The 117,500-nt window shown below is 45.5% G+C and overlaps 7 protein-coding genes across 9 annotated transcripts; 2 read left to right on the top strand and 5 right to left on the bottom strand.

The window, feature by feature from the left end:
• The first annotated feature begins 7,200 nt into the window (after window positions 1–7,200).
• On the top strand, window positions 7,201–13,268 carry myoc (myocilin). The gene is made up of 4 exons (XM_030770713.1): window positions 7,201–7,715; window positions 9,772–9,783; window positions 11,377–11,471; window positions 12,475–13,268. The coding sequence occupies exons 1-4, from the start codon at window positions 7,201–7,203 to the stop codon at window positions 13,266–13,268; spliced, it is 1,416 nt and encodes a 471-aa protein (XP_030626573.1).
• Window positions 13,269–15,864: 2,596 nt separating this feature from the next.
• On the bottom strand, window positions 15,865–52,770 carry prrc2c (proline-rich coiled-coil 2C). The gene is given in 35 exon segments (XM_030770330.1): window positions 15,865–16,689; window positions 16,871–17,095; window positions 20,575–20,701; window positions 21,108–21,211; window positions 21,356–21,562; window positions 24,095–24,205; window positions 24,461–24,695; window positions 24,787–24,929; window positions 25,024–25,160; window positions 26,276–26,479; window positions 26,643–26,829; window positions 27,109–27,210; window positions 27,348–27,440; window positions 28,391–28,642; window positions 28,791–28,985; window positions 29,172–29,257; window positions 29,577–29,940; window positions 30,102–30,256; window positions 30,368–30,528; window positions 32,083–32,723; window positions 32,725–34,456; window positions 34,550–34,760; window positions 34,885–35,128; window positions 37,311–37,483; window positions 37,586–38,174; window positions 38,554–38,731; window positions 39,137–39,224; window positions 39,789–39,928; window positions 40,789–40,868; window positions 41,166–41,434; window positions 41,558–41,683; window positions 42,475–42,587; window positions 47,990–48,167; window positions 49,197–49,369; window positions 52,432–52,770. Coding segments are annotated over 34 exon segments (8,223 nt in total). The 5' UTR covers window positions 49,312–49,369; window positions 52,432–52,770; the 3' UTR covers window positions 15,865–16,431.
• Window positions 52,771–55,087: 2,317 nt separating this feature from the next.
• On the bottom strand, window positions 55,088–68,303 carry LOC115810616 (dimethylaniline monooxygenase [N-oxide-forming] 5). 3 transcript variants are annotated; one of them, XM_030772581.1, is made up of 9 exons: window positions 68,239–68,303; window positions 64,699–64,835; window positions 64,253–64,441; window positions 63,849–64,014; window positions 62,986–63,128; window positions 59,482–59,678; window positions 56,862–57,217; window positions 56,620–56,692; window positions 55,088–56,296 (listed from the first exon to the last, which is right to left on the bottom strand). In XM_030772581.1, the coding sequence occupies exons 2-9, from the start codon at window positions 64,828–64,830 to the stop codon at window positions 55,873–55,875; spliced, it is 1,680 nt and encodes a 559-aa protein (XP_030628441.1). In that variant the 5' UTR covers window positions 64,831–64,835; window positions 68,239–68,303; the 3' UTR covers window positions 55,088–55,872. The 3 variants fall into 3 exon arrangements, with proteins under 3 accessions (XP_030628441.1, XP_030628442.1, XP_030628444.1); XM_030772582.1 differs by having other exon boundaries at window positions 64,699–64,844; window positions 68,239–68,278; XM_030772584.1 differs by lacking the exons at window positions 55,088–56,296; window positions 56,620–56,692; window positions 56,862–57,217 and adding an exon at window positions 59,405–59,421 and having other exon boundaries at window positions 59,462–59,678.
• Window positions 68,304–72,890: 4,587 nt separating this feature from the next.
• Window positions 72,891–83,338, bottom strand: LOC115809969 (dimethylaniline monooxygenase [N-oxide-forming] 2). Its single transcript, XM_030771860.1, has 9 exons — window positions 82,687–83,338; window positions 80,923–81,063; window positions 80,084–80,272; window positions 79,700–79,859; window positions 79,145–79,287; window positions 77,524–77,723; window positions 74,106–74,461; window positions 73,869–73,941; window positions 72,891–73,566 (listed from the first exon to the last, which is right to left on the bottom strand). Exons 2-9 carry the CDS (start codon window positions 81,052–81,054, stop codon window positions 73,194–73,196), a joined length of 1,626 nt encoding a protein of 541 aa, XP_030627720.1. The 5' UTR covers window positions 81,055–81,063; window positions 82,687–83,338; the 3' UTR covers window positions 72,891–73,193.
• An 844-nt stretch (window positions 83,339–84,182) lies between these two features.
• LOC115809466 (dimethylaniline monooxygenase [N-oxide-forming] 5-like) lies at window positions 84,183–90,621 on the bottom strand. Its single transcript, XM_030771134.1, has 9 exons — window positions 90,235–90,621; window positions 89,901–90,089; window positions 89,566–89,731; window positions 88,918–89,060; window positions 86,386–86,585; window positions 86,104–86,239; window positions 85,458–85,677; window positions 84,842–84,914; window positions 84,183–84,632 (listed from the first exon to the last, which is right to left on the bottom strand). Exons 1-9 carry the CDS (start codon window positions 90,364–90,366, stop codon window positions 84,227–84,229), a joined length of 1,665 nt encoding a protein of 554 aa, XP_030626994.1. The 5' UTR covers window positions 90,367–90,621; the 3' UTR covers window positions 84,183–84,226.
• Window positions 90,622–94,469: 3,848 nt separating this feature from the next.
• Window positions 94,470–99,087, bottom strand: plpp6 (phospholipid phosphatase 6). The gene is made up of 2 exons (XM_030771668.1): window positions 98,451–99,087; window positions 94,470–94,852 (listed from the first exon to the last, which is right to left on the bottom strand). Exons 1-2 carry the CDS (start codon window positions 98,938–98,940, stop codon window positions 94,485–94,487), a joined length of 858 nt encoding a protein of 285 aa, XP_030627528.1. The 5' UTR covers window positions 98,941–99,087; the 3' UTR covers window positions 94,470–94,484.
• Window positions 99,088–99,692: 605 nt separating this feature from the next.
• Window positions 99,693–108,170, top strand: prdx6 (peroxiredoxin 6). The gene is made up of 5 exons (XM_030772766.1): window positions 99,693–99,822; window positions 101,750–101,906; window positions 106,130–106,276; window positions 107,200–107,346; window positions 107,761–108,170. The coding sequence occupies exons 1-5, from the start codon at window positions 99,731–99,733 to the stop codon at window positions 107,887–107,889; spliced, it is 672 nt and encodes a 223-aa protein (XP_030628626.1). The 5' UTR covers window positions 99,693–99,730; the 3' UTR covers window positions 107,890–108,170.
• Window positions 108,171–117,500: the final 9,330 nt, after the last annotated feature.

Below are 117,500 nucleotides of genomic sequence, written 5' to 3'. Positions count from 1 at the left end.
CTGTGAATCTCTGTCTTCAGTGTTTTATGGGAAAAGCCCAGTTTTATTTCACGGCCAGTAAAATGTCCCTCATCTGATCTCCAGCTGCCCCCTGTTCTGACTTCATCTGCTCCTTTTCCCGTTATGGATCTCACCATCCACCTGTCTCTCTCTCTCTCATCCATCTGTACTCTGTCTCTCTCTCTCTCTCTCTCTCTCTCTCTCTCTTTCATCCATCTGTTCTCTCTCTCTCTCTTTCATCCATCTGTAATCTCTCTCTCTCTCTCTCATCCATCTGTACTCTCTCTCTCTCATCCATCTGTACTCTGTCTCTCTCTCATCCATCTGTACTCTGTCTCTCTCTCTCTCTCTCTCTCTCTCTCTCATCCATCTGTACTCTCTCTCTCTCTTATCTGTCTGTACTCTGTCTCTCTCTCTCTCTCTCTCTCTCATCCATCTGTACTCTGTCTCTCTCTCTCTCTCTCTCTCTCATCCATCTGTACTCTCTCTCTCTCTTATCTGTCTGTACTCTGTCTCTCTCTCTGTCTCTCTCTCTCTTATCCGTCTGTACTCTCTCTCTCTCTCTCTCTCTCTCTTATCCGTCTGTACTCTGTCTCTCTCTCTCTGCCTCTCTCTCTCTTATCCGTCTGTACTCTGTCTCTTTCTCTCTGCCTCTCTCTCTCTCTCTTATCCGTCTGTATTCTGTCTCTCTCTCTGTCTCTCTCTCTCTCTTATCCATCTGTACTCTGTCTCTCTCTCTTATTGGGCTTTTCCATTTCTACACTTCTCTTCCGCATGCAGTGAGGACTGAGAGACTGTACGCTGGTTTCCCATTGGCTGTAATGTAATGTCATGGGTCATGTGGTTTTAGGAGTTAGAACAGGCTCAGGTGCATTGTGTTTATTCCTCTGTATGTGTGTGGAGCTGACAGGTAGCAGACGATCATGTTTTTGGAAAAGTCACTGTGTCTAACCCTGTTTGGACTTACCACACAAACTCAGTTTAAAACAGTAGAACCGTTTAACACACTCACTGCCAGAGTCATACACACACACACAGAATCAGCGTGGCCTTTATGACTGGGAGGGGCAGGGGGTGGGTGTTTAACAGGAAGAAGAGGAAAACACATCTTCATATTTCTCCAGATTCCACCCAGTGGCTTCACCCGGACTACACTGAGGAAGGGACGGCTGCCTCCGCCACACTCCTCTCTCCTTTACTCCTCTGTCTCTCTCTCTCCTCCTGTATGTCTCTCTCTTTACTCCTCTGCCTCTCTCTCTCCTCCTGTATGTCTCTCTCTTTACTCCTCTGTCTCTCTCTCTCCTCCTGTATGTTTCTCTCTCTTTACTCCTCTGTCTCTCTCTCTCTCCTTTACTCCTCTGTCTCTCTCTCCTCCTGTATGTTTCTCTCTCTTTACTCCTCTGTCTCTCTCTCTCCTCCTGTATGTTTCTCTCTCTTTACTCCTCTGTCTCTCTCTCTCCTCCTGTATGTTTCTCTCTCCTCCTGTATGTTTCTCTCTCTTTACTCCTCTCTCTGTCTCTCCTCCTGTATGTTTCTCTCTCTTTACTCCTCTGTCTCTCTCTCCTCCTGTATGTTTCTCTCTTTACTCCTCTGTCTCTCTCTCCTCCTGTATGTTTCTCTCTCTTTACTCCTCTGTCTCTCTCTCCTCCTGTATGTTTCTCTCTTTACTCCTCTGTCTCTCTCTCCTCCTGTATGTTTCTCTCTCTTTACTCCTCTGTCTCTCTCTCCTCCTGTATGTTTCTCTCTCTTTACTCCTCTGTCTCTCTCTCCTCCTGTATGTTTCTCTCTCTTTACTCCTCTGTCTCTCTCTCCTCCTGTATGTTTCTCTCTCTTTACTCCTGTCTCTCTCTCCTCCTGTATGTTTCTCTCTCCTTTACTCCTCTGTCTCTCTTTCCTCCTGTATGTTTCTCTCTCTTTACTCCTCTGTCTCTCTCCTCCTGTATGTTTCTCTCTCTTTACTCCTCTCTCTCTTGTCCTGCATGTTTCTCTCTCCTTTACTCCTCTGTCTCTCTCTCTCCTCCTGTATATTTCTCTCTCTTTACTCCCCTGTCTCTCTCTCCTCCTGTATGTTTCTCTCTCTTTACTCCTCTGTCTCTCTCTCCTCCTGTATGTTTCTCTCTCTTTACTCCTCTGTCTCTCTCTCCTCCTGTATGTTTCTCTCTCTTTACTCCTCTGTCTCTCTCTCCTCCTGTATGTTTCTCTCTCTTTATTCCTGTATGTGTCTCTCTCTTTACTCCTCTGTCTCTCTCTCCTCCTGTATGTTTCTCTCTCTTTACTCCTCTGTCTCTCTCTCCTCCTGTATGTTTCTTTCTCTTTACTCCCCTGTCTCTCTCTCCTCCTGTATGTTTCTCTCTCTTTACTCCTCTGTCTCTCTCTCCTCCTGTATGTTTCTCTCTCTTTACTCCTCTGTCTCTCTCTCTTCCTGTATGTTTCCCTCTCTTTACTCCTGTCTCTCTTTCCTCCTGTATGTTTCTCTCTCTTTACTCCTCTGTCTCTCTCCTCCTGTATGTTTCTCTCTCTTTACTCCTCTCTCTCTTGTCCTGCATGTTTCTCTCTCCTTTACTCCTCTGTCTCTCTCTCCTCCTGTATGTTTCTCTCTCTTTACTCCCCTGTCTCTCTCTCCTCCTGTATGTTTCTCTCTCTTTACTCCTCTGTCTCTCTCTCCTCCTGTATGTTTCTCTCTCTTTACTCCTCTGTCTCTCTCTCCTCCTGTATGTTTCTCTCTCCTTTACTCCTCTGTCTCTCTTTCCTCCTGTATGTTTCTCTCTCTTTACTCCTCTGTCTCTCTCCTCCTGTATGTTTCTCTCTCTTTACTCCTCTCTCTCTCATCCTGCATGTTTCTCTCTCCTTTACTCCTCTGTCTCTCTCTCCTCCTGTATGTTTCTCTCTCTTTACTCCCCTGTCTCTCTCTCCTCCTGCATGTTTCTCTCTCTTTACTCCTCTGTCTCTCTCTCCTCCTGTATGTTTCTCTCTCCTTTACTCCTCTGTCTCTCTCTCCTCCTGTATGTTTCTCTCTCCTTTACTCCTCTGTCTCTCTCTCCTCCTGTATGTTTCTCTCTCTTTACTCCTCTGTCTCTCCTCCTGTATGTTTCTCTCTCTTTACTCCTCTGTCTCTTTCCTCCTGTATGTTTCTCTCTCTTTACTCCTGTCTCTCTCTCCTCCTGTATGTCTCTCTCCTTTACTTCTCTGTCTCTCTCTCTCCTTTACTCCTCTGTCTCTCTCTCCTCCTGTATGTTTCTCTCTCTTTACTCCTGTCTCTCTCTCCTCCTGTATGTTTCTTTCTCTTTACTCCTCTGTCTCTCTCTCCTCCTGTATGTTTCTCTCTCTTTACTCCTGTCTCTCTCTCCTCCTGTATGTTTCTCTCTCTTTACTCCTGTCTCTCTCTCCTCCTGTATGTCTCTCTCCTTTACTTCTCTGTCTCTCTCTCTCCTTTACTCCTCTGTCTCTCTCTCCTCCTGTATGTTTCTCTCTCTTTACTCCTGTCTCTCTCTCCTCCTGTATGTTTCTTTCTCTTTACTCCTCTGTCTCTCTCTCCTCCTGTATGTTTCTCTCTCTTTACTCCTGTCTCTCTCTCCTCCTGTATGTTTCTCTCTCTTTACTCCTCTGTCTCTCTCTCTCCTCCTGTATGTCTCTCTCTCTTTACTCCTGTCTCTCTCTCTCCTCCTGTATGTCTCTCTCTCTTTACTCCTGTCTCTCTCTCCTCCTGTATGTTTCTCTCTCTTTACTCCTCTGTCTCTCTCTCTCCTCCTGTATGTTTCTCTCTCTTTACTCCTCTGTCTCTCTCTCTCCTCCTGTATGTTTCTCTCTCTTTACTCCTCTGTCCCTCATGTTTTTGACTCTTAGTCGACGTCTTCACCATTTAACTCTCTCTGGACAATTTATCTCTCTCTGGAAGACTCTTAACCACAAATAATAAAGATATCACCAGCATTGGCATCTGTGTGTGTGTGTGTGTGTGTGGTCCAAAACTCAAGGCAGTTAGTAACAGTGATCAGTTTGTATTAAATGATCACAGACTACAGTGATCGGTTTGGTTAGGTAGATGGGTCTTGAGTATGTAAGCACCATGGGGCAATTTGGACTAGAAAATGTGACTTTGATCTGTATTCAGTAAGCGTGTTGAGTGTGCACAGACAACCTCACAACACAATGTAAACATTCCATATCTTAGCATAAGCAGCAAGGCCACGTGTAAACAGTCCAACCTGAAAAAAACAAAAACAAACAAAAACAAAAGAATTGCGAGTGAAAGAGAGAGAAGGTGGGGAGATGGTGTACATGTGCTGAGATGTCTGTTTGGGCCGTTCTAACAGCCCTGAGGTGCCTGGACCATTCAAAGAGAATGGAGAGATCTTTCTGCAGCACACACACACACACACACGCACACACACTCAAACACACACACGCAAGCAGAGTTATATACACAGAAAGCAGATTTCATGTGGATAACAGTAGGTTATCCAACACACACACACTCAAACAGAGACTCTGTGAAGGTGTGTAACTTCCTAAACACACAAACTAACAAAGCCACCTCCCACCTTGACCCTAATCCGCTTCCTGTGCCCCCTTACCCCACCCCCCCTGCTTAACGGGACACCACGGCATCCCCAGGGACAGGGGTAACACAATCCTGTCCTGCCCCCTCTCCACAGCCCTTTGCTGGGTAACTCCACAGCACAATCCCCTGGCCCTGGAGCACACACTGCAAACCGATCCGTTCACAGGGCTAGAATTAGAAACCCAGAGATCACGTACCCAGCACTGACAGAAAAACACTCTCTTAAGTTACTCCTCACACACACACACACACACACACACACCCACCCACCCACACCCACACATGCTCTCACACATACACACACACACACACATACACACACACACACTCACACACACACACTCACACACACACACACACACACACCCACCCACCCACACCCACGCATGCTCTCACACATACACACACACACATACACACACACACACTCACACACACACACACACAGGCACATCTTTCTCCCCCTCAGATCAAACACCTATACAGATCCATTCTTCTTCTAAGACACACACACACTCAGCTTGCCATGCAGACATATAAATGCACTCAGCACAAACACAACAGTTACACTGTTAACAGCTCATTATCATCCGACGACTCATACTGGCTGGGCTGGAGGCTGTAACACACACACAACACACACAACACACACAACACCACCCTCACGACACACACAACACACACAACACCACCCTCACAACACACACAACACCACCCTCACAACACACACAACACCATCCTCACAACACACACAACACCACCCTCACAACACACACAACACCACCCTCACGACACACACAACACCCACAACACCACCCTCACAACACACACAACACCATCCTCACAACACACACAACACCACCCTCACAACACACACAACACCACCCTCACGACACACACAACACCCACAACACCACCCTCACAACACACACAACACCATCCTCACAACACACACAACACCACCCTCACAACACACACAACACCATCCTCACAACACACACAACACCACCCTCACAACACACACAACACCACCCTCACGACACACACAACACCCACAACACCACCCTCACAACACACACAACACCATCCTCACAACACACACAACACCACCCTCACAACACACACAACACCACCCTCACGACACACACAACACCCACAACACCACCCTCACAACACACACAACACCACCCTCACAACACACACAACACCACCCTCACGACACACACAACACCCACAACACCACCCTCACAACACACACAACACCACCCTCACGACACACACAACACCCACAACACACACAACACCACCCTCACAACACACACAACACCACCCTCACGACACACACAACACCACCCTCACAACACACACAACACCATCCTCACAACACACACAACACCATCCTCACAACACACACAACACCATCCTCACAACACACACAACACCACCCTCACAACACACACAACACCCACAACACACACAACACCCACAACACACACAACACCACCCTCACGACCCTCACAACACACACAACACCACCCTCACAACACACACAACACCACCCTCACAACACACACAACACCACCCTCACCACACACACAACACCATCCTCACGACACACACAACACCACCCTCACGACACACACAACACCACCTCACAACATACACAACACCACCCTCACAACAGACACAACACCCACAACACCACCCTCACGACACACACAACACCCACAACACACACAACACCACCCTCACAACACACACAACACCACCCTCACGACACACACAACACCACCCTCACAACACACACAACACCATCCTCACAACACACACACAACACCACCCTCACAACAGACACAACACCCACAACACCACCCTCACGACACACAAAACACCCACAACACACACAACACCACCCTCACAACACACACAACACTTGGATACATGTTGTCCAAGTTACCAGGAAAAAGATTCTGGAATGTTCTTGTTGGGGCAATCCCAAAAGTACACAGCATCCTACCTCTCCGTCTCCCCCCCCCCCCCTCTTTCTCTCCTCCTCTTTCCCTCTCCCCCCCCCCCCCTCTTTCTCTCCCCCTCCCTCCCTCCCTCTCTCTCTCTCCCCCCCCCCTCCCTCCCTCTCTCCTCCTCTCTCTCTCTCTCTCTCTCTCTCCCCTCCCTCCCTCTCCCTCTCTCTCTGTCTCCCCCTCCCTCCCTCCCTCTCTCCTCCTCTCTCTCTCTCTCTCCCTCCCTTTCTCTCTCTCCTTCTCCCAGGTTGTATAAATACAGCTTGTGTGGTGAGCCTGAACTCAGAGAACAAAATTCTGAACACACACACTGACAGGCGACAAACCGACCCAGTCGACCCGGTTCAGTGAGACAGCCCGTGGGGCACAGTGAACGAGGGAGTGGAGGAGAAGAGGTCGGAGATTAAAGTCACACGAGAGGAAGGCTGAGAGGAACTCATTCTTCCACCTGCAGTTACAAGCAAGACGCAACAGAATAGTGACTGTCCTGAAGGATACAGCACAGAGAGAGAGAGAGGGAGAGAGAGAGAGAGAGAGAGAGAGAGGGCGAGGGAGAGCTGAGAGCAGGTCAGTCTCACTCAGTGAAGTGTGATCCACGTGTTACTTGTCTGCCTCAGTATGTTGCTCCAGGCTGTTGTGTGTGTGTTGTGCCTGTTTGCTGGCACTCAGGGACAGGGTGGCGCCACCTTCTGGAGAGGCAATGACCGCAGCGGGCGATGCCAGTATAGTTTCACTGTAGACAGTCCCACAGAGGCCAGCTGTGCCACAGTGGGTGGAGGGCCAGAGGTGGAGACCCTGAGGTCTCGCCTGACGGTGTTGGAGGCACTGGTGAGCCGTCTGGTGGGAGGGGAGACCGGGTCGAGATCTGGACCTGCACCCCCGCCCGGTCTCCAGAACGCCTACAGAGAGGTGATGGGAGAGAAGGCCCAGCTGCAGAGAGAAAAGGACCGACTGGAGCGGCAGGTCCAGGAGCTCCAGCAGAGGATGGAGGACCTCCGTCAGGAGGCTGAGAGACTGAGGAGCAGACCCTGCGCGCAGCCAGCCCGACCCGGCAGTCCCCAGCAGAACAGCAGCCTCCAGCCAGCATCTGGTGAGTCTGCACCGATCCGGTCCGGCAGTCCGGACCCGCCCCGGTTCCTCTTTGTCACATTTAAAGTTGCCGTTATGATGTTTGTGGGTTTCTGTGCCTTTGGGTCTGTGTTCTGTTTCATATATATATTTGCCGTTGACAACGGTTGTCTTTAGAACACTAGAGACAAACATGATATTTTTATTAATAGAACACTAGAGACAAACATGATATTTCTATTAAATCTCACGTGTTTAGGCGCATGGTGAGGAGGGAGATGAGATGAACTGGTTTTATGGAGGTGTTCTGAGTCGCACACTGAGATGAACTGGTTTTATGGAGGTGTTCTGAGTCACACACTGAGATGAACTGGTTTTATGGAGGTGTCCTGAGTCGCACACTGAGATGAACTGGTTTTATGGAGGTGTTCTGAGTCGCACACTGAGATGAACTGGTTTTATGGAGGTGTTCTGAGTCGCACACTGAGATGAACTGGTTTTATGGAGGTGTTCTGAGTCGCACACTGAGATGAACTGGTTTTATGGAGGTGTTCTGAGTCGCACACTGAGATGAACTGGTTTTATGGAGGTGTTCTGAGTCACACACTGAGATGAACTGGTTTTATGGAGGTGTCCTAAGTCATACACTGCGTCATGGTGTGACCCACTGGCACAGAGAAGGAAGAATAGTTTTTTCCAGCAAAGCCTGGGCTCACTGGTAGGGCTGGTGGCAGTGGGTGGAGCTCTGACTGGTAGGGCTGGTGGCAGTGGGTGGAGCTCTGACTGGTAGGGCTGGTGGCAGTGGGTGGAGCTCTGACTGGTAGGGCAGGTGGCAGTGGGTGGAGCTCGGACTGGTAGGGCTGGTGGCAGTGGGTGGAGCTCTGACTGGTAGGGCTGGTGGCAGTGGGTGGAGCTCTGACTGGTAGGGCTGGTGGCAGTGGGTGGGGCTCTGACTGGTAGGACTGGTGGCAGTGGGTGGAGCTCTGACTGGTAGGGCTGGTGGCAGTGGGTGGGGCAGGGATATGACTGGGATAGAGTTGCCCCGGCAGGCTCCCTCCTGTCTCAGCTGTTTTATGAGGATTCACTGTGCTGGGAGCATGCTGATGTGTGTGTGTGTGTGTGTGTGAGACATGGTATTTATGACTCTTTTCTGGGGGGTGGGGCAGGGGGGAGTTGGTGTGTTTTAAATAGGATGGGGGTATATATTTATAACACATATGGGGAGTGTTAGAGTGTTTCACTGTTCTCCAAAAAACCCACCTCACTGCTCCTTTCTCTGTATACTATGGTGGGAGGGCTTTCACAGGCTTTCTCTGAACTGGGCTCTGTCACACATTTAGTTCTGCATCCTGCATCTACTGTCTAAAAACTCTACCTGTGACTACATCTACTGTCTAAAAACTCTACCTGTGACTACACCTACTGTCTAAAAACTCTACCTGTGACTACACCTACTGTCTAAAAACTCTACCTGTGACTACACCTACTGTCTAAAAACTCTACCTGTGACTACACCTACTGTTAATGACTCCTTCCATAGGTAGAGTTTTCAAAGAACAGAACAGCACTGTTTGACTCGGCCCCCAAAACAAAGTCCCTTCAGTGGCGTTTAACTCGGGTCGAGAGGCAACGCCGGCTGATGGCGTTTTTGGTCCATATTCATCTCACTCACAGTCAACAGTTCCTGGAGTAGAGACAGTGACTACACACACATCCACATGTACACACACACACACACACACACACACACACACAGGGAAACACAGATCGACAGACACTTCCACACAGTAGAGGGAGTGTAGGATGTGTGTTTGCATTTGTGAGTATGTGAGAATGCGAGAGAGAATGATGAATGAGGTCTGAAGGCTGGGGGGGGGGGGGGGGGGGGGTGCGGTCGAGCAGACTCCAGAACAGCTGGGAATCCACTCAGCACTGTTTATTTCCTACTGCCGGATTCCTGCCTGTTCACAACCCCAACCCCTCGCTCCATCCAGTCGACACCATCACACACCTGATTTGTTATGTCTGTCTGACCCTATCTTCATTAACGTTCATGTCCTTGACCAATCAGAATGCAGTCTGTGGAGATGTGAATGCTGACTGTACTGTGCTGCTTTTGAGTGAGGACAGAAGAAAAGACCTGTTTGTGTGTTTTCTCTCTGCGGTTGACTGAAACATAGCAGCATTATGTCCGTCTGAGGACCAGTGTGTCTCTGTGTCTCAGATGCTGCCCTCTCACACCTGATGGGCGTCGGTGGACACGGGCACGGGCACGGACACGGACACAGAGGTAACGGACAGATCCGGCACCAGAACTGATTTTAGATCCCAGCTGAAGAAGCGAAGGCCACGCCATGGCTCCCAGCAGCAGCTCTGACTGGTTTAGACTCTGATGGTAGCTGAGGAAACATGAGCTCAGCACCGTTACATACATGTCTTAATTTGTGCCCTAAAACCTTTATACTCAAACCTTTATACTCAAACCTTTATACTCAAACCTTTATACTCAAACCTTTATACTCAAAACCTTTATACTCAAACCTTTATACTCAAAACCTTTATACTCAAACCTTTACACTCAAAACCTTTATACTCAAACCTTTATACTCAAACCTTTATACTCAAACCTTTATACTCAAACCTTTATACTCAAAACCTTTATACTCAAAACCTTTATACTCAAACCTTTATACTCAAAACCTTTATACTCAAACCTTTATACTCAAACCTTTATACTCAAACCTTTATACTCAAACCTTTATACTCAAAACCTTTATACTCAAACCTTTATACTCAAACCTTTATACTCAAACCTTTATACTCAAACCTTTATACTCAAAACCTTTATACTCAAACCTTTATACTCAAAACCTTTATACTCAAACCTTTATACTCAAAACCTTTATACTCAAACCTTTATACTCAAACCTTTATACTCAAAACCTTTATACTCAAAACCTTTATATTCAAAACCTTTATACTCAAAACCTTTATACTCAAACCTTTATACTCAAAACCTTTATACTCAAAACCTTTATACTCAAACCTTTATACTCAAAACCTTTATACTCAAACCTTTATACTCAAAACCTTTATACTCAAACCTTTATACTCAAAACCTTTATACTCAAAACCTTTATACTCAAAACCTTTATATTCAAAACCTTTATATTCAAAACCTTTATACTCAAAACCTTTATACTCAAACCTTTATACTCAAAACCTTTATACTCAAAACCTTTATACTCAAAACCTTTATACTCAAACCTTTATACTCAAAACCTTTATACTCAAACCTTTATACTCAAAACCTTTATACTCAAACCTTTATACTCAAACCTTTATACTCAAAACCTTTATACTCAAAACCTTTATACTCAAACCTTTATACTCAAAACCTTTATACTCAAACCTTTATACTCAAAACCTTTATACTCAAACCTTTATACTCAAAACCTTTATACTCAAACCTTTATACTCAAACCTTTATACTCAAACCTTTATACTCAAAACCTTTATACTCAAACCTTTATACTCAAAACCTTTATACTCAAACCATCTGTCTCTCTCTCTTCCTCAGTCAGTCTTTACTTTGCATGTAGCCTCTATCTTTCAGCTTTTGTCCTGCCCTAAAAGCCCCTCTTTCCTTTACTTCTCTGCTTGAATTTACCCTGTGTGTGTGTGTGTGTGTGTGTGTGTGTGTGTGTGTGTGCTTGTGTGTTGGTTCTCCATCTCAGACCCTGCCTGGCATTATGGCAGCCCAGGGTACCAGGAGCTGAAGGCTGAGGTGACAGAAGTACCCGCTCCAGAGGAAACAACAGGTTAGCAACACAGACACATAACGACAGGTTAGCAACACAGACACATCACGACAGATTAATAACACAGACACATAACGACCGATTAATAACACAGACACATAACGACCGATTAATAACACAGACACATAACGACCGATTAATAACACAGACACATAACGACAGGTTAGCAACACAGACACATAACGACAGGTTAACAACACAGACACATAACGACAGATTAATAACACAGACACATAACGACAGATTAATAACACAGACACATAACGACAGGTTAACAACACAGACACATAATGACAGATTAATAACACAGACACATAACGACCGATTAATAACACAGACACATAACGACCGATTAATAACACAGACACATAACGACAGATTAATAACACAGACACATCACGACAGATTAATAACACAGACACATCACGACAGATTAATAACACAGACACATAACGACAGGTTAGCAACACAGACACATCGCGACAGGTGATCAACACAGACACATAACGACAGGTTAACAACACAAACACATAACAACAGGTGACACGCAACACAAACACATAAAGTAAGTACCACTGTAGGTCCTGACAAAATATGACCAGACACCCCCCCCTCGTCTGTCCCGCTCCTCACGTGTCCCCCAGCTGATGCCAGGACAGTGCGGTGGGGTAAAAGAGTCAGGCTTACAAACGGACCTGTGTGTTTTTAGTGGAAGTCTAAAGGATAATTTTGTAAGACCAAATATTGCAAAGCAAACACAGTTATGTTTGGGGTTTTCCCAGAGCCCTTTAGAGTCCTGCCAATATGCTTGCCCCCCTCCCTCCCCTGGCTGTGCGGTTATTTTGAGAGAGGATATATTATGTCCCTGATGGTTTATACTTGCTACAATGACAGGCACTGCAAAGTTTAATTTTATATAAACACATATCAGTATAACCAAGACCTATAATCGTTCAGCTCTCTGGCATTCGCATCACCTCTCTCTCTCTATCCTTTGGTTCAGGCTGTGGTGAGTTGGTGGTTGTAGGTGACCCAGTGACCCACCGTAAGGCAGACTCCATCTCTGGTAAATACGGCGTGTGGATGCAGGATCCTGAGCCCATGGCTCCTTATGCTCCCGACACGGTGTGGCGTATCGACACTGTCGGAGCAGACATCCGGCAGATCTTTGGCTACGAGGACCTGGACCAGCTCTCCCGTGGTTTCCCCACCAAAGTCCTGCTCTTGCCGGAGGCCGTGGAGAGCACCGGGGCTGTGCTGTATCGTGGTTCTCTTTACTACCAGCGCCGGCGCAGCCGAACCCTCCTCCGTTACGACCTGGCCTCCGAGAGCATCGCCGCCCGCAGGGACCTGCCCCACGCTGGGTTCCACGGGCAGTTCCCCTACTCGTGGGGCGGCTATACCGACATCGACCTGGCCGTGGATGAGCAGGGGCTCTGGGCCATTTATAGCACCAACAAGGCGAAGGGCGCCATCGTGGTCTCACAGCTCAACCCCCACAGCCTGGAGGTGGAGAGGAGCTGGGAGACCAACATCCGCAAGACGTCGGTGGCCAACGCATTCATGATTTGTGGCCAACTGTACACAGTGGCCAGTTACACAGCCCTGAACACCACAATCAACTACACATATGACACAGCCACTGGGCGAGGAAAGGAAATCTCTGTGCCGTTCAGAAACCGCTACCGTTACAACAGCATGATTGATTACAACCCAGTAAACAGGCAGCTGTTTGCTTGGGATAATTATCACATGGTGTCTTACACTGTGAAGCTGGGCAGGATGCAGACACCATGAGACACTTTGACATCAGTGATCTGTCACAAATCATACCTGAACGTCAAGAAGTTGATTTAGTACTGGGCTACTTATCTTTAGGACCTTTTACTCCAAGCTCGGTCCTGTTTTTAAAGGTACTGCTATGTAGTTCATTAAACAACGAGTGCAACACTTGACTTGTAGGTAAGACGAGAGGAGAAGATTAACGGTACCAGGCGCTCTAGAACAGTGAGTTGATTAGCCTTGATTTAGGATATATATTACAGCTAATGTCAACAACATTTTGCAATCGAGAAAACTCTACTCAAGCACGTCACAGAGATGCGGCAGTCTTGCAAGAAGCATACGCACATCCTGTTTTGACACTTCTGAAACGTTTATGAAAAATAAAATCATCACCTGCTTCTTGTCACCAGAACTGTCAGGATTTAAACGCAATCCCAGAATTCTGTTGCCGACACGACCAGAGTCCACTCAGCACTGAAAATTTACATTCACATTCACTGCCTTAAACTGAAACTTCACCCAGTGCTCATAGCCTCAAGTTGTCTCTTTACTAGATTTGCATGACCCACATGATTCTTTATGTAATACAGTCTTCCTGCTCTTTAAGAAAAAAAAGAGCACATTTAAGTAAATCCCTCTTTTCTCATGAGTGACTGATCAGTCTGATTGTGCTGCAGAGTCGGAGATTTGTTTACTGGCTAGCGCCCCCTTCAGGCCACACAGATCAGAGGGAAAATTCTGACCTTTTGCTGTTTCTTTCTTTGTTGTTTCTGGGTCAGTGGCTTGGCCCACTAAAGCGTTTCTGTGAGAGGAATGATTTTTTTTGCTGGTCTGTGACCTTGTAAAGTCATTTGTAGTGAAGTCATTTAGGGCACTGTAAGAGTGGTCAGAGGGACTGACTGGTTCACGTGATGGAGGGTCTGCTGATTAAGTGGTTGTGATGATTTCTGAATGAAAATGAACAGATGACAGTGCACACACATTTTATATGACATGGCTAATGTGGTCACAGTTGGACATCACTGAGCTGCACAGAGTGAAACATGGTAATCATCTCCGGACGCTGCAGGTGTGCAGTACCAGACTCCTCCTGTAGAGCGCGCCACCTGAGCTGTACACTGAACCTAAACACTCCCTCTTTCTCACAAATGTCGTAGAACGATTCAAAGCTTCTCAGATCTGTTTGTTACTGGCTAATCTGTGTATAAATGAATGTAAGAGTAAAGATATATAGAATAAAGATTATAGATCAAAACATGCGTCGAATGCTTTTTTCCTCCAGCTGAGTGGCTGGATGTGTGGTTTCCATGTGGACTGTGGTTCTGTAAGAGGCTGGGGTGATGTCACTGGGAGCCTGTTCTGGGACTCTCTGTCCGCGTGCCTGGGTGATGACTCAGAGTGCTCAGTCACAATGTCATTACAACTGATCCATCTTCTACTGGGACGACAGAGAAAAAGGAACCACTGCAGGTCTTAGAATGAGCATAAGGTTTTATTAGTTTCTGTAACCAAACCAAGAGAATGTAAATAAGACCTTACATTTTCATACAGCCTTTTAACCCATGGACAAGTAAAACAAACAAAAAAAAAAACAAAAAAAAAAGAAAAACAAAATCATAATCCATTCACTCCCTCTCCCTCCCTCTGTTTCTTATTCATCACCAGACAGTCAAGGCCCCACTCAGGCAGGGGAATCCGCAGCCTGGTGTTGTCCTAGCGACGGGAGAAGGGCCAATCAGAGAGGGTCAAGCCAGTCAAATCGAGCCTGGCCACAACAACAGAAAAAAAGTCCTTTAGTTCAAACTCCTCTGAACTACGGTTCAATCACGACACTTTTCTCGTTTTCTCTCCTTCTTGTCTCTGGTCCTCTTCTCTACAGACCAACTGCTATCAAAACTTAATGATTCACCTCAATACAGATCAAACAGTAAACTGCCTGCTCTAATTCAAACCCTGACGCGCCTCTTCTGTGCTGTGCTCCACGGTGCGCAGTGAGACAACACTAGGGATGGTAGTGAGAGCTTCCCATTGGTCTGCATGAGTCAGGAGGAGGGATTTATGATGAAAGGACATGTCAATCATAGGCCTGGTCTGGAGGAATCAACCGTTTACAAAAGGAAAAAAAAAAGGAACCACAATGTCACTTCTATTGGTGGAGATAATCTGCCTTGTCAAACTGAGGCAGATCACTCTGAAGGACTCCAGACATTGTCTAACCTTTGGCTAAAGATTCAAGGTGAGATTTCACTGTCTGTCTCTCTCTCTCACACACTGTCTCTCTCTCTGTCTCTCTCACACACACACGTCTGATTCTCACAGGCAGAGAGGACAGAGGAAAAGGCCAGAGGAAAGAGACTGCAGTCATCAAACTGATCAATAAATCAACAGACTTCAGGTTTTTCCTCCACAGGAAATCAAAGACTGATCAGATATAGAGCAGGACAGTCAGTCATTCTGTGTTAGAGCAAAACTCACACTGCCAGACAGTCCCGCTGCAAACCTGCCAACGCGCTGATATGTGTACACAGATTCATAACATGTGTGTGTGTGTGTGTGTGTGCCCGTGCGAGTGCATACCTATATATATATTTTTAAGATGCCCTTTGTCTTTCTCTGTGACTTAAACTTCACGTTCAAGTAACAACAAGAGCCAAGGACGAAACCTCAAACTTTTGTTTGTCTGAAAAGACATTCTGAATAAGATTCAAATAAGATTTGTTTCTTCAACTACAGAAATCAGAAACAGGAAAAGAAAAAGATTCTTCAAACGAGTAAAGGAAACATCTGCCCTCCTGATACATAGGATTCTACTGGAGGAGAGAGAAAGAACCCAGGCCTAAATCATATTGCTATAAAAGAGAGCACTCAGCATCAGTCTCCTGTACGATCCTCTCCTTCACTCCAGATGTGGCCTCCAGCGAGGGCGGAGACACAGCAGCCCCCCGGTGTAAGGCCTGCGCTCCTCCATGGAGGAGAGGAGAGGAGAGGAGAGAAGGAGCTGAGTACAGGAGGAGGGAGAGTGCATACCACACTACTGAAACTCTCCCCCCCCTTTGTTCTGACCTAACCCCAGAGCCGCGGATCACACTGTCTCTCCTCTCCTCCGCCTCTGCCGTCTGTCGCTTCGTTCGTCTGTCAGGGTGTGGAGAGTCAGGCGGGGGAGGCGCACGCTGTCTTACTTGCCCTCCTCCGGTTTGATTGCCTGGGGTTTGATGGGTCCGGTCCGAATGGGCTTGGTTCCGGCTAGAGGAGCGGGTTTCTCGGACTCTGCGCGGTCAGAGGACGCCCCCTGGTGGTTAGGGGCGATGCTATCGATAGACTTTCCGGCGCCTTCCATGCGTGTGGCTTTGCTCGCCGGAACCTTCAGCTGCTGCTGCTGCTGCTCAGAAAAGAACTTATGGGTGGACTGCAACACTTCTGCACGCTGCTTCGCCTACAACCAATATCACAAAACTCCATTACCCACAAGCACCATCATCCCTCATCCTTAAACACAGACACCCATACAATATACACTGACACGCAGGTCAGCGGGATGGGCCAGTATGCCTCACTCTCCCCGATCCCGTCAGACCCAAATGCCTCTCTGAAATACATTTCCCATGATGCCTCACCTTCAGGTCCTGCTCCGCCTTTAAAGCGGCCTGCGTGCCCCGGGGAGGGATGGGGGCTCCCGGAGGGCCGCGGGGCGGGTGCTGGGGTCGCGGGTGGGGCATGAGACCTCCGCTCAGGGAGGGGGACATGGGGGGGCCCATTGGAGTGCGCTGCACACCGGCAGGAAAGGAGTTGGTGTGTTGGGCGCGTACCAGCGGGGACACGATATTGGGCTGTGACAACATCTGTGGATGAGAGGTCAGAATGTGTGGATGAGAGGTCAGAGTGACGGAGCCTCCAGACACCTGCTGATGCATCTGGGTTCTCAGCAACACATTTCTCAACAGCTGTGGCTTAGCCTGTGTGTGTGTGTGTGTTTCTGGACGTGTGAATTAGGGCCGGGCCGATGGCTGACAGTCATCATCATGTCCCTTCCTTTTAGGGGTGGACGGTATAAACGGTAAACCAGTACACCAGTATGAACCTGTCCTACGCTGTGGATTTTGACTACACCGTGCTGACCAGTAGAGCCCTCACAGATCTAAAGTGAATCTGCCCTACGGTGTGGGTTTTGACTACACTGTGCTGACCAGTAGAGCCCTCACAGATCTAAAGTGAACCTGTCCTACGCTGTGGATTTTGACTATACCATGCTGACCAGTAGAGCCCTCACAGATCTAAAGTGACAATGACGTAACTACACCTTTGAGACAACAATTGTCCCGTACGAAATAACGAAACTTTGTTTTCTCGAGACAACGACATAATTCATTTGAGATCTTGAGAAAACAACTGTTTTCTTGTGATAAAACACTGGTCAAGCGGCCTGTGCCTGGCTGTACGGCATAAGGCTATTTCAGCAGTAATAATGGGATGCACTGACTGACATACTCCTGCTCTCAGACGCCATCCCACACTGGACAGGCCGCCTCACTGACCTATTAATTCATTATTACCGGAAAACAACGGATTCTTTTTACCAAGATATCAAATTAATTATGTCATTATCACGGGAAAACAAAGTATCGTTATTTCATGATAATGACACAAATAAGTCGAGGTCTGGAGAAAACAAAGAAAAATAACGCGTTATCGTGAGAAAACGGAATCAGAATCCAAATGTAAACCGACGGCATCTCAGGGCCTCCGTACTAAACCCTGCCGAGTCAGCCGGAAAGAATCGGGCTGTGTTTAAAAATCGCTCGCGTGTTCACGCACTCACTATTCCCTATATAGTGAATAAGACCCTCGCGTGTTCACACACTCACTATTCCCTCTATAGTGAATAAGACCCTCGCGTGTTCACGTACTCACTATTCCCTATATAGTGAATAAGACCCTCGTGTATTCACGCACTCACTATTCCCTCTATAGTGAATAAGACCCTCGCGTATTCACGCACTCACTATTCCCTCTATAGTGAATAAGACCCATGCGTGTTCACGCACTCACTATTCTCTCTATAGTGAATAAGACCCTCACGTATTCACGCACTCACTATTCCCTCTATAGTGAATAAGACCCTCGCGTGTTCACACACTCACTATTCCCTCTATAGTGAATAAGACCCTCGCGTATTCACGCACTCACTATTCCCTCTATAGTGAATAAGACCCATGCGTGTTCACGCACTCACTATTCCCTCTATAGTGAATAATACCCTCGCGTATTCACGCACTCACTATTCCCTCTATAGTGAATAAGACCCTCGCGTGTTCACACACTCACTATTCCCTCTATAGTGAATAAGACCCTCGCGTATTCACGCACTCACTATTCCCTCTATAGTGAATAAGACCCTCGCGTGTTCACGCACTCACTATTCCCTCTGTGTGAACACGCGAGGGTCTTATTCACTATACTCACTATTCCCTCTATAGTGAATAAGACCCTCGCCTGTTCACGCACTCACTATTCCCTCTATAGTGAATAAGACCCTCACGTGTTCACGCACTCACTATTCCCTCTATAGTGAATAAGACCCTCGCGTGTTCACGCACTCACTATTCCCTCTATAGTGAATAAGACCCTCGCGTATTCACGCACTCACTATTCCCTCTATAGTGAATAAGACCCTCACGTGTTCACACACTCACTATTCCCTCTATAGTGAATAAGACCCTCGCGTGTTCACGCACTCACTATTCCCTCTATAGTGAACAAGACCCTCGCGTGTTCACGCACTCACTATTCCCTCTATAGTGAATAAGACCCTCACGTGTTCACACACTCACTATTCCCTCTATAGTGAATAAGACCCTCGCGTGTTCACACACTCACTATTCCCTCTATAGTGAATAAGACCCTCGCGTGTTCACACACTCACTATTCCCTATATAGTGAATAAGACCCTCGCGTGTTCACACACTCACTATTCCCTTTATAGTGAATAAGACCCTCGCGTGTTCACGCACTCACTATTCCCTATATAGTGAATAAGACCCTTGCGTGTTCACACACTCACTATTCCCTATATAGTGAATAAGACCCTTGCGTGTTCACACACTCACTATTCCCTATATAGTGAATAAGACCCTTGCGTGTTCACACACTCACTATTCCCTATATAGTGAATAAGACCCTTGCGTGTTCACACACTCACTATTCCCTATATAGTGAATAAGACCCTTGCGTGTTCACACACTCACTATTCCCTATATAGTGAATAAGACCCTTGCGTGTTCACACACTCACTATTCCCTATATAGTGAATAAGACCTTTGCGTGTTCACACACTCACTATTCCCTATATAGTGAATAAGACCCTTGCGTGTTCACACACTCACTATTCCCTATATAGTGAATAAGACCCTCGCGTGTTCACACACTCACTATTCCCTATATAGTGAATAAGACCCTTGCGTGTTCACACACTCACTATTCCCTATATAGTGAATAAGACCTTTGCGTGTTCACACACTCACTATTTCCTATATGGAGAATGTGATGAAGGGCACTCGGTTTGGAGGCAAGAGAGGAGGCAGATGTGGACGTTGAGTGGCATTCAGTCATCCCAATCTGACACCATACACATTACTCCCATTACTCAGCCTGACCTGTCCTCATACTCAAGTTTCAGTGCATTGACAGATCTAGATGAATTTTTATTTTGATGATTGTTGATTGATTTATGTATGATGCCTGCTGCAGTTTGTGCTTGCTAAATAAATGTTATTTTTATGGCTTTCTTGAACATATCTACATAAAAATGGTCTTTCTTATCTGGGCTAGTCAAAACTGATTTTGGGCTACCAAAATCTGAAGAATGCCTATCCGAAATTTTGTGAGCCCTGTCCTGTCTTAAATAAATAATTCCTAATTGTTATACTGTTATTAACCCTTTTTCTCCATGTCTCACTCTGCACATTTAACTGATTTCGTGTTTAAGAAAAATAGAATCAATAACTGACTAATATTGTAATGACTAGAGGAAACTCTTGCTGACTTAATGTCACACTCTGGTTGTTATAATCCTAATTTTTCGCATTGCATTTTAAGCTGCCCTAGTTTAGACTAATTACCTGGCCGGACTTCAACCATATAAGATGACCAACAACCCCCCTCCCCCAACCGATGTCCACGTCCACCGCGACGTTTCACTGTAAACATCGTCATATGCCGATTCGGTGGACATCGCCCAACCCTAATGTGAATGTGTCTGTACGGCAGGCTGCGGGTGTGTCGGGTGTGTAACGGAGCGTAAATCAGGTGGATGTAATCTGACCTGTGGGTTGAACTGTCCGGGGAAGTGCTGGGCGATACGCATGCCGCTGGATCCGGACTGGAATTGTTTGGGATAGAGCATACTGTTGAGTTTACTGCTCTGCCCGCTGGGGCTGGTGGAACTGGCTCTGAGGACAGGAACACACACAGTTTTCCCACCAAGACCGTTTGACCCTTAGGATTTAACATTTTATCACTTCTCACATCAACTGAGAATGACTCCAAACAGCCAAGTGTACACCAGATACTCAGACACGTGGGAAGTGAGTGTGTGTGTATTGCGTGTGTGTGTAGTGGTGTGTGTGTGTGTGTGTGTAATACCTGTAGGGCTGGATGGAGTAGTGATGTGTGGTGTGTGTATGTATGTGTGTAGTTGTGTGTGTATGTATATTGCGTGTGTGTGTGTGTATAATACCTGTAAGGGCTGGATGGAGTAGTGATATGTGGTGTGTGCATGTATGTGTGTAGTTGTGTGTGTGTGTATTGCGTGTGCGTGTGTGTGTGTAGTTGTGCGTGTGTGTGTGTGTGAGATACCTGTAAGGGCTGGAGGTGGGTGTGGTGCTCCTGGCACTGACTGGAGGAGTGGCAGGTTTGACATCCATACCACTGCCAAACAGCTTCAGGTCTATCTCACACATCTGTAACAGACCGAGAGAAAACATGGTTATGGAAACACACACACACACACACCCCCACCGCCACACTGAAGCTGAACTGGAGTGGAGCGTCTCTGACAGACCAGGTGGAGGCAGGACGCGTCTCTGGCAGAGGGTAGTGCTTACCTTGCTGGAGGGCTGTATGATGTTGTGTGTGTTCTGGCCAATCAGGCTGCGGTAGGGCTGGTTGCCAGGGGGCTGTCGGCCCAGGCTGGGGGGCTGAGCCTGTGGGGGTGTCGGGGGAAGTGACTGGGGCAAAGCCAGGAGCGGCTGCCCCCCTCCAGAGCCGAAATTGGGCAGGGACAGCTGGGACCCAGGCAGAGGGACAGTCACCTGGAGGGAGTCGGTAAATCAGTGTGTGTCCCTACACTCACACCTCAACACAGACATATATCAGTGTATGTCCCTACACTCACACCTCAACACAGACACATATCAGTGTGTGTCCCTACACTCACACCTCAACACAGACATATATATCAGTGTGTGTCCCTACACTCACACCTCAACACAGACATATATCAGTGTGTGTCCCTACACTCACACCTCAACACAGACATATATCAGTGTGTCCCTACACTCACAACTCAACACAGACATATATCAGTGTGTGTCCCTACACTCACACCTCAACACAGACATATATCAGTGTATGTCCCTACACTCACACCTCAACACAGACATATATCAGTGTATGTCCCTACACTCACACCTCAACACAGACATATATCAGTGTGTGTCCCTACACTCACACCTCAACACAGACATATATATCAGTGTGTGTCCCTACACTCACACCTCAACACAGACATATATCAGTGTGTGTCCCTACACTCACACCTCAACACAGACATATATCAGTGTATGTCCCTACACTCACACCTCAACACAGACATATATCAGTGTGTCCCTACACTCACAACTCAACACAGACATATATCAGTGTGTGTCCCTACACTCACACCTCAACACAGACATATATCAGTGTGTCCCTACACTCACACCTCAACACAGACATATATCAGTGTGTCCCTACACTCACACCTCAACACAGACATATATCAGTGTGTCCCTACACTCACACCTCAACACAGACATATATATCAGTGTGTGTCCCTACACTCACACCTCAACACAGACATATATATCAGTGTATGTCCCTACACTCACACCTCAACACAGACATATATCAGTGTGTCCCTACACTCACACCTCAACACAGACATATATATCAGTGTGTCCCTACACTCACACCTCAACACAGACATATATCAGTGTGTGTCCCTACACTCACACCTCAACACAGACACATATCAGTGTATGTCCCTACACTCACACCTCAACACAGACATATATCAGTGTGTGTCCCTACACTCACACCTCAACACAGACATATATATCAGTGTGTGTCCCTACACTCACACCTCAACACAGACATATATATCAGTGTGTGTCCCTACACTCACACCTCAACACAGACATATATATCAGTGTGTCCCTACACTCACACCTCAACACAGACATATATCAGTGTGTGTCCCTACACTCACACCTCAACACAGACATATATCAGTGTGTGTCCCTACACTCACACCTCAACACAGACATATATCAGTGTGTGTCCCTACACTCACACCTCAACACAGACACATATCAGTGTGTCCCTACACTCACACCTCAACACAGACATATATCAGTGTGTGTCCCTACACTCACACCTCAACACAGACACATATCAGTGTGTGTCCCTACACTCACACCTCAACACAGACATATATCAGTGTGTGTCCCTACACTCACACCTCAACACAGACACACATCAGTGTGTGTCCCTACACTCACACCTCAACACAGACATAAATCAGTGTGTGTCCCTACACTCACACCTCAACACAGACATATATATCAGTGTGTGTCCCTACACTCACACCTCAACACAGACATAAATCAGTGTGTGTCCCTACACTCACACCTCAACACAGACATATATATCAGTGTATGTCCCTACACTCACACCTCAACACAGACATATATCAGTGTGTGTCCCTACACTCACACCTCAACACAGACATATATATCAGTGTGTGTCCCTACACTCACACCTCAACACAGACATATATCAGTGTGTGTCCCTACACTCACACCTCAACACAGACATATATCAGTGTGTCCCTACACTCACACCTCAACACAGACATATATCAGTGTGTGTCCCTACACTCACACCTCAACACAGACATATATCAGTGTGTCCCTACACTCACACCTCAACACAGACATATATCAGTGTGTCCCTACACTCACACCTCAACACAGACACACATCAGTGTGTGTCCCTACACTCACACCTCAACACAGACATATATCAGTGTGTGTCCCTACACTCACACCTCAACACAGACATATATCAGTGTGTGTCCCTACACTCACACCTCAACACAGACATATATCAGTGTGTGTCCCTACACTCACACCTCAACACAGACATATATCAGTGTGTGTCCCGACACTCACACCTCAACACAGACATATATCAGTGTGTCCCTACACTCACACCTCAACACAGACATATATATCAGCGTGTCCCTACACTCACACCTCAACACAGACATATATATCAGTGTGTCCCTACACTCACACCTCAACACAGACATATATCAGTGTGTGTCCCTACACTCACACCTCAACACAGACATATATCAGTGTGTGTCCCTACACTCACACCTCAATACAGACATATATATCAGTCTGTGTCTTAGGTTTACAAACCCACGCTCACATCTCAACACAGACATGAATAAAAGATGAAGGTTTGTAAAGATATGTTGTTGTTGTTGTTGTGTGTGCGCGCATGTGTGTGTGTACCTGTTGCAGGGCAGAGCTGGGACTCTGTGTGGAGCTGTAGTAGCTGTTTTGTGTGTGCTGTTGTACTTGTCCTGAGTACAGATTTGAATGTTGATTCATGCCCTGACGAGCCTGTAATGCACAGTGCCACATTAACACATGAGGAGCAGATTTCAGTCTTATTCAATTCAAATCCACAAATCACCAACAGCATCGCACCAAAACCACACAGACAAGTGAGGAAAGATGGGAACTGGGCAGCTTTTGACAAATTAAATCAGAAAGCAGAGAAACAGTGAGAGGGATGTGTTCTGGTTTATTTTGGGTTTAATCAGGGGAGTCAAGTGAATAAAAGGGGGGTGGAGGGTGACAGGGTGAGATCCAGACCTGTAGTAAGTGTGTGTCTATGAGCTGCGATGCACCCAGTCCTGATGGCTGGTTTAACTGGGGCTCAAACAGAATGGGGATGTGCTGGGTGCTGGAGGTCTGCTGGAAGGCCAGGCTGGACTGAGGTTTGCCCAGGTCGGGGGGCTGCACCCCGGGGTAGCTGTGCAAGGCCGTGCCCGACAGCATCATGGGAGAGGGCTGAGACAGGCTGTTCTGCATGTACGCCTGCTGGGACCTGAGGAGACGGCAGAGCAGAGGACCATGATGCAGCCTTTACGCTGGAGCACACACGGGGCCACAGACGGGCTGGAGACAGGAGGCTTTACCTGTACGGCTGCATGGAGGAGCTGAACAGGTCCTGGGGCTGGGACACAGGTGGGCCGGTGCTGAGGCCCAGCTGGGCCTGGTGCTGAGGCTGTCCCTGCAGAGGGGCGTAGATGGGAATTGGGATCTGCTGGACTGCTGTTGGCTAAAGAGATCAGTCAATATTAAATACAGTTATAAAGGCAGATTACGATATAACATTCAGGCATATACAGTGAGGGTGTTGTGGGTGTGTTTACCTGGGAGAGGCCAGGCTGAAAGCCCTGTTGCTGAGCCAAGGAGGGTGGAGCCAAGGAGGGCGGGGCCAAACGGGGGTGTGGTGTGCTGAACAGGTGACTGGTATCCATGTAGAATGCTGGGATCTGAGCTGCAGAACCTAAATGATCAGAAACAAGAAAATACAGAGAACAGATCTCTAATCCGGATCACACAGATATACACATTTATTCACACAGAGACCAGATCTCTAATCCGGATCACACAGATATACACATTTATTCACACAGAGACCAGATCTCTAATCCGGATCACACAGATATACACATTTATTCACACAGACAACAGACCTCTAATCCGGATCCAACAGATATACACATGTATTCACACAGAGAACCGATCTCTAATCTGGATCACACAGATATACACATTTATTCACAGAGACACGGACTCGGCAGAAAGAGGAGACAGAACACGTTAAGGATAACGTTTCCGTATCCCGACTTTAACAGACGGCGTGGGCTCATAACAAGGGTGAAGCGTCAACAGTTAACCATTTAAGCACAGAACTGATAAAACAGTTAACCATTTAAGAACAGAACTGATAAAACAGTTAACCATTTAAGAACAGAACTGATAAAACAGTTAACCATTTAAGCACAGAACTGATAAAACAGTTAACCATTTAAGAACAGAACTGATAAAACAGTTAACCATTTAAGAACAGAACTGATAAACGGTTAACCATTTAAGAACAGAACTGATAAAACAGTTAACCATTTAAGAACAGAACTGATAAAACAGTTAACCATTTAAGCACAGAACTGATAAAACAGTTAACCATTTAAGAACAGAACTGATAAAAATGGAGTTGAATAAATGATTGTGGTTTGGAAATCTGATTGGCAGCCAGTTGATTTGAAACATTCAAAGATTATTTGACTAAAACAGCATACATTTGATAAAGTATGAGCATTACTGTATGATGCTGATGGTCACATGTTACTCTGACATTTATAAAGACCACTTTCACCGAACTGTACGCAAAGTCAGACAAACTTGTAATGACAGGTTAAAGTTTAATGCATGAGTGACATCACAGCTTCCATTCAGATAAAGGGCACTGCCCTGGACTCTGTTTGTGTGTGTGTGTTTTTTTGTTGAGGTGTGAACAGAGAAGTGTGTGTGTTGGGTGTGCATATGAGTGTGTGCTAATCTGGAGACACTGTGTGTGTGTGTGTGTGTGTGTGTGTGTGTGTGTGTGTGTTTCCGTACCTGCTGCAGACTGGGAGACGAACACCTGTGGGCTTTGCTGCTGTTGCTGTGGTAACAGGGAGGGGACACAGCCCAGCTGAGAGAAGCTGGCGCTGGACATGGCGGAGCCCTGCAGCTGCTGTGGTTTGACCTTACAGATGTTGGGAGGATCCGACGCACACGTGGTCTTAGTGGTTAGAGATGAGGTGGTGTAGGTCCCTGCCCCTGAGCAAAGGCATCAACAATCGACCTTTTTACACACTACCAGATGAGGCAGAGCATCAAAAAACAACACACCTGTTTCCTTTCAGACTAATGCATTTTCTCCACTAACAGCAATAAAATGTGGCTCTTGGTATTTTCAAGTGTCATTTTTACACACACAAACCTGACAGGGAGGTACTGGGTGTGACAGAAGCTACTGGAATCTGAGGCATGGAGGCACTGGAGAATGAACTGAAGGAGGTGTTCCCTGCGCCTCCACCACTGGTGATGGGAGAAGCAGAGGAGGTGACCGGAGAACTCTTCTCGCCCAGACTGGGTGAGTTCTCCCACGCCTTGCGTGCCGATTCCATCTACACACGTTACAACCACAGTGCATTACAACCACAGTGCATTACAACCACAGTGCATAAGACAGACACCTTTTTTGATAGGGGACTCGTAGTCCTTAACATAAGGAACTGAATGAGATGCATAGAGAGACAGAGTTACACAGAAGCACTGAGGCTGTGATTAGGGAGATGCCTGGGTGAACAGATCTTGAGTGTGAGGTAAATTGTAAATTGTATAGAGAGACAGAGTTACACAGAAGCACTGAGGCTGTGATTAGGGAGATGCCTGGGTGAACAGACCTTGAGCGTGAGGTCGACCGTGGCAGGAGATACTGTGGCCAAACTGGAGCCCTGCTGCAGAGCCTCCCTACGCGGCAGAGGCAACGCATGGGGCAAGGCCACCTGACAGAGAGAGAAACAGGAATGAGAAACACACAGGTACATAGGCACAGGTACACAGGCACAGGTACACAGGCACACACACACACGCACACACACACACACACGCGCGCGCACACATTCTGTCTGAAAATACTCACATTGGCAACTATGCTGTCCTCCATTTTGTTGCCTGCTGTGGGAACAGTGTCGGCCAGTGAAGAGGACGGTGTTGTGTAGTCAGTCACAGACTCCTGCAGTGAAACACCACACTCAACATCAGACTGTTCACTCAACATCAGACTGATCACTCAACATCAGACTGATCACAGCACACCACTCAACATCAGACTGTTCACTCAACATCAGACTGTTCACTCAACATCAGACTGATCACAGCACACCACTCAAAATCAGACTGTTAACTCAACATCAGACTGTTCACTCAACATCAGACTGTTCACAGCACACCACTCAACATCAGACTGTTAACTCAACATCAGACTGTTAACTCAACATCAGACTATTCACAGCATCACAGTCAACATCAGACTGATCACAGCACACCACCTCTGTCTGACCATCAACTACTCAATTAAAGGTTGGAATGGTAGGGAACTGAGGACTGAGGGCTGTTTACTGGTCTAACTTGACCTGCAGTCAGGATGTGCTGCCAATGTCTGGACATCAGTTACGCTCCCTGACCCTAACCAGTGCTTCAGCCCTGACCCTAACCAATGCTTCAGCCCTGACCCTAACCAATGCTTCAGCCCTGACCCTAACCAGTGCTTCAGCCCTGACCCTAACCAATGCTTCAGCCCTGACCCTAACCAGTGCTTCAGCCCTGACCCTAACCAGTGCTTCAGCCCTGACCCTAACCAGTGCTTCAGCCCTGACCCTAACCAGTGCTTCAGCCCTGACCCTAACCAGTGCTTCAGCCCTGACCCTAACCAGTGCTTCAGCCCTGACCCTAACCAATGCTTCAGCCCTGACCCTAACCAGTGCTTCAGCCCTGACCCTAACCAATGCTTCAGCCCTGACCCTAACCAGTGCTTCAGCCCTGACCCTAACCAGTGCTTCAGCCCTGACCCTAACCAATGCTTCAGCCCTGAGTCTACGCTGTGGTTTGCTGTGACCCGTGATGAGCAGGTTTGAGTGTAACAGTCTGAGAAACACATGGTGCCTGAAGGTTTGGGCCTCGTACTTTAGAACTGTTGGTATATTCAGCTGAGGGGACGGTGATCATGCCCTCAATGTCTCCGCCCAGTTCGGGAACTTTGCCGTCTTTACTGGGAGAACTGGAGTCTCTGTCCCTTCCTCCTCCGGGCCCCCCCTTCTCTAGGCCTTCGCTGTCGGACTGCCGCCCGTCTGTGGCCTTGCGGTTCTTCAGTGAACGCTCTTTCCCGATGGGGCCTGGTTTGTACTCCTTCGGCTCTGGAGGAACCATGTCTGCAAGCTGTGAGACACACATTACGTGAGCTTTGTGTGTGTGTGTGTGTGATAGTACAACACAGTGAATAGACATGAAGGGGTGTGTGTGTGTATTTGTTACAGCATACCAGCAGAGTGGGTCGTTATGAAGAGGGTTGTGTGTGTGTGTGTACCTTCTGAGGTTTGATGGGTCCGGCACGGTGCTGTTTCTGTCTCTGTTCTTTGGGCTCAGGCAGTTTGTTCTCAGAACCTTTCTCCAGTAGAACAGGCACTCCATCACTGTCTGTGCTGCCCGCTGAGGACGGGGCACCAAACTGAATACTGTCTATGCCAAGCTCCATGCCAGCCTCTGAGCCACCCTTCACCCCCTACACACACACAAACACACACACCATACTTATCATCATCTTCATCATCATCGTCATCATCAAATCATCATCCCACTGATCACACACATACACATACAGATCAGAGACAACCTCTGAGTCAGCCCAGTGAGCACACAGACCAGAGGCTGTCTAGTGTATTTCACTGTGTACAGAAGCACAGCTCACCTCAGACGTAACTGCGCCAGTGAAAGACGTGAGCGGTTTATTCCAGGCACTGACTGACGGAGGCTGTGGAGGGCTGATGGGTCCGACTAAAATTACACGCGCAGACGTTACACACACACGCAGACGTTACACACACGCGCAGACGTTACACACACGCGCAGACGTTACACACACGCGCAGACGTTACACACACGCGCGCAGACGTTACACACACACGCAGACGTTACACACACACAACAAAAACAGAAAACTCTTAAGCCAGTGCAGGGGGGGAGAACAATGTTACATATGCCCTGTCACCTCCTAGTTTTCTTGGTTTAAAAGAATGATGCTGGATGTCTCGTTTCTAACTGAAAAAACATCTCATTTCTTTAGTTGAAAACTGAACAGGTGCACAGTTCTCACGTTTCTTGACGTCGGGAAGGCTGGCGGAGCCAGTGGCCTTGTTCTCCCACAGCTCTGTGCCCAGGGTGCTGTGCGTCGGGGTCTTGGTGGGGAAATCCACGGTGCTGGAGGGCAGGGGAACGGCGCCCTCCAGTGGCTGTGCGGAGCTGGTGCTGTGAGCGGGGGCGGCGAGGCCGTGCTGGGAGACGGCCATGGCCAGCTGTGGGGGCTGCGTGGGCTGAGAGGCGCTCGTCTGTGTCGGCTGAGACGCTGTCTGCGGCGGGAGAGACGCCGCCTGCTGCTGCTGCTTCTTGGCAAATCGAGGAGGCAATTTGGAGCCTCCTCCTCCTCTGCCCTTCTCCCCCGAACCCTTTTTACTCCAGTTCTGTGGACAGCAGACACACAAACCAACTCGTGACAAACCACTACCCTCATTCAGGCTTGTCCAAAAAAAAGAAAAAAAAAGAGAGAGAGGGTGAGAGAGAGAGGGGTTCCTGCACAGACAGGTCACATGACAGTCCTGTGGGAGGCGAAGCGTCCACTCACCTGTACCGTCTGTTCCTCCTTCTTTCTCCTCTCCTCATCCTGCAGGCGTTTCTGCTGCTTTCGTGAAACCACCTCGGTGAAGCCGTCGTCATTAGCGCTGGACTGAGGGTCCTCGAGCGTCGTGACCTCGGGGTGATCGTCGATGATGACCACGCCTACGGGACCAAGAGAAAAAGAGGATGAGAGACGGGCGACTCGTCGGGCCCTTCTCCTCTTCACGCGTCGCGTCGGGAGAGAGAGGGGGAGAAAGGGGAGGAGTCACTCACTGGCGTAGTTATTCAGATCAAACTGAGACAGAGCGTTCTCCTTCTCTTTGGGCTTCTTCACGGCCTGTCTGGTCTCCTCCTTCCGCCTGCTCCCTGTGTCTTTAGCGCCGGCCCTGGGGGCTGACCCGGCCTGGGGGGCGTCTGCAGACTGAGTCACGGGCCTTTCAGAGCGAGAGAAGAAACATCAGAAAGAAAGACAGCCCTGTGCACTACACACACACACTCCACTCAAACTCACACACACTCTCCACTCCAACTCACTCCACACTCTCCACTCAAACTCACACACACTCTCCACTCCAACTCACACACGCTCTCCACTCAAACTCACACACGCTCTCCACTCAAACTCACTCCACACTTCAGCCACACACACACTCTCCACTCAAACTCACACACGCTCTCCACTCAAACTCACACACGCTCTCCACTCAAACTCACTCCACACTTCAGCCACACACACACTCTCCACTCAAACTCACACACACTCTCCTATCAAACTCACTCCACACTTCAGCCACCCACACACTCTCCACTCAAACTCACACACACTCTCCACTCAAACTCACTCCACACTTCAGCCACACACACTCTCCACTCAAACTCACACACGCTCTCCACTCAAACTCACACACGCTCTCCACTCAAACTCACTCCACACTTCAGCCACACACACACTCTCCACTCAAACTCACACACGCTCTCCACTCAAACTCACACACGCTCTCCACTCAAACTCACTCCACACTTCAGCCACACACACACTCTCCACTCAAACTCACACACACTCTCCTATCAAACTCACTCCACACTTCAGCCACCCACACACTCTCCACTCAAACTCACACACACTCTCCACTCAAACTCACTCCACACTTCAGCCACACACACACTCTCCACTCAAACTCACACACACTCTCCTATCAAACTCACTCCACACTTCAGCCACACACACACTCTCCACTCAAACTCACACACGCTTTCCACTCAAACTCACTCCTCACTTCAGCCACACACACTCTCCACTCAAACCCACTCCTCACTTCAGCCTGAGCCACTGGTCCAGAGTGGAGGGCCGACTGTTTCTAAATACACTATCAGAGACAGACAGTCTTATGACAGACAGTCTAATGGCAGACAGACAGTCTAATGGCTATATGTGGAGAGCAGAGCTAAAACACACACACACACTTAAGACAAGAACTGCCATGCCCCACAGAACTATGCTTGAGCCCTTTGAAAAACATCACTGCGAATGTTTAACTTGGTATTTTACAGGTGCTATTATAATTCAGAACATCAGGAGAGATTCCTGGTAACATACAAATACTGCTCTGTCAAACCCACACCACACTAACACAACCTGAGAAACTCACATTTGAGAACATCTTAAAGATTCCTGCACCAGCCTTTCAACCAAAATGAAAACTAACTAGTGTCTGTCTAGACTCTCCTTCCCAGTTCAGATACTGATGAGGCTGTTTACTGAGACAGACAGTTTAATATTGTCCATACAGACAGACAGTCTAATATTGTCCACACAGACAGACAGTCTAATATTGTCCACACAGACAGACAGTCTAATATTGTCCACACAGACAGACAGACAGACAGTCTAATATTGTCCATACAGACAGACAGACAGACAGCCTAATGCTGTCCACACAGAGAGACAGACAGTAAGTCCAGTGCTGCCAACAGGACTATATGCTCACCCTCTGCGACCAGCTTTAACTCCTGATCCTCCCCTGCGTTCACTCTTCCCTGCTCCGTAACTCCGCCCTGACTTGGGCCCGCTGTTACCACGACGGTTCTGTCTGTCAATAGGCCTCTGACTGGAGAAGCTCCTCTTCGCCGTAGGGGCTTCACGTTTTGGGGTCAGTCCTCCCTCTGTTGGGGTTTTACTCTGCGCCCCTGTATTCTGGATGGGCGTGGCAGAAGGAGGTGCAGCCGTCATGACGGATTCCTCTTGCGCTCCCTTCCTCTCTTCACGTTCTCTGCGTTCGTTAAAATCGCTGCTCTCTGAGGCCGTTTCCCACTCTTCATTGGCCTGGTCAGAGGAGTTCTGATTGGATAAGTCTGGTGATTTGCTGCCAGCAGCAACCACAGTGGTGGCTCCCACGTCAGATGCCGCCTCCGTGACGGGAGGTTCCGGAGGGCTGACGGCAGCAGCTGCGGGGGCTGAGGTAACGGTGGCGGTGCCCTCGGGCGCCGTGACCAGCGTGCCAGGAGCTTTGGAGAGCGTCGGTGATACCGATACGGGTGCTGGCGTGCTGGGCGCGGCTTCGCTGGCGATCACAGCCGCTTCTCGCTCCTTTAGCCTCCGGAAGCGCGGGGGTTTGTCCTGCCGGGGGGGGCCGCGCAGGCCGGGGTCTCCGGGGCCTCTCCCGGGTGCTCTGTGGTCCCTCCCCAAACTTCTTGGCCTCGTATTTGGGCAGACGCCGTTCAGGGGGGGGGTTGTCAAAACGGGACGTCTCGGCGTCTTCCGGCCGGAAGGTTTCCATGGGCTTGGAGGGCCACTGGGAGTTTTCCCTGACGCCAGCCCGTCGGAAAGGGACAGATCTAGATCCGCCCCGCTCCCTGCCTCCTCCTCTCCGCCCATACAGACCCCCCCTCCCCCGCCGCGTGGGCTCACCCTTTGGCAGAAAGCCCGGTTTTGGCCGCGTCTCCTCCTCTCGAGACCCAGTTTTGTCAGGCGGATGCGCGGCGCCAAACGCGGAGCCGGGTTTGGGTCCGGACCGTGACTCATGTGGCTCGCGGGCCAGAGGTCTGCTGGGTTTGATACTGGGCTCCCTGTCAGATGCTCCGGTGTCGCTGGCTGACTCACGCCCCTCACTCTCCGAGTCTGTGTCAGAGCCCCGTCTACGCCGGCGTTTAGGCAGCACCTCAAAGTCTGAGCTCTCGCTGCGTGTCTCGCTCTCCTCCCTGCACCGGTACCCAGACGCCCCGGCGCTGCTCAGAGGCAAGTCCGACCGCGACCGCAACTCCCGATACGGATACTCCCCGCGGCTGCGACCGCGGCTGCCCCGCCCTCTCCCGCTGTAGCTGCCCCTGTAACTCCGACCGCGGGAGTAGTACTCCCCTCGGCCCCGGCCTCTGGTGCCGGTATCGGCGGGCCAGTCCTTCTCTCTCTCCGCCTCCCTGTCCCGCTCTCTCTCCTCTCGCCGGTAGGCCCGTTGGGGCAAGTTGGACTCTTTGCGAGACGGCAGAGTGGGTTCAGAACGTTTCTCGCTGGCCGAAGGTTTGGCGGGTTTCTCGTCCTGGGAGACTTCGGTCGCCTTGCCGAGCGTCGCCGACGCCTCTCCCAGTTTAGCAGCTCCTTCCTCCGGCTCCAGCATCGCCTCCCTCTTCCCCTCCCCGGAGGCTTTCTGCCCGTCGGACACGGCGGCTGCAGCAGACAGAGGGACCCTGGCGGAGGCCCCCTCTTTTTTGGAACGTTCCCCTCGCTCCCCTCGCTCCTCTCTTTCTCTTCTCTGCTCCCTTTCTTCCTTCATATCGCGCAGCACTGGTTTCTTAATGGGCCCAGATCGTCGAACTGGCCTGTCCCCGCCGGACCCCTCTCTCCTGTTGGAGCCGGAGCCTCGCGAAGCCCAGCGCACGTCCTGTTTCTGTTTGCTGGGCGCGGAGAGGGGCAGCTTCTCGGATTTGTGTAAGCTGTCGGGGGCAGCGGGTGGCGTGGCCCTGCTGTTGACCCCCGACCCCTGACCGAAGGGCTCCTTCCGAGATTTGTCGTCCGGCCGTTCTCCAGCATCGGGAAGATCTAGTGTCTTTGTTGCTATGGTAACCCCCTCAAACCTGGGCTCTTCCAGTTTGAGAGAGTGACTGGATCCTTGAGATATGCTCCTCTTCAGCACAGCCTGGCCCAGTGGCTCCACCTGCTCCCCCCCAGACAAATTCGCTTCCTCTGGCTCAAAGGTGGACCGGTCTGTCTGGAGAAGACCTGGCATCTCCTCTGGTATGTGGCTGAAGGCAGACAGAGGCTCAGATGAGTCCCTGAAAAAGTCACTCTTGCTCCTTGGCTCCAGGGAGCTGTGCTCTTGAGAATAAACAGCAGAAAGCCCACGGTCCAACTCCACACCCCCGTCCAGTCTAACAGGAGACAAAAACACACAGTCTGTAAGACATGCTCATAGTGACTCAGAGGGGCCACTGTGTTACTGAAAGTAAAACCGTAGTTCAGACCTCGGTTCTTTTCCTTCGTCCTGTCCTTTAGGGGGAGTGGCAGCCGGCAAGGGTTCTGTCTGGGGGTACGGCTCGGACCCCCAGACCATGCGAGGTTCACCCGGAATCCCGTGGTCTCGTCCCGGTCGGGTCAGGTGATCAAACGAGTCCGAACCAGAGCTGCTGTTGTCTGTGGCCTCTCTGCGAACCAACTGCTTCGCCGGCATCCTTCCTGCCGAGACAGAACCGGACAAACCCGATCTGTTAGTGCACTCTCACTATAACCCAATGATTCTGAAGCAAAAAAGAAAAGGTGAGACAGAGAGAGAGGGAGAGAGAGTGAGAGGGAGACCTACCTGGGTGCATGGCTGACATATCCATGGGAGGACATGCTGACATGACACGTGGATCCATGTATGACTGCATCATCAGCCAGCGCGGGTCAAAGCCCATAGAGGCCAAGTGCTGATGATGAGGGCCAAGGGGCTGGTACAGGGAGCGGTGCTGCGGGGGAACACTGCCCCCTGATGGAGACACTGGGCCACCACCACTCTGCTGCTGCTGCTGCTGCTGCTGCCACTGCTGCTGCTTTAACTGCTCCTGAGGGATGGATGTTAACAGTCCCCTTTACAACAGTCACCTTCAGAACCGTCCCCTTCATAACCGTCCCCTTCATAACCGTCACCTTCATAACCGTCACCTTCATAACCGTCCCCTTCATAACCGTCCCCTTCATAACCGTCACCTTCATAACCGTCACCTTCATAACAGTCCCCTTCAGAACCGTCACCTTCATAACCATCACCTTCATAACAGTCCCCTTTATAACCATAACCTTCATAACCGTCCCATTCATAACCATCACCTTCATAACAGTCCCCTTCATAACAGTCCCCTTTATAACCGTCCCCTTCATAACCGTCCCCTTCATAACCGTCCCCTTCATAACCATCACCTTCATAACAGTCCCCTTTATAACCATCACCTTCATAACCGTCCCCTTCATAACAGTCCCCTTTATAACCATCGCCTTCATAACAGCCCCCTTTATAACCATCACCTTCATAACAGCCCCCTTTATAACCGTCACCTTCATAACAGTCCCCTTTATAACCATAACCTTCATAACCATCACCTTCATAACAGCCCCCTTTATAACCATCACCTTCATAACAGTCCCCTTTATAACCATCACCTTCATAACAGTCCCCTTTATAACCATCACCTTCATAACAGCCCCCTTTATAACCATCACCTTCATAACAGTCTCCTTTATAACCGTCACCTTCATAACCGTCCCCTTTATAACCATCACCTTCATAACAGTCCCCTTCATAACCGTCCCCTTCATAACCATCACCTTTACAACAGTCTCCTTTATAACCATCACCTTCATAACAGTCTCCTTTATAACCATCACCTTCATAACAGTCCCCTTTATAACCATCACCTTCATAACAGTCCCCTTTATAACCATCACCTTCATAACAGTCTCCTTTATAACCATCACCTTCATAACAGTCCCCTTTATAACCAGCACCTTCATAACCGTCCCCTTTATAACCATCACCTTTACAACAGTCTCCTTTATAACCATCACCTTCATAACAGTCTCCTTTATAACCATCACCTTCATAACAGTCCCCTTTATAACCATCACCTTCATAACCATCCCCTTTATAACCATCACCTTCATAACCGTCCCCTTTATAACCATCACCTTTACAACAGTCTCCTTTATAACCATCACCTTCATAACAGTCCCCTTTATAACCATCACCTTCATAACCATCCCCTTTATAACCATCACCTTCATAACAGTCCCCTTTATAACCATCACCTTCATAACAGTCCCCTTTATAACCATCGCCTTCATAACAGCCCCCTTTATAACCATCACCTTCATAACAGTCCCCTTTATAACCATCGCCTTCATAACAGCCCCCTTTATAACCATCACCTTCATAACAGCCCCCTTTATAACCATCGCCTTCATAACAGTCCCCTTTATAACCATAACCTTCATAACCATCACCTTCATAACAGTCACCTTTATAACCATCACCTTCATAACAGTCCTCTTAATAACCATCACCTTCATAACAGTCTCCTTTATAACCATCACCTTCATAACAGTCCCCTTTATAACGTCCCCTTTATAACCATCACCTTCATAACAGTCCCCTTTATAACCATCACCTTCATAACAGTCCCCTTTATAACCATCACCTTCATAACAGTCCCCTTTATAACCATCACCTTCATAACAGTCTCCTTTATAACCATCACCTTCATAACAGTCCCCTTTATAACGTCCCCTTTATAACCATCACCTTCATAACAGTCCTCTTAATAACATCACCTCTACAACAGTCTCCTTTATAACCATCACCTTCATAACAGTCCCCTTTATAACCATCACCTTCATAACAGTCCCCTTTATAACCATAACCTTTATAACCATCACCTTCATAACAGTCCCCTTTATAACCATCACCTTCATAACAGTCCCCTTTACAACAGTCACTGTACACAGTCACGTTTATAACAGTCACATTTATAACAGAGACCTTTATAATAGTCACATTTATAACAGTCACATTTATAACAGTCACTGTACACAGTCACGTTTATAACAGTCACTGTACACAGTCACGTTTATAACAGTCACTGTACACAGTCACGTTTATAACAGTTAAAGCCTTGTTTACAGATTACACTTCACTCATGTCATACACACTGTGTGAACCCAGTACTCCGACTGGACCTGTGGAGACAGTACCTGCTGTCTGAGGAACCGTGGGGGTAGTGATTTCTGGAACTGTTTAGAGTACCCAGACGAAATCGCTGGGCGAAGGGTAGCTCCAGTCTCTCCCTCCGTGTCCAGCTGAGGCACTGCCGTGTCATCGCCGCCGGATGGATCCAGCCTGGAGAGAGCAAGCTGGGGCTCCTCTGCTGGGAAAACAACAACAACAACAACAACAACTCATGTTTTTGGTCTGAGGCAAAAAGGCACAGTGATGCCCCCCCCCTAAACCCTGCATGATCTCTCCTTACCCCGACACTCCTCTGGGCTGAAGTAGTCTCTGATTGGTTGCCGCTCCATCTGACCTTGTACTTCCTCTGTCACTGTGCCCTCCCCCTCTCCGCCCTGTGTTTCTGGAACAGTCCTGTGCACAGTAGGGGGACTAGGCTGTCGAGGTAAAAACCTTGGCTCCTCCTCCACGCTGGGCTCTGGCCTATCGTGGGTCACCACAGACATGGGTGGGAGGGGTTGTTGTACCGGGGCGGCCGGCTGAGGATGCGGAGTTTCGGCAGGCAGGGCCGACAGGCTGTCTGTACCTTCAGTGTGCTCTCCATGGGCGGTGGTTACTGACTTGGAGGTTTCCGTGGTAATGGCAGGGCGCGTTTTCTCATTGAGACGTTTCAGTTTCTCAGCACAAGCAGCGAGTCTCTGCTCCTCCATCCGCCTCTCCTCCTCCTCCCGCCGCCTACGAGCACGCTCCACCGCTTCCGACAGCTCCGACTGCTTCTTCCGTTTCTGCCTCCATGCCTCAGAGTCCTCCTCACCTGCAGGGGGAGCTGTGGGGGGTGGCTTAGCCACACGAGAGGTTCCACTTCCCACCGATCGCCCTGATGTCTGACCCTGAGATTTTAAAAAGAAAAAAATGTAACATTCACTGCTTTCCACTGCTCTTCAACTACAGTCAAACCCACAGAGTGATGAACACAACATCTCTCAATTACACTGGTCACCTGCAACACTCAAGATGCACACAGTATTAGATAAACGATGCAACATAACAAGAGTTAAAAAAAAATTATGCAACACACATGATGACTAATGAATGCACCCTGCGATCATCTGGAAAAAGCAATAACATCATCATAATAATATGATAATAATATCAGTCCAACACACACACACACACACACACAGAGGTGCACACACACACACACACACACACACACACAGGCACACAGTTGGGAGTTTGGTGGAGTTTGAAATGAGAGGCTTACAGTACCGGATAGTCTTGTCCAGTTTTGGTGTACTGGGCTGTACTGGTGGAGGCCGGGTCTCTGGGGTCTCCGCTGTCGACCCATGATCCCTTGCGGTCGCTTCGATCCTCCGTCCCGTCTTTCCAGCCCTCCTGGGCATCAGTGTTTCGAGATCGCATGTGCTCCACCTTAGCCATCCACTCCCTGTGTGTCACAGAGACAGTGCATTTTGCACCCTGTTTTCTGCTCTACTTTGGCAATGTCTGATTCCCTGTACTCCTGGCAATCCTCGCCACTGTTTGACCCCTGTGGCAGTGTGAGGACTCACATCCTCCAACACACGTAAAGCCCCCTGTCACCTGCCAGGGTACAGGCATCTCCATGGGAACACACTGTGTTTGGAAGCTCTTACTGTTTCCCTGGATTTGCTTACAGCTGTGCAGCTGCCCAGCCCTGAGGCAGAACTGGGGTCTCAAACCCAAAACTGTGTTAGGGTGGGAGCACCTGAGCACTTAAAACAGTAACGTCATGTGAGAGGACACACTGGCCTGCAGGGGTCAGGGCTACAGGTAAGACATAAAAAAACCAAAACAAAAGACCACTGCTCACCAGTTGTCTCCTTTTTCCTTAGCAGCTTGGTTTTCCTCATCATCACTGAAGTTTAGTTTCTCCGTATAGTCCACCTCCATCTGGGCTCCTGTTAAACACAGGATACAAACAATGACCAGATCCACTCACATCATATCCCATGATAACAGAATTATGGCCAGTTTATCAGAATCAGTGTTCATGGTACAGCTATCATATGACAACAACGGAATAAGAGACATTTTACAATGATTTTACTTCACTCACTGACAACACTAAATACTATTGGTAGTGACTGTCACATGTCGCTACACACTGTTATATGTCCAAGTCTTAGAGAACGGTTCAGGTTCATTGAGTATGGTTCTCAAATAAGGCCTGCAGAAAGCTCTGCCCTTCCATGTCTCCCCTCACTGTCCCACCTCACCCTGTCGCCCTCACAAATCCACCCTGTCTCTCTCACTGAACCCCCCTCTCTCTTACTGACCAGACCTGTCTCCCTCACTGTCCCATCTTGCCCTGTCTCTCTCACAGACCTGTCCTGTCTCCCTCACTGACCAGACCTGTCTCCCTCACTGTCCCATCTCGCCCTGTCTCTCTCACAGACCAGTCCTGTCTCCCTCACTGACCTGTCCTGTCTCGCTCACAGACCTGTCCTGTCTCGCTCACTGACCTGCCCAGCCCTCGTCTGCCTCCGTGTCCAGATTGTCCAGTTCCTTCAGCTCGGTGGCACTGATGATAGACGGCCTGTCAGGGTCCTGGAGCCAGGACTGGGGGGGGCCCTGAGAGGGTCTTCCTGCTGACCGTGAAGTCCTACGGGACATGGCGTCAAAAGTGCAGACATTAACAATGCTCACTAACAATGACATGTCTCTGGGCCAGGCTTTTGTATGTATATGTGTCTGCATGTGCGTGTGTCTGCATGTGCGTGTGTCTGCATGTGCGTGTGTCTGTATGTGCGTGTGTCTGTATGTGCGTGTGTCTGTATGTGCGTGTGTCTGTATGTGTGTGTATACTTTTTATAAAGTATACAGATACATTAGTATATACAAAATGTATGTGTGTGTAAGTTTTACATTAATTTACATTAGGAACTGTCTACAGAATTTGACGCATTTCCTTTGCAAATGTTCCAGGTTTCATGCCGTCACATATTTCATACGACACCCGACAAAAACAACAATGCATTTGGTCTTTGCAAACAGAAATGTTGTACGTGTTTATTTGCATATAGAGCCGGGAAGTGAGATCTAATCATGAGTGGTCACTTGAGACATGTGGAATTGGATACTGAAGCCAGGAGTAAACGGACGATCTTTAGAGCTTCTAATCAGATCACCAAAACCAGATCTAATGCAAGGTGCAAACAGGGCCTACGTGTATGTGTGTACCTGTTTGTGTATCTATGTGTTCGTTTAGATCTGTATGTGTACATATCTGTATACATCTGTATGTGTGTATATATTTGTATGAGTATATATATATGTGTGTGTGTGTGCGTGTGTATGTATGTATATATATATATATATATATATATATATGCACACACACACACACATATATATACACACACACACATATATATACACATACATACATACACACACACACACACACACATATATATATCTCTGTATGTGTATACTGTATCTGTATGTGTGTATCAGACTCACTTTGCACCATCTTGCTGCACTGGGTACCTGAAGTTTCCCTGTACGGGAGTAAACGACATCCGAGGATACCCATGGAACATCTGGAAACATGAAAAAAGTGTGAAAGCGTGAGTGGACTGACTCACCCTTATGACCACACGGCCAAAGCGGCCTGCATGACACGGAAGGGAAAGTAATCAGAAGGGAGATTTATTTAGGGATTAAACTATTTCTCTACAACCAGTATAGCCCATGAAACAAACATCAAAGCCTGTCACGTCAGCTTAGTGACGTGGAAGGAACAGAAATGGCAAATCTTCTCTTGTTTTGCAGAAAAAGACATAAACATACAAGCTTAAGTTTCTCAGAGGATGTTTCTGATCAGATCAGTCACTTACATAGGGTGGCATGATGCCCTTAAACTGGGAGTGGAACTGGGGAGGAATCCCAGCAGGGTTCTGCTGCCCGCCGTTCAGTTTGTGCTGGGGGGCAGGAGCGGGCGGCCTGCCCTCACCGGGGGGGGGCTTCGCCGCCTCGTCTGAGTCCGCGGTGGGCGAGGGGGTGCCTCGGAGGGTCACGCCCTCGTCGGGGGCCTTACTGTCCATCTCTGAGGGGCTGGGGGCAATGTTCAGATTCCGACCCCCACCTTCCCGCCAGCTCCCAACATCTTAAAGATCAAAGAGAGAGAAACATGATTTTCACTTTTCTAAGAGGGGGTGTGAAAGTCCACTGACAGGTTGAAGGGAAAGGCCTCCTGTTTCAGGGTGGGCAGAGGCTCTGACTGACTTACTCTGGGGTCTTAGGCTGGGGCCCGGGCCGTACGCTTCATCCTCCTGCTCGCCTGCTTTCTCAGCCTCGCCCACTGCCTGCAGACTGGGAAACTCCTGGTGGAACTGACTGCTCAACCGTGGAGCCCCTACAACATACACAGCATGGCACATAAACATATGCATGTTGCTACATATATTTACACACACACACACACACATTCATACACACATAAGGTTCGTGACATAGCTCAGAATATAGACACGAATGTATGGGCGTGAAGATATGGGCATGTATGTGCATGTAGATATGACGTGTGCGTGTGCATGCGAGAGAGAGAGAGACACGCGTACGCAGACTGAAACAGAGAATTTAACTCCAGTGCATTCCAGTGCATGATCTCTTACCATCTGAGAATTTAACTCCAGTGCATTCCAGTGCATGATCTCTTACCATCTGAGAATTTAACTCCAGTGCATTCCAGTGAATGATCTCTTACCATCTGAGAATTTAACTCCAGTGCATTCCAGTGCATGATCTCTTACCATCTGAGAATTTAACTCCAGTGCATGATCTCTTACCATCTGAGAATTTAACTCCAGTGCATTCCAGTGCATGATCTCTTACCATCTGAGAATTTAACTCCAGTGCATTCCAGTGCATGATCTCTTACCATCTGAGAATTTAACTCCAGTGCATTCCAGTGCATGATCTCTTACCATCTGAGAATTTAACTCCAGTGCATTCCAGTGAATGATCTCTTACCATCTGAGAATTTAACTCCAGTGCATTCCAGTGAATGATCTCTTACCATCTGAGAATTTAACTCCAGTGCATTCCAGTGAATGATCTCTTACCATCTGAGAATTTAACTCCAGTGCATGATCTCTTACCATCTGAGAATTTAACTCCAGTGCATTCCAGTGAATGATCTCTTACCATCTGACTGCCCAGACTGTTTGTTGTTGGCCCAGGAGCGACTGCCCCCCACTGAAGAGTCTGGACCCTGTGGAACTGCCTGTTTGGGCTGGGGTGGAGGGGTGTCCTGCTGCCTGTTAAACAACAGAGAAGTGAATATAGAGAGAAACAGAGAGGGAAAATTTCATCATGTGGCAGAGAGAAGACAGGAGAGAGGAGAAAAGACAGGAGAGAGGAGAAAAGACAGGAGAGAGGAGAGAAGACAGGAGAGAGGAGAGAAGACAGGAGAGAGGAGAAGAGAGAGGAGAAAAGACAGGAGAGAAGACAAGAGAGAGGAGAGAAGACAGGAGAGAGGAGATAAGACATGAGAGAAGACAGGAGAGAAGACATGAGAGAGGTGAAAAGACAGGAGAAAAGACAGGAGAGAAGACAGGAGAGAGGTGAAAAGACAGGAAAGACAGGAGAGAGGAGAGAAGACAGGAGAGAGGAGAAAAGGGAGCACCAGGAAAGGAAATTGTTCATAAAAGAGAAAGATGATCATGTTTAAAACGGGGTAACTAACAAGTCTCCTCATTCATTTCCTCTGTTTTAACTCCACATTAGCCGGTTTCACATCCAACTTGTGTCTTGTTATCACCCGCGCATTTGTTGCTGTTACTGTTACCAGTCTATCCGCCAGTGTAAAACAGTGACGTGTTCTGATGGGGCCGCAGACTCAACCACCAACATCTGACAGAGGAGGAGTACAGGACCCTGACAGAGGAGGAGTACAGGACCCTGACAGAGGAGGAGTACAGGACCCTGACAGAGGAGGAGTACAGGACTCTGACAGAGGAGGAGTACAGGACCCTGACAGAGGAGGAGTGCAGGACCCTGACAGAGGAGGAGTACAGGACCCTGACAGGCTGAAGGCCGGAGAAGCTGTTTTTAAAGTCGATGACAAGCACCCGGCAGCACAAACAGGGCAGCGACACGCCATCAGGGAGCCTGTCCAGACACAGGAGATGCCCTTTCAAAGCTCTGTGGCTCACAACAGTCTGACCACTCAGGAATAAGACGGACAAATCCCTGCTGTTGATCAAAACTAATCTGGACTTTAAGAACGGCTCTGCGACCTGCCTAACAGAGACATGGCTGGATGAGTCTATCCCAGACTCGGCCGCGTCCCCTCCTGCTTTCACAACGTATCGGGCCGACAGGTCAGAGGCTCTTAACCCAAAAATCCATCAGAGGTGGAATATGCCTCATGATCAGAGACTGCTGGTGAAACAACTCCACTCTTCTTCATAAGGGCTGTTCACCCCACACCTGGAACACACATCCATTAAATTAAACTACCTCCCAAGACTGTTCACGTCAGTGATCCTAACAGGAGTCTACGCTCCACCTACACAGGTAATGGAGACCAGCGACCAGGTCATTAATGAGCTAGTGCAACATGTTTCTGACTTGAAACGAGACCACCCCGAACTACAACATCACGACGTCAGGAGATTTCAACCACACTGACTTATCTAAAGAACTCTAATTACTAGGGATGGGCATTTAAAGAGAAAATACTATTCGATATTCACTGGGAACTATTCGATATTCACTGGGAACTATTCGACCGTTCTTCGAAGATCGCCCCCCGGAACATCCAACCACGCAATGAACACCTGGTTCCTACCTACAGCCCAGAGGTACGGTCAAACCCCAAACCAGAACCGGTCAAAACTGGTCAAGTGACGCAGCTGAAGCACTAAGAGGCTATGAATGACAGGAGCATTTTTAGTGAGTCATGTGAAACCCTGGACGAATACACAGACACAGTGACATCATACACAGACTTTTGCGAGAACATCTGCATACCTTTTAGATCTTACTAAGCCCCTGCCCAGACCATCTAACCCCAGCCTCACTAAGCCCCTGCCCAGACCATCTAACCCCAGCCTCACTAAGCCCCTGCCCAGACCATCTAACCCCAGCCTTACTAAGCCCCTGCCCAGACCATCTAACCCCAGCCTCACTAAGCCCCTGCCCAGACCATCTAACCCCAGCCTTACTAAGCCCCTGCCCAGACCATCTAACCCCAGCCTCACTAAGCCCCTGCCCCTGCCCAAACCATCTAACCCCAGCCTTACTAAGCCCCTGCCCAGACCATCTAACCCCAGCCTAACTAAGCCCCTGCCCAGACCATCTAACCCCAGCCTTACTAAGCCCCTGCCCAGACCATCTAACCCCAGCCTTACTAAGCCCCTGCCCAGACCATCTAACCCCAGCCTCACTAAGCCCCTGCCCAGACCATCTAACCCCAGCCTTACTAAGCTCCTGCCCAGACCATCTAACCCCAGCCTCACTAAGCCCCTGCCCAGACCATCTAACCCCAGCCTTACTAAGCCCCTGCCCAGACCATCTAACCCCAGCCTTACTAAGCTCCTGCCCAGACCATCTAACCCCAGCCTCACTAAGCCCCTGCCCAGACCATCTAACCCCAGCCTTACTAAGCCCCAGCCAACAGAAGGTCCCAGCTCCCTTCAAAAACTCCACCATCATCCCCATCCCAAAAACAGCAAAAAAAATCTGGCCTCAGTGACCACAAGCCTGTGGCCCTGACATCAGTGGCTATGAGGGCATTTCAGTCACATCCCCCCGATGGACCCAGTAGAGTTTGCATATTGTCCAAACTGGTCCACAGATGATGCAGTCAACCTGGCACTGCACTTCATCCTCTAACATCTAGTCCAAACATACCTATGCAAGAGTTCTGTTCATCGATTTCAGTTCTGCTTGTAATACTATCAACCCTCTCAAACTGTTCTGCTTGTAATACTATCAACCCTCTCAAACTGTTCTGCTTCTAATACTATCAACCCTCTCAAACTGTTCTGCTTCTAATACTATCAACCCTCTCAGACTGTTCTGCTTCTAATACTATCAACCCTCTCAGACTGTTCTGCTTCTAATACTATCAACCCTCTCAGACTGTTCTTCTTCTAATACTATCAACCCTCTCAAACTGTTCAGGGAACTCTGGGACATTAACATTAACACCTCACTGCGCCTCTGGATCCTGGATTTTTTGAAGGACTGGAGCCAAGTTGTCAAACTCAGCAACATCACGTCCCACCCTCTCACCACCAGCGCAGGGGTGTCACGTCCCACCCCCTCACCACTAGCGTGGGGGTGTCCCAGGGCGCGGGGGTGGAACAGGGCACGGGGGTGCTCTTCTCCCTCTTCACTAATGACTTTAGATCAACATCAGACTCCATCAGGACACATGCGGATGACACCACAGTCATAGGACTGATCTCTAAAGACAAGGAACATGCCTACAGGCTGGAGGCTGAGAACTCAGTCAGCTGGCGCAGGGAAAATGACCTGGTCCTGAACGAAAAAAACAGTTACTGAAATAAACATCAACTTCAGAACAAAACAATCAATAAAAGCACCTATCCTCACCAACAGCCAGCCAATTTCATTAACCGACTCCTTCAAGTTCCTTGGCACACACATCAGCAATAACCTGAAATGAGACCTCAACGCCAGCCATCAGTCCAACAGAGACTCTGCTTCCTGAGACAACTCTAAAAACAGAGTCAGGCAGAGTCTACTGGTCCAATTTTACATGCCCATAATCCAGAGCATCCTGTCACTTTCCATTACTGTCTGGTATAGAAACACATCTAAACACACAATAAAGAAAACAGACAGAATTATCACAAGAGCATCAAAGATCATAGGCTGCAGACTGCCCACACTTGACACATACACACACAACACACCATCTCACCAGCAATCAAGGTCATGAATGACCCTCTCCACCCTGCTCACCATCTTTTTCAGTGTCTCCCCTCAGGCAGAGGGTATAGGTCACTAAGAGGCAGGGCAGAGGGTATAGGTCACTAAGAGGCAGGGCAGAGGGTATAGGTCACTAAGAGGCAGACGGAGGGTATAGGTCACTAAGAGGCAGGGCAGAGGGTATAGGTCACTAAGAGGCAGGGCAGAGGGTATAGGTCACTAAGAGGCAGGGCAGAGGGTATAGGTCACTAAGAGGCAGGGCAGAGGGTATAGGTCACTAAGAGGCAGGACAGAGGGTATAGGTCACTAAGAGGCAGGGCAGAGGGTATAGGTCACTAAGAGGCAGGGCAGAGGGTATAGGTCACTAAGAGGCAGGACAGAGGGTATAGGTCACTAAGAGGCAGACAGAGGGTATAGGTCACTAAGAGGCAGGGCAGAGGGTATAGGTCACTAAGAGGCAGGACAGAGGGTATAGGTCACTAAGAGGCAGGACAGAGGGTATAGGTCACTAAGAGGCAGGGCAGAGGGTATAGGTCACTAAGAGGCAGGACAGAGGGTATAGGTCACTAAGAGGCAGGACAGAGGGTATAGGTCACTAAGAGGCAGGACAGAGGGTATAGGTCACTAAGAGGCAGGGCAGAGGGTATAGGTCACTAAGAGGCAGGACAGAGGGTATAGGTCACTAAGAGGCAGGGCAGAGGGTATAGGTCACTAAGAGGCAGGACAGAGGGTATAGGTCACTAAGAGGCAGACAGAACACCTTAACTGGAGCTTCTTTCCCAAAGCCATACAGATGATAAATACACAAAAGTCAGGTATAATTGTATGACATGTGGAGTTGTGTACTGTGTGTATGACATGTGGAGTTGTGTACTGTGTGTATGACATGTGGAGTTGTGTACTGTGTGTTTTGTCGTTTTGCACTTATGTGATGTCTTTGTGTTTGCACTGTTGTTGTATGTGGTGTATTGTTAGAGTCATTCCATCTGTACTGAGATTAATTCCACCAGCCTAGCCCTGTGGCAACAAAAGACACTATGAACTTTTGAATGAATAAAGAGAAATGCAAACACTCAGGTATTCTGACAGGTTTAAATGATTACATTCTCCAATACTCGACCTATCATTCCCAGATGTCTAAAAGAAACCAACTCAAAGTTCTCATGATAAGTTTGACTAATCTCCCTTTACGATTCAGCTGTGCAGACCAATCAGTGAAAAGCCATTTCTAGGTCAGAATCCTACAGTGTTGCTAATGGTCTAATTCAGGTGAGGACTTCTCCTGTGTTACACACTAATAGTCTAATTCAGGTGAGGACTTCTCCTGTGTTACACACTAATAGTATAATTCAGGTGAGGACTTCTCCTGTGTTACACACTAATAGTCTAATTCAGGTGAGGACTTCTCCTGTGTTACACACTAATAGTCTAATTCAGGTGAGGACTTCTCCTGTGTTACACACTAATAGTCTAATTCAGGTGAGGACTTCTCCTGTGTTACACACTAATAGTATAATTCAGGTGAGGACTTCTCCTGTGTTAAACAGTATGGTCTAATTCAGGTGAGGACTTCTCCTGTGTTACAAACTAGTAGTATAATTCAGGTGAGGACTTCTCCTGTGTTACACACTAATAGTATAATTCAGGTGAGGACTTCTCCTGTGCTACACACTGAGGACACTGGCCGTCTGACAACCTTATCCTTCCCAGACCCAGACGGTGCGGAAAAGGGGAGCCATTGTGAGTGACATCTTACCGCTCGTCTCCAGGCTGGTCCTGGCGTGATGCCCAGCCGCTGCCGTCTTTGGGCACAATGCTGACGTTAGGGTCGTTGCCTTTGTTCTCGGCCTTCAGGCTGGGCAGGTTGGCTGGAGGGGGCATGCGCCGACTGACTGCAACTTTACCCAAACTCTGGAGCCCATGTCTGGCAGCCACTGCACCAAAGAGAGAGAACAGGATGGGGGGAGAGAGGAGGTGAGAAAGCGTTTAAGGAAAGATGGAGAGGTCAAGAGGTCACTCCCATTTAACAGACAGTTAATCGATCCTACCTTTAAAAAGCCCAAATTTTCAAATTATTTCACAGTTAAGCTGTTCTGTTTTTAAAGCCCTGAACATCCAAGGCCCTGCTTTAAAATAAGTACACACACACACTCCTCTCTTCCTGAGGCTGTGATGAACACTCAGAGCGAAGCCAGAGATTGTAGACTGCTCAGACGCCTGTGTGAAGGTTCACATTTGTTTGTTTCGCATACGTTACATTTGATCCTCACAGAGATGTTTTCTCCAAAGCACCTTCAAAAGGAGCATGGTATATCGGTATAAATCAACAGCCCAGCACACAAAAGTGCCAAGACCCAGTCAAAGGACTACGAACGGTTTTAGTGCCTTTTTTTTCTTTTTTAAAAAAAAGGTTAAATTATTAACTGGTAAAGTGAGATTAGGGTTGAGTTTTCAGGTGTTTTTTTTAATGTGTCCGGTGTGTTGGGGCATTTGACAGAGAGGAAACTCATCTGCCCACTCTGAAACAAAGCGTCAGAACATCTGAGAAGATCAATCCGTGCCCAGACGGTATCATTCAGGTGACTTGCTGAGGCAGAGCTGAACAGGTGCCCGGGGCTGTACTGTACTGACTGTAGATTGGATGCAGTGAGATGAGGAAGAAAGACCATCTTGAGGTCTGTTGGGATCTGCTGTGATGTGTGACACCTTGTTTTGGCATACATGGCACATTCTGGGCTGAACACAACGAAACAACAGAAACATACACAAGAACAAGAACTAACGACCGAGGGTCGTAACACTAGCCAAAGTAACATTAACTCACATCTTGTTTCAAAATGTTTCTGAAAACTCTAAGTATCCTCCATAAAAACAAGCTGCAAACCAGACATTCATGTCAGACTCAGGTTAGCTGAGGATGTTTTACTCCTCTGTGTGTGTGTGTGTGTGTGTGTGTGTCTTACCTGCAGTTTTCTGGGTCTCCAGGGATTTGCCTTTGTAGGTGTTGAAGAGGCTAAGGGTTGCATATTTGGTTTTGCCGTCCTTTGCCTTGGTGCTCTGCCCTGACTTCTCTGACATTTCGCTGGAAACTCATTGAGTCTGGTCCTCTGTCCTCACCCCTCAGAACCAGCCTCCTCTGCACACACACACCCACACAACCACACACCCCCAAACACACACACACCCAAACACACACACACACACAGAGTTAAAGCAGGAGAGGGACTAATAGAAAGATAGCTACAGAGTGAGGCCAAACAGGGACAAAAAAGTGCGACAGACAGAAAAACACAAAGACAAAGGTCTTTGAGCTCAGGCAAGAGAACAAGCTGGGAAGATATTCACTGTGTGTGTGTGTGAGTGTGTGTGTGTGAGTGAGTGTGTGTGTAGGTAACATAGCTAAACTAGGCAGAGAGAGAGTTCAGTGGGTCAGGAAGGTTTGTGTAATGCTTGTGTGTGTGTGTGTGTGTTATGCTTATGTTCTCTGCAGAGTCACTCCACGGCTATAAAATCACAGTATCTCTGCATGTCACATCTCCATAGCGACAGGCCCTGACACCAGCAGCCTGACAGTGGGCCTGGGCCGGACCGGCCCTCAGTCTCCTGAGCTCCATGAGTTTACATTCATTATTAATGAGATGGTTCCAAACACAGGGAACGGGAAGAACCTCAACAACCCAAAACAGGCAACAGTGTTCAAGACACTGAAGACTGTATTGCACTTACACGCTCACAGAACAATACTGCCAAATTCTACATTACACAAACAGATGAGCAATGGGCTGAATTTTTGGAAAACACAGACTGCAAGAGAAATGAAAGTGAAAGCTGTGCTCTGTGGGTTGTTCATTAACAGAAACCTTAAAGAGCTGAAGACATTCTCTTAGTCCTAACCCCAGCCAGAATTCTCCAGAGCAGAAACTGGTATGTGACTTCCCGCACACACACACACACAAACAGAAAGAGATTGAGGGAGAAAGCATAGATGAAAAGCGCTTCTTTAGTCTTGCTGGTGTTTTAAAGTGGCCAAACACAGCAGTGAACTCCCTGAGGCCTGGGGTCAGGCAGGGACATGGAGGGCTAGCCTGGTTCCACTGCGCTGTGTGAATGCTCAGTCCTTCACAGGCTTCTGTTCCCCTCAGACAGAAGGAGGATCATGTTCTTAACCCCACTTACACCAGCGTGCAGCTCTCTCAGACTCAGGCAGCCTGGCTCCTGAGCACCCCACACTGCTCACTATCTGATGAGAGATCTGTCCACTGTGACGGGGGGAAACCTAAGAGCCTGTCCCCTAATGATGCCCGATCACACAGACACCACATCTTTATGCGTGCGCTGAAGCCCAGCCGAGAGCCAGAGACCTTCCTTAAAACAACCTGCCTCAGCAAAACCAGCCCAAAACAACCACGCTTACAACTGAGGAAGTGCACATCAGGCAAAACCTCAGACAGGGTTCTGATTCCTACAGCTTTGGTCTGGGTTCAAGATGAGGGACCACTACACCTGCTCACAGTGAAGAAGCGCAAAGCTTTAAAAACACTGAAGTGTTAAATTCAAATAGCGCAGACTGACACACACGTCTGAAAGTGGCCAATCAAATTAACTTAAGAGTTCATTTTTCTCCCTCCACGGACAACAGCCATTTCATGTCAGACATTCTGGATCTCTGGCTGCTTAAACGGGTTCTCTGACCCAAACTGGTGTCATTAGAGACTGCCTTACCTCTGTGTGCACTCAAGGGGGTCCCTTCAGTGCCCCTTCCCCCAACCATCTGCATCCAAAATGAAGCATCCCATCAGAAGGGCCCCTGCGCACCCAACACCCCTGGCACTGAGACGAGACTCATTGGGATGCAGAATTATCAATACCTCCTCACCAGACAGACCAAAGCAACTCCGTCAGCAACAAGTCAGCTCTCAAATGATGCAGAAACCACAAACAGATACTCAAAATTAATGCTAGTAAAGCTGAAATCTTTCCCAAATGTTTCCTTCAAACAAGTAATGTTTCTCATATTGCCTTCTTGACACTTACACAGGAAAGGAAGCAATATGGTCATCTAGTCCCGTTTCTCCCACTCGCGCCGCCTCAGGGGGAAGAGAGTGAATCTTTTTGTGATCTCTTTCCTCCTCCTGACGTGCATGTCTAGACCTTCAATGATCTCTCACTGTAACCGGTTACACTTCGCTAGCTTAATGCTAACAGGAGTGAAGAGTTTTTGAAGTCCTTCAAACTCAGTCCTATCTGTACGTGGAAAACACACGTTTTCAAAAGACAGAAAATATTTTCTGTGACTGAGGTGACACACATGTCAATGACCAATCTGATATCCCCGCATCGGCGCGTGCTCAGGTTTGAATCATAATATTACATAACTTTTGAATCAAGTTCAACCACAGCATTTTACAATCAATAACGAGTACTTAAGTAGGAATTCACTCCCTGCCCAATGCAATGTATTAAAACAGATACCCACTGCTATTTGACATTAGCAAACACTGATGATGTGTATATCAGAGGCCGATTCAAATGACCGCAGTAAATCATAGACCGACTGATCGTTCAGACAGTAATAACCTCTTACTAGCCATCCTGCCGGTTTGCTCGGTGATCTTTGTGGTCCATATGCAGCTGCGCATATTCCTCGTCATGATGTTGAGAGGACATTGTGGCATTACCAAGAGCAAGGCTCGCACACGTCTCTGACAGAACTGACCGATATCGCCTATGCACCATCGATGAAATACGTAAAGCGATAGGTTCGGTTCCTTCAACCGGTTTAAAAGATATTGAGGGTGGGTCAAAGCGGCCCAAATACATGGCCTCCGAACCCCATATTTACAAGTTTATCCTCACGGCAAATATGCATGGCGCCTTGGATTGTCATGAGGGTATTCTGACAGTTAACACCATGATGAAACCTATATAGGATGTTCATCAAAGTTTTTAGACCACTTGCGGTCTTCGCACATACTACGCTCAGTTCACACCTCAGAACCCGGCTCAAAGCGCTTTCCATTAACGCTCAGTACTAGTTAGCTAACACATTCATTAGCCTAAGCTTTCCTCCTTCCATGGTGAGCAAATTCCTGGCGGTGGTAGCTAGTTAGCATGCTGCATAATTTGCTAATGTCTGATACAAGCATGTCTCTTTTAACTGGCATCATCATTCTGACCATTCCTCGCTATTCGACATACCTGTCCCCGCCGGTCTCTTCTCTGACTTCAAGAGGGTTGTTTTGATCGTCTAAGCGTATGACTTCGGCCCACTTTACCTTGCGTGTGTGTGGATTACAAAAGCTTGCTAGGCTAGTTCCACACACTGTCTAGCTAGCACACTGGCTAGCAACCTACAACCTCCTCCTTAATAAAAGCAAGGCCCTCTTGCTTCTTGTGCTTTCTGGGTAGCTCTTCTCTCTCTTTGTGTGACCTGCATAAATTTAAACAATAACGGGAAATCGGTTTATATTCGTCCCGTTAATCGATTTACTTTTCTCTCAGTTGTCTCGTGTGAGACAGGTCTAGTCCAGTTGAGAGAGCCCTGCTCGCGCCGCGGCCTGTAGCACAATCAAAGATGGCAGACCGCCAATCCACGGGAATCTGACGTCATTACGTTCGGGACGACGACAGCGCCACGACGTAGCTACCTTTTAAAGCAGCATTTTCTGAGTTTCACCAGCAGATGGCATCGCAAGGCAGCATATCCCCAGTATCGAATACCGTACATATTCTGATTTTTGCTGCAATGTTTTGTGATTTTTTTTGCAGTCATCTTATAGTGCTCACAAAAATCCCAAACTGATGAGAATTAATTGTAGATGAACGTAATGACAGTGCCAGCTGATGGGATAAAAGACATCTTTTGCCTAAGGATATTAAGAGAATGTGTTCCTGCTGCATGCGTTGGCATGGGGGACAGCAGTATATTCAGCCAAAGAATCACAAAGCGCGAAAACATAATGTGAATGTGCAAAACAGAAACATGCTGTAATTAATCTAGAGATGTAACCCACACAGTATGGTATTAATGGTGAACTTGCTTGCACCTCATTCATCTCCACGGGACTACTGCCACCGCGTGGCGACAGCTCTACTTGGTTGCTGGTAAACTTTACCTGCCGCAAGCTACCTGTCTCTTTGACAACACGGAAATGCTTTGTAGCGAGCATACCAGTGAGCTAGCAATGTAAACTCATTTGTAATAGACGCAAAACCTGGAACCCTGAGCAGCTGAAACAAACATTTTCATCTTTTAGTCTTTTTCCTGGGCGGGTCTGGACAGCCTTCAAGCTATTTACATGTTTAGACAAAGCTACAGCAAGCTGATATGTGTCAAGGTGCTGACAAATGAATTGAAATGAGCAGATCTGATGACTGCTACGCATTTTAGAATAACCATCAAAATATATCAAGACCTTTTAGGCACCCTATGGTGTAAAAAAAGGTTCGTCCAGACGTTCCAATGTTCCAAGATGACAACATCCCCAGTCTTAATGTTAGTGGTGCTCTCTTAGGAGAACGAATGGTAGGCCTGTTGCAATTATTTCATAATTGTTTAACCACGATTTTTCGACATGATCGCGGTTTCTTTATTGAACCGCGGTTAAAGCGTTTTCTTTTTTAACCTCTGCCAAGGAGGTTATGTTCTCGGCGCGGTCTGATGGTTTGTCCGATTGTAAACAGGTTTACGGAAAAGCTATCATGAAACTTAGTTGAAGGGTGTAGCGTGGGTCAAGGAAGGACCCATGAGATTTTGGAGAGGATCCGAGTCACGGGGTGGATCCACGTATTATTTTCCACTTTCGTTAACATAGCGAAATACGGCAAAATGAACTCAACTTGTTGCGCATGCGCGAAACCGTCGTAATTACAGTGAATAGTGTGCCGCGATTACACATACAACAAAACATAACAGCCAGATCAAACACCACTGTAGAACCAGATACAGCGGGTATGTAAGAAGTAAGCAATGTATAAATTGTCCTTGCTGATTTTTCCAAGTCGATATGTTTAACCAAATTTTAAAGGTTATTGTGGGCTAACATAACACGCGCATAACCGCTAGTCGTTTCTTACAAAAATTAGCTTTCACAGTCGTACATTCTGACTTTTTTGCGCTAATAGTTTTGGAAATATGTCCAGACATAGTGGTTGCGGTTGCAGATCTGAATACCATAGAGGAGTGGATTATTGGCCTTAGCGGAGGTGGGCTCTCCGAGTGCCCTTATGGCTTTTAATGAGATGGGTCAAAGCATGGTCACACTTTTGTTTGTATCCATCGAACACGTTTCCAATGCTCGCGTGCAACCTGTAGCGCGACAGAGCAGTAGGTATGGAACGTTAAAAATCCAAGCAGAATTGGGCACTTTCGTGAGAAGCGGTGTTGTGCCTTTGTGAGATGCCGAATAACATTAAACTGATATACGTTTAGTCTTCACTAGAGTTATCATTTAGTGTTGGTACAAAAAAAAAATCCCTTCACAATGTCCCGTTGATCCTGTCAAAATGTGGGGAGTCTGCAAGCCCAACTGAGTTCAGCTATTCATAGGCTGTGTACTTGTGTCATTACATTATAGAAGTCTCATAACAGTGAGATAACCAAAAGATGTATCCTGGGATTCATTCGAAACTAATTTGTTTGTAAAAATAATACATATGTAAATATTTTAAAAATTTGACCGAAAGACATAATTATATTGTTAATTGCAATTATTTCTAAGACAATTACTTGTACAGCAGCATTTGGAATTGTTACAGCTCTATGAAGCAACCTGACTGGTCTCCACAGTCAACAGACCTAAACAGCAATTGTGCAGAGGCTTGCAGTTAAAACAAGACGCCATGAGTACATACATTTTAAGATATGGAGACTTTACTGTATTGGGACTTTATTGAAAAGGCATTAATTAATACTTACATCAAAGTATCAAAAGTATTAAAGGCACTTTATCAGTGTCACTTTATCAGAAAAGTATTATTAGCGTGTCTGATACAACAGCAGGCTTGGCACTGTTCAGAGCCTGATCAGTCTTGACTGTCTCTACCGTTCAAAAACATGCTACTGCTCTAATGTTCAGTTTGACATCAACGGTGAAGATTTCATGAGTTCGACACATAATTAATTGTTAGAATTACCAAAAAATCCTCTCAGTCAATACATTAAATGAAATGTGTTTCTGAAAGCAGTATCCATAGAGTTAAAATTTGATGTAGAGTTTTTAGAACATAGATGCATAACTTCAAAAATTATAGGCAAGTAATCATATATTAAATGCAAATGTAACAATTATTTTGGCAAAAGCTCTCAGAAAAACAGGGTCTGGGAGAGAGATCACTAGCTGTATCACTTAGGGCAAGAACGCTGAAGCTAGAGCTCAGGACAGGTGAGGGGTAAATGTGTTTGTGGGTGTGACTCAGGAGAGGCAGGTGAACGTGTCATTGGGTTGAGACAGGTGAGGGGTAAATGTGTTTGTGGGTGTGACTCAGGAGAGGCAGGTGAACGTGTCATTGGGTTGAGACAGGTGAGGGGTAAATGTGTTTGTGGGTGTGACTCAGGAGAGGCAGGTGAATGCGTCAGTGGAGATAAGAGAGACGGGTAAATGCGTCATTGGGTTGAGACAGGTGAGGCAGGTCAATGTGTTACTGGGTTGGCAGGGGTAGATAAGCCCTTATCCTGTCCAGGACCACAGCAGGGTCAGGCAGGAGAGAGGCGAGACTGGCCCCCCTGTAGTACACAGCGGAGAGCAGTGCAGCCGCAGACAAAGGGAGGAGGAGACGGAGATGGGAGTGACTGGACTCCTTGTCCTTTACACTTCGCGTCTTCAGGGGCTGAGCGACCCTGTCCCACTGTGTGAGGATGGCTTGACGTGCTCCTTTCCACTGGCCAGGCCCACACAACCGAAACTGGTATGGAGTACAGGGACCGAACAGGATACTCAGACCCAACTTTGGGTCCCGCAGAAGCAGGGAGAGGACATTTGGACGCACACCTATTTGCCGCGCTAGCTCGTCCATGTAGGGGATATAGTCCACCTGAATGGTGTGTCTCTGGGACAGCACATACCTGTGAATAACAAGGCAGTTATCAGACAGACTGACACACAGAACAACACACTTACCAGACAGACTGACACACACAGAACAACACACTTACCAGACAGACTGACACACACAGAACAACACACTTACCAGACAGACTGACACACACACGACAACACACTTACCAGACAGACTGACACACACAACAACACATTTACCAGACAGACTGACACACACAGAACAACACATTTACCAGACAGACTGACACAACAACATGTTTGGCTATAAAAGCTATTGTTTGTTTTACAGGCTTTTGTGGTATGAATTTCAGGAATAAAAATGCATTGCCTCTTAGCCATGGCATTCTCCTTTGCTTTGATGTCTTTGAGTATGTCATTCATTGATGGAAGCTTATTCAGCCCTGTGTGAAACAAAAGTCAGTTTATCAGAAATGAACACATCATATGGCACTTATTAAGTCGACTTGATTCAAGTGATCCAGAATAAATGTCCTCACTGGCTAATCATAGCTGTTGTGTTGTTTAGTGTCTAAGGGCCATGAGAGGCAGATGTAGTGTAACTGTGGATACCTTTAAAGACGCGTGTAGCCCAGCGCGCCTGCATCTCCGATATGGGCATGATTGCCCCCAGAGGCTGAATGAGTCCAATCACCACCAGGGAGGGGTGCTCTAGCCCAGGGGGAAGCATGTACTTATACAGGGAGGTTTTGTTTCCTGACACAGAAAGAACACTGGAGGGCAGGAAGGGGAAGCCAAAAGTGTAACCTGTAGCAAATACCACCAGGTCAATGTCAGCTTCAACAGTGCCATCTTCAAATACCACACTAGAGCCCTGGAACTTTTGCACGTTTGGCTTTACTGCGATCGTGCCCGAGAGAATCCGATTGGGTAGGTCATCGTTCACCATCGGGTGCTGGTTGAAAATTCTAAAAAAAAACCAAATAAAAACATTAAATTATGCCATGTGAAATGTGATCTGCTGGAAGCATACATCTCTTATAATGTGATCTACTGGAAACAGATGTGTCACCTATACTGTGATCTACTGGAGGTAGACCTGTCTCCTATACTGTGATCTACTGGAAGCAGCTGCTTGCTTTGCTGGAGGGTAACACCTCTGCAGGGTTTTGTTCCAGTCCTTATCTGACACACTCAGAAATGCTGCATCAGGGCCAGGGGTAAAAGCCTGCCAACGCTGTTGTCCTCCAGGGAAATAACTATCAGCAGCTACACAAACCTCTGTACTTTACCTGTGCTCTCTGTGGTTTACCTGTGCTCTCTGCGGTTTACCTGTGCTCTCTGTGGTTAACCTGTGCTTTATGTAGTTTACCTGTGCTCTCTGTGGTTTACCTGTGCTTTATGTAGTTTACCTGTGCTTTATGTAGTTTACCTGTTCTCTCTGTGGTTTACCTGTGCTCTCCGTGGTTTACCTGTGCTCTCTGTGGTTTACCTGTGCTCTCTGTGGTTTACCTGTGCTTTATGTAGTTTACCTGTGCTCTCTGTGGTTTACCTGTGCTTTATGTAGTTTACCTGTGCTCTCCGTGGTTTACCTGTGCTCTCTGTGGTTTACCTGTGCTTTCTGTGGTTTACCTATGCTTTATGTAGTTTACCTGTGCTCTCTGTGGTTTACCTGCGCTTTATGTAGTTTACCTGTGCTCTCTGTGGTTTACCTGTGCTCTCCGTGGTTTACCTGTGCTCTCCGTGGTTTACCTGTGCTCTCTGTGGTTTACCTGTGCTTTATGTAGTTTACCTGTGCTCTCCGTGGTTTACCTGTGCTTTATGTAGTTTACCTGTGCTCTCTGTGGTTTACCTGTGCTCTCCGTGGTTTACCTGTGCTCTCTGTGGTTTACCTGTGCTCTCTGTGGTTTACCTGTGCTTTATGTAGTTTACCTGTGCTCTCTGTGGTTTACCTGTGCTTTACGTAGTTTACCTGTGCTCTCCGTGGTTTACCTGTGCTCTCTGTGGTTTACCTGTGCTTTCTGTGGTTTACCTGTGCTTTATGTAGTTTACCTGTGCTCTCTGTGGTTTACCTGCGCTTTATGTAGTTTACCTGTGCTCTCTGTGGTTTACCTGTGCTCTCTGTAGTTTACCTGTGCTCTCCGTGGTTTACCTGTGCTTTATGTAGTTTACCTGTGCTCTCTGTGGTTTACCTGCGCTTTATGTAGTTTACCTGCGCTCTCTGTGGTTTACCTGTGCTCTCTGTGGTTTACCTGTGCTCTCTGTGGTTTACCTGTGCTCTCTGTAGTTTACCTGTGCTCTCCGTGGTTTACCTGTGCTCTCTGTAGTTTACCTGTGCTTTCTGTGGTTTACCTGTGCTTTATGTGGTTTACCTGTGCTTTATGTAGTTTACCTGTGCTCTCTGTGGTTTACCTGTGCTCTCCGTGGTTTACCTGTGCTCTCTGTGGTTTACCTGTGCTCTCCGTGGTTTACCTGTGCTCTCCGTGGTTTACCTGTGCTTTCTGTGGTTTACCTGTGCTCTCTGTGGTTTACCTGTGCTCTCCGTGGTTTACCTGTGCTTTATGTAGTTTACCTGTGCTCTCCGTGGTTTACCTGTGCTCTCTGTGGTTTACCTGTGCTTTCTGTGGTTTACCTGTGCTTTATGTAGTTTACCTGTGCTTTATGTGGTTTACCTGTGCTCTCTGTGGTTTACCTGTGCTTTATGTGGTTTACCTGTGCTCTCCGTGGTTTACCTGTGCTCTCTGTGGTTTACCTGTGCTTTCTGTGGTTTACCTGTGCTTTATGTAGTTTACCTGTGCTTTATGTGGTTTACCTGTGCTCTCTGTGGTTTACCTGTGCTCTCCGTGGTTTACCTGTGCTTTCTGTGGTTTACCTGTGCTTTATGTAGTTTACCTGTGCTTTATGTGGTTTACCTGTGCTCTCTGTGGTTTACCTGTGCTCTCCGTGGTTTACCTGTGCTTTATGTGGTTTACCTGTGCTCTCTGTGGTTTACCTGTGCTCTCTGTAGTTTACCTGTGCTTTATGTGGTTTACCTGTGCTCTCCGTGGTTTACCTGTGCTCTCTGTGGTTTACCTGTGCTTTCTGTGGTTTACCTGTGCTTTATGTAGTTTACCTGTGCTTTATGTGGTTTACCTGTGCTCTCCGTGGTTTACCTGTGCTTTCTGTGGTTTACCTGTGCTTTATGTAGTTTACCTGTGCTTTATGTGGTTTACCTGTGCTCTCTGTGGTTTACCTGTGCTCAGGCTGTAGCCTGTACAGCTCATGGTTGAACCTTTTGTTGAGTTGACTCTCGACAACGCCGCAGAGGAAATCAAAGGGCAGTGTATGCCTCAACATATCTGTCAGCCTGCTGAAGGTCATGTCCAAAGGAATGCCATTTGGTCCCACTCGATTTAAGATCCATGAACCCCTTCGAGTGCTGAGGAAAACCTAGAGAGACCAACCCCAGTAATAAAGGCCTTGAATAATTCCCTGATCATTTGTATCATTGAGAGGCTTTGAGTTGTGAAATCCCAGCGAGTCGAGTGTCTCTTTCTTGTAGTAAGGAGGGACGACACAAATAGTCGGCCCTTGACTTATGCGGGTTTCAGTAGCGTGGATTCAAACATATGCAGATCAAGAATATTGAAAAAAAAAAATTCAAGCTGGTTCCAAAAATACAAAAATTTCAAGTTGGTGGGCGCCAAGCGCAGCGTGAAATCCGTGCAGGTAAAGTAATGTGTGTGCATAGCCTGACTGTTCTAACATCCTCAGCGTCTCTCAGTCTCCCTGCACCACTGCTTGGTCGCGCATCACTTATCGTGCATTCACTACTTGTGCTGTGTTCTTGTGTTCACGGTTTGTGTGAGAGAATGGCTCCTAAGATGCAAAGTGGAAAAGGGCGTACGTGCTTTGTGAGGTTTACGATGGCTGCTTCTGTCACGAATGTGTACAGACTTTTTTTCTTGTCATTATTCCCCTAAACAATACATTATAACAACTATTTACATAGCATTTACGTTGTATTAGGCTATTATAAGTAATCTAGACATGGTTTAAAGTATACAGGAGGATGGGCATAGGTTATATGCGAAGTGCTAAGCCATTTTGGATAGCGCGGGGGGCATGGGAACCAAATACCCGCGTAAGTCGAGGGCAGACTGTATGTAGTAATACACATAAACTTCACTAAGAATCCACCCTTCCTAAAATCCCTCTACATCACTCAAGTCCAATATTATGATAGGAAGTTGTAGCTACTATAAATCAAGTGCTTTTTCCTGTAACACTGGATGACTTCCAACCACTCTCTATCTGCTACATCAGACCAGTGCTTCACACTGCCCCAGTCTGTCAAGCTAGTCTTAATCAGAGATGGTTATACTGGCTAGCTATAATGGTTGGACTGGCTGTCTATGATGGTTAGTCTGGGAAAAGACTATAGCACGGTCCTTAAAGGGAAATATGAACAGAATCTTAAAGCCATGGGGCAGGGCATAGGCGGATCCAGGGGCGGGGCCAGAGGGGCACTGATTTGATTGGCCCCTGAAGTGCCCCTGGCCTGTCACCAGTCACTTGACGTGAACGCAGCATGTTTACGAGCAGGAAAATGGTCATTCCGATCAGCGTTGTGAGATGTACTATAATTATAATCAGCGTTGTGAGATGTACTATAATTATAATATTTGTACAATAATTTTGCCCTCTGTACGATGTACGATCAATAATGGCAAAAGTTCTATAATGTGCGATAATTTGATCATTTTGTGACACGTAATTGTAATCGGTCTCATTTTAATTCATCTCCCGACTCGATCAGGATAGTAAAATCCTATGTCTGTGGTGACGCATTTCTTCTCAACTGACGTCTTTTCAGCCAATCATTCTTCTTGTGACGATGAACGTGACTTACAAGCGCGGCTGTCGTTTACTTAACCATTTATCAGATCATCTTTACAAATCAGAAGTTTTGGGTACTTTATATTGAATGCAGTAACTTACGGGCCAGTACTATATTTAACCAGTGCAATGCAGTTAATGTTGTAATATGACAAGTTAAATGGGCACGTAAAATGAATGACCATCGGCAGGAGAATGATGTTGAAGAGAGTTTGCACGAGAGATAGCTTTTGTTCTCTTGGTTATGACTCACGTAGGATAATTTCCCTCAAAATACGTTAATTTTAAGCCTCTGGTAAGACTCTTTAACATGTCCCGTCTGGCAATGCTGATTCCGATTAGACCTGAATGGGGCTGATTCCAATTAGACCTGAACAGGGCATGAGACTGCATGGAAAACTGAGGAATGGCACTCAGCGTTTCACCACAGTTAGCTTTGGCACAGTTAGCTTTAGCACAGTTAGCTTTAACATGTGAAAGAGCGTCTATCACTCAACTTAGGTTTGTCCAACATTAGGTAGCAGCAAGCTAGTAGCATTAGTTAGTTATCTACTGTATTGTTTTAATACTAGCTAGCTAACGTTAGCTCGTTCTCTACTGGTAGCTAGCCTAACGTAAGCTCTGTTCGTTTAATTTCACTCTCGAGCCCTCCATCTGAGGGGCACCAATTATTTGTGAAACAGTGTCTCAGTCATGCCACAGTCAATACTAAGGAAATTAAACTAATGCTGCGTCCTAGACACATATCGGAACTAGGGAAATATCTGATTTCCCACTTGGAAAAAGTAATTGAGTCCAGGCATTTTTGTATTAACTATAATGTTAGAAAGTATGAAAAGAAAGGGACATGCAGATATTCAGTTTTTGGCCAAAAAGACGCCCAGCCTGCCAGCCACTGAGAATGACTTAGGGCAGGGTGAGGGTGAGGAGAGTGACAGGGGAGAGTGACAGAGAGCGGAGAAGAGGTCAGCCAAGGTCAAGACCAGGGCAGCACCAACCCCTCTTCACCAGGGCAGAAAACATTTAGGCAAAGCAAGATAATGACAACAGGCAAACATAACTGCATTGTATAAAATGACACTGAAGTTCACAAATGGACATACTGATGAGTGAAATATTATTAAAGCAAATACCTTAATTCTTGTCCCTTATGGTGTTGAGGTTTAATGGCTTTGTTTTGCGAGCAGTATATTCCCATGTCTACCAGAGCCCTCACTTTAATGTTTTAGTCACTGAGTCTTTCCCTTAACAGTTTTACTAATAGTTGTGGTTTTATAGTTGTCAGATAACAGTTGTCAGGTTTTAGCTGAATACAATCATGGATTTTGTGATGTGTATTTGTGTTTCAGTTACAAACAGGGATGATGATCACAGTTGACGCTCACATGCTGCTGTGTGTGTGTGTTTTAAGTATTTTATGTATTATGTTTTCTACGCACCACAGTTAACATAAATCTGAAAATTGTTAAGAGTTTTTATTTTCTAAGCTTTTTTGAAGAAAACAAAGTGTTTGAACAAGGAACAGTTTCCAAAATACATTCAATGATGTATCTTTCCTCAAATCTAAAACTGTAGCCAACAGCAAACTAGGACTGACTGGTGAAATGTGTATACACCTTACTGAACAGGGAATTGTGCATGGGTGTTGGACATATACTTAAAATGGGAATTGTGGATGGGTGTTGGACATATACTTGGCCCCTCTGTGTAAAATTAGAAAAATTAGGCTTAGAAAAATCCTAGATCCGCCACTTTCAGTGGCAGGGCTTAGGGCTCCTGCCACTGAAAATCAAGGAAACTTTTTAAAACATTTCCCAATGAGTGTTAATGATAGAAAGGCTTTTTTTTAAAAACTGACCTGCTTGGCCACCCTGCTGAGCTCCACAGCGATATCCCCTCCAGAATTCCCAATTCCAATCACAACCACTCTCTTCCCGCGCCACTCGTCTGGGGTTTTGTAGTCTCGGCTATGGAAGTATTTTCCTTTAAACGTGTCTATGCCTAAAGCAAAGGCATATGAATGATTGGTAATATAACAGGATGTAAACTGATATTGACAATTGAACAAGGCAAGAACTAGCAAAACTGAGAGATGTCATTGGTAAGGTAGAGACAAATGTTTGTGAAGATGCAATGGAAACTGTTTAGTAAAACCCAGTAAAACCAGTAACATACACTTTCAGAAGGGAGAATAACAGTATATTTATTCATATCATATACTGTATATGCACATATATATTTTTCTCCACACACACATACACACACACACACGCACACACACGCACACAGCTAAGTCATGCAGCCTTGTTTTGATGTCAGTAAAGTTGTAAAATTCAAATACTAAAAAAAAAAAAAACAGGATTGCAGTTGGAGAAGTTCATTGTTACTTCCTGGATTATTGTGCTATTTAAGTGCACACTCCAAAGTTCAGTTTGAGCCCCTCAAATATTGACATTTTATGATAAGAGGTGATAAACTGTGCCAAGGTGTGTTTACTATTGGGCATAAGATCAGAGAGATAGAGGTTGCTATGCAGTCCAAGAGAGGACAGCACGAATGCTCTATGGGCACTTTGCAGTGAATTTGCCTGGCATGATTTCTCTTTGCTGTTTTTCACCTGTAAATTCTATTGTCTTAACCCTTGACAAAACTTAACTGAACAACAGTTTCTGTGAGAAGTCTTAAAGGTGGAATGCCTATAGACTCTACATTGCCTCCTACCTGGAAAGTCCTTGAGCGGCATGTTTGGGTAGCAGTGATGTCCTATACAGACCATGACAGCATCAAACACATGTTTCTCCCTCTGCCCGTCTGCACACTCAATCTCCACGTCCCACTGGCCAGAGTGGGAAAAATCTGGCCTTGGTGTGACCTGTAGGACCTTCGTCTGAAACAAGCAGAGCAACAAAACACACACGCAGACACACACACACACAGAGCAACATCATTCAGGCCAACAGTGACTAACATGGCCAACCCTGAAATGTCTCTACAGTCAGTTTAAGGGGGCATTTAGGTATAGACTAGAGTCAGATCTAATGTAAAAACACTGGAATTCCAAACTGTAGGTACTGAGACACCAGTGGTGATGCCATAGCAACACAGGCAGTGATGTCATCGCACACCTGAAAACGAATGAAGCGTCTGAGCTGGAAGTGCTCTGCGTACATCCGGAAGTAGTCCATAATGAGGGAATTGTGCATGAAATTAGGGAAGTCAGCCGGAATGGGGAAGTCACTGTAACACATCATTTCCTTAGATGTGTTAATGATGACGGAGTGGTAGATACTGGCCCGGTCCGGTTCTGGATTCTCCTATTGGAGAAATAGGAAGATAAGAGATAGGCTAAGGGATACAGTCTGTCTGGTTAACTCCTGAGCTTCGAGTTCTTAGGAATGCTTATGACTTAGGAAAGCTCCGTCTGTTACAAATGTAATCACTGAGATGTGAAAATTCCATTCAGATTTTACGTGGGACAGAGGAAGAGCCAAGCATCGCCGGCACCTGCCTGAAAGATTTCATCACAATGAGTAAAGAATGATTCAGGTCCAGAGAAATGCCACCGTCTCACCTTAAACCTCCACAGTCCCCCGATGTCATCACTGCTCTCAAAGCACACAGGCTCCAGGCCCTCGTCCACACAGCACTTAATACAGGCCAGACCCGAACTCCCTGCACCGATCACTGCCACACGCTTCACCATGCTGCCTTTCCCACCCACAGGAAAAAAGAGACACAGGTCAGCAAGGTAAGCGCGGTTAACTAACTGGAGGCCAGCTCAAGTCCCAGGCGTGGCTCTGACTTAACTGAGTGCATCAAATTTAATCCTAATACTCCACACCTAACCAGCTCCAGAAGACATGCAAACTCTTGCTTTTCCAAACAGGGTCTCTTTTTTTGGGAAATCCTGTAGAACTCACTGCTTACATTACAAGGTACATGTAATTATTAAACATTTCCATAAACATTATAGATAAATGTAAGCAGTTAAAAGAAGAACCAAAATTTAGAGTCTTTAAAGCAAAAAAATTATGCCTTCATAATTTTACAAAATTAAAAACATTTGATAGTTGTTCCTGAATATAATCTTTTGTGAAGCCTTGTCTAACCTTATTCAACCTTACTTAGCTGTCTGCATACACTTTGTTTTATTTTATTCTAAGAATTTGACCTGATCTTGGCGTCAGGTGAGTTTTGTGGACAGAGATTTTAAGGAAACCAAAGCCTTTCTGGTCAGTTTCTATGTGAAACAAAAGTCATTTCAGAATTTACGATCACTCCCTGTTCACCGGACATCTGCTGTGTTGTACACAAGCTGACACATGCAGACATGTATACTGCATCAGCTTCATTAAACACATTGTAGCTTTCACAACAGCACACAAACCTAAAACAATCTGCACTGTTTAGTTTGCGTTATGATCTTGCAGATCCTAGTAACACATTAAATAATGGCCTGTCTCTAATAATAGCCCGTCTCAAATAAAGGCTATTATTATTTCTTCAGGTGAAGTAAATAAAGGCTCTGGCCACTATTTGAGAATTTATGGCAGCCCTTTTTAAACGAACCAAACTCAGTCCTCTTAAAGTATGAGGTGCTGTTGTGGACAAAAGGCTTGTGAAAAACGCAAGAGTGATCCAAAGTTTCTTGCAAGAAACGTGTGGCCGGTTAGTAAGGGCAAGTAGCGGAGTTGTAACTAATGATTTTGTGTCTCATAGAGAGGTGAAGTGTGTCAGGAGGTGAGTGGACCCAGGAAATGGAATATCCCATTCGTGTTACCATAGGCATTTACATACCCAACCCAAGGGGTTAGTAATGTGCAGCTATACAACTTTATCAAGGAAAAAAAAATAAAAATAGCATGCAGTATACACTGGTGTAGGTTGCAGTACACAATAGGCAGTATGCGGTTTTGAATACAGCCAAAAGCTATTATCATAAGCAACCTGCTGGTGCCCCAAACGTGACTCTACCATTTTGCTGAGCAGGTCCTCTCTATCAACCCATGCTAGTCATTTGGTAAATTATTTTGATTTCATTGCCCTTTCAGCAAGTGTACAGTAATGACCTACAACATGGGGTTCGTTCTCTCTCGCGTTTTTCACACAACTTTTCTCCACAACGGCGCCTCATATTAAAGTGGACCAAAACATGGACCAACAGAAAAGGGACTCAGTTCTTTTCGAAGTGCTCAGTCCCCTTTTTGTTCACACTATAGTTCTTGCTATCATCACCTATCAAAGCCCTAAGATGCCATGAATTTACATTTATTGTCCGTTTTCTCGTAATAATGTGTTATTTTTCTTTGTTTTCTCCAGATCTTGACTTATTTATGTCATTATCACGAAAATAACGAAACTGTGTCTTGACATAATTGATTCGTTATCACAGGAAGTTGTTTTATGGAGATCTCGAATTATTTATTTTCTCGAGATCTCAAATTATTTATGACAGAGAAAAATCCAAGCGAACCAAAATGCATCACTCCAAACCACATATAACGTTCACTCTGCTCAGTGTCAGAGGTGTCGGGGGCGGGAGCAGGACAGTCAGTGCAGGAGAGAGGTCCTGTGTTCTGGACTAGTGCTTATTTTTCTGTGAGAGAAACACTGCTGTGCCATTTAACATGGAGTAAGGGCAGAGCTGGTGTTTGCATTGACATTTTATGATAGGAGGTGATAAACTGCGCCAAGGTGTGTTTACTATTGGGCATAAGATCAGAGAGATAGAGGTTGCTATGCAGTCCAAGAGAGGACAGCACGAATGCTCTATGGGCACTTTGCAGTGAATTTGCCTGGCATGATTTCTCTTTGCTGTTTTTCACCTGTAAATTCTATTGTCTTAACCCTTGACAAAAACTTTACTCAACAACAGTTTCTGTGCAGTTTAACCACAGTCATCAGAGAGAGAAAGATCATTTTATGGATTTTTTAGTGAATAATTCTCTAAGAAAGCTTCTAAAACAGAGAATTTCTTCTAAATATGCGTTGTGGGAAGTCAGTTACTTTGTTTTGGAATTACTAGAACACTGAAGAGGTGTAAAGGTAATTTTATTCATTTTCACTGAATACCAACTGGCATGTCAGAAAGTGAACATCCATGATTTTGTCTAAACAGCTTTTGAAATGTATTCTCTGAAAATCAATTAAAAAAATGACTTTTACATAATATTTCACTTGGAGTAAGTCATTCATCTTAATGTGCATCTACTACAACCTTCATACTCTGAAAGAGAAATTCTGTAGACTGTTAATGCAATTTTTTTTTCGAAACTGATTTAGTACTGTATCCCCACAACAGGACCTTGTTACATTTCACTTGTAGTAAATCAGTCATCTCACTGGGAGCCGAGTACAAACAACAGATTTAGAACATTGAATTTACTTGATTTTCATTGAGCTTTTAAAATTAAATATACTTCACTTTATAATGGCACTTTTATATACCTTTCACTTTTAAGAAATCAAGCATGTCATTTGCTACTGCATCCAGCGGCTGAAGGAGAGTAGGCTACAGTAGAACCGAATTATCGTTGAGAATTGCTCAGACCCCTTAGACCTCTTTCTTCCGTCAGTGCAGTACGTGAACTTTTCTCACTGTCCCTCACGAAACGCAGCAACTAAAGCGATGACTAGTAACGGAGTTCAAAGAACACTGCAGCGAAAACAACAATCGAAAATTTCACCAACTATGTCTGCTATGTTGGAGCAGATTCTCTATCTCTACCTGAAACAGCTAATACCAGTTTTGTCTTTTTAAGAAGTGTCGTCTTCTGGATATAGGCGAAAGAAAACCGAATATCCAGCGAATATCCCAATCTAAAACCAACTGTACTACGTTAATCGACAGCGACAACAAATACTGTTTTCTTTGATGCATCATATTATAGCGTACTGTCCATGCCCTGGGTCATGTAATTAAGCTTGAGTGCTTCGTCGTGTCCGAATGTACAGGAAGTTCAAAACAGAATATCTAGCGAATATGCCAGTCTACAACCAGCTTTACCATGCTTTGAGTTCGATGATATAACGAACTCTGACCACAGAAACAGTTGAAATATGGAATCGATATAAAGAATGCATCAATTACACCGTACATGTTAAAACATACCTATTTGACGATGCTAAAACGATGCCTCCTAAGATGTGACGAACCTGTTGCATGCGATCTGTTATGCAGCTGAAAGTACATGGGGCTATTTAGTTGAAAGTGCATGGAGGCGGAGACAGTTGACCCGCCCTGGATTTAAAGGTTGCATGTCATTGCCTGAGAAAACACTGAAAAGTTACTGGGAAGTTTGTCTCACAGTGAAAAATTTAATAATCATGTAAAACTGAACGAGTATGTGAGTGCCATTTCTGCTTAATTATCAATAAATTAAAAGACAAATGTCGTAGTAGTTCTATTACAGCTATGTCTAATTATGTTCCATGGTCAACTGTATTCAGGTTATCTTTGAGGGCATGCGATGGAAGAGAGCTTGAATAATTCCTAATAAATATTTCACCAAAAATGAAATCAAAGAACTGTGTTTACAAGATTATATGTATGAATACAGAAATTACCTTAACTTTATAGACTAAGTAAAGAAACAATTGCCGATTTCTTTCTCCACGATCTGAATATAAAGCTTAGACCTTTGGATAACATCTGAACTGATCAGCATAATTATGTGGTAATCACATACTTAGGAACAGCTTCTAGAATCAAATCAGATACGGTCTGTGGTGGAGGTTTAATCAAAATAGTTTATAGACAAACCAGACACCCTGATCCCTCTGGCTACACTTCACCAAGATGGTGACTTCCCAAATTACTACCTATGACATAAAAACTTGACAGATATCCCAAACAACACCAGTAAACATCCCCCAACACACATCTGAGGGCTGTACTACGATGTGAGGTAACTGACTTATCCAGAGGGCTGTACTACAAAGCAAAGTAACTGACTTATCTAGGTAACTTCTGGTTAAGTTAACTCAGAGTAAGCAGTAAACCTCCCTTACAGAAGAGCCCCATGGCTTCATTCTCCTAGCAAAACTAAGCCATAGGGCTCTTCTATTAGGAGATTTACTACTTACTCTGAGTTAACTCATCCGGGTTCATCACTAAACCACGTACTTGGAATACCCCCCCGAAGGGCTTGAGTGTGAGGAATCATCACGGTTTTACTCTGGCACTGAAGAAGAAATCAGTATGCCAAAAACCCAGTCCCTACTGTACTTCACAATGTTTGAAAATCTCACTCATCTCACTTATCATCATTCATGATCTAAGGTGCTTATCCTGATTAGCAGTGGTGGAGGAAGTACTCAAACACTGTACTTAAGTAAAAGTACAAATAAACAGACAAAAATGTACTCTAGTAAAAGTACCACATTAACCTTTTTACTTGAGTAAAAGTAAATAAGTACCTGCTTTTAAATATACTTAAAGTATTAAAAATAAAAGTACTTGCTGAATGTATTCCCTAATGCAATGGTCTACAATATCATTGTGTGCCTACTGTATGTATATTTTGTTTAATACATCAGTAGTATGGGCTGTGCCATTTTAATTAACAATGCTGCAGATGATGCTACTGATAACACTGGCAAACAATCTCTTATCAATTATTTGAAAGGTTATTGTTTTTATTGTGTTTACCCTCTGTGACACAGTTCACACTTGGACTTACGATTCTGTGAATCAGAATTTCAGGGGTGACCTGCAGAGTTAAATGCCATTAAGCAAAATAAGAAAGAGGACTGATTATACCTTTGAAAGTTTTTATTGAACTGTACATAAAACCAAACACAATATAACACAATGCAAAACCATTGTGTTATATTGACTGCGGTAAACACATTCAAGTCAAAGTTGTCTGCCTGAAAAAAGGGGCATTAAACACACCTAACAAAGGAATGGGCACTGATCCTAACACAGGATTTCAACATATTGTCTATTACAAAATTTATACTTTTGCCAGACTGTTCTTACAGGAGATGGAAATTTGGTTTGGCTCAATATAAGCTTGCCAAGCAGGGTTGACAGTCTGACTTTTAAATTCCATTTAAGTGTAATTAAGACAAAGGTATCTTTAAAGTAATTACTACGATGTTAATCCTGTCATTCTATAATACCAACTAATTTTAAACCTTAACTCTGAAGGAGCACACGGCTAAAGAGCCCCTAGCCACACAAGCAACATAACCACCGCTGTTCCCGGGCTCTAGCATCCAAACAAACACTCACGACCAAGACTACATTGCGTTAGCAACATGCATGTGTTACTTGCCAGTTAAGGCTAGATTATAATAATTTAATCTTGTTTACTTGTTGCTAGTGGTGCATTTGAACAAGAGGCTAGCTAAGGTTACATAAGACTTCACTAACCTAAATTAATTTAACATGCAAAAGTCAGGTAGCGTTAAGCAACCTAATTTACCCCAATATGTTTCTTCAAATTTGATAGCGAATTTTTGAAAGCTAGAATCTCGTGTTTTCGAGGGAGACAAAGATGGCAACGGGATCTCCATGAATCATTTTTAGAACCGGTTATCTCAAACAACTCTTTTAAATAAGGCCATGGGTGGCGCATGTCTAATGGCTGAATCTCCGTGGTGGCCTCTCTCGAATCCATTGTGGGTGTTTTATCACCGGTTAGTGCTGCTGCCGCGGGCACGCCCCCGCTCTTGTTGAAGGAGGGTCTAACATTACCTGCCCGCTTTGATTGGTTCAGTGGACCAATTCCCCTCTCGCCATTGATTACTTTAAAACTAACAAACAAACAACAAACCGCAATGTGACTGTAACGTGTAACGCAACGCATTGTAGAAATGTAGTGGAGTAGAAAGTATAGATACTTGCTATAAAATGTAGTGGAGTAAAAGTCAAAAGTACTCACAACTAAACCTACTTAAGTAAAGTACAGATACATGAAAAATGTACTTAAGTACAGTAACGAAGTACTTGTACTTCGTTACATTCCATCACTGCTGATTAGGGTCGCAGGGGGTGCTGGAGCCTATCCCAGCGCTCATAGGGCGAAATGTTTGAAAATATAAACTTTAATTGTATGAAGTTCAGTTCCTGAGAACACACTGAAATGATCAGAAAATCAAAAACATTCTGCTTATATCACATTTTTCTATGTTAGTATTTATAAGGAGGTACATTTCATGGTACTTCCTTATAAATGCTGTAAATACACACTGATGCTTATACCGCCCTGTGTGCGCTGACTGTTATGATGTAGATTTCCTTCTGTCTGTGACTGGTTCTGTTTAACGCTCAGTTTTGTGATACTTGATGCCTGAGGTACATGATACCTTATGTCATGGGGACTATTGACCCACTTGTATCTGTCTGTAGTCCACTCACTCACTTACTTTTCTGAAACATTTCTGGCATTTGTTTCTGGTCTAATGTTGAAGTTAGTGAAGACGCTTATGCAACAGTCTACATACTTGGTTTGTATTCTGCTTGTTTTTGAGGTCGCTTTGGATAAAAGATACTGCTAATGGAATAAATATTAATGTAAATATTATTTATTTTCTTTTGCTAGTCTGTTTGGTCAAACGCATCTAATGAATAAAGAATAGTGAAATGAAATTCTCTTTGTTGTCATCCCAGCTATATACACAGTGGGATGAAACTGTTTCTCAGGGTAGGTAGTCACTGCACCTCAGCATGGACCATGAACCTGAAGTGCCATACTCAAGGGCACACTGCCATATTCATCGCCATGGTGAAACCATCCATGGGGACATGAACACACCCCCGCCCACATTTTTCCTGCTGGTCCAGGGGATCGAACTGGTGACCTTTAACATCTAACTAAAGTAACTGAAGTCTAGTTAAAGCCTGACCTTTAACTAGAGTCTGGCCTACATAAGCATGACTGCACATTTTGCCATTCTCGTTATCAGTCTCATTACGTAATAATCCTTACGCAGGTCATGTTTCAAAGTAGGTCAGTCTATACCCACTCATTCAAGATAAATGAATCTTCACACAGACGACAAAGACATCGTCCAATGAACACACACACACACACACACACACACACACACACACACAGACACACACACACACACACATAGACACAGACACAGACACACACACAGACACACACACACACACACACAAAACGACTGTTTACAACCAAAAACACATTATAGCTCTTGTCTGTATCTGGAAACCATGACCAGGAAGTGGATATGTTCCTGGCAGACTGAAGAGCAGAGACTGTGGAGGACCTGAGAGTGGCGTCTTTGTCTTTGGGATATTACAGTGAGGGATGAAATCTACTGTAGACCAACATCTCTTTTCTGGACACACCTGCTCTCAGTCCGAAAAACACACATCACACGGGGAGGCCTGGGTCCAGACGGAAAACGCTAAATGCATTGGAATGATCCAGATCAGTCCCGTATTCCTTTTTTTGTCTGACAAACGGTTGTGTGATGCATGTGCTGCGTTGGCGTAGTGCCTCTGTGCCCGCAGGCCTCGCCACCGACCACCGCTGCCGTTTTATATCCACCAGGTCCAATGAAAGGCTATTCAACCTGGCACATCAGAGGGCTAAACCAAGTGCTAAACTAATGGTCTGAGAAGAGGACTGAGTCAGGCTCTTTAAGCTGCTACTTCAGGATTTCTGACGTAACAGAATGTGAGTGAGAATGAGAGTGGGAAAGAGCCCTTGGCTGGGGTGAGGTAGCCCAACCTGTGATTCAGATGGTAAATATACACTCAGCCCTGAACAGAGACCATTACTATGTGTTTTTTTCAAAAAGTAGAACTGTTTAATGGTGAGTGATTTAATGTTAAAAACAGAATATACAGGATCTAAACAGACATACCTCTTAAGAAAGGTTATGAAGATTACATTCAGTGTAGACTAAATGTGTGCATCAGTCATGATTCTCACACTGGTGAGAGAAATATTTTACATTTGAGGTGGTAATGATAAGTGACAAAATAAGACTAGTCTTTAGTAAACCACTGTTGTCAGAGTTAAACTATGAGTTTCAGGCAGGCCTACAATTGTCCATAAAGTCGGTATAGCCCAGTGAAAATGTTCATGGCGTCAGCAGATGCCATGAAAGCCATCTCTTTGTTGCTATGACAGCCAGAATCACCACAACCATTCCTGACAGATGCGACCAGCAGGACAAGGTAGACGATTTGGACTCTGGGACAAGACGTGTCCTCATTGGATGAGAAACACGATCCCATTGGGTGAGGATGGCCTGTCGTGCTCCCTCCCACCGTCCCGGCCCACGTAGTCGAAACTGGTATGGGGTGCAGGGACCAAAGAACACCCTAATGCCCAGTCTGGGGTCACACAAGAGCAGCCACAAGAAGTTTGGAAGCACACCCACCTCCCTTGCCAGGGCATCGAGGTAGGGAATGTAATGGACTTGGACGGCAGCCAGCTTGGGAGAGGGGTAGCTGGAAGGAAATGGGAGAGAAAAGCGTGATTGCCTCTGGGGGACGTCTTACGTAAGACACAGCGTAACTGAGACAAAAAAACCAGACAGCATTAATAGACATAATGGACATGAATGAAGCTTAACAGAAATCTGGAAAAGAGCTTAGTAAAAATGACTCCTTATACTGTTGAGTTCGCAAGGCTCAGTGTAATAAGCTTTTATCTGTTGGGCCGAAGCCCCCAGGGCGCGGTGAAGCACATTTGTGGGATTGGTACGATTTTAACCTCCACTCTCTTACTGCGGGCCCAGGGTCCCACCTACCTCTCCATGTTTGCTTTCCTTTCTCTCTCAATGAACTCGTGCATTTTGGCCTCTGACGGAAGCTGGTTAAGACCTTGGAAAACAGAAAGCAAGTAACATGAGAGTGAAAAGACGAAACCTGAGTTTCAGCCAGCAGTCCCCTTGGTTTTAATAATCCATACATCAGTAAGGACAGCAGAAAAAGAGAACTACTTTATTTTAAGTATGTGTTATGTCATGTTCTGTTTGTGGATTTACCTTTAATGACTCTGGTAGCCCAGCGAGCCTGCATTTCTGCTACTGGCATGATTGGCCCTTTAGTCTGGATAACTCCCACAACAGCCAACGTGGGGCGCTCTAGAGAGGGTGGAATCATATGTCTGTACAGCGTCAATTCCCCATCAGGGCCTGAAGTCAGGGAAGGGCAAAGGAATGGGAACTTTGTTTCATAGCCTGTACAGAAAACCGCAACATCAATTCCTTCCTCAACCGTGCCATCATCAAACAGGACAGCTGAGCCCCGGAACTCTCGCACGTTGGGCTTCACCAGCAGGGCTCCCAGCAGGATGCGAAAAGGCAAATCATCGTTGATCAAAGGCCGTTTGTCCAGGAGCCTGATTTTGCGAGAGGGTAAGTGAAAAATAAAAAGGAGTTTTATAAACATCCACGCTGGATTCACACTGGGATCCTCGCTGACCCCAGCCATCCCAGCCACAGACTGTTCACACTCCTGCCATCTGGCAAACGGTCCAGGAGCATCTGGACCCGTACCAGCAGGTTCAGAGACAGCTTTTTCCCCCAAGCAGTCAGACTCCTGAACCACTGGCACTACACATGCTCACACTGCTTGGACCCTCAGACCCTCAGACTGATAACTGTCTACATTACATTGCACTGCATACCCACTCAATATTGCACTGTCCATCTACCCAATTCACTACTGTGTACACCACAACTGTCTATGCTGTCCATCTACCCAATTCACTACTGTGTACACCACTACTGTCTATGCTGTCCATCTACCCAATTCACTACTGTGTTCACCACAACTGTCTATGCTGTTCATCTACCCAATTCACTACTGTGTACACCACTACTGTCTATGCTGTTCATCTACCCAATTCACTACTGTGTTCACCACAACTGTCTATGCTGTTCATCTACCCAATTCACTACTGTGTACACCACTACTGTCTATGCTGTTCATCTACCCAATTCACTACTGTGTACACCACAACTGTCTATGCTGTTCATCTACCCAATTCACTACTGTGTACACCACTACTGTCTATGCTGTTCATCTACCCAATTCACTACTGTGTACACCACTACTGTCTATGCTGTTCATCTACCCAATCCACTACTGTGTACACCACTACTGTCTATGCTGTTCATCTACCCAATTCACTACTGTGTACACCACTACTGTCTATGCTGTTCATCTACCCAATTCACTACTGTGTACACCACTACTGTCTATGCTGTCCATCTACCCAATTCACTACTGTGTTCACCACAACTGTCTATGCTGTTCATCTACCCAATTCACTACTGTGTACACCACTACTGTCTATGCTGTTCATCTACCCAATTCACTACTGTGTACACCACTACTGTCTATGCTGTCCATCTACCCAATTCACTACTGTGTACACCACTACTGTCTATGCTGTCCATCTACCCAATCCACTACTGTGTACACCACTACTGTCTATGCTGTTCATCTACCCAATTCACTACTGTGTTCACCACAACTGTCTATGCTGTTCATCTACCCAATTCACTACTGTGTACACCACTACTGTCTATGCTGTTCATCTACCCAATTCACTACTGTGTACACCACAACTGTCTATGCTGTTCATCTACCCAATTCACTACTGTGTACACCACTACTGTCTATGCTGTTCATCTACCCAATTCACTACTGTGTACACCACTACTGTCTATGCTGTTCATCTACCCAATCCACTACTGTGTACACCACTACTGTCTATGCTGTTCATCTACCCAATTCACTACTGTGTACACCACTACTGTCTATGCTGTTCATCTACCCAATTCACTACTGTGTACACCACTACTGTCTATGCTGTCCATCTACCCAATTCACTACTGTGTTCACCACAACTGTCTATGCTGTTCATCTACCCAATTCACTACTGTGTACACCACTACTGTCTATGCTGTTCATCTACCCAATTCACTACTGTGTACACCACTACTGTCTATGCTGTCCATCTACCCAATTCACTACTGTGTACACCACTACTGTCTATGCTGTCCATCTACCCAATCCACTACTGTGTACACCACTACTGTCTATGCTGTTCATCTACCCAATTCACTACTGTGTACACCACTACTGTCTATGCTGTCCATCTACCCAATTCACTACTGTGTACACCACTACTGTCTATGCTGTTCATCTACCCAATTCACTACTGTGTACACCACTACTGTCTATGCTGTTCATCTACCCAATTCACTACTGTGTACACCACTACTGTCTATGCTGTCCATCTACCCAATTCACTACTGTGTACACCACTACTGTCTATGCTGTTCATCTACCCAATTCACTACTGTGTACACCACTACTGTCTATGCTGTTCATCTACCCAATTCACTACTGTGTACACCACTACTGTCTATGCTGTTCATCTACCCAATTCACTACTGTGTTCACCACAACTGTCTATGCTGTTCATCTACCCAATCCACTACTGTGTACACCACAACTGTCTATGCTGTTCATCTACCCAATTCACTACTGTGTACACCACTACTGTCTATGCTGTTCATCTACCCAATCCACTACTGTGTACACCACTACTGTCTATGCTGTTCATCTACCCAATTCACTACTGTGTACACCACTACTGTCTATGCTGTTCATCTACCCAATTCACTACTGTGTACACCACTACTGTCTATGCTGTTCATCTACCCAATTCACTACTGTGTACACCACTACTGTCTATGCTGTCCATCTACCCAATTCACTACTGTGTACACCACTACTGTCTATGCTGTTCATCTACCCAATTCACTACTGTGTACACCACTACTGTCTATGCTGTCCATCTACCCAATTCACTACTGTGTACACCACAACTGTCTATGCTGCTGCTCATGCACTTTAAAATTGGTTCACTCAGGACTGTTCACCCACTGCACATTCTTATACGCCTATACTCTTATATCTTATATTTTTATATTGCTACATTTCTTTCCTCCATCTATTTATTGCACATGTACATATATATTCATTTTTTATATATCTCCTTATATTACCTTTATATTTACCTTATTGTCCTTTTATTATTATCTACTACTACATTGTGCAAGTTGAGCTGGCCCCGAGCCCAAGAATTTCATTACTGATAATGATGTCCACATTGTTATCTAGTAAATGACAATAAAACTTGAAACCTAAAACTTGCAACACTTGATTCACACTTGATTCACACTTGATTCACACTTGTTCATAAATCACTGAATCCCTGCTCATGAACTTCATGAGTTTTGAAATCTGTTCTTTACTTGTTTCCTTGTGTCAGTGTTTGTCTACTGCATAGCTGCAGACACAGTGAAATGTGAAACAGCAGATTAACCAGGGCAGGACAAGGCAGTGTCTGAAAGAGATGTAGAGTATTATGTCCTGTTATCTTACCTGTGGCTGGGCTGTAAACCGTAAAGTCTATGATCGTATCTGTGATTGAGACCGCGCTCGCCGAGCCAGTTGAGCACAGGCGCTGGCAGCAGTTTGGGCAGCAGGCTGCGGCAGCGTCGGATCATCACCATGTCCAGAGGGAGGCCACTGCTGGACATACGGCCAACCACCCATGACCCTTTTTTTGTGCTCAAGAAAGTCTGGAAAACAGGCAGTCGCTCCAACGTCAGATGTTTCCTGAAGCCATTTTCACAGACATCCGAGGTGCCGTACATGGGAGAAGGACAGATAAAACTCAGCCCTCAAAACCTCACCCATAACCCAGTCCTGAGACCTCACAGACACAACCAGTGAGCTCATTATGAGTCGACCAGATTAGGTGCATTAGTGCAGGGTTGTGACTGGGTTAAGAGATCTGGATCTGGAGAACAGTTTAGGGACCTGATGAACATCTTCAGCCTGACACTCACACAATCAGTCAGACGCAACTGATTAGTTACACTGGTATTTACCTTGGTGTGTTGTTAGTGGATAAACTGGTGTGTTGTTGGTGGTTAAACCGGTGTGTAGTTGGTGGTTAAACTGGTGTGTAGTTGGTGGTTAAACTGGTGTGTTGTTAGTGGTTAAACTGGTGTGTTGTTAGTGGATAAACTGGTGTGTTGTTGGTGGTTAAACTGGTGTGTTGATATTTAAATTGGTTTGTTGTTGATATTTGTATTGGTGTGTAGTTGGTGGTTAAACTGGTGTGTTGTTGGTGGTTAAACTGGTGTGTTGATATTTAAATTGGTTTGTTGTTGATATTTGTATTGGTGTGTAGTTGGTGGTTAAACTGGTGTGTTGTTGGTGGTTAAACTGGTGTGTAGTTGGTGGTTAAACTGGTGTGTTGTTAGTGGTTAAACTGGTGTGTTGTTGGTGGTTAAACTGGTGTGTAGTTGGTGGTTAAACTGGTGTGTTGTTAGTGGATAAACTGGTGTGTTGTTGGTGGTTAAACTGGTGTGTTGATATTTAAATTGGTTTGTTGTTGATATTTGTATTGGTGTGTAGTTGGTGGTTAAACTGGTGTGTTGTTGGAGGTTAAACTGGTGTGTAGTTGGTGGTTAAACTGGTGTGTTGTTGGTGGTTAAACTGGTGTGTTGTTGGTGGTTAAACTGGTGTGTAGTTGGTGGTTGAACTGGTGTGTAGTTGGTGGTTAAACTGGTGTGTTGTTGATGGTTAAACTGGTGTGTAGTTGGTGGTTAAACTGGTGTGTTGTTGATGGTTAAATTGGTGTGTTGATATTTAAATTGGTTTGTTGTTGATATTTGTATTGGTGTTTAGTTGGTGGTTAAACTGGTGTGTAGCTGGTGGTTAAACTGGTGTGTTGTTAGTGGTTAAACTGGTGTGTAGCTGGGGGTTAGCCTGGTGCGTAGCTGGTTTTAAACTGGTGTGTAGCTGGTGTTTAAATTGATGAGCAATGGTGAGTGTTTTGAGTATTAGTGAGTGTTTAGGCACAGACCTAAAATAAACACTGCAACTGTGAGTCAAAACTATGAAGAGGCACTGACTACTAATCATTTAGTATTAATTTTAACAATAATATTCACTTTAATATTAATCCTCACGAACGTTTCTTAATCCTCACCTTCTCAGCAACTCTGCTGGCCTCCACAGCAATGTCTCCTCCAGAGTTTCCTATCCCAATGACCAATACTCGCTTTCCCAGGAAAACATCGGGGTCCTTATATTCCCAACTATGTAAGTATGGTCCTGGGAATGTGTCTATGCCTAGAACAGAAGATTCCATCTGTCAAAAAATATTAATCTAACTTAAGGGTTTTTTTTTTTTTAAAACTGATCCAATCTGTGTTTGTGCTTGTTTTTTCTACATTTGTGAGAACAGGAATATATGAAAAAAAAAAACAAAACAATACAAAACTTGAAGTTAGAATATTTTGCTAGTCCTTGCTTATCAGAAAGTAGGGCTCTTATTTACAAATGGAGATCGTCAGAATGTCAGGGTTAAGGGTTAGGGTGAAGGGTCAGGGTTAGGTTAACTAGTCTGTGGAGACATTAATGGATAAATACAACTGTGTGTGTGCGTGTGTGTGTGTGTGTGTGTGTGTGTGTGTGGGGGGGGGGGGGGGGGTGCATTTGTAACTCGAACTCTTTGAAGATGAAGACATGGTGAATGTTGAACCTGGAAAGTCAGGGAGGAGGGGGTGTGTGTACTGCCCTGAGCACACAAGCACTCCATCAAAGACCTGTCTCTCCTTCTCCCCACGTCTGTCTTCAGTCAACACATCCCACTGCCCAGAGACAGGAAAGTCTGGCCTCTGCCTTACACTACGCACTGTGGTCTGAAACACACACACACACACACACACATCCGTATGCACACATATGCAAAAACAGTGGTCAAGATCCTGAGTCAGTCTCAAGATCTCAAACATGCTACTTCATAATAATGCCTATTATACATAACAATGCCTATTATACGAAGACTTTACTGCTCCAACTGCTTCAAAAAAACCCCCAGCAGGTCAAATTCTTTAAGTTTAAAGAAAGCTTGTGAATTGTTTACCTGGAAACGAATGTGTTTGAGGAGGTCAAAGTGCTGGGCATACAGGCGGAGGTACTGGAGCGTGTGAGAGTTATGCATGTAGTTGGGGAAATGTTCTGGCATAGGGAAATCACTGAAGCACATCATCTCCTTAGACGTGTTCGTGATGAGTGAGTGATAAATGCTACCAAGGCCCACGTCTGGTGTTCTCTGTGAACAGGAGGGACATTACTGGCAGATCTGCACTACAGTCCTCTGTAAAGATGCCCACAGAACCCCCCCCTCTCTTTGGGGAGGGGTGACAGGCAATAACCTAAACATAAAGCCTAAATAAATAGATATAATTCTGAAAGTCCTAGTGTAAATCCCAAATATATAAAAATAACTTTAACTTTAATGACCTCATTAGAAGCATTGATGACCTCATTAATGACCTCATTAGTGACCTCATTAACGACCTCATTAACGACCTCATTAACGGCCTCATTAACGACCTCATTAACGGCCTCATTAACGACCTCATTAGTGACCTCATTAGTGACCTCATTAACGACCTCATTAGTGACCTCATTAGTGACCTCATTAGTGACCTCATTAACGACCTCATTAGTGACCTCATTAACAACCTCATTAACGACCTCATTAATGACTTTTTAAGGTAAATTATTGCTCTCTACCCCTTCAGGACCCTTCCCACTGCAACAATTCGTCTGAATTTTTCATGGACCCTCCATAACTGAACGCCAACTTCCTCGTGTTTGTTCAGAATGAGGTGTAGAGGGCGGAACTTTCCTGAGAGAAGCTGTGAAAAGAGTTTTCAGCTTCAGGTCCAAACCGTCTCATGGCTCTAATGTCCTCACCTTAAACCTCCACAGTCCCCCGATGTCATCACTGCTCTCAAAGCACACAGGCTCCAGGCCCTCGTCCACACAGCACTTAATACAGGCCAGACCCGAACTCCCTGCACCGATCACTGCCACACGCTTCACCATGCTGGGTGTCTGTGAGGACAGGGCTACGTTAATTCAGGCTACACAGTCAGGATGACATCATCTTAGTTCTGCCTGTCGGGCACAGTCACAGTATATGTGTATGGTGGAATAAGATGCAGTAAATGTATACGGCACGTCTTTGTGTGGTAGCAATAAATTGACACATCCAACAAACTGCATTAACACATAACGGAAGATTGTTAATGGATGTTCATAATACTGTCATAGATTAAACTCTCATGCACTCTCATGAATTTTACCATTGTTTCCAGCTACTACAAAATGGCTGCACACAGTTTTTTTGTACAATGAACATATTCTCTAATTTCATCTGAAAATGAACAACAATAAGACACAAGTGTAACAATTAACCTGAAAAAAAGTATAACTGTCCAATATTTATGACACAGAGTAACAGTAAACTTAGTAAAATTAGATTAGTTAGACAGTTACCTGGAGCATAGCTGAGTGTTAGATTAGTTAGACAGTTACCTGGAGCATAGCTGAGTGTTAGATTAGTTAGACAGTTACCTGGAGCATAACTGAACATTAGATTAGTTAGACAGTTACCTGGAGCATAGCTGAGTGTTAGATTAGGTAGACAGTTACCTGGAGCATAGCTGAGTGTTAGATTAGGTAGACAGTTACCTGGAGCATAACTGAACATTAGATTAGTTAGACAGTTACCTGGAGCATAACTGAACATTAGATTAGTTAGACAGTTACCTGGAGCATATCTGAACATTAGATTAGTTAGACAGTTACCTGGAGCATAGCTGAGTGTTAGATTAGGTAGACAGTTACCTGGAGCATAGCTGAGTGTTAGATTAGTTAGACAGTTACCTGGAGCATAGCTGAGTGTTAGATTAGGTAGACAGTTACCTGGAGCATAGCTGAGTGTTAGATTAGTTAGACAGTAGAGTTCAGTTTTAGCTGGGCCGGGGGTGGGGGGGGGGGGTTGCAGAAGACTGAGAAGCACCTCAAGGTTTGCTTTATGGTTTTTGATGGTGTAATATTCTTAGCTGAATAACTGGTGTTAAGCTCTCAATACTGTCCAACGTTGTGCAATGTTGAATCTGAAGAGGATGGGACAGACTTCTCATTCTAATCTTAAATTATAATCTATGACACATGGTGCACCCAGAAGGCCCTCAGCATCGTGAAGGACCCCACCCACACTTCACCCTCTTACCCTCTGGCAGGAGGTCCTGGAGCATCCGTGCTGCCTCCACCAGACTATGCAACAGTTTCTTTCCTCAAGCTGTGAGGTTCTTCAACCGCCTGAACACTCAGTACTTCCACACAATGACTTTCTGACCCTCTTCCTTTTGCACAATAACGTGCACTGTCACTCCAAACAACTCTCCTACCTGCACAACTATTTGCCGCTAGTAACTCACTGTCTGTGTCAGGTGTGCTTGTTATGTCTAGGTTTGTGAAAATAATTTTTAATGTGTGCAGTGGCATTTGCTGTCCAGTATGTACGTACAGGGTTTTTGTATATTTTGTATACTGTTTGGTACCTTGTGTACTGTACTGTACTGTATTGTAGTGTAGTGTATTGTAGTGTATTCTGTTGTATACTGTATACAGTAGTAAATTCCTACTACCTTTATTTATTTATTTACTTACTGTGCGTTATTTGTTTTATGTGGCACTGTGGTCCTTGTGTGACGCAATCTTGTTCTCCTGTCTGTATGAGACATGCATATGTTGAAATCACAATAAAAGAGGTCTAAAAATGCAAAACATACAGGCCTATGTACTGACAAATATCACAGCAAGTAACACTATATCCACAAATCACAATAAGTCACAGGGTCACAGTATATCACACTATATCCACAAATCACAATAAGTCACAGGGTCACAGTATATCACACTATATCCACAAATCACAGCAAGTTTCACAGTATATCACAGATCACAATATATCATTAAGAACTATTATCATTAATTTACATTTCTGACTTAAATTCCCAAACTCCCTGAGTTTTTTGAAATGCAAGAGAGAAGGAGTAAAATCTCTCTTTCCTTTTCCTGTGGCGTAGAGTAGTTTGAGAGAGTAAAATCTCTCTTTCCTTTTCCTGTGGCGTAGTGTAGTTTGAGAGAGTAAAATCTCTCTTTCCTTTTCCTGTAGCGTAGAGTAGTTTGACAGAGTAAAACCTCTCTTTCCTTTTCCTGTAGTGTAGTGTAGTTTGAGAGAGTAAAATCTCTCTTTCCTTTTCCTGTAGTGTAGAGTAGTCTGAGAGAGGTTTGCAGAGTAGAAAGAGAAAAGTGAGAGTTGAGTCGGAGCAGGAGTTGATCTAGCTGCTTGTGGAAACAGCTCATGGAACTAAGTGGGCGTAAACCCGTAGCAATCTTGGCCAGTATTAACCCTTTCTTTGCCATATATTTTCTGAAACATGCACACTGAGGAGGGGGTCAGTAGACTGAGATGAGTCTCTAAAATGAAACCAATTCATATGTGGTGGAGAAGAGCACACTGAAATTTTAGCTGAAATTTTCAAATTAATGAAAATCTTCACACGTGTTCACACGAAGTGCTCATCTGCTAGAAATGAACAGACAACTGAGAAGAACACATTTTATTTGCCTCAAATTATACTTCCCAGTACAGAGATACAAACAGCCTATCACAGCAGATCACAGATTACAGCTCATGGTAAATCACAGTACATCAGCAATTTAGAATAACAAAACATTTTCAATTAGTTTTTAATTTCATTTTTCTTTGTGGAAAGACAAACACAACAATCGCTTAACATAGTCCACTGTTAAGATCATCATACAAACAGGAAGTCGGAATACTTTCAGTCAGAAGTGATTGAAATCTGAATGTAATACCCTAGAACCTTCATGTGTTTCTGATATGTGAATAATACCCTAGAACCTTCATGTGTTTCTGATATGAGAGTAATACCCTAGAACCTTCATGTGTTTCTGATATGAGAGTAATACCCTAGAACCTTCATGTGTTTCTGATACGAGAGTAAAAAGTTAAGCTATAGTGGTAATACACCATCTAGTCTCACTCTGTTTCTGCAAGTCTCCTGTCATCACTAACAACCCCCACCCCCCACTCCCACCCCCACCCCCACCCAGCCTTGTTCCAGGTCTACCAACTGTCCTACAATCACATGGTTTCACTTTTTTAAGTTTGGATGTGCTTTCAGACCCTCCAAGCAGTGATGGTGGAAATGACATCTTTGAGAGTTTCTGGTGGGTTCTGTTGGATGTAGTAGGCAGTGGCAGCACTAAGGAGTGTGAACAGACTCATTTTAAAGAGACGACCGACCAGCGAACTCTCGCTCTTACTGTCCACTGGTCGTGTCTGCAGGGGCTGGAACATGCGATCAAACTGGGTGAATATGGCATGGCGGGCACCGCTCCATTTGCCTGGTCCAGTGAGGCGGTACTGGTAGGCTGTGACTGGGCCCATCAGAAGCCTTTTCCATAAAGGGAAATCAGTGAAGAAGAGCCAAAGGAGACTGGGACGGACTCCAGCCTCTCCGGCGATGTCATCCATGTAGGAGACAAAGTCGACCTGCAGTGGACTTTGTCTGGAGCAGATGTAACTGTGAGGAGGAGGAGATGAGATCAAATGAACTCAGGGGAGTCAAGCTCAAGATCGTCATGCAAAGTTTACAGACAAAAGTGTAGGAGCTGGTGGAGATTTGATGATTCTGCATAACAACAATATATGTTTTCTTCATATACTGGTGGATACTATATACACACTATATTTAGCAGTCAGTCAGGCAGGCTTAATAGAAGCTTGTCTCACCTCTTTTCCATGTTTTTAGTGTCATTCTCCACAGCCTTTAGCATAACCTGGTTGCTTGGCAGTTTCTTTTGTCCTGTTGGATAAAGAACAAGGAAAAGGTGTTTCAACACCAGGTGCTTGTATTTGGTCTCCTGTTTACACATGTATTACCTCGGGTCAAAATGCCACTTCTCATTCAGGGAAAACACACTACTGTTAATCTGAAAGCACACACAGCATGATCCAGTATCAGCTGCATCACTCCCACTACATGGATGTGGCACTTAATTAAACATCCCTCTGCGGGCTGACCCTTGACCTGGACATCTGACACGCCTTGAACTTCCTCAGGCCACATCCTGTGTTTTATTCCAATCATCACAGAATAAACATCTCCACTCACGCACAATAAAGCAGTGGGACCACCGCTGAAGTGGCGGAAAACAATGGACCATTAGGACTGGATTGATATATACCTTTAAAGACCTTAATACCCTTAAATACCTATATGCTTTTAAAGGCCTGTATACCTTTAAAGACCTTTATACCCTTAAATACCTATATGCTTTTAAAGGCCTGTATACCTTTAAAGACCTTTATACCCTTATTACCTATATGCTTTTAAAGGCCTGTATACCTTTAAAGACCTGGGTAACCCAGCGGCTCTGCATTTCAGCTTGGGTCATTATGGCCCCCAGGGCATGGATGAAACCCACCACCGCCAGTGTGGGGCGCTCCAGGCTAGGGGGGAAGATATGCTTATACAGGCTCATCCTGTGACCAGATGTGTTCTTCACCGAGGGGGGTAAGAAAGGGAAGTCGTAGTTGTAACCTGTGGCAAACACCACAACATCCACCTGGACACGAAAAAGGACAGAAAACAATAATGAGAGATTATTATCTCAATCTTAGATTTATTTATTAAAAGATAGCCTGTTTGGTGGTCTTTTTAGTTTGTGTGTATTGTCCTAAAAAATCTTCAATTTCAGTTTCCACTTTGGAACTGTTATTTCAAGATTTTATTTTACCGGAACATCAAAACCTGTTTAGAGTTTTTGAGTTGTTTGACTGATGATTGGTGTGACTGGTCACGTGATGATCCTGTAAAAGCTGGTACACCTTGATGCCATTTCTATGTTGGTGCTTGATGGAGTTTGCTAGGCTGAATAAAAGCTTATGGGAGACTGCTAGGTGGAATAAAGCCCCTTACAGTTTCATACATCCTGTTCTGTATTTGTTTAATTTGTGGGGAGCTCCTGGACACAGTGAGATGAAAAACCCACCTTGTCAACCACAGTCCCATCCTCAAACACCACGCTAGAGCTGCGGAATTCCTTCACGTTGGGTTTAATAATCACGCCGCCTGTCAGGAGCTTTACAGGCAGCTCATCGTTCAACACTGGGATCTGACTGAATAGCCTGAGAACATTCCAGAAGATCCGTTAGGATTTTATGTTTTTATATCCCCTCTCTCCCACACACACACAGACAAAAATACAGCAAATCACCAGCAGAGCTAAAGAACACCCCCACCCCCCCCCCCCCCTCTGGCACTGTGTCCTCACCTGTGTTTGGGTTTGAGGCAATACTTGGTGTGGTCGTACATGCTGTTTAATTTTTGCTCACCAATCCAGTTTAAAATACTAACTGGGAGTAACTGGAAGAGGATGTGGACGAATCGTGTGTTATATTTCATGTCCAGTGGCACTCCATTGTCCGACACCATGCGGACGACCCAGGCTCCTCTGCGTGTGCTCAGGTACACCTGGATATTCCAGACGACTAAAGTCAGTTTCTGCAGATATGTCTTTGGCCACACATGACACATCAATAACCATCATAAGACAAGAATTACACTGTCAGGGACCTGTCGTAGCAGCTCTAACACAATAAGACAAGAATTACACTGTCAGGGACCTGTCGTAGCAGCGCTAACACAATAAGACAAGAATTACACTGTCAGGGACCTGTCATAGCAGCTCTAACACAATAAGACAAGAATTACACTGTCAGGGACCTGTCGTAGCAGCTCTAACACAATAAGACAAGAATTACACTGTCAGGGACCTGTCGTAGCAGCTCTAACACAATAAGACAAGAATTACACTGTCAGGGACCTGTCATAGCAGCTCTAACACAATAAGACAAGAATTACACTGTCAGGGACCTGTCGTAGCAGCGCTAACACAATAAGACAAGAATTACACTGTCAGGGACCTGTCATAGCAGCTCTAACACAATAAGACAAGAATTACACTGTCAGGGACCTGTCGTAGCAGCTCTAACACAATAAGACAAGAATTACACTGTCAGGGACCTGTCATAGCAGCGCTAACACAATAAGACAAGAATTACACTGTCAGGGACCTGTCGTAGCAGCTCTAACACAATAAGACAAGAATTACACTGTCAGGGACCTGTCATAGCAGCTCTAACACAATAAGACAAGAATTACACTGTCAGGGACCTGTCATAGCAGCTCTAACACAATAAGACAAGAATTACACTGTCAGGGACCTGTCGTAGCAGCTCTAACACAATAAGACAAGAATTACACTGTCAGGGACCTGTCATAGCAGCGCTAACACAATAAGACAAGAATTACACTGTCAGGGACCTGTCATAGCGGCTCTAACACAATAAGACAAGAATTACACTGTCAGGGACCTGTCGTAGCAGCGCTAACACAATAAGACAAGAATTACACTGTCAGGGACCTGTCATAGCAGCTCTAACACAATAAGACAAGAATTACACTGTCAGGGACCTGTCGTAGCAGCTCTAACACAATAAGACAAGAATTACACTGTCAGGGACCTGTCATAGCAGCGCTAACACAATAAGACAAGAATTACACTGTCAGGGACCTGTCATAGCAGCTCTAACACAATAAGACAAGAATTACACTGTCAGGGACCTGTCGTAGCAGCGCTAACACAATAAGACAAGAATTACACTGTCAGGGACCTGTCATAGCAGCTCTAACACAATAAGACAAGAATTACACTGTCAGGGACCTGTCGTAGCAGCTCTAACACAATAAGACAAGAATTACACTGTCAGGGACCTGTCATAGCAGCGCTAACACAATAAGACAAGAATTACACTGTCAGGGACCTGTCGTAGCAGCTCTAACACAATAAGACAAGAATTACACTGTCAGGGACCTGTCATAGCAGCTCTAACACAATAAGACAAGAATTACACTGTCAGGGACCTGTCATAGCAGCTCTAACACAATAAGACAAGAATTACACTGTCAGGGACCTGTCGTAGCAGCGCTAACACAATAAGACAAGAATTACACTGTCAGGGACCTGTCATAGCAGCTCTAACACAATAAGACAAGAATTACACTGTCAGGGACCTGTCATAGCAGCTCTAACACAATAAGACAAGAATTACACTGTCAGGGACCTGTCATAGCAGCTCTAACACAATAAGACAAGAATTACACTGTCAGGGACCTGTCATAGCAGCGCTAACACAATAAGACAAGAATTACACTGTCAGGGACCTGTCATAGCAGCTCTAACACAATAAGACAAGAATTACACTGTCAGGGACCTGTCGTAGCAGCGCTAACACAATAAGACAAGAATTACACTGTCAGGGACCTGTCGTAGCAGCTCTAACACAATAAGACAAGAATTACACTGTCAGGGACCTGTCGTAGCAGCTCTAACACAATAAGACAAGAATTACACTGTCAGGGACCTGTCATAGCAGCGCTAACACAATAAGACAAGAATTACACTGTCAGGGACCTGTCATAGCGGCTCTAACACAATAAGACAAGAATTACACTGTCAGGGACCTGTCGTAGCGGCTCTAACACAATAAGACAAGAATTACACTGTCAGGGACCTGTCATAGCAGCTCTAACACAATAAGACAAGAATTACACTGTCAGGGACCTGTCGTAGCAGCTCTAACACAATAAGCGCTGAAACTGGAGAGTTTCAGAATAGTGTTACGTAGATATTCATTCTTTACACAGGCTGACAGAAACCATAATGACAACACCTCCAACGATAACACCTCCGACGACAACACCTCCGACTACGTCAGACACTCGGAATTTCTTTGAGTTTCACCTGCTCTGCCACTCTGCTGCACTCCACAGCGATGTCACCTCCGGAATTCCCGATTCCTATCACCACCACCCTCTTCCCATGGGCATCCTCTGGACCTTTATAATCCCAGCTGTGGAAGTACTTGCCTTCAAAAGTGTCAATACCTGGAAACATTTGGATTGTTACTGTTCGCTGATAGCGTAATATACAATATATATTCATTCATTCACTCATTCACTGTCTAAGCCGCTTATCCTAATTAGGGTGATGGGGGTTGCTGGAGCCTATCCCAGCGCTCACTGGGCAAAAGGCAGGGAAACTTCCTGGACAGGTCACCAGTCCATGGCAGGGCACAATATATATATACATATATATATACATACATCTATAAAACACACACACACACACACACACACACGTATACATGTATATATAAAACATAAAACATATATACACTATATAATTACTATAAATACACTTACATAAAACACAGTCATTCAGTGGCACATAGGCTCCGATTTATTTGCCACTAATGTTCAACATTAAAACAGAGGCTTTATTTGTCCTTGTTCTGAACCATTGCAGTTATAGATGTTTGGGAAAAGGAGGCAGGTTGGCCCCTGTTATGTTTACTGGGTTACTGTGAAGGGAGTGATGAATGGAATTTACCTGGGAAGTCTTTGAGTGGGAGGTTCGGATAATTGTAGTGACCTGAACAGACCATCACTGCATCAAAGACATGGGTCTCTCTCTGCCCATCCCTCAACTCAATCACCACCTCCCACTGACCGGAGCGAGAGAAGTCAGGCCTCTGCTTCACACTGCGCACTGTAGTCTAAAACACACACACACACACACACACACACACACACACAGACACAGAGTGTTTGTTGTCACAGTGTGGCCATGTAACCATGTTTAATGACATGCTAAAAGACTCCTGAGACAAGTACGAAGATGATTCCCAGTCAGAGTTGGCACAGTGCGGTCACTGGACACTTTACCTGGAAGCGGATGTGCTGGAGCAGCTTGAAGTGTTCCGTGTAGAGACAGAAGTACTGCAGCACCTTGGAATGGTGCATGTAGTTCGGGTAGTCAGCAGGAATGGGAAAGTCACTGTAACACAGCATCTCTTTGGAGATGTTAATGGTCAGGGATCGATAGATGCTCGCCCTGCTGGGGTCAGAAACCTCCTGCAACAAGAATTTGGCAAATGTGGGTTTGCTGGGGGAATATGTGCTCTGTTTTAGCTTCATCTGTAGTAACATTTGGACAAATCCATTTGCTGAGGTAATCAAAAGCTTCAGTCAGTGTTGAGAAAAGATTCTGATTTCTTGCCTTAAACTTCCAGAGGCCTCCTATATCGTCACTGCTCTCAAAACACGTTGGCTGAAGTCCGTCCTCAAGGCAGCTCTTAATGCTGACCAGCCCAGCAGGTCCCGCCCCGATCACGGCCACTGTCCGCACCATAGTGACTATAACTGGACACAACAGAACTTTCCATCTGATTCACCATCACCAAACCGCTCTGTCACTCACTTCAATGCTTGTTTTAGACACAATTTTTCTGTAAGAATTTAGACCAGCATACAAATCCTGGAACAAGCAGGGCTTGAAACTAAAAAACATTACCTTAAAAACCAGACAAAGCAACATGTGTTGTTTCAGATCAGAAGAAAACGACCTACCTGTTGGGTCGCCTGTGTTTGGGGCTGTGATCCTCAGAGTGGAGAATGTAGAGCTGACATTTATGGACAAGCTTTGTTGTCATTTACATATTGTAATATAATCATTAACAAAAGATTGTGGTCTTGTGGTCTTTCATGTTTACCCAAGGAACATAGTCTGTGATTCATTAAAGGCCAACTAGTGTCTTTTCAAATCAAACCATATTAACATTGTAAGGGGCTGTGTTTGACGCAATAGCAATTTTCCATTACCTTGATTAACAGGAGCACTGCATTATCTGGCATTTGGCTTCAGACAAACCAATCAACTCAACCAATCAACTCAACTAATCAACTCAACCAATCAGCCAAAAATGACAGACCTTAAGTCTCGTGAGAACCTGTGCTGTAATAAAACACGTTACACACTTTCATGGAGGAAAAGAGGGACCTCAGTGTCTTCCAGGTTTATTTAGAAAATACAATCATGATATTATGAGTGTGAAACACACATACACAAAGAAAAGAGCTAAACCTGTTACCACATATGTATTTATAGCAAACACACCCCACACACATTACATACTACACTGGACTTTAGATATCACACAACAACATACAACAGTCATATAAGAGACTATGTCATATACACCTCAGTACACAGAGAGAAGAGCTGGTGATGTGATGTGAGATGAAGACCAGGTCATCCGGCTGTTCCCACAAGCAAAACAAGGCACCACACCAGAGTCTCTTTTACCCCTAATGGCATTTCAAAGACAGAACCTGCACCTTTGGACAAACTCTGCATTTTAGCAGTTTGACTAAGCTGATCAACCTCCAGCTGTGTAAGACTGCTCTCAGATCCACTGCTGATGCAAATCTAATCAGACAGGAAGCACCATGCCCCACAGTCAATGCTCCCATTCAGACGACTCCATCAGGGATTCCTGACAGGGAATTCTGATGGGAAGCGGGGGCCATTCTCGGTTAAGATAAGAACTGAGATCAAAAGTAGGTTACAGAATATCAAAGAGCTGTTTTGTTCTGTAAAGCACAGGTGAAGAGTATGTTCGGCCTGATGGTCAGTGTCTGTGTGTAAGTTAGAGAAGTGGAAGCCAAGCCGTGTCACACAGACCCACTGCACAGCACGACTGTTTCTCAGCCTCAGACCCACATTCCAATCTCCGGGTTTTTCCCCCGGCACGGTAAAAGGACTGCACTTTTTACATGACATTCACTTAAGCAATCGGCAGGTTTCACGTCACAGTTTCAAAAAGGTTTGGTACTGCATGTCTACTGTGAGCGCTAACCTGCGAAAACCTTTAGCGACCTGACAGTGGAGGGGAATATGAAACAGGGAGGATGGGACACTTAATAACAGAAGAAACGATTTTTCTCTCTGTCTGATCACAGGAGGCAGACTTCTGCATTGTTTTTTTATTAATGTGTATTAACCAGACTTTTCTCTCTGTCTGATCACAGGAGGCAGACTTCTGCATTGTTTTTTTATTAATGTGTATTAACCAGACTTTTCTCTCTGTCTGATCACAGGAGGCAGACTTCTGCATTGTTTTTTTATTAATGAGTATTAACCAGACTTTTCTCTCTGTCTGATCACAGGAGGCAGACTTCTGCATTGTTTTTTTATTAATGAGTATTAACCAGACTTTTCTCTCTGTCTGATCACAGGAGGCAGACTTCTGCATTGTTTTTTTATTAATGAGTATTAACCAGACTTTTCTCTCTGTCTGATCACAGGAGGCAGACTTCTGCATTGTTTTTTTATTAATGAGTATTAACCAGACTTTTCTCTCTGTCTGATCACAGGAGGCAGACTTCTGCATTGTTTTTTTATTAATGAGTATTAACCAGACTTTTCTCTCTGTCTGATCACAGGAGGCAGACTTCTGTACCAAGTTCTGCTCTCATGCACCGTCTCCCCTTCACCATCTGTCTCACACATCACACCTGACTGACTCAGGAGCAGAACAAAAGCTGCTAAAAACCAGCCCCTCTGAGCAGACAGGCCCTAGTTTCCTCACTGGGTCAAAAACCCTTACAGGCCAAAGTCTGGGCTGACAAAACTTTCACCTTTCATGTGTTTATAACGCAGCTCAGGCTGGGGTCTAACAGCAGCGTACTCTGGAAAACATTAACACTGCTATCTGGATAATATTCACACAGACACACACGCACAGGCCTCTTACCCTTAAATAACCCCTCTGCAAATCACAAGGGTCACAAGGTCAAACAACACAACCATCCACAGAGAAAAACACACCTGACGAGTCTCGCAGCAGCGCCTGCTACACAAGTGGTTCAGTCACATGTCTCTGTTTTCTAAGAGTTTACTGTCAGTGGTCTTCACTAAGAGTTTACTGTCAGTGGTCCTCACTAAGAGTTTACTGTCAGTGGTCCTCACTAAGAGTTTACTGTCAGTGGTCTTCACTAAGAGTTTACTGTCAGTGGTCTTCACTAAGAGTTTACTGTCAGTGGTCCTCACTAAGAGTTTACTGTCAGTGGTCTTCACTAAGAGTTTACTGTCAGTGGTCCTCACTAAGAGTTTACTGTCAGTGGTCTTCACTAAGAGTTTACTGTCAGTGGTCCTCACTAAGAGTTTACTGTCAGTGGTCCTCACTAAGAGTTTACTGTCAGTGGTCTTCACTAAGAGTCTACTGTCAGTGGTCTTCACTAAGAGTTTACTGTCAGTGGTCCTCACTAAGAGTTTACTGTCAGTGGTCCTCACTAAGAGTTTACTGTCAGTGGTCTTCACTAAGAGTTTACTGTCAGTGGTCTTCACTAAGAGTTTACTGTCAGTGGTCTTCACTAAGAGTTTACTGTCAGTGGTCTTCACTAAGAGTTTACTGTCAGTGGTCCTCACTAAGAGTTTACTGTCAGTGGTGTTCACTAAGAGTTTACTGTCAGTGGTCTTCACTAAGAGTTTACTGTCAGTGGTCCTCACTAAGAGTTTACTGTCAGTGGTCTTCACTAAGAGTTTACTGTCAGTGGTCTTCACTAAGAGTTTACTGTCAGTGGTGTTCACTAAGAGTTTACTGTCAGTGGTGTTCACTAAGAGTTTACTGTCAGTGGTCTTCACTAAGAGTTTACTGTCAGTGGTCTTCACTAAGAGTTTACTGTCAGTGGTCCTCACTAAGAGTTTACTGTCAGTGGTCTTCACTAAGCGTTTACTGTCAGTGGTCTTCATCTCCAGGCCGGAATATTGGAGTCAGTACAGTCAACTCTCATGAACTTGAATCAATGTGTCTATTGCATAGCGACTTCACACTGAGGGAAATCAATTAAACAGTTAAACTTTTACTCTGGCTTCATAGTGCAGATAAACAGTGGAATGTTCTGGTGCATTCTCTGCCTTTTGGTCAAAGTGTCTCATCTTGGTTTTATCTTTGATTTTACCAGGAAGGGAGAACTCAAAAACATCTACTTTTTTAAAAAAGTTGTCATTAACAGTTTAAAATTGTTGATGTCTACAGCATAGCTCAGCGAGACAACAACAGTTCATTTAAATTTCAGTTAAAACAATCTGTCCGAGGAGATAGAGATAATCCAACTCCATATAGCTACATATATACAGAAGATAGAGTCCAGTGCATGCTACAGGTTAAGACGCCTTAAGAACCGAGTGACCTTGACCAAAAACCGTTACACCATCACGACTATAATGTAGCACAGCCGCTGGGTGGTGTCTGCAGGGTGTAAAATGAGTGTGAGGTGATGGATGGAGTTCCCTTTCAGTCCCTCCTCTGGTGCCGTTTTTTCTCTGGTGAATAGAATGGTTCCCAATCACAGTGAGGTCAGAGCGCAGCGTCTGCCTTAGGTTAAGAGGTCATGGTTACATCACTCCATCCCTAACCAAATCTCTCCGCCTCCTTCACCCAGACCCCCCCATTCTACGCCCCACTCTCAGCCCTGCTGTCCCAGCATGCTTTGCAGTGCTGCTGGTGACAGCCAAAGCATCTCCACCAGGTTGTACTGGCAGTAGCCCATGCAAAAACCAAATGCCACATCTGTCACGTTATGGCGTCCGAGGAGGACCCGAGAGAGACCCACAACACCGGCCCAGAGCAGGATGAGCACGCGGAGTGGCGCTGCCAACACTAAGTGTGCCAACAAGAAGCGGGCGCACATGGCAGCGCGGGTGGCATGGCCCGATGGAAAGGAGTAGCGGTCGACGGAGAAGGTGGCGAACATGTCCATTCGGTTATGTGCAGGACGGCGCCGGCGAACTGCCGCCTTAACTACGCCCACCAGAACCAGGTCCAATAGCAGGGCTGTAAACAGAGAGAAAACCACATGAGAGATGACCTAACCGAAGACAGGATAAAACTGGAAATTTTAGAACATTTTTGACAAGTTAAGAAAGGTTTAAATGATTGAAAGACAGTAACTAGTTCTGGTAAGGAAACTATTACAATTACAAATCTGACAGAAATCAGAAACACTTAAACTTAAAAACACGTAAAGACACTTAAACTTGACTGCTGGACTATGTCGGTTCTTTGGTCACTGAAACAGGGGTCCGCCCATGTGGAAAAGCAAGAGACAGGCATGAGACAGTACTGTTGTTTTAATGGATTGGCTCTTAAACACACAAGCACACGGTATGACTGGGTGTCAGTGTTTTGAAGCAGTGCAGTAGATCTGACCAATACAACCAACACACATCCACACACAATAGGGTCTTATACAATCTCAGGACTTTGACAACCACAGCTAACTTATGTTAACAGTACCGTCAAAAAACAGGTTTTTACTGTTTTCAGCTGAATGAACACCTTCTCTTTTCCTTTCCTTTCATCTTATAACATTTTATTACCACTCAAATACCTCGTCTTCCACTCTATTACTATTCTTCCAAACTCCTCACACTCATTCCCTGTTTCTGTCTCTCTTTTCACTCTGTCTGTTCCTGTCCACACTAAAAGACCAGTCGGCATCTGCTCTGCAGGACTCTCTCATCTCTTGATGCCCTGAACAACATGCCAATTGTCCCCGCATGAACTTCACATACAGAACTCAGTGAAACTTACATTTCAGTTTTGCTAAACTATCTCTCTTCAATCCTGCTATTGACAAATAAGGTGCCAGCAGTGTGACATGACCATGCTGGGAACTGCTGAGTGCGAGAGTGTGTGAGAGAGTGACTGTGTGACCCGGTAACTGAATGACAAGTATACGGACATACTGTCAAGTGTCTGGCTAAACATGAACTGTGACGTCTGTGTGTACGTCATTCAGCTATGGTAAGAAAGACATTTATGCTCAACTGCTGCTCATATCCGGAGCAACAAATAATCATTGATTGGCCGTGTCTATATAATCATTACTTACTGTGCTCCTGGCTTTTCCCCAGGCCACAGGGCTGTGGTGAGGGGTAGAGGAGACAGGGGTACCACGGTACTTCAGCGCTATACTGAAGACTAGAGCAGCAGTATCCACAGGAGGGAGAGAATCATTAGAATCAGCAGCTCTCCAACGCTAAACCAACATTCCTAGAGGCGCTGCTGGAGTTTGAACCTGCAACCCTCTGGTTACTTAACCAATGTTGAGTGACTACATGAGTGCTACACCTAGTCTATGGAGACACCACCATCACCTGCAGTACACTGTTTCCACCAGTCAACTGCAGGCATACTGTGTATTAATGCAGTTTATATTCTTTAGGAAAATAGAATTCTAAGGAGCTGTCATTCCTCTGGATCAGTGAGAGGGTAAATGATCAACATGCCTCAGTATTGTTCTGACAGTAGCCCCTGACTGGCCCTGGCACACCCTAACCCTAAGCCCTGGGTCAGTACGGCGCTGAGCTGGGTATGGGAAGCCATGAGGACAGAGATGGACAGAGAGGACAGGGGAAAGAAAGAGATGAGAGCTGGCAGTGTTGAAACCCCAACAGCAGTCGCAGTGTGGAAAAGAACAAATGAAGAGGTGCTTTTGCAATCCCTCACCAAAGACTTAAACCAACCCTGAACAAGTCCACATGGACTCTCTCACCAAAATGTGTCCAGGCCAGTGAAACTGTGGTTAAGGTGCTGTGATACAATCTCAGATGGCAGTCTCCTTTTCAGCTGACTATTAAACTTTTATTTTCCAGATGCTGTCTTCTCAAACTCTCAGATTGGAATTAAAAGACCACTGAAATGACTGCAGATCATAAAAAAAAAATCATGTATGAGTTAGCTAAAAATTAAAAATATATAAACATTATTTCTTACACTATTGAAATTAATAGGAAAAAAACAGACTAATGGACAGAGAATCCCGCCACTTGTAATGAAGTTTCAGAGTTCAGATGAGCGCGGGGTGGCGTTGGCTTAGGCACCCGCCTTTCTGCTCGTGAATTGGCTGTCAGTGACATATCACGGCAAGACGTCCAGTGAGTAGAGCAGCAGTCGCCAGAACTCTTCGGTTTGACACTCTGCTTTTATGCAACAGTTGTGCTATAATGTTACTGGGGATATCGTTACAGCATTAAATGAACAAATAACGCTGCAAGTCGCCTGGTTTCTGGGACATTCTAAAATCTTAACGTGAAAAAGTTTAACGTGGCTTACTGTTCCAAAACTGCGATTAATGATCACCAAATGTCTCGGGCATCTCTTGTCAGAAACACCTAATCCGGTCAAAAAATCAAAACCGAAATCCTAGGAGTATGGTCGTTATCTAACGTTATCTAGCGTTTTCCTCTCCATTGACGCTCATTATAAAGGAAAAGTTTAACGCAACTTAATGTCCCAAAACAGCGAGCAATGATCACCAAATCTGTCTGACATCTCACGTGTCATAAACACCATCTCCTATCAAAAAAGCAAAACTAAAATCCAATTAATATGGTTGTTAAATCAGCCTAAGTTAACGTAGGCCCACGTTATCGCTCCATTGACACCCATTATAAGGAAAAAGCTCAACGTGACTTAATACACCAAAACTACAATCAAAGATCAACAAATTGCTCTCTACCATCTTAAAAATTCTAATTCGAGTGCATAAGGTGATCACTGGACGCTATTTTGGAACATTAAGCCACGTCAAGTCTTTTCCTTATAATGGGCGTCAGTGGCGAGGAAAACGTAAGATAACGTCCATACTCCTAGGATCTCGGTTTTTACAGGAGGAGGTGTTTCTGGCAAGAGATGTCCGAGAGCCATTAGGTAGTCATTGATCGCAGTTTTGGAACATTAAGCCACGTTAAGTGTTTTTCACGTTGAGCGTTTTTAGAATGTCCCAACTACTAGTAGGCAAATACTCTGAATAATGTTTTAATGAGATCTTAAAATAAGAGTAAAAAAAACTTATGGTTAATGTACAGATTACTTTTTGCTTTGGATCTTGCACACTTTATATCCCACAGGCCCACCTAAATGAATATTTCTGGCTACGCTACTGGTGCAGATAAGTGAATAAATTTGTTGAGGAGGCTGATGTGTGGTTGGGAACGCGCTGTAGACTTCGCTACTGTTCTGCAGTGACAGAGATGGTGCAGCAGATGAGCTCTCCTCACCGCTGGATGAGTCTTAAAAATCAAGGCGCCATAGATATTACAAATTAACACCAAATACTGAACATCAAACCTCACCCGACACCTTTATCACAACTGGAAATGTTACGCGAGGTTGTCAGGTGTAGATAATCATCTGAGTTCATTACAGGTCTTTTGCTAGGGAATGCAAAAGTTTTGCAGAGGGGTGAAGCATTGGAATGTGCAGTTAAAGGACTGATTAAACGAGTAAAGAGGACTATATAAAGCGAAAGGAGCCTGCGACCAAACGGAAATATGTGTGCGTAAATGACCTTGAAGATACTTTGATTTAAGGAGGGAAAACATTAAGAGTAATAACGACGCAACTACAACATTAACAAATAAATTACCCATCAGTAGATTTAACATGACCTCTTGACCAGCGGCGCTGTCGCTCTTATATAGACAATAAGCAGCACCGACCAGCCACGGAATTCCATGACCAGAAATCTCAATCAGTTTCATCAGGGGGCGAAAGCTACCCCACGACGAGTCCTCACAGGCGCATACACCCAGTCGCTTGGAAAGCCACAAGTCGATCGCTAATAAGGAGCTGAACGCTATTCCGACAAAAGACGGGTTTAGTCGCATGCAGTCCTCTTCCGGCATCTGCTGATTGCCGGTTGACGACGTGGAGGCATTAGATGACCCTGAGCCTCGGCGACGTATCGGGCTCTCAGAGGCACGGAGTCGAGCCGATGTCGGATCTGATCCTTGTCTTTGCAGCAGGTGTGGTGGTGGATTTCTACTCAGTGACATGAATTCGTAGCGCCCGTTGTTACTGATACCAGAAACACTGCCACTGCGACCCCCGCTGCTTTTTGCTTTAGGAGACGGCATGTCAGTTGAGTAAGAATGAAAGACAAAAGCCACAGTCCAGTTACAATGCAGTGATTATTGTCCTAAAGCGCTGAAAATGTACAGTTCTGTCTTTCAGTTGACAAGAGAATAAGAGACGTTATTGCCTTTTTGGATCCGGAGGCGCCATCTTTGATTATCCATGCCCAAAGCTCTCTGGGAACTTAAATGTTATTGGAGGGCGAAAGAAAAGGATCACGTGATTAGAAGGCTAAATCATGTCTAGTGACACAGGTATAGCTTATCAGGCTGCTCTTAATCATGGATTTAGTTGAGGTGCAAAATAATTTGTTGTCGTCAGAGAAAAAAAATGCACCTAGGCATCATTGCAAACATTTGGTTCACTGATTATTTTAAGTCTGCCAAGATAACCCCAAAGGTTTACGTCCGTATTACTTTATATAATGACGGAAACCTTGAAGCTGCACCTTAATTTCAGTGATTAAACATTAATTCAAATGCATAACATAAACATAATATCGAATGTCGTCATTTTTTGTCTTAACAAATAGGCCTATAACAATAATTATGTCAAGTCTGTTCCGGGTTATTCCCTGTGAATGAATATTATACAGTAGCATAGAAATGTATTTATCATTTTGGCATTTGTGTAGTTTTCTACGGCTACAGAGCATTTTGGCGGGCCAAAATTGAATTGTAATTCGTTACATATTTGTTAGCTATGACGGAGAGCGCAACTGCGCCCTCCCTCTCTTAAACATGTGCTTACGTCTGTAGCAACGCATACTCCGCTCTGCGATCTCAAAGAATCATGCCGGGCATACTGTTGGGAGATGTTTTTCCAAACTTCGAAGCGGAGACGACAATTGGCAAGATAAAATTTCATGAGTTTCTGGGAAAGTCGTAAGTAGAGACATTGGTCGTTACTTTAAAGGTGATTTTAACATTTTTTTGTGCACGAGCTGTAAGAAACAAACATTAACGTTTCGGGGTCATTTGTTACCCCGATACAGTTACCCGAGCTTCGAATAATGTTGTTAAATGCAATCCTTCCACGAACGCATTCCTGCAGAAACGTATGCGGAAGTGAATTAAAACATAAGTTGCAGAGCTACAGTGTGTGACACCTCGTGGGCTGACAGGATTGCTAATGGTGAAAGACTTCATGCGTGTGTCATGTGCTCGCATTAAAATATCACAGAACAGTGTAATTTTTCTCGAAATATTGAGGGCATGCGTATCTTTCTCTAACTGAAGAAGCGTTTTTGGGTTTGGCAATAAATGCGGCATCTTCACGCTTGATCTCAGTGTTAGCCACTGGAATGCCGAGGGATGATTTGGTTTATCATGAAGTTGACGTTCAGTTGAAATAAGCAATATAATCTCGGTCGTGGTGTGGGAAGGAGTCGATACAGGCCTAGGTCAGATGTAATGATGGATCTATAACTGGAGTTTTGACTGTGTTCTCTGAGTGTGGTGAGGACATTCTGTTACTTTCCAGTTTTCAGGTGTCCTTGTTCTCTGCTCACTTCAAAGTTGCAGGGTCACAGTGCTGAGGGAGGCAGTTCCCACAATGCTGGCTTTGTTCTGACTGGACTGGAGTTTGGCAGTGTTTGTCTGGCTATGAGAGTTGAAACAGTACTGTTTCTGAGCCTGGTGTTGACCGTGCATGCACAGATCAGCAGATTGGGTGCTGATCAGTGAGGAGAGTGGAGTTTCATGCCTATTCTTCTCATTACATAACTCCTTGGCTTCACTCCGGCTTTACGTAATCCCCGAGGGACCCCTGGCCTACCGCCACAAACCCAGCATCTCCCCACCGTGTTCCCCATAGTTATCTACTGGGGGGTGGGAGAGGTGATGATTTATTTTAATCTGATGATTGGTGAGACTGATTGTCAGGAGAGCCCACTGTAAGCCAGTCAAGTTTAGCCATCTGCAGAGTAGGGCGGTTCCATATCGTATCGTCCGTGATATACCGGTCCAAAGAGGTTGTCAGTCAGAACTGTTGACAAGGAGGGATTCATGTAGATAGAACACACCTCACTGAAGACATGTTTGGGATTGTTACTTTCTGATTTGCTGTTTGCACTATTTTTACCACTGTTTGAGCCATGACAGTAGAGCAGCAGTCATATAAGTGCTGACATTATCAGTTTTGTATGTAGTTTATGAATAGAGTCAGAGTCAGTGTTTACATTTCAAATCTGTACCTGATTTGAATAATTTTTGTGTTTGTATACTGTTTTGACATTTTGCAGCATATAGTTTAAGACTGCAGAGATGGTCAGAACATGTCACGTGTAATGAAAGTTACATGGTTTCCAGCTTGTTTCTGGCTGTGGTCATTCTTATCTGGTGCCTACTCTCGTCTGATTATGGGTGAGAGGCTGTTTGTGACCAGGAGAAGGCTGTTTGTGACCAGTAGAAGGCTGCTCCAGGCAGTATGCTATGGTCACACAGATATGGTTGTGCAACACGTCCCATGAAAGTAAATAATGTTTCTGTTTGCAGTGGGGAAAGGAGAGAACTCAGCTGCTGATGTTTTGCTTTGTTGTCCTCTGAGAAAGAGCAAATACTGAGATGCGGCTGGTGTCACGTCCAAACTCCAGCCGGGCTGGTTATGTAATTGTTCTGTGTAAGAAGTTCAGGCCCGGTCCACTGAAGTGTCCTGGTGTGGCTGCGGATAGAGTTTGTGAAGTTGTGACCACATGTTAATGTGTTCTGAGAAATACAGCCGGAATTCTCTGTACACTCCTCCACCAAACATCTGTTCCTCCCCTCTTCTCTCCACTCCAAATGTTTTTTTTTTCTCCACTCTTCCCTGCAGATGGGGGATCCTGTTCTCTCACCCTCGTGACTTTACGCCAGTGTGCACCACAGAGCTGGCCTGTGCAGCCAAGATCAGCGATGAGTTTGCAAAGCGTGATGTGAAGATGATTGCCCTGTCCATTGACAGCGTGCAGGACCATCGCAGCTGGAGTGAGGTCTGTGTTTTCTTGGAAAAAAATGTGGGCTTCAAGCCTCTTTCATGGAAAAAACACACACACAAATATATACTCCCTCTCTCTCTCTCTCTTTTTTCTCTCTCTCTTTCTCTCTCCTTCTCTTTCTCCCTCTTTTTTTCTCTCTCTTTCTCTCTCTCTCTCTTTCTCCCTCTCTCTCCCTCTCTCTCTCTCCTGGTAACTTCTATGACCCTTTTTGCCTGGACATTTTCCCAGGCTTTGTTTCACAGTGTGTATCGTTGTTAAATAATGAGAGGTCAGTCAGGCGCAGGGGCCCTTTCTAATTGGCAAAAATATTGTCTGGTTTTGACAGCCTGGTCTCACTCTGGGTTTGGATTGGTCAATACACCAGGGCCTTGCTCTTTGGACAGGGTTTTAACGTTGTTAAGTTATAGTTTCACCATCTCTTTCTGACGTCAAATTTCAATCAAGGTCAGGGTTTTATAACAGCCTTTATGATTAGCAAGTAACCTCTCCATAATCATAAAATTCTTTGCATTGCAACATGGAAAGATATTGTAAAGAAATAATCTGTGTGCTCAGCATTTTCAACTCCTGGTAAACACTTGCTGTGAAACCATGAGTTAGGGTGTTCATTCGAAGTCTCTGCCTCATTAATTGTGAACTGTGTGCCTACATACCTCTCTCTCTCTGGCTCTCTCTCACACACACACAAACACGCCCCAGAACCCCTATGGCTGATCTTGTGAGAGTTGCGAAATTGTATCTTTCCCACAGTGCTGTGTTTTCCTTGTCCGATGTCCAGCAGTTGATTAGCGAATCCTGTTCAGTCTGGAATCATCTCAAGTTGACCATTCACTTACATTTGCACACTGTTTTAACAGCATGTCCATTTGAATACTGTGAAAGACTTGAAACTCGATATATGGCATATGGCCTTTAATGGGGAGTTGCTCTGAGATTGTCTCTCTCTCTGTCAGAATTTAAAGAAATTATTCATGCCCTTGGATTTGTCCTCTGTGGGAAACTTGAAATAAAACGTAAAACTGAAATGCTCACCCCCTTGTTACATATCAGACTAAAATGATCGGTTCAGTTTCCACGTGTGAGTCCGTCTGAAGCCCAGATGGGGGGAGTTGGCTCAGTTTCACTGAGGGCCATAATGTGACAGGAAGTCCTCTCCTGTGTGTGTGAGGTCTTGTGGTGCAGGCCAGGTCACAGGGGTTACACTGCTTGTAAAACAGTAACCAACAGTTAAGGATTACTTGCTAAAGCCGTTAACAGAGAAAGAAAAAGAAGGCTCAGATGTCTGTAAAAGCGTTGAATATTGATGAGTGATTACTGATGACTGTCTGTAGAACAAACATTCAAGGGCAATCAGAAATATGCAATAGATTCAAAACACAAAGAGGACACATTTACTTCAATAGATAACATAACTTATCATAGCAAAACTTAACAACTTAGCATTTTCATTAATCACTCGATAATATGGATGTTTTGGAATCTCTCATTAAGCATTTTCATGGCTATTATATGCCTTACACTTAAAACATTACGGAACTATTCCCAGCATGCATTACAGTTGTTCGTAAATAGTTGTGTGTTGTCTGCAGGGAAGACTTGGGCAGAAAATAGGTTGTAAAGCACACGGACATGATTGCTCACAGAGCGACCTGACTGAACGGTGAGGACACAGACATGACTGCTCACAGAGCGACCTGACTGAACGGTGAGGACACGGACATGACTGCTCACAGAGCGACCTGACTGAACGGTGAGGACACGGACATGACTGCTCACAGAGCTACATGACTGAACGGTGAGGACACGGACATGACTGCTCACAGAGCGACATGACTGAACGGTGAGGACACGGACATGACTGCTCACAGAGCGACATGACTGAACGGTGAGGACACGGACATGACTGCTCACAGAGCGACCTGACTGAACGGTGAGGACACGGACATGACTGCTCACAGAGCGACCTGACTGAACGGTGAGGACACGGACATGACTGCTCACAGAGCGACCTGACTGAACGGTGAGGACACGGACATGACTGCTCACAGAGCGACCTGACTGAACGGTGAGGACACGGACATGACTGCTCACAGAGCGACCTGACTGAATGGTGAGGACACGGACATGACTGCTCACAGAGCGACCTGACTGAACGGTGAGGACACGGACATGACTGCTCACAGAGCGACCTGACTGAACGGTGAGGACACGGACATGACTGCTCACAGAGCGACCTGACTGAACGGTGAGGACACGGACATGACTGCTCACAGAGCGACCTGACTGAACGGTGAGGACGTAGACGTGACTGAATGTGAATGAAATGTAGTACGGTCCTAGTGGTGGACGGTATAAATGGCATAGAAATTACACCGGTGCGAATTAGCCCTATGGTATGGAATTTGACTGTATTGTGCTGACTTATAGAGCCCTCACAGATCTCAAGTGGCAATGACATAATTACACCAGCAATGCACGAAACCTGAGGTCACTAAGAGATGGACCGCGGTCCAGGTCTGGACTCAGACGCTGTCCTATCCGGACCCGGATCTATGACCGATAAATTATTGCGAATTATTAAATTTTGATGGAGTGTTTCTGTTTTAACCGTAGCTTTTCTAGCATTTACGGCACTGGAAACTCACAGACCGATGCGTTGTAAATCATCTCACGTGATGCTAAGCAGCCAATCAAATCCATGCATTCCAATAAGCACTGCGACTACAGTCAGTGAGTGAGATAGACAGACACACACACACACACACACACACACACAGACAGGGGAGAAACGAGATGAAAGACAATGGTCAGAGAAATGAAGGAGTCAGAGTCAAGTCATTTCACATGGTGTGTTCTAAAAAGAGAAAAGTAGACAGTGAAAACAGAGCTTTTAATAAAGAATGGACAGATTCTTATACGTTCATTCTTCCGACGGGCAGTTTAAAACCAGTATGTGTCATAAGTTCTGAGAGCGTGGCGATTATTAAAGGCGCCAATGTGAAGAGACAAAGCACTAATCGTTTGAGCAAATGTACCCACTCAAATCTGAACTGAGGGCCCAATACGATCGATCCACCATAATCCTAATGCACTCCTCCCCTACCCGACCACGTGCTAACAAATGTTCCCATAAAGTTGCTTGGATTTTGGGTCAACATAAAAAAAACATTTACTGACGGAGGGGTTGTGAAGGAGAGCGTGAGTGCGGTGGCTGAAACTTGGGCGGAGAACATAAAGAGTACAGTTAAGAGGACAGAGCGGGAGTTGTCCGTCATGCTGCCATGCAGTTGCCATACCAGTGATTTACCCCTTCATAAGCATTTACATTGAAATTTTAGGAGAAACGACTATACCGTGATATATACCGTTACTGTCTGTGCTTCACATTATACCGCGGTGTACATTTTAGGCCATATGCACCGCCCTACTACTGCCTGAGGAAATCTGTGAGGAGGAATGGGCAAAGTTTACCCAAACATACCCTCAAACGCTTAGAGACACAAACACTTACAGACACAAACACACCCCTGAAAACTCTCAAAGACACAAACATACACTCAGACACAAACACACCCCTTAAAACTCTCAAAGACACAAACATACACTCAGACACAAATGCACCCCTGAAAACTCTCAAAGACACAAACATACACTCAGACACAAACACACCCCTGAAAACTCTCAAAGACACAAACATACACTCAGACACAAACACACCCCTGAAAACTCTCAAAGACACAAACATACACTCAGACACAAACACACCCCTGAAAACTCTCAAAGACACAAACATACACTCAGACACAAACACACCCCTTAAAACTCTCAAAGACACAAACATACACTCAGACACAAATGCACCCCTGAAAACTCTCAAAGACACAAACATACACTCAGAGGCTTAGAGACACAAACAAATCCCCAAGCAGTTAGACACAAACACACCCCCAAACACAATACGGATGCAAACACACCCCTATGGACTTAAAACCGTGATTGCTACCAAAGTTTGTTTGTTAAAAATATGAACACAGGAGGCTGAATGCTTCAGCACCTAAAGATATTTCAGTTTGTTCAGTCAACCAGTGTGAACAGCCCATTCATTTTGATTTGATGCTCACTCTGCTTTTGTCAGTGAAATGCTTAACTGAGGGTGATGATGACAGCGATGCTAATAATAATAATAATAATAATAATAATAATCTGTCTCTTGGTAGGACGTCATGGCGTTTAGCGGTGTGAAGGCCAGTTCTCCCATGCCCTTCCCCATCATTGCCGACGACAAGCGGGAGTTGTCTGTCATGCTGGGAATGTTGGACCCTGATGAGAAAGACAAGGACGGCATGCCGCTTACAGCTCGCTGTGTGAGTCTCCGTGGCAACAGTCACATATAGAAACCATTATAGAATAAATGTGAATAAGTGAGAATAAAGGAGAGTAAGTGAGAATAAATGAGAAATGTATGTTTTATAATGTATATAATATAATGTTTTATAATGCATATAATATAATGTTTTATAATGCTCTTGTAAAGCATGGACTTATGTCCATGGAAAGTGCTATACAAATAAATTTTACTTACTTAAATTTTACTTTACTTACAAATCAGAATAAGTGAGAATAAGGGAGAATAAGGGAGAATAAGAGAGAATAAGAGAGAATAAGTGAGCCTGTAGCATTGGTAATAGGAAACAGTGGCATTTACAGTATTGGTCTTACATTACATATCTCTCATGTCCAGGAAGCACAGATATATAGATTACCTATCTGATTGTTAAAACTGGGGCTTCTCCATCTTTTTTACCTGCTGAACTCCTTCAAACAAAACCATCTCCCTTAAGCGTCTAACACGGGAACTGAGTGAACTTAAGCGTCTAACACGGGAACTGAGTGAACTTAAGCATCTAACACGGGAACTGAGTGAACTTAAGCATCTAACATGTGAACTGAGTGAACTTAAGCATCTAACACGGGAACTGAGTGAATTTAATTTGATATTGATCTTTCCAATTACAGTCCCAGATAAATCCCTACAGTGCCACCGGAAACAAACCATAGTTCAGTTCCTGATTTCTGACAGTACTTGTAGTCAGTGTATCGTAATTTCCCAATCTTTTCTCTGAAATCTCTTACCCGATAGCCCAGCGACACCTTTGTTGCGTGATGTTTTGAAAGTCTTTTGAAACCTGTCAAAGTCTCGACTTATGCATCTGTTAAGCAAACGTGTTATAACTCCGAGCGGTTGTGTAACTGGGAATGGTTGTGTAACTGGTAATGGTTGTGACAGGTGTTTGTCATTGGGCCGGATAAGAAGCTGAAGCTTTCCATTCTCTACCCCGCCACCACGGGGCGCAACTTTAACGAGATTCTGCGGGCCATCGACTCCCTGCAGCTGACGGCCAAGAACAAGGTGGCAACACCTGTGGACTGGAAGGTAAGGACAGCCTCTTACCCCGGACATGATGACAACTTAGAAATGAAAGGTCAGAGGCCAATATGTCAGAGTCGGGTCATTCAACTCATTAGCATGTCACAAATATAAATGCTGAAACCTGAGTGTAAAGTATAAGTATGGTGTTATAAAGGGAGCAGTTTTATAACTAATAGTGTGAGCAAGGTGTCTGAACGCTCTTCACTCTTCACTGTGGAAGTAAATGGTACAAGGCTATTTATGTTCTTTTTGTCATGTGTTCAGTTTGAATATGACACTTCTGTGTTTGACATTTGTTTTTTGTTGTCCGTTAGATTTTCTAGAGGTTATCATGACCTATCTGACCTCTCCCTGTGTCAGAGCAGTATCACCTCATTCTGTCTGGGTTTTTTTTTTTTTTTACCTTCCCTCCTTCAGCCTGGTGATGACGTCATGGTCATTCCCACCCTCTCGGACGCCGAGGCTGCCAAGCTGTTTCCCGCCGGCATCAACACTAAAGACCTGCCCTCTGGGAAGAAATACCTGCGCTACACACCTCAGCCCTGAGACGGGGCAGAGAGCAGGGGAGTGGGGCAGGGCCGCCGTCTGGGCCCTGCTGGGGTCTTTTCTCTTCGACTCAACCGTTGGCTTTACTGACCGGACAGCAGCATTCACGGTTCTCGCTTCATCTCAGTTTAATTTGCTGAATTTAGAAACAGTAAACTGTGCCAAACCTTCTTCTCAATGAAATAAAAGCTCTTTGTTGTAACTGAAGTGCTTGAGTCTCTTTGGATTTAAAGACTGGGCATTGAAGGGCTCCGAATGCAATAAAAAAAACAAAAAATGTTTTCGGTTAATCTGAATAATGATTTTTTTCATGTCTGTGTTTTGTGTGTACTTTTTTTTATTCTTTCTTACTTTCATTTTCTCTCTTCATTCAATCTCCTCCATTTCTTTTTTCTTTTTTTCCCTTTCTTTCTGGGAGACTGAGAGGCCAAATAAACAGGAGAAAGAAAGGAAGAATTAAAGCAATAGGCAAGTGAAAGAATAGATATTGTAATAAACGCGATGAAGACAAAATGAGAGGTGAAGATAGTTTTAGTTATTTATTCTGTAAGTAGCCTTGTGTTCATCGCTGGAAATTAATTTTCCATGAGCCATTACTGACGTTTCCTCATAACGGTCCGTGTCCTGAACATGGTGAAACTCCTCATAACGGCCAGTGTCCTGAACATGGTGAAACGCATTTCATCCTATGGAGAAGTGCATACAGTGCAAATGTGATGGCCACAGTTAGCGTCAGCTACGTGAATTGCACTCGAACTTCTGCAACACGTTTCAGTTAGTTCAACCATGAGTATACAGACTCCATCACGTACTGGGCTACCCCTCCAGCGGGCAAAATGAACGGTCAGTCCCAGTCTCTGAGCGTGCGTGTGTAGCGATCAATTTTCACGGAAAGTCTATATCTCAACGATTAAACTGGGTTTCACTTGAACTTATTTCCCAATCTTGTTTTGCAGCAACAAATTTGTAAAAGAATATAAAAGTAGTATAGTAGCCTAATAACTGAAATCAGAAGTTGACTCTACATATATCAACAAGCAGCCAAACAGGCCTACAGAATGTAGTACTGTGGGCCTGTACAGTATGTATTATTTAACAAAATCAGGATGTGTTTCTACAGAGTGGAGAAATAAACCATAGCGATGCATTTTTATAAAAAAAAAGTTAGACGCTAAATACTAAACGTTAAACTTTTCCTGACCAAAATGGACCACAGTTGAAGAATTACCCAGATACATTTGTGTATATACTCATGCTGTACATACATTTTGTGTCGTATAATATTTATCGTTTCCACTGACACCCATACTAATGGCACCGTATAAGATAAACCAGGCGTGGCTATTTGTGCTTGTAATTAATCTGACTGTTGGACCCTACGTGAGAGTAGTGTCACCTGAGATGCCCCGGAAAACAGCAGTATGGATAGTGACGACAGCCTGTAGTCATGGAATATAGGGCAAAGGTGTTGGCTTAGTAAACGGGTAACTCCACGTATTTCACTGCTATTACACTACAGAAGTCTGAAGGAAGACATTACCTGGTCTCTTCAGCATCAAACAGTCGCTTTATGGCAAATGGCATCGATGAGTTGGGAAAAAACGTCGGTGTTACTTGTCAAATGAGATTTATTTATTAACTTATTCTTACAGTTAATTTCGTTCCTATTTGGAAGTATCGCCTCCATAAAAACTAAAATGATTTGGAAACTACCACAGCTGTCCTGCAAATAACCCATAACTAGAAATAAAGCTGACAACTACTGCCGACATTAATGGGCCTTCAGTTAATCCCACCGGTCGAACATCCGTGTTGGCGCAGGGTACCACAGTTCGGCAACGTCCACCCGCTCGTTTTTATCGGTACTCTATAGAGCGCGCGGAGCTTTGGATCAAAAGCCTCCACCTAAACTTCATGCCATTCCTATTCGCTCGTATAGCAACATCTACACGATTGCTGGGGTATGTCAGATGTACATGTCGAATGCTTCTTTTGCTGCCTACCGTGAGAAATCGATGATAGAAATTTTTAACGGAAAAGACTTATGAGCGTGACGAGAGGGCTGCAAGAAACACCCATATTTATTGCAAGTTGAATTACAATCAGATATCTTAAGTGATATTTGATTTTGTAATCAATCACTTAAGTTGACCGTATTTGTTAATTTGGTTATATTTGGTTACATAAAATTTATTAAGACGCGAGATTTTCCCAGCTGTGCCCGACCATTTGGTCAAGAAAAAGTCAAAATCAGAGACTACTGTGAAATTGTTCTGTTGTGTGTTCTAGTGTTTTCTTTCAAATAAACTGAAGTATTGATATATACGCACATTTGAAGTCTGAGCTCTTAGTCGATCTGTGATGAAGCGGCATTACAGACTAACTAGGATCAGCATTGAGTCTCTGTGTGCAGTGTGTCCATGCTCTAAAGGGAACGTACGTGTGACGTACAGCTTACGTTCGCAATGGATTTCAGTATTTAAACGTAATGTTATGGGCAAGATTATGGGTAAGTGAAGCCAATTTTAAGCCGTTGGCAGAAGGGTATTCTAAGCGGAAGATTTTGGCTCCGTGATTACTGGTCACTCAAACACAGACTAGCACATGCCTCCTGTCTGTGCACCGACCTGTTTTTGGTTAACCTGATTTGTACGCTGGCAGTCACGCTCTGTCCAGTAAAATTTTATACTAACAGCCAAAACAAACAAACAAACACGTAGACAAAATCATTACCATGGCAGTCTGTGTTTAGGCTTCTTTTTAACATAGTTTATTGTAGCTTTTCAGTAGGCTTTGGCTTTTAACACAGAGCTGAAATGTGGATACCCGTGTCATTTGACAGGGAGTGATAAGCAGGTTTGCCAAGTATTGTTGAATCATTCCTCACGAGGGCATGTCTCCCTCTATGCAAGTAAATAATTCACACACTCTCCTCATTCCTCAGTGAACAACAGGAAACAGGGCCCAGGTCTGGCCTGGGCACTCAGAGGCCAGTTGGAGCAGTAATTGTGGGAATGCAGCGCTGCTTGGTTAGGGTTACAGAGCTTGTCAGCCCTCAGACCAGCTGTGGCTCACATGACAGTGCAACATTAGGAGAGCAAGTGGGAGCTTGGAAGCTATATTGCTCGCAGAGCCAAATTCTACTGTGTTTAAATGGATCTCTCTCTCTCTCTCTCTCTCTCTCTCTCTCTCTCTCTAAGAAGGTCATGGATTGGATAGAGAAAGAGGGATTCCCCTGACTGCCCACTGAGAGTTCTAGAATGCAGCTGGAATGCCTTTGATCCAAAGCCACGCCCCTTCTTTGTTGCCAGGACACGGGCATGAACATCTAATTGTAGAATTTGGAGCATATTTACTCTGGAAGTTCCCTTGGGAAGAGTCTGACCTCTTTAGTCTGTGGTTGTGGAAGTGAAGATATGTGACCTTGTGAAAGTGAAGGTTTTATTTCAATGTGTATGAAGAGCTATAGCCACTAGATGGCAGTAGTAATCCGTTCTTTATTATCTGCGGGGCCTTTGCATGATCCTCCTTGTGAGTCATACTGGGAGAGAAGTGTAAAGACATGAAAGGTTAACTAATTTCACCACAATCTTATCATCCTGCTGGTAATATGGTATTGGATTGAACTGGTCAGGCAGTGTCTGTACCTGTGTTTAGGGGAGAGTGATTTCCTGCTGTGGGAATAGTATTTGGTGTGTGTGTATTATGGATCAGTATGTCTCTATAACACTCCTCTTCCTCATATATATTGGTGTGTGAAGAGTGAGAGATGGTTTAAACATCTGTTATTTTGTATCAGAGACAGAATATTCAGGCTGGCCACAGTGAATATGACTGCATGGAACAGACCTATGGCTTAACACACACACACACACACACACACACACACACACACACACACACACACACACCAACACAGTATGTATGAGTGAGTGGAACAGACCTATGGCTTAACACACACACACACACACACACACACACACACACACACACACCCCAACACAGTAAGTATGACTGATTGAAGCAGACCTATGGCTTAACACACACACACACACACACACACACACACCCCAACACAGTAAGTATGACTGATTGAAGCAGACCTATGGCTTAGCGCTATGCCAGGACCCACAGGGCTGCTAAACTTTGTAGTGGGAGTGGAATGCCTGTGTGTGTATGTGTGTGTCAGAGAGAGAGAGAGAGAGAGAGAGAGAGAGAGAGAGAGAGTGAGAGACAGAGAGTGAGAGAAAGAGTGAGAGAGAGAGAGAGAGAGAAAGATAGAAAGAGAGAGAGAGAAAGCGAGTACTTTGTGCTGGCAAACAGCACTGACAATATCTATCTGAAATAAATGCGGACACTGACAATATCTATCTGAAATAAATGCGGACACTGACAATATCTATCTGAAATAAATGTGGACACTGACAATATCTATCTGAAATAAATGTGGACACTGACAATATCTGTCTGAAATAAATGTGGACAGTGTGCAGTGTGCAGCTGTGTTGTATAAAGGGGGAATTTTCATCATATAGCCACACAGCACTACTGGCACACACGCACACACACACATGCAGACATGCTCACACGCTCACACACACACACACACGCACATGCACACGCACACGCACACGCAGACATGCTCACACGCACACGCTCACACACACGCACACACACGCACACGCACGCGCACACGCAGACACTCACACGCACGCGCACACGCACACGCACGCGCACACGCACACGCAGACATGCTCACACGCACACGCTCACACACACGCACACACACGCACACGCACGCGCACACGCAGACACGCTCACACACACACACGCACGCGCACGCGCACACGCAGACATGCTCACACGCACACGCTCACACACACGCACACGCACACGCACACGCACACGCAGACACGCTCACACACACACACGCACACGCACGCGCACACGCACACGCACACGCAGACATGCTCACACGCACACGCTCACACACACACACGCACACGCACACGCACACGCACACGCACATGCAGACATGCTCACACGCTCACACACACACACACACGCACGCGCACACGCAGACATGCTCACACGCACACGCTCACACACACGCACACACACGCACACGCACGCGCACGCGCACACGCAGACACGCTCACACACACACACGCACACGCACGCGCACACGCAGACATGCTCACACGCACACGCTCACACACACGCACACGCACACGCAGACACGCTCACACACACACACGCACACGCACGCGCACACGCACACGCACACGCAGACATGCTCACACGCACACGCTCACACACACACACGCACACGCACACGCACACGCACACGCACATGCAGACATGCTCACACGCTCACACACACACACACACGCACACACACGCACACGCACGCGCACATGCAGACATGCTCACACGCACACGCTCACACACACGCACACACACGCACGCGCACACGCAGACATGCTCACACGCACACGCTCACACACACACACGCACGCGCACACGCAGACATGCTCACACGCACACGCTCACACACACGCACACGCACGCGCACATGCAGACATGCTCACACGCTCACACACACACACACACACACGCACGCGCACACGCAGACATGCTCACACGCACACGCTCACACACACGCACACACACGCACACGCAGACATGCTCACACGCACGCGCAGACATGCTCACACGCACACGCACACACACACACACAGCACAGTGCTGGGGCCCATAATTTTACCTGAGTTACACCAGCCGTTCAGCTGCATAAGAGCAGGAGAACAGAGCTGTGCTGGTGTGGGGAAGACATCACATACAGCAGAATGTTTGGTTTACGTTCCTGCCAAGAATCCCTGCTTTGTATCTCTCATCACTGAACTAATCAAACACCTCTCTTACAGTATCTGACCTGATCAAACACCTATCTTACAGTATCTGACTCATCAAACACCTGTCTTACAGTATCTGACTGGTCAAACACCTGTCTTACAGTATCTGACTGATCAAACACAGATCTTACAGTATCTGACCTGATCAAACACCTGTCTTACAGTATCTGACTGATCAAACACCTATCTTACAGTATCTGACTGATCAAACACCTATCTTACAGTATCTGACCTGATCAAACACCTGTCTTACAGTATCTGACCTGATCAAACACCTGTCTTACAGTATCTGACTAATCAAACATCTATCTTACAGTATCTGACTAATCAAACATCTATCTTACAGTATCTGACTGATCAAACACCTGTCTTACAGTATCTGACTGATCAAACACCTGTCTTACAGTATCTGACTGATCAAACACCTATCTTACAGTATCTGACTGATCAAACACCTATCCTACATTATCTGACCTGATCAAACACCTGTCTTACAGTATCTGACTGATCAAACACCTATCCTACATTATCTGACCTGATCAAACACCTGTCTTACAGTTTCTGACTGATCAAACACCTATCTTACAGTATCTGACCTGATCAAACACCTGTCTTACAGTATCTGACTGATCAAACACCTGTCTTACAGCGTGTGAGGGATTGGTGCTCTCTTTCTGTTAAACATCCTCTTTGCGGAATCTTTTCTGTTTGACTGTTGGCCTCACACAGGATGACCGTGAGAAGATCTGAAGGGCAGACAGATGTGACCAGTGTCTCACTGAAATGCCTTTCACTGTCTCTGTTTTCAAATGACTCTATCAGTATAATTTACCCAAACACGCTCTGCTCATAACAGAGAATGGACCTGTTTTTTTTTCATAAATAACACTGTGTAAAACATTTGTCTGGCCTGAAAACATCCTGTTTTTCACAGTGAACTTTGTTCCTATAGTTTGTGTTTGGTTTACAGTCCCTGCTCTAACTGTCTTTTCCCTAAGAGTCTAAAATCGCTCAGTGGACACAGACGAACTAATACACACAAACATGGCCTCACCTCCCTTCTCCTCTCTTCACTCACCTCCTCTCATCTCCCCTCCTCTTCTCTCCCCACCAGCACTGACATTTGGCCATGTGACCCTGTGGTTACATACACACACGTTTACACATACACACATGGAGCTAAGAGGACCATGTTGTTTTTATTAGGATCCTCTGGGTTTTATGGTCAAATTACTCCGCTATGGTTAGAAATCTGATCCAAGTCCCAAACACAAACCATAGCAACCCATTTTGTTTGGATTTTTCTGCATGGCCCTTGTCCCTTGTACATAAAGACATACACACACACACACACACACACACCACATACATACACACACATATATACACACACGCGCACACACACACATACACACACACCACATACATACATACACACATGTATATACACACATGCACATCCACACTTACACTGTTGGGATATGGTAGTAACAGAGTAGGGAAAGGCACTGACACAGGAGATGCTGGAGGGTACCACCTGACTGGGTTTTGCTGTCTCTTTAAGAAAGGACTGAATGAGCTCTCTTGAGAACTCTTTAACTGGTTTGCCGTGAACTTAGACGGCATCATATTGGTTCACTGCACATTCCCACTCCTGGAGTCAGTCCCCTCTGTACGGACGATTTTTGGGTCTTGTTGACGTCTTTGTGGGATGGTGCTCATTTGCCATCACAACTGAACTGCTAAGGAAAAGCTTGGGCTCGCCAAGCGACGGGCCGACATCACGGCACCTGGGAACAGCCTTCCACGGATCTCCTTAGTTAAATACACACGCACACACAGACAGGTACACTTCCATGTTATATGTAACACATAGGGTGGTATTAGGTTAGGGGACCGGTCTTAAATAGAATAATTCTTGTATTTCCCTAGACTTCGAGTATTGATTAATTTGGATAGGTGCTAGTTGAGTGCCTGGCATTCTTTCCCCTAACATACACACACATACACACACAGACACACACATACACACACACACACGCCCACACACGCACATACACACACACACACATACACGCCCACACATACGCACATGCATACATACAGACACATACGCACATACATATTACTTTGGAATAAATAAATAAATAAACAAATAAATAACCAAAAAAAGGTGAAGATCTCCCTCTCTCTCTCTCTCTCTCTCTCTCTCTGTCTCTCTCTCTCTCCCTCTCTCTCTGTCTCTGTCTCTGTCTCTCTCTGTCTCTTAAACCTCCCAAATATACACACATTATTTCCCTCTCTGATCATAATCCGATGTTTTACCAGCTCTTTTCTCCCTGTCTGTGTTGCGAGCTGCTTCATTTTGCTCTTGCTTTTTGTTTAATGCCTTTGAGTGTTCAGTGCCTTTTTATCACTCTTGTAGAGAATGTGTGCAGATACAGGGTGTCTGGTGTGAAGCATGGGCAGAAATCTGACTTGTTTTCATTACTCAGGTCAGTGATTTATTTCAACTCTGTAATGCACCTCTGACAGCAGCCCCTGTGCACTGTGTGTGTGAGTGAGTGTATGTATGTGTGTGTATGTGTGCGTGCGCATGTGTGTGTGTGTATGTGCACGTGTATGTGCATGTGTATGTGTGTGTGCATGTGTGTGTGTTTTTATGTGCATGTATGTGTGTGTGTGTGTGTGTGTGTGTGAGTGAGTGTGTGTATCTTTCTGCTGTGGTACTTGAATACAGTTGATGACTAATGACTCTAATGCACACACAACCCCCCACAGTCATCCTCTGTGTCACAGTCATCCTCTGTGACACAGTCATCCTCTGTGTCCGTGGCTCAAAGCAGAGACTGTAATTCAGCTCTTCAGTGCCATTACACTAATCACACAGGCAGTGTGGGGGGGGGGGGCTGCCATTACACTAATCACACAGGCAGTGTGTGTGTGTGTGTGGGGGATCTGCCATTACACTAATCACACAGGCAGTGGGGGGGGGTTGATGTTGGGGTAGAGGGGGGGTTGATGTCGGGGTAGAGGGGGGTTGATGTCGGGGGTGGAGGGGGGGTTTATGTCGGGGGGGGGGGGGGGGGGTTGGGGTTGATGTCAGGGGTAGAGGGGGGGCGTTGATGTCGGGGGGGGGATTGATGTCGGGGTGGAGGGGGGGTTGATGTCGGGGTGGAGGGGTTGATGTCGGGGGGGGACGGAAACCCTCCTGTCTGCTGTGGACTCTGCCCACTTTGACAGTATCTTGTCTGCTGTGGACTCTGACAGTATCATGTCCGTTCCTCCTCTGTGGCTACAGCAAGCGGGAAGTCTCATTTCTCACCCCATCCACACAAACAGTACCACAGTAACAGTGACCCATTTACACTTAGACAGAGTGAGGTCAGCATCCTAAAGACTCCAGACACTGACATTCTCCTGACCTGAGCTCCGCTACATCACCACAGCCTTGGCTTCAGACCAGACAGGACAGGACCCATGACACTGCCTGTATGGACCCATGACACTGCCTGTATGGACCCCTGACACTGCCTGTATGGACCCCCGACACTGCCTGTATGGACCCATGACACTGCCTGTATGGACCCCTGACACTGCCTGTATGGACCCCTGACACTGCCTGTATGGACCCATGACACTGCCTGTATGGACCCCCGACACTGCCTGTATGGACCCCCGACACTGCCTGTATGG

Source organism: Chanos chanos, chromosome 4 (assembly GCF_902362185.1).
Source record: "Chanos chanos chromosome 4, fChaCha1.1, whole genome shotgun sequence".
NCBI lineage: Eukaryota > Metazoa > Chordata > Actinopteri > Gonorynchiformes > Chanidae > Chanos > Chanos chanos.
Note: the sequence above shows the minus strand (reverse complement) of the source record. Positions and strands in the feature narration are given on the sequence as shown.

Excerpts from the sequence above, each read along its gene's own strand:
- myoc (XM_030770713.1), top strand. The coding sequence starts at position 7,201 with ATGTTGCTCCAGGCTGTTGTGTGTGTGTTGTGCCTGTTTGCTGGCACT. Across the intron at positions 11,472-12,474 it reads CGCTCCAGAGGAAACAACAG|GCTGTGGTGAGTTGGTGGTT; the intron begins GTTAGCAACACA and ends CCTTTGGTTCAG.
- LOC115810616 (XM_030772581.1), bottom strand. The coding sequence starts at position 64,830 with ATGGTGAAGCGTGTGGCAGTGATCGGTGCAGGGAGTTCGGGTCTGGCC. Across the intron at positions 64,442-64,698 it reads GGGGACTGTGGAGGTTTAAG|GAGAATCCAGAACCGGACCG; the intron begins GTGAGACGGTGG and ends TTTCTCCAATAG. Across the intron at positions 64,015-64,252 it reads GACGCTTCATTCGTTTTCAG|ACGAAGGTCCTACAGGTCAC; the intron begins GTGTGCGATGAC and ends TGCTTGTTTCAG.
- LOC115809969 (XM_030771860.1), bottom strand. The coding sequence starts at position 81,054 with ATGGTGAAGCGTGTGGCAGTGATCGGTGCAGGGAGTTCGGGTCTGGCC. Across the intron at positions 79,288-79,699 it reads CCTCCTCCCTGACTTTCCAG|GCATAGACACATTCCCAGGA; the intron begins GTTCAACATTCA and ends CTTCTGTTCTAG. Across the intron at positions 73,942-74,105 it reads GGCTACCAGAGTCATTAAAG|GTCTTAACCAGCTTCCGTCA; the intron begins GTAAATCCACAA and ends CTGTTTTCCAAG.
- LOC115809466 (XM_030771134.1), bottom strand. The coding sequence starts at position 90,366 with ATGGTGCGGACAGTGGCCGTGATCGGGGCGGGACCTGCTGGGCTGGTC. Across the intron at positions 89,061-89,565 it reads CCCACTCAAAGACTTCCCAG|GTATTGACACTTTTGAAGGC; the intron begins GTAAATTCCATT and ends AAATGTTTCCAG. Across the intron at positions 84,633-84,841 it reads ACTAAAAACATGGAAAAGAG|TTACATCTGCTCCAGACAAA; the intron begins GTGAGACAAGCT and ends TCCTCCTCACAG.
- plpp6 (XM_030771668.1), bottom strand. The coding sequence starts at position 98,940 with ATGCCGTCTCCTAAAGCAAAAAGCAGCGGGGGTCGCAGTGGCAGTGTT. Across the intron at positions 94,853-98,450 it reads CATGTTAAATCTACTGATGG|CCCTGCTATTGGACCTGGTT; the intron begins GTAATTTATTTG and ends CTCTGTTTACAG.
- prdx6 (XM_030772766.1), top strand. The coding sequence starts at position 99,731 with ATGCCGGGCATACTGTTGGGAGATGTTTTTCCAAACTTCGAAGCGGAG. Across the intron at positions 101,907-106,129 it reads ACCATCGCAGCTGGAGTGAG|GACGTCATGGCGTTTAGCGG; the intron begins GTCTGTGTTTTC and ends GTCTCTTGGTAG. Across the intron at positions 107,347-107,760 it reads CAACACCTGTGGACTGGAAG|CCTGGTGATGACGTCATGGT; the intron begins GTAAGGACAGCC and ends TCCCTCCTTCAG.